We start from the raw sequence: 144179 nt of genomic DNA on the forward strand, positions 1-144179 counted from the left end.
TTTGCTTATTATTCTCCTCATGTGCAGGCTGCATGATCAGCTTCTCAAATGTGAGCTATGCTTTATGCCAAGGTGATCTCAGGCTATTGCACACATTACGCAGATTTTGCATATAGGGGGAATGAATCTCAATGACCCTAAAATTGTTCCCTTATAATCAGTTTTCTTTCCTATAACTGTATCTCTCTGAGGACTGTCTGGGGCTTTACTACAACAAATAAGTTAATGTAGAAGAGAAAACAGATGGATTTGATTGCATTCTGGGGTTTTTATAAAGCAACTCATTTTGCAAAGTATTAAGTGAGGTTTTGTCTACAAATTCCCCAACAGAACGAATAAAGAAGGGGACTTTGGGTCCCAAAATAGCATGGAAGGACAATAATTAAGGTTCCAGCCAAGTGGCCTAAGAATCTAATCAGTGGCAATAAGATTCCAAATGCTATGCTAATTCTATGATGGTCACTAACTCACTTTATGATCTTGTACATTTCAGTTAACAGCTCCACATTGGGTCGGAGTTTTCATATGCCTCACAGGTTTGATGTAAGAAATATCTATTCACAGTGAATATGTTACTTTTACTAGCCACTAAAGAGTTTTGTGCCTTGTCCTAAAGAAAAGTTCAAGGCTCAGTTCAATTTAAAAATAAGAAATTGTCATCAACCAACCCCTTTCATGATTCAAAACTATTTTAAATCTGATATACTAGTGGTGAGGTTGAGTTTAGACTGGAAGGGAGAAATCCAAAATACCCAGATCCCTTCTCTGAGAACTGTTACATAATGGGCCTTTGCATATATGAGTGTTTTCATGACCATTCTACTTCCATGTCCCACTGCCCACACCCATACTGAGCTGTGTTGAACAGAGTACACACCTCACCCAAAGAGAACCCCAAATGGATATTGATTGAGATGGGGAAACCAGACTCTGTCTCCTAGAAATTTGAAATTAAAAATCAATGGGCCTTCATCATACATCGCTGGTGCGAATGTAAAAACCTACAGCCACTATGAAAAACAATATGGCAGTTCCTAAAATAATTAAACATAGCATTACCATATGACTCACCAATTCCATTCCTAAATATAATTCCAAGAGACTTGGAAAGATAAGTTCCACCAAAACTTGTAAACAGAGTTCATATCATACCCTGATACCAAAGCCCAAAAAGGATACTATAAAAAAAGAAAATTACAGGCCAATATTCCTGATGAATACAGATGCAAAGATCCTCAATGAAATACCAGCAAACCTAATTCAACAGCACATTAAAAGGATCACTCATTCCTGATCAAGTGAGATTTATCCCTGGATGCAAGAATAGTTCAATACATGCAAATCAATAAATATGATACACCACATTAACAGAATGAAGGACAAAAGCCATGTGATCATCTCAATAGATGCAGAAAAGGCATTCGACAAAATTCACATCCTTTCATGATAAAAATTCTTGACAAATTAGGTATAGAAGGAATGTGCCTCAACATAATAAAGGCCATATATTACAAACTTACAGCTAACCTCATACTGAACAATGTAAAGTTGAAAGGCCTTCCCTCTAAGGTGAGGAACAAAACAAAGACGTCCACTGTCACCATGTCTATTCAACATAGTACTAGATGTCCTAGCCTGAGAAATTAGGCAAGAAAAAGAAATAAAAGGCATCCAAATTGGAAAAGAAGAAGTTAAATAGTCTCTGTTTACAGACAAGATGATCTTATGTATAGAAAACCCTAAACACTTCATCAAAAAAGTTAGAACTAATCAACAAATTCAGTAAAGTTGAAGGATACCAAATTGACATATAAAAATAGTAGAATTTCTATACATTAACAATGAACTATCCAGAAAAGAAACTAAGAAAATAATCTCATTTATGATAGCATAGAAAAACACTTACAAATAAGTTTAACCAAGGAAATGAAAGATGTGTACACTTATAAGTATGAAACATTGATGAAAGAAGTTTTCGAAGATACAAATAAATGGAAAGATATCCCATGTTCATAGGCTGGAAAAATTAATATCATAAAAATGTCTATACTATCCAAAGTGATCTACAGATACAATACAATCCCTATCAAAATTTCAGTGTCGCTTTTCATAGAAATAGAAAACACAATCCTAAAATTCATACAGAAAAACAAAAGACCCTGAATTGCCAGGCAATCTTAAGCAAAAAGAACAAAGCTGGAGGCATCACACTACCTGATCTCAAAATCTACTACAAAGCTATCATAATCCAAACAGCAAGGTACTGGCACAAAAACAGACATATAGACCAATGGAATAGAATAGAGAGGCCATAAATAAATACACACATTTATGGTCAACTGACCTTTGACAAAAGTGACAAAATCATACAATGGCAAAAAGACAATCTCTTCAATAAGTAGTGTCAGGAAAACTGGATATGCACAAGTAGAAAAATGAAATTGGACCCCATCTCACCTCACAGGCAAAAATCAACTCAAAATAAATTAGACTTAAAGGTAAGACCCGAAACTATAAAACCAGTGGAAAAAAAAATGGAAAAGTTTCTTGATGTTGGTCTTGGCAAAGATCTATTGGATAAGACCCCAAAAGCAAAGGCAACAACAGCAAAACTAGACAAATGGAACTGCATCAAACTAAAACTTTCTGCACAGCTGGGGGAATAATCAACAAAGTGAAGAGATAACCTATAGAAATGGGAGAAAATATTTCCAAACCACACATCTGATAAGGGGTTAATATCCAAAAATACACAAGGAACACAAACAACTCAATAGCAAGAAAACAGATAACTTGATCAAAAAATGGACCAAGGACCTGAGTAGACATTTATCAAAAGAAGACACAAGTAGCCAACAGGTGTATAAAAAGGTACTCAACATCACTAATCATCAGAGAAACGTAAACTAAAATCACAATGAGATATCATCTCACACCTGTTAGAATGACTATTATCAAAAGATGGAAGATAATAAATGTAAACAAGAATGTAGAGAAAAGGCAACTGTGTTACACTGTTGGTGGGAATGTAGATTGGCACAAACATTATGGAAAACAGTATAGAGATTCCTCAAAAAATCATAAATAGATCTAGCATGTGATCCAGCAATTTCACTTCTGGGTATAAATCCAAAGGAAACGAAATCAGTATGTCAAAGAGATATCTATACTCCCATGTTCATTGCAGCATTATTCACAATAGCCAATAGATACAATCAACCTAAGTGTCCATCAATGAATTAACAAATTGATAAAGAAAAAGAAAACATGTAATATATAATAAATATATTACACATACACACACACACAAATGGGATACTATTAGGCCTCAAGAAAGAAAATCCTGTCAGTTGAGATAACGTGAATGAATCTGGAGGAACATTAGGCTAAGTGAAATAAGAGAAATTTCCAATTTTCCAACTTCTCTCAGTACAGAAAGATCATTACCGCATGATCTTACTTATATGTAGAATCTTAAAATATCAAACTCATAGTAGCAGAGAGTAGAATGATGGTTACCAGGAGTTATGGGGAGAAGGGTAAGAAATAAGGAAATGTTGGTTAAGACATACAAAGTTTCTTTTAGACAGGAGGTGTACATTCCTGAGATCTATTGTATAGCATGGTGACTATAACTAATAATAATGTAAATTATTATCATTATTGATTATAGCAATATAAATTATTATTTTGTTGTTGTAATAATAAAAATTGCTAAGTCCATAGATTTTCAATGTTTTCAACACAAAGATAAGTATGTAAGGTAATGGACATGTTAATTAGCTTGATTTAATCATGCCACAATGTATAATATATATCAATATATCATATTGTACACATAAATTTGTCATTTTTTAATTATAAATAAATATTTTTTAAAAACAATGTTCATAGCATTTGGAACATTTGGAAACAGCCCAAATGTTCATCAGCTGATGAATGAATACGCAAAATGTGGCATATCCATAAATGGACTATTATAATATTTAGCTATAAAAAGTAATGAAGTACTGTCATATACTACAGCACAGATGATCCTTAAAACATTATTCTAAGTGAAATCAGTGAGACACACAAGGCCATATATTGTATTACACCATTTATATAAAACGTCCAGAGGAGGCAAATTCATAGAGACAGAAATTATATTAGAGGTTGCACAGGGTATGTGGTGGGGAGGTCATTGGGACTAGCTGCTAGGAAGTACGGGATTTCTTTCTAGAGTGATGGAAATATTCTGGAATTAGGTAGTGGTGATAACTGAACAACATAACAAACATGCTAAAAACCAATGAAGCATACACTTTCAAATGGTAACTTATTTTATATGAAGTATATTTCAATTGTTTAAAATGCTATACTTTTTAAAAAGCAAAAAGATTCAGTCAGGTAGCTATGGACTCTAGACAAGGAACACCTTATAACTTAGAGAACGAGGGTACAATTTGAGGGCATTCATGATGAGCCGTATATAAGCTAAGCAGACAAAGTTTTCCTCGGAAACACGGAAGGAGCAGATACTCGAGATAGCAGCAGGGACAAGACAATTAGCAGCCCCTAGGAGGATGAAGCTCTCCAAGTCCTAGTATGGATATTTGTGAAATCCAGCTGAACATCCTGCCCCTGAATACATGTACCCATACCTACTTAATAGATCCCTTATTTTTACTTAAGCTTATAAATTTCAGTTTGGAAATTTCTCAGAGAACTAAAAATGGAGCTACCATTTGACCCAGCAATCCCATTACTTTTCCTTTATATATCCTAAAGGATTTATTTCCTTTATATATCCAAAGGAAAATAAACAATTCTACCAAAAATACCTACACTTGTATGTTCATTGCAGCAGTATTCAAATAGCAAAGACATGGAATCAACTTAGGTGTCCATCAACAGTGGATTGAATAAAGAAAATGTGGTATGTATACACCAAGGAATACTATGCAGTCAAAAAAAGAATAAAATCGTGTCTTTTGCAGCAACATTGATGCAGCTCAGGCCATTATCCTAAGCAAATTAGTGAAGAAAGAGAAAAGCAAATATTACTTGTTCTCTTATAAGTGGGAGATAAACATTGGGTACAAATGCACATAAATTTGGGAATAATAGACCCTGGGGACTCCAAAACAAGGGAGGAAGGGAAAGTGGCAAGGGCTGAAATACTTCCTGTTGGTACTATGTTCACTATATGGGTGATGAGATCAGTGAAAGCCCAAACCTCAGCATCACAAAATATACCATCGTAACAAACCTGCACAAGTACCCCCGAATCTAAAATTTCTTAAAGTATAAATGAGTAAAAAATACAAAAGGCAAAAGATGAAAAACAGACAGCTTTTCTCTCAAAGTATAAAGTACTGTGATACATGAAAAGAGACAGGCTTGGTGAATATCCTCCCTAATAGCATCCATGAAAATTAACTTTAATTGATTTGCTATTAAAATTCTACATCCATAACTACTTTGTATAATGATTTACTCAGTAAGGCTGATTTTGCGTCATGAGCTGGCAGGTGCATAGGTACATTTATAGAAGAGAGCATAATTTTTTTAAGAATGCTAGGGGATGCCTAAACTCAGCATCACTGTTCACCCCTAGGTTCCTAAAGATGGTAATTTCTACATCTTCCAGAGACATGGTTTATGGAAACTAGTACTTGCAAAATCAAGATGTTGCCTGTGAGGTCATTGGACCTTGGCCTAAATCTAATTTGAATAATTACATTTCATTCCACCCTGAGTCAGTAGAGGCTCCTGATTAATAATCAGCATTTGCTACATGCCAGTGAAGTGTTTGCTGCTATAAATAGACAGAGTTAACAATCTAATTAACTAAAGGAACTGGCAAGATGAACACTCAATTCAGAGAGAAAGACAGATGAAAATATTTTTAAGGTCTGTGAGCACTGAGATGTCCCTGACCCTAATTCATTAGCAGTTATTGTCAAAGGTTACTCTGTTAACCCTCATTTTTAAAAAATCTCCTCCAAAAGCTGCTACCTTTTCTTCCTGGGGGCAGAAAATTCAGCAATAAATATTCTATAATGATACTACAGTACCTTGAGGCCCCTAAGGATAAAACATTACTGTCACTGTCATTCTAACACTTCCACCGACTGACAGTGTACAGCCCTCAGACATGCCCATCCTCTACGACCAAGTGCCCTAACACTAGTGGCCAGGCAGGAAAAATTCTGCCATTGCCTTTTCACAATAGTGCTTGTTTCTCATGGAATTTATTTGATGCTTTCCTCTATCCAGTAGTAAAGAAATAAAATCCAGCATTGGGCAGGCTTCTGTGGGCAGAAAATCTGTTCTATTAAACGATTTATAATCTAAAGTTCACATTCTTATTTCAATCTGAGAGTATCTGAATTTGGTCTAATATTGAATTGAAATAAACATTTTGACAACAATAGGATTTCCATCCTTTTTTTTCTTTCGTATTTCATTTGCAAAATGTGTCTCCTTCCCTTGTCTTGCTCCCCAACGGAGGATACCTGAGCCCTAGAGTACCAAGCCAGCTAAGTTGTGACTTCACTGTTTAGCCAGTCTCTGGCCTTTACAGAGCATCTTAAAGATAGGATCTTTGCTGTTCATACATTATCTAAATGCATACAGCATCCCAGTGGCTGTGAGCCCAGGTCCTGGGATTCACCTCTACATTTGGCCTTAGACTATATATTTTTCTCCTTTCTTACTGCCAAGGCTTTCTACTGAGTATTCCATATCTGTTGCTTGGCCCTCTGCCTTCAATGCCACGTCAAATGGCACCAGTGGTGTTCTAATGACAAAACTTTATTTCCGTGGCTTTATTGAAGTATTCTGCCACCATCGAACACCTTTTGTATTCTTGAAATTCTTCCTTCTCTTGGTTCAATAACATTTTTTTGTTTCCCTTAACCTTGATTCTAGGGCTGCCAGATTTAGCAAATAAAACTGCAGGCCACCCAAATTTGATTCTGTATAAATATGTATTTTATACTAAAAAATTATTTGTTGTTTATCTGAAATTCAAATTTAACTGGGTGTCCCGTATTTTATCTGATAACCCTACTTGGTGATGATGTATTTCTGCCTCTTTCCCTCCAGGTTTTGGTCTTTGTTCCTATTATTTACTTTATTCTCACTTGTCCCTCTCTGAATTTACCTTTTCTACCAGATTCATATCACTTTTAGATCACCTCTCTTTTTCCTCTGAACTCCTTAAACACATTCAGCAGTTTTAATGCTTCCTTGTCACATATATTTTCTTCTATTGTCTTAAATCATTATTTGAATCTTTCCTGTGTTTATTGGTTATCACCAACACTTGATTTTACATTCCTGGAGGTGAGGAATCTTCTTTGTATCTCAAAGCCTATAGCATGGCTTCCATGTGTGAGCTGTCAACAAATATATGAAATTCCCATCTTTGTTCTCTACTCATCAAAGTAATCTCTCACATGTTTATACAATGCTGCCTGGAAACCCTAATACTGCATTCCCTTAGTCTATTCACTCTCCCATTCTCCCGAATGTCACACCTCTTTCCCTCCTCACTCTTAGCTGATGACCTTGCTTCCTATATTGCTGGAAAAACTGAACCAATCAGAGAAAAATTCCATGAGCTCTCATTTGTATAACAAACAACCCACCAGTGTCTGCACCCACGTATTCTGCCTTCCTTTCTGTGACAATGGATCACAATGGAAAAGTGTGCCTTTCTAAGGCTGACCCCTCCCTTTGTTCACTGGATGTCTTCTCCCTCACTGGCTCAAGGATATTACCACAGCAGTTCTCACTCTGTTTCCTTATGTAATCATGTTTCTTCTTTCTATAATACAATTACCATTAGCATGCTTTAGCATTTCCCCTTTTAATGAGCAAACAAACCAACCTCCTTCTCCCTTAACATCAAATTACCCTCCAGCTACTGCACTATTTTTCTGCCCCTTTAATAACAAAACTCCTCCAAAGGGTGTGTACTTTGACCCCACTTTCTCTTTTGCTGTTTTCTCTTGAACCTACTGCCATCAGGATCTTTTCCCACCCACACCTGAACTATTTGTGTCAAGGTTACTTATTAATTACCTCCAAATTGCCATACTAAACAGAAACAACTTAGACTTCACCTAACTCAATCAGTCAGCAGTATGTGAACTGAGAGCATTGCTTTAGCAATCATCCCTCTCTCCTGTGTAATAAGTTTTGAAATATTCTTCAAATGGCATCTTTCCTCAGCTTCTACATCACCACTCCCTTTTGGTTTTCCTTCTTCCTCATTAGCTGTTCCTCCTCAGTCTCTTCTGCCCATTACTTTTCATTTTCCTGATCCCCAAAAGGAGGAATGCTCCAGGGCTCAAACCCTGAACCTGTTTTAAAAATCTATACTCACCGTCTGCTGATCTCATCCAATCTAATGGACTTAAATACTTTGTATATGCTAATGACTCCCAAGATTTTATCTCTATCCTGGGCCTTTTCCTTGAACTCCAGACTCATATTTCCATTTGTTTACACAACATCTCTACTTGGAAGTCTGTGATAAATCTCAAACTGAAATGTCCAAAACTAAACTGGTTTCCCCACCCTTATCCCAAACCTGCTTCTCCCACCTTAATAACTCTTAAATCTGTTGTATTAATAGCTGCACATATCAAAAATCTTGGAGCCATTTTGACATTTCATTTTCTCTCACACCCCACATCCCAATTAATCATAAAATCCTGTTAGTTCTACCCTCAAAATGTATTCAGAATCTGACCATCCTCACTAACACCATCTCTTGCCTACATTATTATAACAACCTTTGCCAACTTCCATCTTTTTCCCTCTCCCATCTATTCGCCACACTGCAACCATAATGATCCTTTTAAAACATATCAGGTCATTCCTCTGTGCAAAACCCTCCAATGGCTTTCTATCTTGTAGTAAAAACCAAAAACTCCTGTCGTTGGTCTACAAGGTCCATACAAGGGCCATGTGATAGGGCCTCCTATAACTTTCTGATCACCAATCCACCCCTCTTCCACACTGGCTTCCTTGCTGTTTTTTGAAGGTCTCAAGAAAACTTTCACACTTTTTATTTGCTTTTTCCTTAGCCTGAAATAATCTTTCCCTAGATACCCATGACCTCCTCCACAGCTCTACTCAAAAGTCACCTTATCACAGAGGCCTTTCCTGACTACCCTATAACATCCTTCTTCCCCTCCTCCCACTCCATAATTCCCATCCCTACTATTCTGCTGAATTTTCTCCTTGGCAATTTCATGTCAAGATAGAAGTTTGTTTTTTTACTATCTATTTCCCCGACTAGAATGTAAGCTTTGCCTGAACAGGGATTTGGTCTGTTTTGTCACTGCTATAAGTCTATACCTAGACTCATGCCTAGCCCCTGGCAAGCATTCAATAAATATTTTTGTGTACATAAATAATCGGAACTGTATACTGAATACATTAATCTTTCAGCTGGAGGGTTATAAAAGATTCACATGCTTAAGTATCAGAAAACCAAGGTTCATTCATCCCTCTATTCATTCAACAAATACATATTAAACATATACAATGGGCCAAGTGTTTTCCTAAGCACTATACAGTGGAGTATGTAGAGCGGAAAAGAGAGGAGTCCCGTCTCTAATATTTACCAGCTGTGTTGTCTCTGGCAAACAAACAGCTTCTCTAAATTTTGCATTGATCAGCAACATTAGATCAAGAAAACTATCCACCTTGTAGGGTTATTGAAAAGAACAAATAACATAGTGTTTTTACCTGAATGTGATTTGTAAACATTCAAGTGCTACACAAATGTAAATTATTACTGATTCTCATAACAACCTTATATGGCAAAAAAGGCAGTATTTTTGCAATAGTCTCATTTTTTATTTAAAAAAAAAAACAACTCAGAAAGGATGAATGATTTGTCCCCCAGTCATACAGTTAGTAAGTAGCAGAGCCAGAGCTGCATCTCAGGTCTTTGGGCCAACATCCTAGCCCTATTTCCATGGCACACATTCTTTAAATAGTTCAATTTATGTTGTATGAATTAACGAAATTATGCTTACGGAGCCCTTTTAACATCTTTGGCGAAAGATCCAGAGAAGTATTTGCATTTGTTTCACAGGGCTGCTGTAACTAAGTACCACAAACTGGGTGGCATAAAAACAGAAATTTATTCTCTCACAGTCTGATATCAAGGTGTCAGCAGGACCATGCTCCCTCTGAAAGTTTTAGGGAAGAATGGTTCTTTGCTTACTTCTAGCTTCTGGTGTTTGCCCACAGTCCTTGGCATTCCTTTATTTATACATGAACCACTCTAATATCCACCTCCATCATCACATGGTGTTCTCCCTGTGTCTGCGTGTTTGTGTGTAAATTACCTCTCTTTCAGGAAACCAGCTATCGTATTAGGGCCCACTCTACTCCCGTATGACCTCATCATAGCTTGATTACATCTGCAAAGTCCCTATTTCCAAATTCAGGTCACTTTCACAAGTACAGGGGTTTAAGACTTAAACATCTCTTTTGGGGGGATACAATTCAACTCACAACAGTATCTCAAAGGTCTAAAAACATATCCCAAAGAACAAGCCAGAAGAAGAAGTTAACATTGTTGGAAAGTATGCATGTCCAAAGACAGTCCAGCTGTGCATGGAACAGACATAAACCAGAGTTTCCCTTGCAACTGACAAACAAGTAAAAAGAGAATCAACCTAAAGCCATGGAATTGTCATTTTGGTGAAAAAGAGTTTGGCAAATGCCCTGATTTCCCTGAGAGGCAAATTGATTCATAAAGAATCTACCTTAATCGGCATTATATAATCCCGCTAAAGGATGTGCAATGAAAGCAGTGATGCAAGCAGGGCAGAGCTCAGGGAGAAATCTTGCCCTACATTGTTATGCAGCACTACTGCAAAGCTGGCACACCTTTCTGCTTGCACTGCCTCTAGCACCTCACCCAGCAACTAACCCAGTTTAGTCAGACCTTCCAACGTTAAGGGAGGTCTATATTTAGACAATGTTCCCTGCCTGAGGATGAACTGTACTGGCTGCAGTGTCACACCTTAACATAGCACTGTTCCTAACCTTTGTTTGTTGGGGGAAACCAGCAGCCTTCTCTGGCACATGAACTTAGAGAGACCCCAGAAGCTCATCTAATTCAACTCCTTTTTACAGCATCCAAATGCAGACTTTGGAGCCACTGCCTGAGTTTGAACCACAGTCCCAACACTTTCTAGCTCTGGGACTATGGTTCTTACCATAGGGTGTCTTTGGACTAATTCCTCAACCTCTCTTTGCCTCATTTTTCTCATCTCTAAAATGCAGACAATAGTAGTATTTACCTCAAAGGGCATTTGAAATGATGAGTAGGTCTATGTAAAGCACTAAATCAGTGCCTGGAACTTAGTGAATTCAAAAGAAACTTTAGTCATTACTATTTTTATTGTTTCAGATGTGCATACTAAGGCTCAGAGACATGATATGAGCTGCCCAGGTTAACCAGCAATTTAGTACACACTCAGACCTGGAATTGGTCTATTGGGGCACTACCCTCTTATTTGGTCTATAGCTGGCACACTTAGAGTAGCTCCTTTGAGATGGATAAGAAAGGTAGGAGTCATGCCTCACCAGTTCTATCACTCTGGCTTTAATTTGTTTCCCAGACTGTATAATTGTCACTGTGAAATTTTGGGGATGGTCCTGGGAGGATGAGATAATAACAATAACAACAAGTTAGATTGGAGGGGTGTGAGACGAAAGGCAAGAAAACCACTTAGTGGCCATTAAAATAGTCCAGCTGATAAATAATTAGATGAGAAGGGAAGAAAGATTGGGGAAATTAAGTTTATTTTAAAAATCATAATAAACCAAGGTGGCTTATTACTAGCAAAAAGTGCAAGGCCAGCCAAAATATAAGTGCCTTCCCTGATAAGAGCATGAAGGAAGACTGTAGGCATGCATGACTGGTTTGGTAAAAGCATGTGATTACTTCAACCGGTTAGAAGTTAGGAGTAATGTAGAACTGCTGAGATACCTAAGTGGAATCATGTGAGATTTCAGCAACTATTTAAATCACATGAGGAATGTGAGGCAGGGGAGGGGGTCTGTAGGAAGATTTACCCTTTCATTCTGCATCTATGCAAGAGGGTGGTAACAACTGAGGGTTGACAAGCCCAAGAAAGCACCCTGATCTACACAGCACAGGAGAGACTTGTATGGCACCAAATACTAGAAATATCTTGAGGAAAGGGACAGATAAATTTTCCTTAGGAAAAGGAAGGAAACTAATATTTTAAAAATATCTCTGTGCTCCAGGCATGTCAGCTCATCTAATCAAATTCTTGGGCCCCATGCCAGACCTCAAATTATAAAGGAGTTTAAATGGGGGTGCCCCCACTTTATAAGGAAGAGGAAGTATTGATATAAACTGGTAGGTGATTGGATGTGGGGATAAAAGGAAATGAGTCCTTGAGGATGATGCCCCAACTTCTGATGAGCAGTTTGGAGGATAGAGGCATTTCCCAGCATTTGGAATTAACAAAAAGCATTCCACATTCACTTCTGATTCTTTTAAAATACCTGAAGAGACTAGTAATCACAATAGCAGATATTTACTGTTCATACCCACTTTCTTATTTAGTCCTCAAAACATCTCTAGTAGGTAAATTTATTCTTGTCTTTATTTTACAGATAAAATAATCAAGATTCAGAGAGATCACAGAACTCTGGTTTCCTGACACCATATTATCAGCACTTCAAGTCTGTCAGGGTCATGGCAACACGTCTTGAGGGGAAAGAGAACCAAATATGGCAGTAATCAAGAAAGCCACACCCAGAGGAGCTCTAGTCTAGATTCCAGTTGGGATCCTTGGCTTCAAAATGCCACATCCAACTGGTAGGATAAGGAAAAAGTTCCAGCTTCGCTCTGTTCATAGTTTGTCTATCTTTGGCATCCCCAGAATGTGGGCCTTTGGCAAAATACGAAATCAATCTAATTGTCTATCAACAGATGAATAGATAAAGAAAATGTGATACATATACACAATGGAATAGTATTCATCTTTTAAAAAAGAAGGAAGTTCTGTAATTTGCCACAACATGAATGAATCTGGAGGCATGTTAAGTGAAATAGGCACAGAAATACTACTTGCTCTCACGTCTATGTGGAATCCAAAAAAGTCAAATCCATAGATGTAGAGAGTAGAATGGTGGTTACCAGGTGGTATGGAGTGGGGAATGAGGAGATATTGATCAAAGGGTACAAAGTTTCAGTTAGACAGTGGGGAAGGTTTTCAAAATCTATTGCTTAGCATGGTGACCATGATTAGTAATAATAATAATGTATATTTTTAAATTGCTAAAAGAGTAGACTTTAAATGTTCTCACTGCAAAAAAATGTTAAGAATGTAAGGTGACTGATATGTTCATTAGTTTGATATAATCATTCCACAATGTATACGTGTATCAAAATATCACATTGTACCCCATAAATATATATATTATTTGTCAATTAAAAATAAAACTTTGAAAAAAAATAATGTGGGCCTTCGGAATATCCTAAAGCAAATTCATTCATTCATTCACAAATATTTTTTAGTGCATACTATTGCCACGCTGGCCCTGTTCTAAAGGCTGGGGATACAGCCTAGGACAACACAGCCAAGGTCCCAATGCTCTGGAGTTTACAGAAGGAAACAGACAATAAGCAAGTAAACAAAGAAGATACTTTCAGACAGTGACGACATTCTGCAAAGAAAGTAAATCTGAGGCAGCTGGTGCAGGGAATGTAAGAGAGTATTCAGCGTCATGAGGAGGGTGCATAAGAGAACGCACTTTCATCTACATGGTTCAGGAGAGTCTTGTGTGGTGAAAGAAGAGAGCTTTGCTAAGATCTGAGCAGAGCATTTTCCAGGGAAAGAGAAGAGCAGATACAAGACCCCGAGGGTAGGCCAAGTCAGAGTCTATGGAAGGACAGCAGGATATAAAACTGGAGAGATAGACAGGGAACAGTCTATGTAGGTTTTAGCATGCTAAGAGGTTTAGACTTCATTCTAAATTCAAAGGAAAACCAGTGCAGCGGTTTAGGTGCAAGAGTTATTTATGTTTTTAAAAGATTCCTGTGGCTGCCACATAGACAATGGATTGCAGGTAGCCCAAATGATAGCCACAAGAATAGTTAGGAGACTATTCTATAGCCTAAGATGAGGCATGCTAGTGGCTTGGATAAGGTTGAAAGCAGTGGAAATGAAAAGAAGTAGATGGAAGTGAATGAATACAGCACATCCCATATGTTGGGCAGAAAGCTAATGGACTAGATGTGGAGAGAAGCAGAAAAAAGGGGCTCATGAATGGAGTCATGTTGCAATATATTTGCATTAATCATCTGCTAGAGCAGCATCTTCTAGAATACATATATTTTAACCATGACCTACAGTGAATAATGCATCATGACCCAGGAAACAGTATGTAACAGAAACAAACCATCATGAAACAGCGTTGATTTTTACCACACATGGTGCACTCTGAATAGATCCTGTTCCTGGCTGCACCACCACCATCACCTTTTTTTTTTTTTTCAAATTCTGATCACAACTGATTAAATTGATTTCATGACCTATCAATGGGTCATGACTCACAGTTTGAAAATCTATGCTGGACTGGATACAGTGCCTCTGCCTGTAATCCCACACTTTGGGAGGCCGAGGCGAGCAGATCAGTTGAGCCCAGGAGTTGGAAACCAGCCTGAGCAACAGGGTGAAATCTAGTTTCTACAAAAAACAAAACAAAACAAAACAAAAAACCAGCTGGGTGTGGTGGCATGTGCCTGTAATCCCACTCACTCAAGAAGCTGAGGTGGGAGGATCACTTGAGCCTAGGATGCCGAGGCTTCAGCAAGCTGAGATCACGCCACTGCATTCCAGCCTGGGTGACAGAGTGAGACCCTGTCTCAGAAAAGAAAAGAAAATCTATGCTGGAAGGTCACAGAAGATTGTTTTATAGGTCTGAGTGTACGTTTTCCTGAACCTCCTTTCTCAGAAAGTTTATGCTTCTCTAGCCTCACTCTGTGTGGTTTGCTATGATTTGCATGCATTTGAACTCTCTACATCTGTATAAAGCATTCATTGCTTGTAGTTTCTCAAAGGATGCTTTTAACTCAAGTGTTAGTCCATCTGTTAAGACCTATTTATTGCTTTTTAAGAGAAAAAATTAAAAGTATATCAGGAATTCTAGGCTCACACTAACCAGGATTTTTTTTTCCTTTTGTAAAACCCTTCCATCTGTCTGCCCTCTTTTGGACATAACTCAAGTAGGAGCACACATCTCATCAAATCAAACGTGAGTGCTGTTAAAAAGTCTGCCAAAATATCATGCCATTTGCTTTTTTTAAAAAGAAGAATTAAAATCAGATTTAACATAATTAGTTGTTTGTTTTTTTGCTTTTCTTTCCATCCATTACAGAAACATAGACCTCAATTTACTACATGTAGGTTCATACAGTGGCCTTCTAGGGGTATTCCCAAATTACCCTAAGATAAACTGGATAGCACAGTTTTACTGGGGCAAAAATTAGCAGTAGAGAAACAAACCGTTGCAGGAGGACAGAGAGAACCAGAGGCTCTAGCTCTGAACCCCATAAGACAGAAACCCCAGGGTGAGGGCAATTACCCCATCTGGCTTTTCTCTCTCCTGCAGAGCCTAGCCCAGAGGAGTTTGCTCGGTACCCTGGCAGGTCATTTAATCTTTGACTAGTTCTTCTTGACCTAATCTTGTGATTTAAAATAATAGCTATCTAACTACTCTTCCAAAGGTCTTCTGAGAATAATCAGGAATTAAAGAGTCACTTATAAGAAGATAAAGGAACTAACAGCTACTGCTCAGTTATCAGACAAAAAGCCCTGAAGTCTCTTGGACAGCCCTCCCTGGCAAAGATGGGTGATCCATGGTCTCAGGACTATGACTCCCCCGTAGCCAAGGGTGCTATAGCCTTAAAAACCTGCAGTGGTGGCAGGTGCTATGCAATGGTTAAGAGCAAAGATTCTGGTCAAGTAGACCCTGGTATTAAAATTTTGGCTCTACCATTTAGCTCTGTTTGACCTTGAACATATCACATAATCCTAATCCTCAGTTTTCTCAATAGGATGTTGGGAGATTAAATGAGAATAAATCATACAGAGCACTTGGCAAACCCTCTAGGAAAAATGAAACACACAAATGGCAGATACATTGTTATTGTTACTGCTGTTATTATTATTATGAAAGAAAATCGCTCAAGTATGTTATAGGGGTAGAGCAATAAAAATGTGAAGTCTGTAAAAAAGGAAAAAGGTGTGCTTAAGATAAATATAATGATAAAAACCGTATGCTTAGATTTGAAAAGCAATGACACAATACAAAATAAGAGACTGATGAAGCTGAAAAAGTGAAGCTGAAAATTACTTTAAATGGAATATTTAGTAAGAACTGCCATCCTGAATCAATTTAATGTCTTAATGGTTGGGTCCTGTGTAATCACATACATATCTTGTTATCTAATCATAGAGGCTTATTAAAGCAGAAATTTATTTTTCCATTTCTCTTCACATCATTTTTATCTTTCATGTTACTTTCTCATTCTGTGGAATCCTCTTCAAGAAAGCTAATTTTTGTTTACTCAAAATATGCTTGTTATGGACTCTATCACATCTTTACTTATAGTAAAGGGATTACCCTTACTATTGTTCTGTGATGCTAAATCCTTCTATGATTCTAATTAGTGTGCCCCTTCAGTAGTACTTGGGTATTCTATGTATAATATCTGAAATAGAAGTAATTAAAGGAGATAGGGTACAAGAAATCTTCAAGTGTGACGATCCTGATAGAATAAAAATAACTGTTACAACATTTTGAGTGGGGTTTCAGCAGCATCTCTTTATCCACGGAATTTAGCATAACCTATTTACCTGGTCTCCCCATTTCAAAAATAACAATCTTGTCTCCAGTTTTCAGTTCAGTTCAGTGATTCTTTTAATGACATTTGACAAGGTTCTTTCTAATGCAGAACTTCTAAAATACATCTCCTATCTACCAAGGAAGAATATCTTTCCAGCCCAAATCAATCCACTTGTAGGATACATGTAGTTATGGAAAAGGAAATATATTTAGTTGCACTTTCTCAGTGATTTATTTTATTATTTGATAATTTTTTAATCCTCATTTCTGATTGATTGGCATTTGGCAGTTATTCCCCAGACTCTCCATTGAGTGACTAATGACCAATAAACAAAATGTGCCAAGGAAATTGTAATTTAAAGAAATGCGGCCAGTTAAGAAAACTTGTTTGTAAAGTAAGTATGATTTTATAATGTGAATAACAAGTTCCTAACTTATCTGGGTTTATATTAGATTTCTGCAGAACACTTTTCTTAAAGCATAACCTTAAGGCTGTACCATAAAGGAAAAGCAAGTCCATATTAAAGCCCTACTTTCACTACTTAATTTTATTGCACTTTATTTGTGCTTCACAGATACAGTATTTTTCACAAATTGAAGGTCTGTGGCAACCTTGTGTCAAGTAAGTTCATATTTCCAATAACACATGCTCATTTTGTGTCTCTATGTACATATTGGTAATTCTTGCAATACTTCAAATTTTTTCATTATTATTTTATCTGTTATGGTGATCTGTGATCACTGATCTTTGATATTACTATTACAACTGTTTTGAGGCACCACAAATTGTGCCAAAATAAGATGTAAAACTTAATCAGTAAATGTTGTGTGTGTTCTGACTGCCTCACTGACTGGTCATTCCCTTGTCTCTGTCCCTCTCCTTGGGCCTCCCTATTCCCTGAGACACAACAATACTGAAATCAGGTTAATTAATAACCCTAGAGAAAGGAAGAGTCACACAACTCTTACATGAAATCAAAAGCAAGAAATGATTAAGCTTAGTGTGGAAGGCATGTCAAAAGCTGACCTAAGCCAAAAGCTAACCCTCCTGTACCAAAGTTAGCCAACTTGTAAATGCAGAGGAAAAGTTACTGAATAAAATTAAAAGTGCTACTCCAGTGAACACAAGAATAATACGAAAGTCAAACAACCTTATTGCTGATATGGAAAGAGAAAGTTTTAGTGGTTTGAGTAGATCAAACCAGCTACAACATTCCCTTAACCCAAAGCCTAATCCAGAGAAAGGCCCTAACTCTCTTCAATACCATGAAGGGTGAGTGAGGTGAGGAAGATGCAGAAGAAAAGTTGGAAGCTAGCAGAGGTTGTTTCATGAGGTTTAATAAAAGGAAGCTATCTTCATAACATAAAAATTCAAGGTAAAAAAGCAAGTGCTGATGTAGAAGCTGCCATAAGTTATCCAGAAGATATAGCTAAGATCATTGATGCCATCTAGGACTTTTGGAGTAGAAGAGAAGACAATGCTTGGCTCCAAGGCTTCAAAGAGCAAGCTGAAACTTGGATGGAGCTGGAGGCCATTACTCTAAGTGAAGTAACTCGGGAATGGAAAGCCAAATACCATATGTTCTCAGTTATAAGTGGGAGTTAAGCTATGAGGAAGCAAAGGCATGAGAATGATATAATAGACTTTGTGGGCTTGGCAGGGAAGGTTTGGAGAGGGGTGAGGGACAAAAGACTACATATTGGGTACAGTGTACACCGCTTAGGTGATGGGTGCACTAAAATCTCAGAAATCACCACTAAAGCACTAATCCATGTAATCAAAAAACACCTGTACCTCAAAAACTATTGAAATAAAAAAAATTTTTAAAAAAAGCAATCTGACTCAAGAGTTAGGGGCTAATGCAGCTGGTGACTTTAAGTTGAAGCCAATGCTTATTTCCCATTCCAAAAATATTAGGATCCTAAGGAATCATGGTAAATCTACTCTGCCTGTGCTCTATAAATTGAATAACAAAGCCTGAATGACAGCAAATCTATTTACAGCATGATATACTACATATTTTAAGCCCACTGTTGAGACCTACTGCTCAGAAAAAAAAAGCCTCCTTTCCTAATGCAACTGCTCATTGACAACACACTTGGTCATCTAAGAGTTCTGATGGAGATGTATAAGTAGATTAATAAGGTTTTCATGCCTGTTAACACAACAGCCGTTCTGCAGACTATGGATCAAGAAGTAATTTTGACTTTCCATTCTTATTATTTAAGAAATACATTTTGTAAGGCTATAGCTGCCATAGATAGGATTCCTCTGACGGATCTGGGCAAAGTAAATTGAAAACCTTCTGGAAAGAATTCACTATTCTTGATGCTGTTCATAACATTCATGATTCAAGGGAGGATGTCAAAATGTCATCATTAACAGTATTTTGAAAGAACTTGACTCCACCCCTCATGGTTGACTTTGAGGGGTTCAAGACTTCAGTGAAGGATGTATCTGCATAGCAAAGAAAGCAGAATAAGAAGTGGAGCCTGAAGACATGACTGAATTGCTGCAATCTCTTGATAAAATTTTCACAAGTTAGGAGTTGCTTCTTAGGGATTAGCAAAGAAAGTAGTTTCTTGAAGTGGAATCTACTCTTGGTGAAGATGCTATGAATATTGTTGATATGACAAGAAAGGATTTAGAATATTACATAAACTTAGTTGATAAAGCAGTAGCAGGGTTAGAGAAGATTAACTACAATTTGAAAGTTCTACTGTGGGTAAAATGCTATCAAACAGCATCAAATGCTATGGAGAACTCTTTTGTGAAAGGAAGAGTCAATCAATATGTCAAACTTCATTTCGGTCTTTCTTTGTTTAATTGCCACAGTCACCACCACCTTGATCAATCAGCAGCCATCAAATTCTGAGGCAAGACACTCCACCAACAAAAAGATAATGACTCGCTGAAAGCTCAGATGATCATTAGCATTTTTTAACAATAAAGTATTTTTAATTAAGATATGTACATTATTTTTAGACATAATGCTATTGCACATTTAACAGACTATAGTATAGTTTGAACATAATTTTTATATGCACCAGAAAGCCAACAAATTTGTATGAGTCACTTTATTGTGATATTCCTTTTAATGTGGTGGTCAAAACCACGCCTGCAATATCTCTGAGGTATGCCTGTATATGTTATTGGCAGACTCTGCAATATAGTCACTTACTGCGTCAGTTTGCTTGAGAATTAGGGGTTTTCGAGAATGTTGGACTTTCAATGCTAAAACCAGAAAGTCCCCAGCAAATTGGGAGAAGTTGTTCACCCTAGTCTGAAGCTACCTTAGTTATGATTTCCTTCTACTCTTTTCCTGCTTAGAAAGGCAATCTTCTCACTTTTGAGCATGTAGCTAGCAGTATAAACTATAAAGAGAAGATAATCACAAAAACTACTTTTAGGTACCATTTGTGCCCAACTTTACATTTAAACATTATGCTGTACAATGTAAGAAGCACAGAACAAGACAGGAAAAATGATTTATTGCTAACAGGCAGATTTTGTTTCTTTCTTTGAGCTTATCTTTACAGTTTAATTCTTCTGCAATTGTTACTCATTATTTATGCTTTTAAAAAATCACCCTGTTACCTTATGATCCAGCAATTCCACTCCTAGGTATACACCCAAAATAACTGAAAATAGGGACTCAAACAGATACTTGTGGTTTTTTTTCGTTTTTTTTTTTAACTTTTGTTTTAGGTTTGGGGGTACAATTGAAGGTGTGCTACATAGGTAAACACGTGTCACGGGGGGTTTGTTATACATACTATTTTATCACCCAGGTATAAAGCCCAGTACCAAATAGTTATCTTTTCTGTTCCTTTCCCCCCTTCCACCCTCCACCTGCAAGTAGAACCCAGTGTCCATTGTTTCCTTCTTTGTGTTCATAAGTTCTTACTATTTAGCTCCCACTCATAAGTGAGAATGTGTGGTGTTTGGTTTTCTGTGTTTTTTTTTCTTTTATTATTATTATTATTATTATTATTATTATTATTATACTTTAGGTTTTAGGGTACATGTGCGCAATGTGCAGGTAAGTTACATATGTATACATGTGCCATGCTGGTGCGCTGCACCCACCAACTCGTCATCTAGCATTAGGTATATCTCCCAGTGCTATCCCTCCCCCCTCCCCCCACCCCACAACAGTCCCCGAAGTGTGATGTTCCCCTTCCTGTGTCCATGTGTTCTCATTGTTCAATTCCCACGTATGAGTGAGAATATGCGGTGTTTGGTTTTTTGTTCTTGCGATAGTTTACTGAGAATGATGATTTCCAATTTCATCCATGTCCCTACAAAGGACGTGAACTCATCATTTTTTATGGCTGCATAGTATTCCATGGTGTATATGTGCCACATTTTCTTAATCCAGTCTATCATTGTTGGACATTTGGGTTGGTTCCAAGTCTTTGCTATTGTGAATAATGCCGCAATAAACATACGTGTGCATGTGTCTTTATAGCAGCATGATTTATAGTCCTTTGGGTATATACCCAGTAATGGGATGGCTGGGTCGAATGGAATTTCTAGTTCTAGATCCCTGAGGAATCACCACACTGACTTCCACAAGGGTTGAACTAGTTTACAGTCCCACCAACAGTGTAAAAGTGTTCCTATTTCTCCACATCCTCTCCAGCACCTGTTGTTTCCTGACTTTTTAATGATTGCCATTCTAACTGGTGTGAGATGGTATCTCATTGCGGTTTTGATTTGCATTTCTCTGATGGCCAGTGATGGTGAGCATTTTTTCATGTGTTTTTTGGCTGCATAAATGTCTTCTTTTGAGAAGTGTCTGTTCATGTCCTTCGCCCACTTTTTGATGGGGTTGTTTGTTTTTTTCTTGTAAATCTGTTGGAGTTCATTGTAGATTCTGGATATTAGCCCTTTGTCAGATGAGTAGGTTGCAAAAATTTTCTCCCATTTTGTAGGTTGCCTGTTCACTCTGATGGTAGTTTCTTTTGCTGTGCAGAAGCTCTTGAGTTTAATTAGATCCCATTTGTCAATTTTGGCTTTTGTTGCCATTGCTTTTGGTGTTTTAGACATGAAGTCCTTGCCCATGCCTATGTCCTGAATGGTAATGCCTAGGTTTTCTTCTAGGGTTTTTATGGTTTTAGGTCTAACATTTAAGTCTTTAATCCATCTTGAACTGATTTTTGTATAAGGTGTAAGGAAGGGATCCAGTTTCAGCTTTCTACATATGGCTAGCCAGTTTTCCCAGCACCATTTATTAAATAGGGAATCCTTTCCCCATTTCTTGTTTTTGTCAGGTTTGTCAAAGATCAGATAGTTGTAGGTATGTGGCATTATTTCTGACGGCTCTGTTCTGTTCCATTGATCTATATCTCTGTTTTGGTACCAGTACCATGCTGTTTTGGTTACTGTAGCCTTGTAGTATAGTTTGAAGTCAAGTAGTGTGATGCCTCCAGCTTTGTTCTTTTGGCTTAGGATTGACTTGGCGATGTGGGCTCTTTTTTGGTTCCATATGAAATTTAAAGTAGTTTTTTCCAATTCTGTGAAGAAAGTCATTGGTAGCTTGATGGGGATGGCATTGAATCTGTAAATTACCTTGGGAAGGATGGCCATTTTCATGATATTGATTCTTCCTACCCATGAGCATGGAATGTTCTTCCATTTGTTTGTATCCTCTTTTATTTCCTTGAGCAGTGGTTTGTAGTTCTCCTTGAAGAGGTCTTTCACATCCCTTGTAAGTTGGATTCCTAGGTATTTTATTCTCTTTGAAGCAATTGTGAATGGGAGTTCACTCATGATTTGGCTCTCTGTTTGTCTGTTATTGATGTATAAGAATGCTTGTGATTTTTGTACATTGATTTTGTATCCTGAGACTTTGCTGAAGTTGCTTATCAGCTTAAGGAGATTTTGGGCTGAGACGATGGGGTTTTCTAGATATACTATCATGTCATCTGCAAACAGGGACAATTTGACTTCCTCTTTTCCTAATTGAATACCCTTGATTTCCTTCTCCTGCCTAATTGCCCTGGCCAGAACTTCCAACACTATGTTGAATAGAAGTGGTGAGAGAGGGCATCCCTGTCTTGTGCCAGTTTTCAAAGGGAATGCGTCCAGTTTTTGCCCATTCAGTATGATATTGGCTGTGGGTTTGTCATAAATAGCTCTCATTATTTTGAGATACGTCCCATCAATTCCTAATTTATTGAGAGTTTTTAGCATGAAGGGTTGTTGAATTTTGTCAAAGGCCTTTTCTGCATCTATGGAGATAATCATGTGGTTTTTGTCTTTCGTTCTGTTTATATGCTGGATTACATTTATTGATTTGCGTATATTGAACCAGCCTTGCATCCCAGGGATGAAGCCCACTTGATCATGGTGGATAAGCTTTTTGATGTGCTGCTGGATTCTGTTTGCCAGTATTTTATTGAGGATTTTTGCATCAATGTTCATCAAGGATATTGGTCTAAAATTCTCTTTTTTTGTTGTGTCTCTGCCAGGCTTTGGTATCAGGATGATGCTGGCCTCATAAAATGAGTTAGGGAGGATTCCCTCTTTTTCTATTGATTGGAATAGTTTCAGAAGGAATGGTACCAGCTCCTCCTTGTACCTCTGGTAGAATTCGGCTGTGAACCCATCTGGTCCTGGACTTTTTTTGTTGGTAAGCTATTGATTATTGCCACAATTTCAGCTCCTATTATTGGTCTATTCAGAGATTCAACTTCTTCCTGGTTTAGTCTTGGGAGGGTGTATGTGTTCAGGAATTTATCCATTTCTTCTAGATTTTCTAGTTTATTTGCGTAGAGGTGTTTCTAGTATTCTCTGATGGTAGTTTGTATTTATGTGGGATCGGTGGTGATATCCCCTTTATCATTTTTTATTGCATGTATTTGATTCTTCTCTCTTTTTTTCTTTATTAATCTTGCTAGTGGTCTATCAATTTTGTTGATCCTTTCAAAAAACCAGCTCCTGGATTCATTAATTTTTTGAAGGGTTTTTTGTGTCTCTATTTCCTTCAGTTCTGCTCTGATTTTAGTTATTTCTTGCCTTCTGCTAGCTTTTGAATGTGTTTGCTCTTGCTTTTCTAGTTCTTTTAATTGTGATGTTAGGGTGTTAATTTTGGATCTTTCCTGCTTTCTCTTGTGGGCATTTAGTGCTATAAATTTCCCTCTACACACTGCTTTGAATGCATCCCAGAGATTCTGGTATGTTGTGTCTTGGTTCTCGTTGGTTTCAAAGAACATCTTTATTTCTGCCTTCATTTCGTTATGTACCCAGTAGTCATTCAGGAGCAGGTTGTTCAGTTTCCACGTAGTTGAGCGGTTTTGAGTGAGATTCTTAATCCTGAGTTCTAGCTTGATTGCACTGTGATCTGAGAGACAGTTTGTTACAATTTCTGTTCTTTTACATTTATTGAGGAGAGCTTTACTTCCAAGTATATGGTCAATTTTGGAATAGGTGTGGTGTGGTGCTGAAAAAAATGTATATTCTGTTGATTTGGGGTGGAGAGTTCTGTAGATGTCTATTAGGTCCGCTTGGTGCAGAGCTGAGTTCAATTCCTGGGTATCCTTGTTGACTTTCTGTCTCGTTGATCTGTCTAATGTTGACAGTGGGGTGTTAAAGTCTCCCATTATTAATGTGTGGGAGTCTAAGTCTCTTTGTAGGTCACTCAGGACTTGCTTTATGAATCTGGGTGCTCCTGTATTGGGTGCATATATATTTAGGATAGTTAGCTCTTCTTGTCAAACAGATACTTGTAAACCAATGTTCATTGCAGCATTATTCACAATAGTCAAAAAGTGGAAACAACTCACATGTCCCTCGACAGATGGATACATAAGCAAGACTTGTTATATACATACAATAGAATATTATTCAATCATAAAAAGGAATGAAATTCTGACATATGCTACAAAATGGATGGACCTTGATGATATTACGCTAAGTTAAATGAGCTAAATACAAAAGGATGAATATATGATTCCACTTATATGAAATATCTAGAATAGGCAAACTCATAGACAGAAAAAGTAAACTGGAGTTTACCAGGGGCTAGGGAGAGGGAGAATGGGGAGTTACTGCTTAATGGTTATGAAGTTTCTGTTTGGAGTAATGAAGAAGTTTTGGAAATAGTAGTAATGATTACACAACATTGTGAATGTAATTACAGTCATGTGCCACATAATCATGTTTTCGTCAATGAGAAACCACATATACAATGGTACTCTCATAAGATAATAATGGAGTGGAAAAATTCCTATCACCTAGTGATGTCATAGCTGTGGTAACTTTGCAGTGTGATACATAACCTTTTCTATGTTTAGAAAGGTTTAGCTATGCAAATACCATTGTGTTACAATGGCCTACAGTATCTATTCAGTACGGTAACATGCTGTACAGGTTTGTAGCCTGGAAGCAATAGGCTATACCACGTAGCCTAGGTATGTAGTAGGCTATACCATCTAGATTTTTGTAAGTGCACCCTATGATATTTGCACAATGATAAAATAGCCTAATAATGCATTTCTTAGAATGTATCCCTGTTATTAAGTGACATATGATGAATGTGACTGAATTGCATACTTTAAAATGATAAATTTTATGTTATATATATTTTACTACAATATAAACATACCGAAAAATTACATCTAAGGAATGGAAAGAGTCAACAAGGAAAATGTAGGCAAAGTATTCAAGTTTACGGCTAATCTAGTAATAAAACCATTAAACAAGTTGGGTTTGCTAAACTCAGAATTATATCCGGTGAAATATGAAGTGGATCTCTCTCTTATGCCTTCAACATATCTCCGTTTTCTATACTTAGATCTAGTCAAAGGTTAAGCATTTTCCAAATATATTCTCTGTTATGAGTACCTTAGACATGTGTGGGTGAGATTAGCTGCTTAAGTACCAGAGGAGAGGTAGCTCTTCAACTGAAACTAATGAGTAATACCCTATGTACTTAATAACACCAGTCTTCAGAAACATAAGTCATCTCAGACTTGAGGTACAAAAAAATGCACTTCAGAGTTGAAATATACCAGGAAAAGGCCTCTTCCAGGCTTCATCCTACAAGGCTCCATAAACTCAGAATCTTGTTTCCAGTTATCCATTCCTATAGTAACTCTCTCCCAAATTGTACCTGCAAAAGGTTCTTTTGCATATATTAATAGCTGTCCAATTTTTCTAGCACATCTGTTGAAAAGATTATATTTTCTAATTGAATCACCTTGGTACCTTTGTCAAGAATCAGCTGACTATATCTGGCGAGGTCTAATTTTAGACCCTCTATTCTTTTTTTTTTAATAATTTCAACTTTCATTTTAGATTCAGGGGCACATATGCAGGTTTGTTATCTGGGTATATTGTGTGGTGCTCAGGTTTGGGGTACAATTGATCCCATCACCCAACTACTGAGCATAGTAACCAACAGTTAGTTTTTCAACTTTTGTCCCCCTTCCTCCCTCCCTCCTCTAGTAGTCCCCACTGTCTAATGTTGCCATTTTTATGTCCGTGAGTACCCATTGTTTAGCTTCCACTTATAAGAACACGCAAAGACCCTCTGTCTTATTGTTTATCTATATTTCTATCGTTATGCCAAAATCAAAGCACCATGTATCTGATTTTAAGACACTATAATTCCTCCAACTTTGTTCTTTATTTTCAAAATTTGTCTATACTAGATTTTTTTTGTTTCTTTATAAATTTTAGAATGAATTTTTCAATTTCTACCAAGGAAAGCCTGCTAAGATTTTGACATCTTAACAGTATTGAGTCATCCAATTCATGAGCATGGTATATCTCTCCATCTGTTTAGACTTTCTTTAATTTCTCACAACAATGTTTTGTAGTTTTAAGAGTACAGGACTAGTACATATTTTACTAAATGTATTCCTAAATATTACACAGTTTTTAATACTATTACAAATGGCGTTGATTTCATTGAAATTTCTAATTGTTCATGTAAGTACCCTAAATTATTATTATGCACAGTAGTTATGTTCTATAAAGTCTCCGCAAACACTGAATTAGCAAATACTAAACCATTGTTCCTAGGGAAAATAAAGATAAGGTTCCTGCAAGTCTCTGGTAATCTTTTTATCAACAGATCAGTACATAATCTTGTTTTATGCATATTTATGCTTAAAGACATGTTATTTCTTATATATTGTTGACTCATTAACATTGAACTTATAGCCAACAACACTGTAACTTATGCCTGAACAAAGCTTATTTGACACACATATTTTCTTTGTAAGGCATATCACAGCCTTCCTGCACTTAAGAATACTAGACAGCACTTCAGCAATATGATTGGGGGACATTTTGAACAGCAAAACCACCCAAAAAAACCAAAATTATGCAAAAAGTGGCATTAAATAGAGCACAAAAAGGGCACTTGTTTATAGTGTGAGAGATGAAATAAGAAGACAGAGCATCATCTTGTTCAACATCAGCAGGGAATATGAGCATCAGGTGATTTAAATTTTTCACTGCTCTGTGCATGTCCACAAGTGAGTGTGAGAGTGCCAGGAGTATAACATTTGGGGGTTACAAATAAATTAAAATTGCTTAAAACTATAGGCAAATTCCAAAGTACGGAATCTGCTAAAATGAGGATGGTATATATAAATAGATTTCGTTTTCCAATTGTTTACACAATTCATATTGACCTTGTATGCTGCGACTTTGCTGAACTCACAAGTTTTAGTCATTTTTTGGAGAGGCCTTAGGATTTTCCACATAGATTATTTTGTAATCTGTAAACTCTTCTATACTGATTTTCTGCATACACCTCCCATCAATTATTAAGAGAGGAATGTTGAAGTCTCCAACTATAATTATGGATTTCTATTTCTCACTTCAGTTATATGAGTTTTTGTATCATGTATTTTAAATCTCTGCTATTATGCACATGCATATTTGTAATTGTTATGTCCTTTTCATATATTGATCAATTTATCATTATCCCTAGTAATATTCCTTGTTCTGAAATTTTTTATATAATATTAATATAATCACCCCAGCTTACTTTAAACTGGTGCATGCATATTATGTCTTTATCTATTTTTAATTTATCTGTCTTTAGCATTAAAGTTGCTTTCTTAGAAACAGCATATACCTGGGACTTGATTTTTAATCCAATAAGACAATCTCTTCCTTTTAGTTGGATTCTTTAGGTCATTTATATTTAGTATGAATATTGATATGGTTGGCTGTATATATCTAGCATCTTATTATTTGTTTTCTATTTGTCCCAATTATCCTTTGTTTCTTTTTTCCATTTTCCTGCTTTCTTCTGGAGTAATTAGTTATTTTTATAATTTCACTTTATTTTCATCATGGTCTTATTAGTTATATCTCTTTGTTTTATTTTACTATTGCTCTAGGATTTGTTAAGGTATAATGAGACCACCACTCAATACCTCAAATAAAAAAAATAAGAGAAAAGAAGGGCCATGCTGACTAGACAGACACAGTATCTCAAAGCAGAGCAGATGACTGATTATATATTTATTTAAGAGAAGTGTGGAGCTCAGGGATTGGCAGACCTTAAGAGGAAAAAGTAGATCGAGATTGACATCACCCGTAGAAGTATGGTTACTGATATCCATACAGATGATAACATATCATCTGTAGAGTTCATCCTAGATTGACTGACTTCAGCAGTGAGGCGCTGAAGCTGAGGTGACTTGCTGATTGATTAAACAGGTATAAAACCAGTTCTGGTAGCTACTGATTACCAGGGTTAAACTTTTTTCTAAATTTTAGAAATTGTTTAAAACTTCTCATGTTTTAAACATATCTCTGTAATTTATCACATCTACCTTCAAAAAGTATTATAATACTTCATGTATATCATAAGAATCTTAACACAGTATACTTCCATTTCTCCCCTTCTGTCCTTCATACTATTATGATGTTATTTTATTTCTGTATATATTGTTATTCACAAAACATATTGTTCTTATTTTTAAGTAATCATCTTTTAAAGAGTATTTAAATGAGAAAAATGTCCTTTATATTTACCTATATATTTCTCATTTTCAGTCCTTTTCATGTCTTCACATAGATTCATATTTCCATCTAGTCTAATTTTCATTCTGCTTAAAGAATTTTGTTTTACATTCTTGCATGTAGTCTGCTGCTGATGAATTGCTCTGCTTTTTTAAAAATGGGACTATCTTTTTTTTTGCCTTTGTTTTTTTTTTTTTTTTTTTTTTTTACTTTTTATACAATTTTTATAATTTTATTTTATTTTATTTTATTTTTTTTTTTTTATTTATTTTTTTTCTTTTATTATTATTATTATTATTATTATACTTTAGGTTTTATGGTACATGTGCACAATGTGCAGGTAAGTTACATATGTATACATGTGCCATGCTGGTGCGCTGCACCCACCAACTCGTCATCTAGCATTAGGTATATCTCCCAATGCTATCCCTCCCCCCTCCCCCCACCCCACAACAGTCCCCAGAGTGTGATGTTCCCCTTCCTGTGTCCATGTGTTCTCATTGTTCAATTCCCACCTATGAGTGAGAATATGCGGTGTTTGGTTTTTTGTTCTTGCGATAGTTTACTGAGAATGATGATTTCCAATTTCATCCATGTCCCTACAAAGGACGTGAACTCATCATTTTTTATGGCTGCATAGTATTCCATGGTGTATATGTGCCACATTTTCTTAATCCAGTCTATCATTGTTGGACATTTGGGTTGGTTCCAAGTCTTTGCTATTGTGAATAATGCCGCAATAAACATACGTGTGCATGTGTCTTTATAGCAGCATGATTTATAGTCCTTTGGGTATATACCCAGTAATGGGATGGCTGGGTCAAATGGAATTTCTAGTTCTAGATCCCTGAGGAATCGCCACACTGACTTCCACAAGGGTTGAACTAGTTTACAGTCCCACCAACAGTGTAAAAGTGTTCCTATTTCTCCACATCCTCTCCAGCACCTGTTGTTTCCTGACTTTTTAATGATTGCCATTCTAACTGGTGTGAGATGGTATCTCATTGTGGTTTTGATTTGCATTTCTCTGATAGCCAGTGATGGTGAGCATTTTTTCATGTATTTTTTGGCTGCATCAATGTCTTCTTTTGAGAAGTGTCTGTTCATGTCCTTTGCCCACTTTTTGATGGGGTTGTTTGTTTTTTTCTTGTAAATTTGTTGGAGTTCATTGTAGATTCTGGATATTAGCCCTTTGTCAGATGAGTAGGTTGCGAAAATTTTCTCCCATTTTGTAGGTTGCCTGTTCACTCTGATGGTAGTTTCTTTTGCTGTGCAGAAGCTCTTGAGTTTAATTAGATCCCATTTGTCAATTTTGGCTTTTGTTGCCATTGCTTTTGGTGTTTTAGACATGAAGTCCTTGCCCATGCCTATGTCCTGAATGGTAATGCCTAGGTTTTCTTCTAGGGTTTTTATGGTTTTAGGTCTAACATTTAAGTCTTTAATCCATCTTGAATTGATTTTTGTATAAGGTGTAAGGAAGGGATCCAGTTTCAGCTTTCTACATATGGCTAGCCAGTTTTCCCAGCACCATTTATTAAATAGGGAATCCTTTCCCCATTTCTTGTTTTTGTCAGGTTTGTCAAAGATCAGATACTTGTAGATATGTGGCATTATCTCTGACGGCTCTGTTCTGTTCCATTGATCTATATCTCTGTTTTGGTACCAGTACCATGCTGTTTTGGTTACTGTAGCCTTGTAGTATAGTTTGAAGTCAGGTAGTGTGATGCCTCCAGCTTTGTTCTTTTGGCTTAGGATTGACTTGGCGATGCGGGCTCTTTTTTGGTTCCATATGAACTTTAAAGTAGTTTTTTCCAATTCTGTGAAGAAAGTCATTGGTAGTTTGATGGGGATGGCATTGAATCTGTAAATTACCTTGGGAAGGATGGCCATTTTCATGATATTGATTCTTCCTACCCATGAGCATGGAATGTTCTTCCATTTGTTTGTATCCTCTTTTATTTCCTTGAGCAGTGGTTTGTAGTTCTCCTTGAAGAGGTCTTTCACATCCCTTGTAAGTTGGATTCCTAGGTATTTTATTCTCTTTGAAGCAATTGTGAATGGGAGTTCACTCATGATTTGGCTCTCTGTTTGTCTGTTATTGATGTATAAGAATGCTTGTGATTTTTGCACATTGATTTTGTATCCTGAGACTTTGCTGAAGTTGCTTATCAGCTTAAGGAGATTTTGGGCTGAGACAATGGGGTTTTCTAGATATACTATCATGTCATCTGCAAACAGGGACAATTTGACTTCCTCTTTTCCTAATTGAATACCCTTGATTTCCTTCTCCTGCCTAATTGCCCTGGCCAGAACTTCCAACACTATGTTGAATAGAAGTGGTGAGAGAGGGCATCCCTGTCTTGTGCCAGTTTTCAAAGGGAATGCTTCCAGTTTTTGCCCATTCAGTATGATATTGGCTGTGGGTTTGTCATAAATAGCTCTTATTATTTTGAGATACGTCCCATCAATTCCTAATTTATTGAGAGTTTTTAGCATGAAGGGTTGTTGAATTTTGTCAAAGGCCTTTTCTGCATCTATTGAGATAATCATGTGGTTTTTGTCTTTCGTTCTGTTTATATGCTGGATTACATTTATTGATTTGCGTATATTGAACCAGCCTTGCATCCCAGGGATGAAGCCCACTTGATCATGGTGGATAAGCTTTTTGATGTGCTGCTGGATTCGATTTGCCAGTATTTTATTGAGGATTTTTGCATCAATGTTCATCAAGGATATTGGTCTAAAATTCTCTTTTTTTGTTGTGTCTCTGCCAGGCTTTGGTATCAGGATGATGCTGGCCTCATAAAATGAGTTAGGGAGGATTCCCTCTTTTTCTATTGATTGGAATAGTTTCAGAAGGAATGGTACCAGCTCCTCCTTGTACCTCTGGTAGAATTCGGCTGTGAATCCATCTGGACCTGGACTTTTTTTGGTTGGTAAGCTATTGATTATTGCCACAATTTCAGATCCTGTTATTGGTCTATTCAGAGATTCAACTTCTTCCTGGTTTAGTCTTGGGAGGGTGTATGTGTTGAGGAATTTATCCATTTCTTCTAGATTTTCTAGTTTATTTGCATAGAGGTGTTTGTAATATTCTCTGATGGTAGTTTGTATTTATGTGGGATCGGTGGTGATATCCCCTTTATCATTTTTTATTGCATCTATTTGATTCTTCTCTCTTTTTTTCTTTATTAATCTTGCTAGTGGTCTATCAATTTTGTTGATCCTTTCAAAAAACCAGCTCCTGGATTCATTAATTTTTTGAAGGGTTTTTTGTGTCTCTATTTCCTTCAGTTCTGCTCTGATTTTAGTTATTTCTTGCCTTCTGCTAGCTTTTGAATGTGTTTGCTCTTGCTTTTCTAGTTCTTTTAATTGTGATGTTAGGGTGTCAATTTTGGATCTTTCCTGCTTTCTCTTGTGGGCATTTAGTGCTATAAATTTCCCTCTACACACTGCTTTGAATGCATCCCAGAGATTCTGGTATGTTGTGTCTTGGTTCTCGTTGGTTTCAAAGAACATCTTTATTTCTGCCTTCATTTCGTTATGTACCCAGTAGTCATTCAGGAGCAGGTTGTTCAGTTTCCACGTAGTTGAGCGGTTTTGAGTGAGATTCTTAATCCTGAGTTCTAGCTTGATTGCACTGTGATCTGAGAGACAGTTTGTTACAATTTCTGTTCTTTTACATTTATTGAGGAGAGCTTTACTTCCAAGTATATGGTCAATTTTGGAATAGGTGTGGTGTGGTGCTGAAAAAAATGTATATTCTGTTGATTTGGGGTGGAGAGTTCTGTAGATGTCTATTAGGTCTGCTTGGTGCAGAGCTGAGTTCAATTCCTGGGTATCCTTGTTGACTTTCTGTCTCGTTGATCTGTCTAATGTTGATAGTGGGGTGTTAAAGTCTCCCATTATTAATGTGTGGGAGTCTAAGTCTCTTTGTAGGTCACTCAGGACTTGCTTTATGAATCTGGGTGCTCCTGTATTGGGTGCATATATATTTAGGATAGTTAGCTCTTCTTGTTGAATTAATCCCTTTACCATTATGTAATGGCCTTCTTTGTCTCTTTTGATCTTTGTTGGTTTAAAGTCTGTTTTATCAGAGACTAGGATTGCAACCCCTGCCTTTTTTTGTTTTCCATTTGCTTGGTAGATCTTCCTCCATCCTTTTATTTTGAGCCTATGTGTGTCTCTGCACGTGAGATGGGTTTCCTGAATACAGCACACTGATGGGTCTTGAGTCTTTATCCAGTTTGCCAGTCTGTGTCTTTTAATTGGAGCATTTAGTCCATTTACATTTAAAGTTAATATTGTTATGTGTGAATTTGATCCTGTCATTATGATGTTAGCTGGATATTTTTCTCGTTAGTTGATGCAGTCTCTTCCTAGTCTCGATGTTCTTTACATTTCGGTATGATTTTGCAGTGGCTGGTACCGGTTGTGCCTTTCCATGTTTAGCGCTTCCTTCAGGAGCTCTTTTAGGGCAGGCCTGGTGGTGACAAAATCTCTCAGCATTTGCTTGTCTGTAAAGTATTTTATTTCTCCTTCACTTATGAAGCTTAGTTTGGCAGGATATGAAATTCTGGGTTGAAAATTCTTTTCTTTAAGAATGTTGAATATTGGCCCCCACTCTCTTCTGGCTTGTAGGGTTTCTGCCGAGAGATCCGCTGTTAGTCTGATGGGCTTCCCTTTGATGGTAACCCGACCTTTCTCTCTGGCTGCCCTTAACATTTTTTCCTTCATTTCAACTTTGGTGAATCTGACAATTATGTGTCTTGGAGTTGCTCTTCTCGAGGAGTATCTTTGTGGCGTTCTCTGTATTTCCTGAATCTGAATGTTGGCCTGCCTTGCTAGATTGGGGAAGTTCTCCTGGATAATATCCTGCAGAGTGTTTTCCAACTTGGTTCCATTCTCCCCGTCACTTTCAGGTACACCAATCAGACGTAGATTTGGTCTTTTCACATAGTCCCACATTTCTTGGAGGCTTTGCTCGTTTCTTTTTATTCTTTTTTCTCTAAACTTCCCTTCTCGCTTCATTTCATTCATTTCATCTTCCAGGGCTGATACCCTTTCTTCCATTTGATCGCATCGGCTCCTGAGGCTTCTGCATTCTTCACGTAGTTCTCGAGCCTTGGTTTTCAGCTCCATCAGCTCCTTTAAGCACTTCTCTGTATTGGTTATTCTAGTTATACATTCTTCTAAATTTTTTTCAAAGTTTTCAACTTCTTTGCCTTTGGTTTGAATATCCTCCCGTAGCTCGGAGTAATTTGATCGTCTGAAGCCTTCTTCTCTCAGCTCGTCAAAGTCATTCTCCGTCCAGCTTTGTTCCGTTGCTGGTGAGGAACTGCGTTCCTTTGGAGGAGGAGAGGTACTCTGGTTTTTAGAGTTTCCAGTTTTTCTGCTCTGTTTTTTCCCCATCTTTGTGGTTTTATCTACTTTTGGTCTTTGATGATGGTGATGTACAGATGGGTTTTTGGTGTGGATGTCCTTTCTGTTAGTTTTCCTTCTAACAGACAGAACCCTCAGCTGCAGGTCTGTTGGAGTACCTGTCCGGCCGTGTGAGGTGTCAGTCTGCCCCTGCTGGGGGGTGCCTCCCAGTTAGGCTGCTCGGGGGTCAGGGGTCAGGGACCCACTTGAGGAGGCAGTCAGCCCGTTCTCAGATCTCCAGCTGCGTGCTGGGAGAACCACTGCTCTCCTCACAGCTGTCAGACAGGGACATTTAAGTCTGCAGAGGTTACTGCTGTCTTTTTGTTTGTCTGTGTCCTGCCCCCAGAGGTGGAGCCTACAGAGGCAGGCAGGCCTCCTTGAGCTGTGGTGGGCTCCACCCAGTTCAAGCTTCCAGGCTGCTTTGTTTACCTAAGCGAGCCTGGGCAATGGCGGGCGCCCCTCCCCCAGCCTCGCTGCCGCCTTGCAGTTTGATCTCAGACTGCTGTGCTAGCAATCAGCGAGACTCCGTGGGCGTAGGACCCTCTGAGCCAGGTGCGGGCTATACTCTCCTGGGGCACCGTTTCCTAAGCCCGTCGGAAAAGCACAGTATTCAGGTGGGAGTGGCCCGATTTTCCAGGTGCCGTCTGTCACCCCTGGAAGGGGAACTCCCTGACCCCTTGCGCTTCCCGAGTGAGGCAATGCCTCGCCCCTGCTTCGGCTGGCGCACGGTGCGCTCACCCACTGACCTGCGCCCACTGTCTGGCACTCCCTAGTGAGATGAACACGGTACCTCAGATGGAAATGCAGAAATCACCCGTCTTCTGCGTCGCTCGCGCTGGGAGCTGTAGACCGGAGCTGTTCCTATTCGGCCATCTTGGCTCCTCCCCTGCCTTTGTTTTTTGAAAGATATTTTTGTTGGGTATAAAATCCTAGGTTGACAGATTTTTTTCCCCCTCCCATACTATAAAGATACTATTCCATTATGTTCTGATTGTGTGTTTTTTTAACAAGAAATATGCTATCATTTATATATTTATCCCTCTTCATGTAACATATCTGTAGCTGCTTTAAGATTTTTGTCTTCATCACTGGACTTCAGAAGTTCCTTGGGTGGTTTTCTTCTGCTTCTTCTACTTGGGATACATTAAACCTCTTGGATATATGGACTTACAGAGTTTATCATATTTGTACTTTTTTTACTGTTATTTCTGCAAATATGTATATATCCCTCCTTCTTGTTTTCTCCTTCTGGGCTCCAACTACATGTATAGCAAATTACCTAATAGTGTTCTGCAAATCACTGATTTTCTTGTTACTGACATTTTTTCTTTGTATATTTCATTGTGGTAAGTTTATACTGTGATGTCTTCATAAACACTAATCTTTTATTCTGCTAAATTCTAATTACCCATTAATCCCACTTATTTTTCATTTCTGACACCATATTTTTTATTTCTAGAAGTTCATTTGGAGTCTTTTTTATATCTTGCCTTTCTTTCATAATTTCTATGCTTTCCTCTCCCTTCTAAAACATATGGAGATAGGTGTTTTAATGTCCTTCTCAGATAATTCCATTATCTTTGTGGTTTCTTGATATGCTTCTATTGATTTTTCTCCTGGTTATGAGTAGCACTTTTCTTCTTCTTTAAATGTCTGGTAATTTTTGCTGAATGTAGGGCATTCTGAGGTTTTTGTTGTTGGGTATAAGTATGTCATATTTTTTTAACTATTGCTAAGTTTGTTCTGGGATGAACTTAAGTTACTTGGAATCATTTTGATCATTATTTTGCTCTTAAGTTTTGTTAGTGTGGATTCTAAGCAACTTTTAATCTAGAGTTAATTTGGCCTCATGATTAAGGCTATACCTCTCCAAGGATTCTACTTTAGACTCTATATTAGGAGGTCTTACCACTCTGGCTAGTGAGAACATCAACTATTTCCGGGCCTATACAATCTACCTACTCCTTTCCAGAGTTCTTTACATGACTTTACGTAATTTTCTTATATACATAAGCAGATAATTTATCATCCAAAGACTCATGGGTTCTCTTTGGAGATACCAGAAGATCTTTCTCTGTGCAGGTCTCACCTCTCTCGTATTTTGCCCTGCAAATTCTAGCCACCTTGGTTTGTCTAAACTCCAAACTCTGCTTTTTAAACTCAGCCTGTCGTCTCTGTGTGGGTTTCCTTTCCCTGTGCTGCATTCTAGAAACTCCTTCTAGGTAATGAACTGTTAGAATTGCAGGGTCCACTCATTTGTTTTCTTCATCTCAGGGATCACTGCCCTGTACCACTTGTCTAATGCTTGAAACCTACTGTTTCATCTACTTTGTCCAGTTTTATAGCTGCTTAAGGAAGGTGAGTGAATATGGTTCTTGTTATCCCATCATGACCAGAAGTTCCCTGAGGGGTTCTTTTTAATATAAGACATTTTTTACACAGGTGTAAAGTTTAATTGAAATATATGTATACATACACACACACACACACACAGGCGTGCGTGCATGCACACACACACACACAAAGAATATTATTCAACCTCAAAAAAGAAGGAAATCCTGCCATTTGCAACAACATGAACGAACCTGGAGGACATTATGCCAAGTGAAATAAACCAGACACAGAAGGACAAATACTACATGATGCCATTTGTTATGAGAAATTGAAAACAGTCAAACTCATAGAAAAAGAGTAGAATTATGGTTACCAGGGACTTGAGTGAGGAGGAAATGGTAAAGTATTAGTCAAAGGATACAAAGTTTCAGTTATATGAGATGATTAAGTCTTAGAGATGTACTATACAGTGTAGTGCCTACAGTTAAGAGTACTGTATTTAATATTTTAAAATTTGCTGAGAGGGTAGATCTTATGTTAAGTGTTCTTATCACAAAATAATAATAATAACAATACATAAAGAAGCCAGGAGGAAGCATTTGTAGGTGGTGGATATGTTTATGGCATAGATTGTGATAATGGTCTCATAGGTGTATACTTATCTTCAAACTCATTAAGTTTTATACATTAGGTATGTATACCTTTTCGTATGTCAATCATACCTATGTAATAATCCATCATACATAATACAGTGATTTTTTAAATAAAATAATTTAATCATTTTTAAAGGACAGGTGTTTTGCTTTGTTTTTTTAATTAATTAATACTTAAATTAATGTTTAATCACGCATAGTAGTTAAGTGCATGGACACTGGAATCAGGCTGTCTCAATCTTGGTCCCACCATTTACAAGCTGTAGGAGACTGATTCATGTACTCATTCCCTCTTTGCCCCTGCTTCCTCATCTGTAAAATGAAAGTGATAATAATATCAATTTTATAGGGCTGTTGTGAACATCAAATGAACTATATGTGTGTAAAGAACTATATCAATTATCTATTGCTGCATAACAAGCCTGTATTACAAAATATTCCAAAACTTATTTGCTTAAAATAAGAACCATTTATTTAGCTCACAATTGGGTAGGTCACAATTTGGGCTGTGCTTCTCTGGGAGTTTCTTCCCCTGGTCTCAGTGCAGCTTACTCCAGTGTATACAGTCCATCATTGACCAACTATTCATCCTGCTTCTGGATTTTAACTCATTGTTGGCTCTAATGATGGAGGTAAGTAGACCTTGTGCCCCAGTCCTCCCACAGAGTAGCCTGGGCTTATTCACAAGACTGTTCAGGCATCTAAGAGCAGCAACAGAGCAACTCCACTACTCAAGCACTTTTAAAATCCACCTGCGTTACATTTGCTATTTTCTCATTACCAATACAAGTCATACTTGCCTAGCCCAGAGTTAGTATAGGAAGTTACCATCAGTGGTATAGATATGGAGAGGGGACAAATTTGTAGACATTTTTGAAATATACCATAGACATAGCAAAATTGTAACTATTTAATACATGTTAGTTATTTTTTTCTTTACCTTATTGTAATATATCGTAAATACAATAAGCACATACTAGTTATTATTTACAAATAATAGTAATAAAAATCATGTAGCCAAGGCATTATTTATTAAGTCCATCACATCAGCACGCTGTTACGGCTAAAATAAATGTGTTTGTCTTGGTCCAGCTGATCTTTTCACTTTGCCTCTGTGCAATTATTACAACTTCAGGGGACATCTCTTGCCTCCAGTTCTACAATCACGTTCTGCTGCAAAATCCCTTCTCTCTGCACTATTCAGTGAGAACAGTTGTATAAATCACCCAGAATGTTGGCAAGAAAAGAGCTACTTCTGGGCTGAGTGCTTTTTGGAAAAAATCTTTCCTGCTACCCAGAAGTCATTTACATAGGTTAATTCCTGGGGGTTAAAATCCATGGCACCCCTTTTGCTGCTGCAGCTGTGAGAGAAACTGCCTTTTTGCAGCATCACAGAGGGATTACAGCTTAAGCATTTTATGCACACTTACATGCAGGCACTCCTGGCATCAGAAATACTGTTTATTGGCCCTGCACATTTAGGTCTGAATAGCCCTCCCTCCCTGGATTTGTTATTCCCCTGACACCAAATGTCACATTTATTGCCCCAGTGAAGTATTGCCTGAATCCTCCTGGATCAAGCACTCATCTGCAAATCATTGCTCAATCATTCTCCGGTCCTACATTCCCAAACTCGATTTAATCATAGATAAGTGTGTTCATAGCCCACAAGTCTTCACTGAATCTCAATAACCTACAAGTCAGCTACTTATCTGCAGCAGGATGATTCACTGAGATATTTATTTTACCTCGTTCTTGCTGCAGTAGGAGAATACAAAGGATAAAAGGGAAATTTTCCTCATCCTTCCTTCCTTCCAAGAATAATCATGTCCCTGTGATCAGTCTCCCTTGATCTGTGGGAATTATTGTAGTAGGTTCTTTGTTTTCCAGAAGGGACCCTGAAGGCAACACCCTTCCCACTACCCCAACCTCACTCTAGATCTTTGGGAAGAAGCTGGTACTTGGGAAACAGGGATTAACAGCCTGAACTCTGGAGAGAGAAGGCAAGAGAGAGAGAGATTCCTACAGAGTGAAAGCGTTTGGGGAAGGGAGGGGAATATTGTTTATTTCTGGTGTGGATAGACAACTTGAACCCCTTTTCCATGCAGTGGCCCAGAAGTAATAAGACTTCTGATGTGGTAACACATGGGTAGCATGTGCCAGGGCCTTTGGAGCCATGGCCAAAATTTTGTAAGGGAGTATTCATATTCAAACGGGACAAGTACAATTGGGCAATGAACATCTTAGCATTAACTGTGAGAGAATAAAGACCTGAATCCCTTTTTTCAAGTTTTCTACATTGTATGAGCCCTAGTAAGGAAGTAGTAAGGAAACAGCTCTGTCCAACCTCCTCTGTCCCATATGCCTACAATTAGATTTCCTCCTAGCCCTAGCATGATCAAGCCAGAAAACAAGGCTATGTATTACCTTTCTCACATCTTAGTCAAGGTGCAAAATTATAGTGATATACCAAAAAATAAAATCTTCATCAAGTTTCTAGGAACTGGTTTTCTAAGCTATTTTCCATCCTCGTAGTTTTTGGTTTCATGCTAGTCACCAGAAATCCAGGGATAAGAGAAGATACACAGTAGTAGCCAGGAGTTAGTGGGAGCCTAATATGTCAGTGCTAAAATCTCATCTAGATCTGGTACACAATAGCTAGCTGACTGGCACCAGTAGGCCTGTTAGCAGGTGTGAGATAAAGAGGATTCGGATCCTACCACGGCTCAAAAAGCAATTACACAGAAATGTTGCTGCAGGACTTAACATTAAAAACTCTCCATCAGTTCTAGTTGGCTCTACTCACCAGTCCAAAGGCAATTTTCTCCCAAACTTTAAGCATCATAGATTCCCTCTTTCCCCTTGAACCTGAAAATCCAGCTGTGTTCTCTCGCCTCTGACATCAGCATTACTGGCTTTGATACAGCCAACCATCTGGTTGATGAGGCATGAGGCAGAATGGAATCCAGCTAACTGTTCCCTGCTGTTTCTACATGAACATTACAAAATCCACTGGCATCAGCATGGATGGGGAGCTGTGACCCAGACTTACAAGGAACTAGCACATTAAATGACCCTGGGTCATGATTTCTGATGACCATGAAGGACCTTTTCATGTTGAGATGAAGGTGGCTCTTGTGATAACCTGGAACTTGGGAAACACTTTTTAGTCAGATGATCTTTACAGGAAGTTCACCAGATGATATGACATCTTCAGTACAGGTGGTAGATTAGGAATCTAGACTACCGAGAAAAGGAGTTTAAGGTTTTTAGCTATTTCATTGTTTCAAGTATGAAATGTATCTGTTCATTTATTGTTTGAATTCACATTTCTGCATAAACTGCTTTTATTTTTTTCCTACTCCTTTTCAACATCATATCTGTAAGTATAAAATTTCTACCCATCAGTGTAAAGCATTTTTTCACCTCCCACCCCCAGCCTGACTCCTCCAGCTTTTCTGTCATTTCTGACTTTGGAAATTATAAAGGGAGAGGAGAGACAATAACAACAACAGCAACAACAACAAAAACAGGAGTATGAGTAAAAGGGCAATATGATTTTGTAATTAGAGAACCTGGATTTAGTCTGTTCTGCTATTTACAAAATAAAGTGGTCGTTGTGTACCATCATTTGAACTCTGTGCCTCATATTCCGAATCTGTAAAATAGGGGGAAAAAAAAGTAAATGATGAAAGGAGTGGTCTGTGTAAACTAGAAAGCCCTTAGAGATATTATTTATTTATCAAAGGAAAATTGAGAAAAGAATTTTGAACTTCTTTTCACACCAGAAGTAGAAGCAATAAAATTAAAGTTGATAAAGAAAACTAGTTTTTCCTTTTCATTTTTCTCATGAGCCTTGAAGTTGGGTCTATACCTGTTTGGTTTACTGCTTTCATTACAGAGATGAAGTATCCGAGTAGGTTTTCCCCAACATAAGTAGAGTCCTCTCTTTCTCTCTCTCTCTCTCTCTCTCTCTCTCTATCTCTCTCTTTCCCTCCCTTCCTCCCCCACCCCCCATCCCCACCTTTCTCCTTTCTCTCTCCCTCTCTGCAGGGAATAAAAATTTGGGATTCAGGAAGCAGCACCCGTCCTCTACTCATTTACCTGCTCGTGTCCAGTCTGTGTTTCCTGGACTGTCCAGTTGCCCTTCTCTAGCTCTCCTTTGAAACTAAAATATATTTTTTTTAAAAAAGGCCATCCACAGCCACAGCCTTGCTCAATGTGACTATGCAAACCTATTTTATTCTTACTTTGTATTCAGGACACATGCACTCCTCCTCCTGTAGTATTTGCTGATATACTTTGCACTCCAGCTGCTGCAATATTTAAATCAGTGATTCAGTACACAGACCACACAATGTGCCACTACACTCCAACAGGCAAGGTCTGTCTCTCCATGGGGACAGAGGATCTAAACATCTGTCATTCTCCTCCCATCACTTATAATTAACCACACACCCCTTTACACATATAAATATTTATGTGCAAAAATAAAATTCCCTAGTGCTTTAAGCCAATCTCTCTTCTCCTCAGTGAGCTTCGAAAGTTGCCAAAATAAATTTTTTACTTAATTCGAGACTCTGTAAGAAACTCTTTAGTGTTAAGAACTTATATAATTATATTCTGAGAAAATAATTTCAAACCTCAGACTTCTAGAATGTAAGCTCCATGCAGAAGGGATCTTTGTCTCTGTCACAGATATATCCCATGTGTTTAGAAGAGTCTCTGGGATATGGTGTGAGCGCAATTAATATTTTTTAAATGTTGAAGGATGAAATGTACAGGAATCCCAATTACAATATATGATTCTGTTGTTTAGGATGAAGAATTTAAGACTAGTATTCTAGGCAAACATTGCAGAACCTGAAAGTACTTTGATATTAAATGAGAACAAGCCAGAGTGAGAAATAATCATGAGACGTAAAGTTTGCCTGTTATTCAATCAACAGATCATTGTTAACTATTGACAAACATCATCATATTAGATCGTGAAGCAATAATAAACAATAAATAATTGTCCTTACCCTCAAGGAACTCTTGGCTTGTATGTGATTTGCAAAGGATAGTCTATGGGTTGCCTATCAGTATTTGTTAAAAGTACAGATTCTCAGTTCCCATCCCAAACTTATTGAACCAGAATCACTGAGGATGATCATTGGAATCTGTGTTTTCAATTTGTTAGCCAAGGAAAACTTATGAACACTAATGTTTGAGAAGGTAGTCTAGTGGAACTCAAGTTATTTGACTGTTTCTCAGGAATTATGTGGGCTCTGCTACCATTCAAGTTAGGTTTACATTGTCAAGCCCAAACATCTCTTAATAAATGGGTAAAACATAATGATATTAAAATAACATAATCAGCCAGGCACAGTGGCTCATGCCTGTAATCCTAGCACTTTGGGAGGCCAAGGCGGGTGGATCACCTGAGGTCAGGAGTTCAGGACCAGCCTGGCCAATCTGGTGAAATCCTGTCTCTACTAAAAAATACAAACATTAGCTGGGCATGGCAGTGCACTCCTATAATCCCAGCTACTCAGGAGGCTGAGGCAGGAGAATTGCTTGAACCTAGGAGGCGGAGGTTGCGGTGAGCCAAGATCGTACCACTGCACTCCAACCTGGGCGACAGAGCAAGACTCCGTCTCAAAAAATAAATAAATAAATAAATAAATAAATAAATAAATAAATAAAAACATGATCATTTTAGAGTAATAGTTCAGTATTAGAGCATACATAACAGTCCTCTTTTAAACTAATCCTTACTGGGACTGGTGATTTGAGATGAAGAAACAAAAAGATAAACATACAGCACATACTTGTAGACTTTCAGAAACAGACCTAAATCAAATGTCTGACATGTTCTCTAAGCTCCTAAGCTTCTGCAAATAAGTGTTTGAAACTTACCTCAGGCCTCATCAATTTCAAATATTCCAGTGTATCCATTAATCTGTTCTGCTCAGCGCTAACTTCAGAATTGACTGACACCTGCACATCTTTTTGCAAAGACTAATTAGGTCCTCAGTGCCCAAAGTATAGTCAGAATCAACTACCATCTGGCTCAGAATGGTGCTGCCTAACATTCTGAATGTTTAGCTTTAATTACGTATTTGTGTAATTTTATGCAATTTTCTATGGACTACTGACATAGAACATGTTTAAACAACTTTACTGACTCCCTGTGGATTGGAAAATCCATCTCCCAGTCATTCTTCCCCTACCTGAATGTCTCCTTGTACCTGGATTCAGCAGGAAGAGTCTTTTCCATCCTTCATTTCTCTAATGTCTTGTTCACTTCTACTCTTTTATTTTTACACATTGTTCAATTCTGTAAGTTGTACTGGCTTGTGAATCTTGTCCTGTATGGCTCCTGATGCCTTTAATAGCCATTTTCTCCATTTTAACATTCTTGCTAATCCTCCTCTAACTCTTACCAATTCTTTTTGAAAAGATTTGTAAACATTTAATATTAATTATTTTCCTTGTTCTGTACCTCAGCACCATGCTATCTACTCTTTCACTAAATAAAGAATTAGTAAATTTGATTGTTTGATTACAATGTAACATTGGTTATTATTTATAGGTTATATTATGCTCTCATGCTCTGTGGAAAAAGCATATTAAATTTAATGCCAGCCAGAAAAAAACGAAAATTGCATTTTTTGGGGAATTGCAAATATTGGTCACTAAGCTAGATGCAAACACCTCCTTAACATTTTGAAAAATAACAAATTAATAATAATTTGAGATAACACCATTTAATATCTTAATGTTAAACTGTGCATATTTGCTGTTAATCAAAACAATTTTTTAAACTCAAAGTGATGGCACTTAATGTTCTTTTAATTATGCAAGGAGCTAATCAATTTGTCCCTTAAACGGATGTGCAACTGATTAAGAGAAGCTAATCATCAGTTACGAAATCCATAAGGCACAGATGAGTCAGGTTTAAAATGCTTTTTGCTAACTTGGGACCAATAATTCTGTCTCCTTAAATTACCTCTTATTTCAGTTGGGAGAAGTTACTTTCTTTCCTTAAATATGTAAATGTTATACACTTACCTGTGGAAATTAAAGCCTACTTCAGCCTATAGTTAGGAATCAAATCAAGAATGATGCTGTAAGGGTTCAGTTTCTTATTTTACCCCTAAAGGACAACAACTAAGCAAGGGAATTACGATTCAGCATTAAGAATAGGTTGCTATGAATTAAATAAGACACTTTAGATGTTTGACTCTGATACTTTAAAGAGGATTTACACATGTTAATTGTTCAGTACTCTAAAAAGATGATTTCAACCGATAACATTCATTTGCTCAACAGGTATTTATTAAACATCTATTATTTGCCAGGTACTGTGCCATACACCAAAAGTGTGAGGGCACTTAAGGCATAGTTCCTGACCTTAAAGGCCAACTAAGAAACAAAAAGCAACATCATGAAAGATAATTAGATACATTTTTTACTTATTAAGAGTCACTAAAAAAATAAAATGAAACAAACAAGAAAAAGAGGTAGATTCACATAGCAATGTGTTATATAATAACTTACACATTAAAGATTAACAGGTGGACAAAAGCTACCTACGTCAGAAAACAAAGCACGGTTCAGTGACTCTGAATTCAATGGACTGGCGTCAGGATGTGCTTGGCTTCTAATTCTAGGCTGTGGCTATCTCTAATCTTCTGCTTGAGTTTGAGAGTATTTTAATCCTCTTTTTATTTCACCTTTCTCATCTGCAAAAGATCAGTGAACTTTCCATTGTGTAGTAGAGGTCAATTTCAAATCATTTGGAAGAAAACCAGGCCATCTTAAAGGGCTTCTGCACTTGGAATCCAAAAGCAAAGTGCATTAGTCAATCAATCATTCAGTCAGTAAGTACTTATTGATTATCTACTGAGTGCTCTCCAGGGGGCCAGCCCCTGATGGGGACATATAGGAGAGGAAACAAAACGGTCACTTTCTTCAATTAGCTGCCACCCTTCTTGGGAAGAAAGCAAACCACATGCAATAACAATAAAGAACAAATGAATGAATAAAAATTTATTGGGTGACACTACATGCCAGAAACTGTTATGCTTTTTAGATTGTAAGGCTCTTTCACATGTTATTTAAGAATGGTCAAGTGTATATAATTAAAAGCTAGGCTATGTAGTCTTTTCAGAGCTACAGAAGGTTGGAGGAGAGAAATATCAATTAAGCTACATTCAGAGATGGCTGTGTTGAAGTTTAGAGGATTTGAGCCAAGATGTTGAGCTATTGTGGAGCAGGTCAAGTTGGAGAGAAAGAAGCACACTCCAGAAGAAAGAGATCTGATGCAAACAAGGCAAGAAGCATAAAAAGCTGATCACAGTGTCCTTACAGGCATATGCTTTTACGAGAACAGAGCTTATAGATGGAAGGTGGAAAACTAGAGGTGGACTTTACAAGACCAATTAAAAATTTGGAAGAATGTCAGTTTGGAAGAAAATGTGTAGGAAGACAAAAAAAGATTGCAAATAGGGAAAGGGTGAAATATCTAGAGTAGGGAGCTGATGTGATAAAAAGAAATTTAAGGGATATTGGTTTTGTAGTGGCATTATAACTACATTTTAAGGTACAGCAGCTAGATCATCAGGATGTTGGCTCTTCTGACCCCATATTTCTAATTTCCGCAACACTTAAGTTACAAATATTGCTCTTATCATTTGTGGAATAACATATCACTTAGAGATTTTAGATCTGCTATTTGATTTACTGAACCTACAATGACAGATGGCTTAATGCAATATAAAGTGCTATTCCTACTTACCCAATTTGAAGATTGTCATGCAAAATTTTCTCAAAGACAGAACAGTTGTTCATTTGCCCAAACTTCATTTATTCACTGTCTTCCTAACCTTCTGATTCAGGGTTAACTTAAAACAGAATCAGGAAAATAAATGCCATTAGTTCTTTTCCTTCCTTCAATTTCTAGGCACAGTGAGGGCCTAGCAGAGATAGAATAAGGTTAGGAGTCCTGTAGGATCCTCAGCCTTCTCTGGGATAAGAAGCTGGAGTCAAAGACAGAAAGAATCAAGATGAGAGCTGCCACAGCAAATTCCCTCTCTGCACACCTGCTGAATGGAGTTGGGAAGGAAGGAAAGAGCAGTAAGTAGGAGGAAGTAAAGTGGAGATAAAGTGGGCTCCACGGTCTGCAATCTCTGCTCAATAGAACTCAACCAATTTTCAAATTTAGGAGAGGAGCATGGGGCCAACTCAAGGCCCAAACTCAATTCTGCAACTGCCTCACACATCTAAGGAAACTCCTGGAAAACACCCCCAGCAGAAGCATTTATCTTCTCAATTTTCTCCCTTTCTATATACTTTTACCCCAATCTCATCCCTTGCCAAAAACCAGTCCTTTTTGATCCACACCCACTTCAATTTTTCAAAGAAGAAAGGAAGGGAGTTCTTTAAACTACACACAGGAGGGGCTGACATTTGATTTTTTATGGGGAGCACATTTTATAAGTTATGCTTCATTATGTAAACCAGATTTCCTTATATAAACAGGGTCATGGGGGATCTTGATTTCCAAGATCTATCTGGAATATTCACAAATGGGCTTTACTGCCATATTTTTTCCTTCCCTTCTTTTTCCCATCCCTTCCTCCCTGGCTCTGCTCTCCTCACTGTGTATCTTCTCTCATTCATGTCAGAAAAAAACACACAAAATGAGGGAAACTGTGGTCACTTCTCTGGAGAAATACTGATGAGACAGTTACTTTCTGGAAAAGGTGGACTGTGCAGGGAACCCCCAAATAAGAAACTCTTATTTCCTCATTGTTTTGTCCATGGCTAAAGGACTTGTCTCTTTTCTACATTGGTGGATCTGAAATTGGGCCACTTTAACCAAGGCACTGTTCATCTAAGAATCATTGCTCCTTTCTTGCCTTTTACCAGAACCTCAGTGGGAATGAGATAACTCATTTCTACCAGAGCATCTTTATCATCAGCCATGGGCCTCTGACCACTGAACACAGTACAGAAATGCTGAGATATCTCTCCGTGTTGAATAGTTAGAGAAAATCATCCAGAGTCTGAATCAAGCTTTCTGAACAATTTCAACATTCTATTTTTTTGATTTCTGAAATCAGGCATACTCCCCTCATTTCTAATTTTTTATTCCTCTCTCCTCTCCTTCTCTCTCTCTGCTTCTCTCTGTCTCTGTCTGCCTCTCTCTCTGTCTCTCTCATGTGCATTCTTTCACACACACACACACACACACATGCACACACACACAAACTCCCCCTCTTTATTCAGTTTTATAGCAAAGAGGTCTTATTCTACCTAGTTCCTTATATTTTCCTCCATTTTAATTGCATGTAAAAACATTAGCAATGCTTCTAAAGCCATAAAGTTTATTACGCGGAAATGTTATACTTTAATTATGTAATAGCACATGGAGAATCTATACAGGGTTTCAGACCAAGTTATGATTACTGCAGCTCAACAATGCCTTAATCCCCCTCTGTGGTCAGTCAATATTGTAATAGGATATGGGTAAGTTTTACTAAATATTATTCAAGTTTAACCACTTGGAATTGGTCTTCAGATGACTTGTGAGTCCCTAGCTTTTCAATCAAAGGTTCTCTTAAGACAATAATTCTCATTAATCAACAATAATTCTTCATTAATCAATCAATGAACTTCCTTGTAAGAATGTTGACATATATCAGAGTATTAAAATAGAGGAATGAGATAAAGAAGAGAAACCAGCATTGACTTTTTTTTCATATACTAGGCACAGTATCAGAAACTCACAAGTTTTAATCTTAACCTCATTGTGATGATTTGAAAGCAGAGCAGGGCACTTACGGCCAACATTTAATGGTTTTTAAACATATGGCTCTATTTGCTCTGCAAGTCTGACAAAGACATATTTCCATTATTTTTATTCTAATGCAGTAATGTAGCATTTTATCTGTTATATTAAATAATCTTATGCCTTTTAGCATATTTAAAGTTCATTTTTTAAATTAAAATACTTTTTACTCTTCTTGTCTCAGAATGTTTCAGACACATGCTTGCTACATCAGACACATTTTACACCCACATTAATCAAAGCACAGAGAAATGATTACTAAAGATGTGAGATTGATAACACTGTCTCTTTAGACATCTAGAGAAAATGCTATACTGCACAGAAGATAATATTCAACCCACACCCCTACCTGCCCTCTTCCCACTTCTCAGAAGATCCTTGCTAAAACTTTTTACTTATAAGTCAAAAAAGCTATCACTCAAGATGAGAGAATTTGTTGAAATCCTCTTTACAACCAGATCAATGTTTGAGTGTCTATTGAATAAACAAACAAAAAGAATAATCAATGACAAATGTGGTTCCAGAAATTCTGCCCAGATGAACAGAAGTCAGTTTCCCCAAAAGCCATATTTCTTTTCAGTAGCAGAAATGGTCATTGCTTTTACAAAGTTTATTCACATTAAGGCTCAATTTTTTTCTTGAAAGCTCATTCATTCTTGATTCAAAAAATATTTATTTGGCATCTATTATATATCAAACAAATTTAGACTGAGGATATAAAATTCCTCTTTCTCTGGAGCGTATATTCTAGAGCAGCAATGAATAGTAGGATTTAATGCAGTGCATGAAAATATTGTACATCTATGCTGTTCATTATGGTAGTCACTAGCCACAAGCAGCTATGAGCACTTGAAATTGTGGCTATTGCAGCTTGGAAACTGTAGTTTAAATGTTTATTTAATTTTAATTAATTTAAATTTCTATTTAAATCACCATATGTGACTAGTGGCTACCCTTTTGGACAGTGTAGGTGCAGTGAATGCACAAGTATGTGGTGTGTGTGCATGTGTATATTGAGGGAACAGCAACAGACTCCATAAATATGTAAATGAATAAGAAACGCCAGATTGTAGTAAGTGCAAAGCAGACAACTGAAATAGGGTGATGTGAAAGACAGTGTTTGGGAGGCTACTTCTGAATGGGTGTTTGAGAAAAGTCTCTCTGAACGAGTGACTTTAGGCTAGATGTGAATAACAGGAAGGATCCACGAAAAGATCCAGAAATGAGTTTGCCAAATAGAGGGAACAGCTAGTACAAAAGTCCTAAGATGAGAACAAGATTGGTGTTCCAACACCAGGGACAGAGAGAGACCAGGGTGACTGGAGGGTAGAGAGCAAGTGGAGGGCAGAGTTGAATAGAGTTGAAGCTGGAGTGTTATAAATGCACCTGTGTTTGTTTCTTAAAGCTGTTGTAACAACATACCACAGACTTGGTGTCTTAAAACAACGTAAGTATATTCTCTCACAGTTCTGGAGACTAGAAGTCTGAAATCAAGGTGTCAGCAGGTTCCACTGCCTCCAAGTGCTCTAAGCTCTAGGGGAGAATCTTTGTCTTTTCCTAGCTTCTGGTGACTCTTGGCAATCTTTGGTGTTCCTTACCTTATAGCTTCATCACTCAAATCATTGCCTTCCCCTTCACATGGCCTCTTCTGTATTTCCTCTGTCTCTGTGTGTTCTCTCCTCTCCTTATAAGGACACCACTCATTTGATTTAGGTGCATCTAATCCAATATGGCTTCATCTTAATTACATCTGTAAAATTGTATTCCCACCTTCTGAGGACATGAATTTGGGTAAGACACTATTCAACCCACTGCAGCACCCAACTTTGTAGGACTTTGAAGCCAGATTAAGGAGTTTTGCTTTTATTCTAAATGTGATGAGATGTCATTGGGGGATCTGGAATAAGAGAGTGACTAATAAAATTAATGCTTTACAAAAAATCGTTCTGGCTGCAGGGATACTGGATTTTAGACAAGGGTGAAAGAACAGAGTCCAGCAAAGCAACCATTGCAGGAGCCCAGACATTAGAGGATGTGGCTTAGATAGGGCAGTGCTGGTGGGAGTGGGCAGATTTGAGATTTGTTTTAGAGGTGAAAGTGATAAGATTCACTAATGGATTGAGTGAGGGAGTGAGAGAAAGAAGAATCAAAGACAACTCCTACATTTTTGATTTGAGCAAAAGGAGGGTGATGTTGCCATTTATGTGACAGGAATGAGACAGGCTCTATTGGGTGATGTTAAGTTTAAGAGACCTGTTAGGCCACCAAGTTGAGATACAAATTAGGTACAAATCTACAGGTCTGAGGAGTAGTCAAATGTGGAGATATAAGCTTGGCAATTGAGACAAAGAAACTAAGGAACAGAGAGAGGCTAAGAAACTCTCCCCTGGTCACACAGGTAGCAAATGGCAGAGCTGAGATTGGAACCTGGGTAGTCTAGCTCCAGAATCTATTAACTACTGTGCTATATTCACAGGAACTTAAAAAGAGTTGAGAATTTTGAAGAAGGAGGGCAGAAATAGCAATGGAGAAAAGAAAGACATCTGTTCTAGTTGATCAGTGTACAAATATAATCTTCATTTATTCAAGCGTGCTTTGAGTAACTCTTCAATTTGAATGTGTGCTTATCTTCAGCCATTTTAAAGGTAGAGACAGTGTTATGGGGGTGTTTTCTATAGAATATGATGACTTGGACATGGTTAGGTATTTATTAAGATTAAACATTTTTATGTACTATGCAGAAATAAAAAATCAAAACCTATGCAGTGGGATTTATCCCAGGGATGCAAGGATGGTTCAACATATGCAAATCAATCAATGTGATACATCATATCAACAGAGTGAAGCACAAAAACCATATGATCATTTCAATTGATGCTTAAAAGCATTTGAAAAAATTTAACATCTCTTCTTGATTTTTAAAACCCTAAAAAACTGGCTATTGAAGGAACACACCTCAACATAATAAAAGGCATCTATGATAGACCCACAGCTACTATAATACCGAATGAGGGAAAACTGAAAGCCTTTCCTCTAAGATGTGGAACAGACAAAGATGCCTACTTTCACCACTGTTATTCAACATAGTACTGGAAGTCCCAGCTACAGCAATCAGACAAGAGAAATAAACAAAAGGCATCCAAATTGGAAAAGAAGAAGTTGAATTATCCTTGTTTGCATATGATATGATCTTGTATTTGTAAAAAACCTATATTTGTAAAGTCTCCACCAATAAACTATTAGAATTCAGAAACAAATTCAGTAAAGTTGCAGGATACAAAATCAAAATACAAAAATCAGTAACATTTTTATATGCCAATAGTGGACAATCTGAAAAGGAATTCAAGAAAGTAATCCCATTAACAATACCTATAAATAAAATAAAATAAAATAAAATACCTAGGAATAAACTTAACCAAAGAAGTGAAAGATTTCTACAATAAAAACTACAAAAATATTGATGAAAGAAATTGAAGAGGACAACAAAACTCGGAAAGATATTCCATGTTCATAAATTGGAAGAATCAATATTGTTAAAATGTCCATACCACTCAAAGCAATCTACAGATTCAATACAATCCCTACCAAAATACCAATGACATTCTTTACAGAAATAGAAAAAATAATCCTAAAATTTTTATGGAACCACAAAAGACCCAGGATAACCAAAGCTATCCTGAGCAAAAAGAACAAAACTGGAGGAATCACATAATCTGACTTCAAATTATACTATGAATCTATAGTAACCAAAACAGCATGGTACTGGCATAAAAACAGACATAGAGACCAATGGAACAGAATGGAGAACTAAAAAACAAATCCACACATCAACAGTGAACCCATTTTCAACAAAGGTTGAAATACATCAGGGAAACGACAGTGTCTTCAATAAATGTGCTGGGAAAACTGGATATCCTCATGCAGACAATTAAAACTAGATACCTGTCTCTTGCCATATACAAAAATCAAATCAAAATGGATTAAAAACTTGAATCTAAGAATTGAAACTATAAACTACTAACAGAAAACATTGGGGAAACTCTTCAGGATGTTGGACTGGGCAAAATTTCTTGAGTGATACCACACAAGCACAGGCAACCAATGAAAAAAATGGACAAATGAGATCACATCAAGTTAAAAAGCTTCTTCATAGCAAAGGAAACAATCAAGAAAGTGAAGAGACAATCCAAGGAAAGGGAGAAAATATTTGCAAACTATGCATCTAAGAAGAGATTAATAACCAGACTACATAAACAACTCTATAGAAAAAAATATATAATAATCTGATTTAAAACGGGCAAAAGATCTGTGTGATGGCCAGTACTGAGCATCAACCTGATTGGATTGAAGCATGCAAAATATTAATCCTGGGTGTGTCTGCAAGGGTGTTGTCAAAGGAAATTAACATTTGAGTCAGTTGCCTGGTGAAGGCAGACCCACTCTTAACTGGTGGGCACGATCTAATCAGCTGCCAGCGAATATAAAGCAGGCAGAAAAACGTGAAAAGGTGAGACTGGCCTAGCCTCCCACCCTTCATCTTTCTGCCATGCTGGATGCTTCCTGCTCTCAAACATCGGACATTTAAATTCTTCAGTTTTGAAACTTAGACTGGCTCTCCTTGCTCCTCAAGCTTGCAGACAGCCCACAGTGGGACCTTGTGATCATGTAAGTTAATACTTAATAAACTACCATATAGATATCCTTTTAGTTCTGCCCCTCTAGGGAACCCCGAGTAATATAATCTGAATAGACATTTCTCAAAAGAAGATATACAAATGGCAAACCAGTATATGAAAATGCGCTTTATATCATTGATCATCAGAGAAATTAAAATCAAAACTATAATGTGATATCGTCTCACAGTTTAAATGGCTTTTATCCAAAAATAGGCCATAACACATGCTGGCAAGTGTGCGGAGAAAAAGAAACCCTAGTATACTGTTGGTGGGAATGTAAATTAGTACAATCACTATGGAGAATAGTTTGAAGGTTCTCCCAAAAAATAAAAATAGAACTATCATATAATCCAGCAATCATACTATAAGGTATGGGCCCAAAAGAAAGGAAATCATTATATTGAAGAGATATCTGTACTCCCATGTTTACTGCAGCACTATTTACAATAGTCAAGATTTGCAAGCAATCCGAGTGTCCATCAACAGACTAATAGATAAAGAAAATGTGGTACACATACACGATGGAGTACTATTTGGTCATAAAAAAGAATGAGATCCTGTCATTTGCAACACTACATGAATGGAACTGGAGGTCATTATGTTAAGTGAAATAAGCCAGGCACAGAAAGACTAACTTCACATGTTCTCACTTATTTGTGGAAGCTAAAAAAAATTAAAACAATTGAACTTATGGAAATAGTAAAATGATGTTTACAGAGGCTGGGAAGGGGAGCGGGGCAGGCAGTGCAGACAGGAATGGGGATACAATGTGTACAAACATATAGTCAGATAAAATAAGATCTAGTATTTTACAGCACAACAAGGCAACTACAGTTAACATTAATTTATTGTATGTTTCGAAATAACTAAAAGAATACAATTGGATTGTTTGTAAATGCTTGAGGTGATGCATAACCCATTTACCCTGATGTGATTATTAAGCATTATATGCCTGTATCAAAATCTCATATACCCCATAAATATAGATACCTACTATGTACCCCCCCAAATTTTTTTTTTAAAAAACCTATGCAGCATTACTTCCTAGAAAGGACAGTTCCACAATCTTCCCTACTGTGTCTGTTGTGTCTGATTGACTTTAAGACCAATCAAAATATAAAGAATTTATCCAGTGAGAATTCAGAAATGTCCTTACCAAGTACAATCACATAAAAATAATTATTTACTCATACCAACTATCAGAATTAATTTAACTGTAGCAACAGTTGATGTGGCACCTTCTAATTAATATAGATAAATTTTTAGTGACATTAATAATTGGCAAACTGTAAAATACTTAAGGTTATATAGTCATTGTATTTACTAGCAAGAGAGAATGTGGCATTGGTAGAAAAATAAAACTTTTAAAAAAGAGGAAAGTAGAAGATTTTAGAAAGATATCATGTGCACTATAGCCTCTTCTATTATGAGGCTTTCCTACTTTTTCTGCCTACACAGCCCAGTGTGTTGGATGGCAGGAAGCAATGTACAGGTGTTAAGAGTACAGACAGCTCTGGGCTCTACCATATACAGAACTAGATGTGGGACCTTGGGGAAAGTTGTTTAGTTTTTCTTGCCTCCCTCCATTCCTTACCTACTTCTTAGAGTTATGGTAGGACTAAAGTGAAATCAGAGACATGAAAAGTGCTCGAAGCACAGCCTGACACATAATACCCCAGCAAATGTTAACCATTTTTAGATTTCCTCACCCTACCAATCTTTCTGGCCTTAGTTTAAAATAATTAAGTATAAGGTGGAAAATACAAAATGTTTCCAATGTCTAATTCATATTTCAAAGCTGCATAGACTAGACTCTCTTCAGAAGCTCCCGGAGAAAGAAAAAGTCTACCCTACTGCCTCTGATCTCATCCATCTCTCTGCTTTTGTGAGCTAAATGTTTTCTGCATGAAATCATTCAAAAGCTCCATTGTCAACCAAAAAATTCCACTCCTAGGATTTTATCCTAAGAAAGAATTAAGGATTTATGCTCACATTTAGCTGCAATGTTGTTAATAGTGAGGAAGCAACTTAAAAAAACTTAGTGAACAACAATAGAGGATTCGTGGATAAATTGTGGAGCAACACATGTACAATACAATTTTAAGAAGCTCTAAAAAGAATGTTGTATAAAAATAATAGTGAAAAAGAAGTTCATTATATATATATTTAATTTTTAAATAGCAGGCTATGATGCAAGATGTCCCATATGGAACGATTTTTTAAAGTGTATAGGTAGATATAAGCATAGAAAATGTCTGGAAGGCTTTACAGTCACCAAAATGTAGTGCATCACCCACTCACTCCTCCCACTAATGCTGGAATGGTCTACTAGCAAGTCTAGGTAATGGGGCATTCTTGTATAATCTCAGTATAAATCCTCCCTTGCTAAACTGAGACTGGGAGAATAAAGAGGGCATATTGGTTACAAGCTAGAGGTGATAGTCTGTACCTCTCTAATTCTCCCCCTTATACTTCTCAGCTTTGAAGGTTGCATCCCTGAGGTCTCTCTTGTGGCAGTGTTCACAAGTAGCTAAAGGTGTCATGTATGATGTCAGAAGCAAAGAGTTCTATTTCCTGTGTCAGACTTTGCCCATGGTTACTACCTCCGGGGGCCTTCAATTGATTGTAATCATTTAGGGACTTAAAATTATTACACCTTATACAAAAATTAATTCAAGATGGATTAAAGACTTACATGTTAGACCTAAAACCATAAAAACCCTAGAAGAAAACCTAGGCAATACCATTCAGGACATAGGCATGGGCAAGGACTTCATGTCTAAAACACCAAAAGCAATGGCAACAAAAGCCAAAATTGACAAATGGGATCTAATTAAACTAAAGAGCTTCTGCACAGCAAAGGAAACTACCATCAGAGTGAACAGGCAACCTACAAAATGGGAGAAAATTTTCGCAACCTACTCATCTGACAAAGGGCTAATATCCAGAATCTACAATGAACTCCAATAAATTTACAAGAAAAAAACAAACAACCCCATCAAAAAGTGGGCGAAGGACATGAACAGACACTTCTCAAAAGAAGACATTTATGCAGCCAAAAAACACATGAAAAAATGCTCACCATCACTGGCCATCAGAGAAATGCAAATCAAAACCACAATGAGATACCATCTCACACCAGTTAGAATGGCAATCATTAAAAAGTCAGGAAACAACAGGTGCTGGAGAGGATGTGGAGAAATAGGAACACTTTTACACTGTTGGTGGGACTGTAAACTAGTTCAACCCTTGTGGAAGTCAGTGTGGCGATTCCTCAGGGATCTAGAACTAGAAATTCCATTTGACCCAGCCATCCCATTACTGGGTATATACCCAAAGGACTATAAATCATGCTGCTATAAAGACACATGCACACGTATGTTTATTGTGGCACTATTCACAATAGCAAAGACTTGGAACCAACCCAAATGTCCAACAATGATAGACTGGATTAAGAAAATGTGGCACATATACACCATGGAATACTATGCAGCCATAAAAAATGATGAGTTCATGTCCTTTGCAGGGACATGGATGAAATTGGAAATCATCATTCTCAGTAAACTATCACAAGAACAAAAAACCAAACACCGCATATTCTCACTCATAGGTGGGAATTGAACAATGAGAACACATGGACACAGGAAGGGGAACATCACACTTTGGGGACTGTTGGGGGGTGGGGGAACGGGGGAGGGATAGCATTGGGAGATATACCTAATGCTAGATGACGAGTTAGTGGGTGCAGTGCAATAGCATGGCACATGTATACATATGTAACTTACCTGCACATTGCGCACATGTACCATAAAACCTAAAGTATAATAATAAAAAAAACAAAAAAAAACAAACAAAAAAAGAAAAAAAAAATTATTAAAATAATAAATGATCAAAATTAATTTCTCTGCCTTTGATCATTACTTGCAATATTTTTAAGAACAAATTATAGATCTACTTTATTATTACACTTCTAATTATGAAATAAATGACATTACCATTTTTTTAACCATAATTGGGAAGGCTTATTTAAACGCTGGAAGTGAAAGGGACTGCTGTGTGTTAAGGCAATCAATATTTAAGACCATTAAGACTTCTTACAGGCCAGGCGTGGTGGCTCACGCCTGTAATCCCAGCACTTTGGGAGGCTAAGGCGGGCGGATCACGAGGTCAGGAGATCGAGATCACCCCAGCTAACACGGTGAAACCCTGTCTCTACTAAAAATATAAAAAAATTAGCTGGGCATGGTGGCGGGCACCTGTAATCCCAGCTACTCGGGAGGCTGAGGCAGGAGAATGGTGTGAACCAGGGAGGCAGAGCTTGTAGTGAGCTGAGATCGCACCACTGCACTCCAGCCTGGGTGACAGAGTGAGACTCTGTCTCAAAAAAAAAAAAAAAAAAAGACTTCTTACAATACATTCAGATAGTCATTCCACAGCCTCTGGTAGGAGATCTGTGATTAATCATAAAATTTACTAGTAAAGGTGTCAGGTTCACATATTTTAATGAAGGTGTTATAATATTTGTTCTGATTTCTGAGATCACTTTTCAGTCCCTGGAATTTGGGAGCAAAAAAGAATCATTTTAATGAACATTAAATTACATTTTCTCCAAGTTGTAATGTTTCCAACATGAAAAACTGGAGGCACCCACTAGCCAGTAATTGATAAACTAAGACCAAACCATACAAAATTGCTCATTTTTGACCTACAAAAAAATGGCAATTTCATATGGTTCAACCAAATATGGTACTAAAGATACATAAATGATTTTTTAAACAAAGCTTCCTAAAAGTATTTTTACCCAGATATATTTGTTACATATAACATTTTGTTTTTTAATGTGGCATTATCAAGAGTTTTATAATCACTCTGGTTTAGCCTCACTATGTTCTAAGGGAATAAGTTACATAACCTGCTCTAGGAAATAAACGGGTTAAATGGGCAACTAGGGAAAGAGCTCCAGTGTGGAAATAATCTTATTATTCATTCAAAAAATATTTCTTGAACACCTACTCTGTCAGACACTATACCAAGTACTGAGAACACATCAATGACCAATTTCCTTTTAAAAATTGTGGTCTAGGCCAGGCGTGGTGGCTCATGCCTGTAATCCCAGCACCTTGGGAGGCCAAGGTGGGTGAATCACTTGAGGTCAGGAGTTCAAGACAACATGGTGAAACCTCGTCTCTACTACAAATATGAAAATTAGCATGGTGGCACACGCCTGTAGTCCCAGCTACTCAGGAGGCTAAGGCACAAGAATCACTTGAACCTAGGAGGTGGGGGCTGCAGTGAGCCAAGATCGTGCCATTGCACTCCAGCCTGGGAGACAGAGTGAGACTCTATCTCAAAAAAAAAAAAAAGAAAAAAGAAAAAGAGAATTGGGGTCTACCTTTTTACTTAATTCTATGTAAATATTCTCACGAGTTTATTTCTTATTTATATCCTCTGGGACATGTAGCTCCAGCTCCTGGTTATGTTTTTTCTCATACTAATAAGATATGATTATTATTTATTGTCTTACATCTGATTATGACATCAAAAATATAATGTTTTGCAATTCATAAGTTTATGTTCTTCCTTATGTACCAGTATCACCCTGTTGCATTTTTTATTGTAATGAAATACATATAACATAAAATTTACTTCTTTAAACACTCTTGTTAAATATTTCTTGTTATCAAGTACATAAGAAAAGTGCATCTATGTGCATTAAATCTATGTGCTGTTAACATTGTAGATATACGTACATTGGACACCACATATCCATCTAACATGTAACAAAAGTTCAAAAAGTAGGAAGCCAAATCAAGAAGATTAGTATCTCTTTTGAGAAACTGGCAATCAACACCTGGTACCAACTTGGCAGCAATAATTTCTAGATCAGTATTTCCCAAAACTGTTTGCCCTCAAAATGCATTATAAAGTAGTGATGAAAGGTCAATATGAACCCATGAACTATAATAGTCATTTAAAGTAAACAGTAGAAACAGTTTCAAGGAAACTGCCTTAAAACAATCAAAATTTTATCTATATCACAAATATGCATAAGAAAGGCTGAAGATCACTGAATAGTTGACATACATTAAAGTTTAGAATAAGTTGGTAAAACGGTAAAACCTGACTCTGCATTGACTAACAAACTGAGCACCAGTCATTTGTCCTTCAGGTAACATATACAACTTCTTTTGCTCTTAAGATTGCCCACCATTCCTTAAAGACAGACTTACATAGTAAGAACAAGAGAAATGTGCTTAGTATTTTTCTTACACTTATATTTTTAATGCACTTTTGAAGAAAATATTGCTAATACCAGGTTTTTGGTTTTGGTTTTGGTTTTGCTGAACCTATTAATAACTTAGGACACTTTGGGCACATTGTTCCATATACCATGCAAAGCTATAAAATATTAATAAAAAGGGGTTTGGCCATGTGTGGTGCATCCTCTGATTTTTAAAAAAGATTTAATGAACACTGAAAATATCTTCTAATTTTTGTGGTTGTGAGTGATCTGATTCACTTCTTTATCAAATTGGGGCATTAGATAGACAGCTAAGATGACCAGCTGGGTGCGGTGGCTCATGCCTGTAATTCCAGCACTTTGGGAGGCTGAGGTGGGCGGATCACGAGGTCAGGAGATGGAGACCGTCCTGGCTAACACGGTGAAACCCCATCTCTACTAAAAATACAAAAAAAAAAAAAAAAAAAAATTAGCCGGGCGTGGTGGCGGGCGCCTGTAGTCCCAGCTACCCGGGAGGCTGAGGCAGGGGAATGGCATGAACCCAGGAGGCGGAGCTTGCAGTGAGATTGCACCACTTGCAGTGAGATTGCGCCACTGCACTCCAGCCTGGGCAACAAAGCAGGACTCCGTCTCAAAAAAATAAATAAATAAAAATAAAAATAAAAATGACCAGCTAATTAATTACAGAGTTCCTTCTTTAGGCTATAGACTCCAGGAACAAGACAGTCAGAGCTCCTTGTTTATATCCCTAATCAGCTCTTTATTTATACACTTAAAGCACCTAGCATAGTACTTTGCATATAGTATACGTTTAATAAATGTCTGTGCAAAAGAGGCAGTGTGGCTTAGTCAGACATTTCTGGATTCAAATCCTAACTCTACCTCTTACCAGTTGAGCAGCGATAGGCAGATTTGTTAATCTCAGAATTTGTTCATCCTGTACTGTATCATGGTGATAACTTATTCCACAGTTGCTATGAAAATTAAGAGAGATAATAATGTGTCCAGTACAAAGTGTGGGCACATAGAAATGAATGTTAGATCCCTTCCCTTACTTTATATAATCTTCACACCAGAGTTAATCCTAAAGAAAAATTATAAAGTGAAGACCCCTTCCACTTTCCCATTTTTACCCTTCTCCCCAGACACAGTCCTCACCATCTTGCACTGTTGTTCATCTCCATTGGTACATAACTAAGATATGGCATTGTGGTCAGGAGACCTGAATTCTTTTTTTTTTTTTTTTTTTTTTTTGAGACAGTCTTGCTCTGTTGCCCGGGTTGGAGTGCAATGGTGCGATCTGGGCTTACTGCAATCTCTGCCTCCTGGGTTCAAGTGATTCTCCTGTCTCAGCCTCTGGAGTAGTTGGGATTACAGGTGTCTGCCGCCACGACTGGCTAATTTTTGTATTTTTAGTAGAGATGGGGTTTTGCCATGTTGGCCAGGCTGGTCTTGAACTCCTGATCGCAGGTGATCCACCCGCCTCGGCCTCCCAAAGTGCAGGGATTACAGGCGTGAGCCACCGTACCGGGCCCTGAATTCTTATTCTATATTGGCCCTTAGTAGTTAAATGTCTTGGCCATTTGACATATCACGGGTAGGGCCTTAGACAGTTTTATTTACAGATTGGTGAGTTGGGTGTAGTAATTTAAAGTCTTATTATATTAAAACAAACATGGTTATGTTGAATCAATACAAACTTTATGCAAAGTTTTAAGATAAACCAAGAGATTTCAAAGATATTCCCACTTGTAGTGGGTTACTTTGGGCTAAGTCCCCAGATTCCTGGAGGTTCAAGTTCCCTCTCTTATCATTGGAGATACTTTGTTGAAAAAAGTTGGTGATCTTTAAGGTTTCTTTCAGCTCAGGAATTCTTTCAGCTCACCATTCTTCCCCTTCTCCCCACCAAATTTCAACTTAACCTGATAAACTAGGCATCAGGGAATAGCTACCGCATATTGCCCAAGGCTTCCAGAGGCAATTTTCTGGGCACAAGCAATTAGCTGCCCTAGGCAAAACTGCACAGTAGGCAAAGCCTGCCTCCTCCCTCTCCTGCAGTATCCACCCCCACTACCTGCAGGCTTCCTCAACTGCCTTCAGCTTGCCAGAGCACTCACATCCACCTACGATTCTGACTTCTACCCAAGACCTAAGCTCTAAATTTCCCCCCTTCCCTCCCCCATGTAATTTTCTATTCCCTCTTTGGGGTTAGTCTCAGCTAGGTTATACAAGGTGATATGATTTGAATTTTTCTGATTGACATCTGCATTTTAAAGAAGAATATGTTAGCATTAATGGCGAAATATTTATGGGGAATGTTTCTGAACCTTGAGCCATAAAGAAGCCCTTTGCTCACTTCAGGTTATGAGATCTTACCCTACTAGTCTCTATCTCTTCAAAAGAAGAATGGTCATTTCTTGTACCCATGCTTCTGAAATATTGCCAATCCCTGTTATAAATTAATCAAAGCCAATAGAGTTCTCATAGGTAACATGCAAGTCATGGTTACTTTTTTTTATTTCCGTATTACTCCTTCAGTTGGAAATACCTTACTGTCCTTCCTCCATCTATTTAAATTAGGGATCTCAAGCTGGTATCCAAGGATTTCTATATGACCCTAGATACATTTTGTTTGGCCATTACATTGGGCCTGTAGCAAGTAATGAGGTAGATATTACTCTTACCCAGTTAACAAAAGCAGCTAGGCTGCTATTGTGTTGTATCTAGTCTACTTCATATGTTTATGTTAATTGCACAGGGTACTTGACTTTTTGACCTCTACTCATCCTTCAAGATCTCATCTAAAAGTCATCTTTCCTACAAGGTTTGAGAATCAATCAATACTTACAGCAAGTTAGTTGCTGGTTGCGTTAATCATAAGCACCTAGCTCTTATGCAGGAGCTCCTAGTCTTATGCAGGGGCTCTGAATAGAATAATTAACTGCAAATGCAATTTAATGGAGTGGGTCTGATGGTGGAGACAGCAGATTATGGCACTGAGGAAGCAGGAGGTATGTTGGGGCTGACTGGGCTTTCATGTACCCTTAAATTGCTCAGTGAAGGATGCTGACTCTTTTACATCTGGGAGTGTTTAGTACTGCCTTGTACCTTCTAGTGACTCTGGAGGCAGTATATATCCTTATATTCTACATAGTGTGAAAGGAAAATATCTTGGGCTCCCAAAATCACTAAGCTAAAGGGAAAAGTCAAGCTGGGAACTGCTTAGGGCAAACCTGCCTCCCATTCTATTCAAAGTCACCCCTCTGCTCACTGAGATAAATGCGTATCTGATTGCCTCCTTTGGAGAGGCTAATCAGAACCTAAAGGAATGCAACTATTTGTCCCTTATCCACCTATGACCTGGAAGTCCCCTCCCCACTTGGAGTTGTCCTGCTTTTCCAGATTGAACCAGTGTTTATCTTACATATGTTGATTGATGTCTCATATATCCCTAAAATGTATAAAACCAAACTGTGCTCTGACCATCTTGGGGACATGTCATCAGGCCCTCCTGAGGCTGCGTCATGGGCATGCATCCTCAACCTAGGCAAAATAAACTTTCCAAATTAACTGAGACCTGTCTCAGATTTTGGGGGTTTACATTTTGGTAACCACGTAGGGATTCTGAGTGGAAGTGCCCCTGACCTTTGACAAATCTCCTATTGGTGCTTGGTACCAGCATGAGCTAACTTTATGGCTCAAACCAACAGGACAATTTGCTGAGGTATGGGAGCACCCCCTCCAGAGAATCCTTGCTTTCCCAAAATTTGGTTGAGATCTAAAGTTTATTTTGCTGTGCAACTCCCCGTTTTTGTTTGTTTGTTTGTTTGTTTTTTGAAGTTCTACTTGCTTCCAACAAAGAATTCAAGTTTTCCTGCTTCCGTGATGATAGAAGGCAGGTAACTCCTTTATGGAGTTTGAGCTCACTTCCAACAGGGAAGATGAGGGGTTTTTTTCCTGCTTCTAGGATGGCAGACAGCCATCTTCAGCCTGAGACCCATCTCTAGGTAAGTAGCTGAATTGGGGTTTTGTCTTGGCTAAAGTTAACAACCAGCTGGTCTTAATTTCTCCTTACCATTAGAGCACTCAGTAATCATATAATTTGTGCGATCTTTTGTTTTGCTTAACTGTTTTATGTTGTTTGTTTCTGTTTTTGTTGTTGTTTCGGTCTTTTTCTCATTGGGTTTGATCAACTCTATCTGACTTGATTAAATCCAAAGGAAGTTCCAAATTATGGGAACAAGGCCTCTGAAGTGGCTAACTTTCCACACACACACACAAAAAAGGTGGTGTGGTAGGGGGAGAAAAACAGCCAGCAAAAGGAAAAAGAAAAAGAGAAAATATTTTTTATTTTGACTACTAAGGGTCTTTATTTAAACAACAAAGCCACCTTTTTGCTAGCCAGACCAAACTGAAAGAGCAATGGCTATACTTCTGAAATAGCAGAATTTGTCCTAGCTGAAATATGGTAATGAGATTTAAAAAGATTTTTTTAAAGGAGCTCAGTGGTTAAAAGTCAGCTTAATTAAAAGCTAACATCCAAGATGTGTGTGTGTGTGTGCATATGTGTGTGTTTGTGTGCATATGTGTGTGCTTGTGTTTAACAGGCTTTCGTGATTTTGTTTTTGCTTTTATCCTAGGACCTTGTCTTTTTTTTTGAGCGAAAGTATTTTTCTTCTCAGTTGACTGAATTCTGTTTTCTTCATTTACTTCTGCTGTCTCTTCTCTTGCACCTTCTGCTGCATGGAGAACCTAAAATAGATTATAATAACCTAGGGTTCCTTAAAGAAAATGAAGAAGACACCAGACTCTCTTTGGGGGAGAAACATTTTTTTCCTTATGGAACCCCAAGAATGTAAACAGACAATTCTCACTTTTTGGAAACCCAGGATTCAGTGTGGGCTCTTCCCAGAGCTCAGAGATCCAGTTAAAAGATAGGTAGTCCCTATCTAAATAAAATTGATCTCCTTATACAATCCTATGATTGATTTCCACAATTTTATGTTTGATTTGGCATCCATCTTTAATCTCCCTCTAGCACCACTAGACTTTTTCTCTATGTACTTTATGATGTAAATTTTGCTATTTGATTTTCATCTGAGTTGTCTCCTTTAATATGCAAATTTAAAGCTGTTTAGCTGACAACTGCCTAGAGTCGTAAAACAGGTTATCAAGAATCTGAAAGTCTAAGATAAGAAAAAAGGAGTTTTATAAATCTCTGAGATGTATTTCTATTGGCATGCCTAATATGTCTATATATTTATGTATTATGTACACAATATTTCACTACAAAAAACATATAAAAGAGCTTTAATTAATTGGCTTAAGAAAATAAAAGTGCTTGAATCAAACACTTTATCAGGAAAAAAAAGACTAGCCAAATGGGTTTTCAACTTTACATAACTTAACTAAAATCTTTAATAAATAAGTTAGCTTTAAAATTGTTGGTAAAGTAATATTAGAAATGTCTTAAGAATTACCAGCATACATTTTTGTTTGCAATTATTAATCAAACAATTTCATACATATCCCTGCCAAATACTATAAGGTGTAAAAATTTGGCATAAGGGTTACAAAACTATAAACCCAGCCCAAGACAGAATGATCTTGCTTGTGTAATCTTTAATAAATAAGACATTGATATTAGTTTAGTAAAAATAGCTACATCTTGAATTTAGTGAGATTACCATAACTTCTCATCTTGTGGCTTTAGGTGGTCTAGTCCATAGGCAGTAAGGTCTGTTTTGGGAAAGGACTGTTATTGTCTTTGTTTCAAAGCTAAACTATAAACTAAGTTCCTCCCAAAGTTAGTTTGGCCTATGCCCAGGAATGAACAAGGACAGCTTGGAGGTTAGAAGTAAGATGGAGTCAGTTCAGTCAAATCTTTTTCACTGTCTCAGTTATAATTTTGCAATGGCAGCTCCATAACTTTAAATAATGACAATTGCAGTTTTTATAAATAATCTAGGTAAACTGTTAAAATAAATAAAATAATTCGGTAAATATAATAGGATAAATACTTGTAGACAAACTCATTATAATTTAGAATCTAAGTTTATATTAAATTAAATAATAGATATTTCATTATTTGGGTATTTTCCAATAAAAATAAATTTGTAGGAAAACATTATAAAAGTGTATCCTTTTAAAAAATGGTGAATAATTTTTGTCTAATTTAAAGCTTGAAGGTATGTATAAAACAAGGTAAAAGGAACCAAGAAGTAAAAGAGATTACTAAAGAAAGTTATAAAAATAAAGATTTTTTTTTGTAAGAAAGCTTAAAGGGAAATAATTTCATATGAGAAAGGATCTTATATGGTAAATTTAGTCCTAGAGTAAAATGACTAGTTGTTTAAGAAAGAGGGATGTTCAGGACAAACCAGAATGTCCAAGCATATCATGAACGGTCTGTGTAAGCCACAATAAGAGGATTTATTTAAAAAAATCTTTTATATGATCAAGTTGTCATATTATTATTTAAGTTTTGTTTGCTTAGGAAAAAACTCAGATTACTTTTTTTAAAATTAAGGTTATTACATCTGTCTAACTCTCTGCATGTACCTTTAAAGTACTTGTGACACTAAGTTACAGGGCTTTGACTCCTGGATCTAAAAAGAACACCAAGTCCTGCTAAATGTTAAACACCGAAAGCAATTAAAGCCCCATCTTCAGGCCCTGTAGAAGATGTCAATCAAAATAAACATTCCTGAGACACAGGGCCAGAAAGTAAAGCTATTTCAACTCAAGGCCCAGGGACTATCACGGAAAAGGTGGGCACATGAGATTGAAAGGGCTGATTTTGAAACATAAGTTCAGTTTCTCTATAAATTAGTCATTGATATTAAAGGCACACTGATGCAAGACCAGCATATGGGCCCCCGTGTCAAATTAACAAGGTTTTCTTGAAGCATTAACTGACTCCCTAATAAAGGTTATAAAAGGCTTATGGAAGTTGTATCTTACGGTCAAGATTAAAACTTTATAGATTGTTTATAAAATTTTGAAAAACACATTTAATTGGCTTAATGCTGTTTTTATCAGGGCTTGTGGTTTGGAACATTAAGTCTCCTCTCTCAAAGAACGAAGGTTTTTGCCTTTTTGAAATCCTTGAGTTATCACTTCGGTCAAATGAATGATCCTATCTTGTGATATCAAGAGTTTTAAACCTTTGATATTTGACAAACTTTCCAAAATCAAATTATATATTATGTCTTTTTCTAACCAAATTTATCCTTTAAGGTATTAGGTTCCCTAAAGTCCAGAAATGACATAGTCTGGTTTATTTGGTATAAAAATTATATAGGAAACATTGTCAAATATAAAATGGTGTTTGGTTTTCTTTAGGCTGTATTTGTATAAATATGTTATTGGTATGTGTTCCAAAATCACAGGAAATTCCTATAATTCTGATATGACTTAGTGTACATTATCAGGAATAATTATAATTGTCATGTTAAATTATTGTGTGCCACAGAGGTAACAAATTTCCTTGTCACTTGTGTCTTTGACTATGGCTGCTCTAAAACCTTTTGTCATCCATGGACAACTGTTGCCTTGTTTTGGTCCTCCTTAGAAGGTAGCTTTATAATCAGCTATGGAACTCTAACAGGTGTTCTTAAATGCAGGTTTCTGATAACTTTGGAAATTGTGACATTAGACTAGCGGAAAAAAAACTTTCAGGACTCTCATGGAGAGCTGAAATGTTCATGAATATCAAGAAGAACAGAAGTTAACTATGTAAACTGAACTGATAGAAGACTAAAGTAATATTTTTGACTATTTGCTTTAAACATTGCTGATCTCTGTTTTTTTTTTTTTCAGAGTCAAGGAAACTTCTTTTGAGCTACTGACAGCTTTTAACAATTTTGTATACTCCTATGAACAAAATTTGGAGCATATTTGTTTCTCTCTACCTGATTTCTCCAGAATTTGGAAACTATTTGTGAGTATTCTTAACTTACACAATACAGGTATTTGCACAAGTGCAATAAGAATCTGTTTTCATTTTGCAACAGGACACAATTGGAGAAACTTGTTATTTTAATGAGGCTTTGACTGGAATAGTGTGCTTTCCTTTAAGGAATCAAACTTGACTGATGGAGCCAATAAAGCCCCTTGGGGAAACTGGCCTCATAACTTCCCTGTACAGGGTTCCTGATCTGTGGTAAGTAAATAATGTCACTTTCTGGCAGGCCCAGGAGCCCCAAGTTTATCTTGGGACCTCAAGAGGAAAGGATCACCTGACTCATAGGTATTTGATGGCACAAATCCATGGCTGGGCTCAACTATAAAAAAGTCTTATCTGAGATTCCTTCTATGGAACAGAGTTCCATCAAAGCCAATTTAAAAGCCTATGTGAAAAATATTTATTCTTGCTGCACTGTATGCAAATAATTGGGCCAAGTAAAATAAAACATATCAGTCCTATCATGACTTGTCATTAATAAAAATGGGAAACTGGAGAGAGAAAATTTATGTTTCGAAACTAAAATACATTTGCTGTTAGATTCTAGTCTTGCCTAATGTTTTTCAATTTTATTATTTTTTACAGTTTGGACCAAATTCTAATTTTTCTTGGCTACAAGTTTTCAAAATAATGTTTTCCATTTTTTTCCCTGTTTTTCCCCCATTTTTTCTGATTTGGAGTCATTGAAAACTAAGCTGTGCTTTCATAAAGCCCTGAGAACTGAAGCTAGACAATAAACTTCAGAAGAAAATAACAGCAACCTATTTACATACACAAACCACTTTCATGCCAATGTTTGGACTTCAGAGTAATGTGGCCTATATAGATTTTCCAGGATTGTTGTTTTTGTGGTTGCTGTTTTTCTCCCTTCCTCCCCCTATTTTCTCTTCATAGGACATGAGACTTCATAACCTTCTAACAAAACTTTCCTAATAACTTGGTGCTTACCTGTCTAGAAACAAATCATCCTAGCCATGAGAGATCAGACAAAACGTGGGACCAGAGGTTCATTTTCTTCTAAAATCCTTTCTCCAAAAGATTTTACAAAAAAAGAGGAGAGAAATTTGAAAGGAAAATATCTTGGTCCCCCAAAATCACTAAGCTAAAGGGAAAAGTCAAGCTGGCACTGCTTAGAGCAAGCCTGCCTCCCATTCTATTCAAAGTCACCCCTCTGCTCACTGAGATAAATGCATATCTGATTGCCTCCTTTGGAGAGGCTAATCAGAAACTTGAAAGAGTACAACAATTTATCTCTTATCTACTTATGACCCAGAAGCCACCTCCCTGCTTCAAGTTATCCTGCCTTTCCAGATTGAACCAATGTTGATCTTATATATGTTGATTGACATCTCATGTCTCCCTAAAACGTATAAACCAAACTGTGTACTGATCACCTTGGGCACATGTCGTCAGGACCTCCTGAGGCTGTGTCATGAGCATGTGTCCTCAACTTTGACAAAATAAACTTTCTAAATTAACTGAGACCTGTCTCAAATTTTGGAGGTTCACAATAGTGTCAGTATTTATACAAATTTCATTTGTATTATGCAACATCTTTGCGATCTTTTTCCCCCTTTCACATATAAACTGAGCTATTTGGACCATTTAGACCTCAGTCAGGACCCTCTCTTGCACTGCCTTTTCCCTCATCAAAGCAAAATAAGCAAAAACAGAACATCCTGCCCTCAATTCCCTCCACTGCCATCCCTCTCCCAAGAGGGTAAACATAATAATGACACTAATCATCATTAAAAAATAATAGCATAAATCTAGTGTGTCTTGAAGCTTTGCTGTGGCCTACCAAATAAGAATCAAAATACCATTCTCCTAGTATTTGGTAAGTGAACATCCTTGGACTGGAGGTTGAAAGGAGCTAATATTATTCTAAATCTTATCCTTTTGCATGCAGAGTAATGGCAAAATTCCAGCATAATAATACTGCATATTTACATAATGCCCTTTTTCACAGGCATTCATAGTGCTTTGCAAAATTTCCTATGCATTCTCTCAGTATTAGATAAGAAGAGAAGGGAGATGATTGATTCTAGATTGGGAAAGAGGGATAGGCAAAGCCTGAATCCAAAAAAATAAAATAAACTGTGAGACAGAAAGCTTAAGAGTGGACTCCTGACTCTGAACCTAATGTTCTTTCTACTATTCTTCTGAAGGCAATTTTTTTTCTTTTCTTGGGTCTGCTATTCAATAGCACCTAATGAATATTGAAAAGCAAAAGCAGAATGGCTCTTGACATTGAACACTAGCAAGAGACATGTTTAGAAGGCAAGATTTATTAAAACTGACATTGAACACTAGCAACAGACATGTTTAGAAGGCAAGATTTATTAAAACTGGGTTCCAGATAAGCCTATTTTTAAAAATTAAGAAACCAAAAGCAAGTCAAAATTAGGGAAAACTGTGAAATATCTACAAAACAAGCTGCATCTTTGTGTACCCTAATGATAGAAGGTATGGAAAACTGTTAGATTAAAAAAGACCAGACTACCCTCAAATAACCTAGAGGTAAATAGTAATACATTATAATTCATCTGATAAATTTCTCAAAACCGTGTGTTTTATTCAGACTAGACTCACTAGGGATTTTTCAAAGTTCTAGATTTATAAGAAAAAAAAATACTTGAAATTGAAAAGTAGGAGTAATATATAGTGATTAAAGTTTGAGTCCGATTTTTTTCAGTAAAATGAACTAGTGATGCAATAGTTCCAGGGATTTAAAAGAGTTTCCTCAAATGTATCTGGGGGATAAGAAACACTGAAGAGAAAATAGGCCTAGTGATAAATGACAAATGAGATGAAATGAGATTTTGAAATAGTTGGGCTACTGAACTGACTTTTTAAATAGATCTTTTAACAAGAAAAACAAAAAAGGGGCTAAGGACAGAGAAGGAACAACAGCTGTCAGCAGAATGCTGATAAATAGCAAGCAAGGGAATTCAGTCCTTGCAAAAATAAAGATTTTCCAAATCAGCAAACTTGGGGGATATGCCTTGCCACGGGGGATAAGAAAGAACTGAGTAATTTATATTCTGAATCACATTTTCTCTTATGTTTTCATTCAGCCAGGATAATCAAACCATATTATAAACCCCAGAAACTGCTTTAACATGCAAAACATGCAAAACACCTGGCTTGCATTCTCACTCCTAATATCCTCAGATAATCACACATGCTTTTAACAAACAAATGTAATTATCTACAAATGCCAAGCACTCTAGTAGGTATTATAAATACAAAGAAGCATTAGCACCTTTCCCAAATCATTCTACCCACCTTGGAATTACACTCAGCTTGGAAATCATTCCATTCACCTTGGAACACTCACTCAGTTTTGATCCAGGACCCCATCTGCCCTTCAAAGCAAGCAGGTTTGTTGAAGATCCAATGGCTGCAGGTATATGGTCTACGTTTGTAGTATAGTTTGAAGTCGGGTAGTGCGATGCCTCCAGCTTTGATCTTTTTGTTTATCATTGTCTTAGCTATATGTGCTCTTTTTTGGTTTCACATAAATTTTAAAATAGTTTTTTCTAAGTCTGTGAAGAATGTCAATGGCAGTTTAATGGGAATAGCATTGTATCTATAAATTACATTGGGCAGTATGGCCATTTTCACTATATTGATTCTTCCTATTCATGAGCATGGAATGTTTTTCATTTGTTTGTGTCCTCTCTGATTTCTTTCAGCAGTGGTTTGTCATTCTCCTTGAAGAGGTCTTTCACTTCCCTTGTTAGCTGTATTCCTAGGTATTTAATTCTTTGTGTAGCAATTGTGAATGGGAGTTCACTCATGATTTGTCTCTCTGCTTGCCTGTTGGGGTATAGAAATAAGAGCTGATTTTAAACTCTATCTTGCATTTTGCATTTTTTAAAAAGTTAGCACTACCTTGGGAAGCTTTCCATATCTGCACATGGAGGTCTTTGTAATAGCTACATAATATTTTATTGTATGAATTACCATAGTTTATTTAAAAAGTCTCCTACATTGGACATATTGATTGCTTTATATCTTCTAATATTAAATAAACTATGTTATTTATGAACCTAAAAGGAGGCAGGGTTGTTGCAAAAATTAAATGAGATAATTTATGTGAAAGCACCAAGAATGCCTAACATTAGATATTTTTAGTACATGTTAGCTAAATGAGTGAACTGAATGAGGGAGCAAATGAACCAGTAATGCTTTCAATTTTGTTTTCTGGTTAATAACTCTCTCTATTCACTAGAATGAGCCTCATGAAAATAGAGATCAGTCTTTTCTGTCTTCATTCACTGCTGAATCCCTAGAGCTTTGAGTAGTGCCTGCATATAGTAAATGTTTAAATAAATTGGCTAATGAATGAATAAATATCATTAGCCATCATTCTTTCTTTTGACCCATAGTTTTAATTTCAAGGTAAAAGGGCCTATTTAAGATGAAAGATAGTGCAGCTTTCTTTCAAGTGAGATTATTTGTAATTTGATCCTGAAAAAAGTTAAAGAGTAAGGCCGTCCCCAGATGGGTATTGGAACCTGGCAACTCAAATCTATCTTGCCTGCCCCAGATAATCTCACTTGGAAGAAGGCTGCACTGTCAGCAACTTTCATAAGCCTCTTTGGATATCATTATAGATAGAAATTTTCAAAGGGATTTTAATTACATTCAGAAAAGAGAAATAAGGTACAACACCTACACAGCCCTGCCTTAAGTTTGAGTCCCAGGGCAGCTGCTCAATTTGCCCTACCCAAGAAATGTGCCTGCTTAGGACAGCCAAAGTTTGTGAAATAATCAGTTTTCAAATATAGATCAAAGTACAGTCAAGGGTTTCTTTATGATAACACTACACTCATTAGACTCGCTTTCTTAATTTGGAAAGAAGGAACTGGAGTTAGGGATAAGTCTCAACCCTCAGTGTACCATGGGTATGTGTTCAGTGTGACAGTGTCATCTGTCTTACATGTTGCTAAAGGGAAAAAAAAGTTGACAACCACTGCTCTAATTAGGGCTTTTCAGGGCATATGAGAAAGTTGGTCAGATTTCTAGAGCCATGTAACTACATATACGGGACAACCAAGGTCTTAAGTTTGGGGATCATGGTATAACTCAAGTAAACTGGGTTGAGATTCACTTAACTCACTCTCAGTACACTCTCATACTCAAAGACACAAATCTGAGGAGTCACAGAGTATTTATTAGTACAACCCTGTCTTCGCTTTTTTATATATACATATTTATTTTTTATTTTTTATTTTTATTATTATACTTTAAGTTTTAGGGTACATGTGCACAACATGCAGGTTTGTTACATATGTATACAAGTGCCATGATGGTGTGCTGCACCCATTAACTCGTCATTTAGCATTAGGTATATCTCCTAATGCTATCCCTCCCTCTCCCCCCACCCCACAACAGTCCCCAGTGTGTGATGTTCCCCTTCCTGTGTCCATGTGTTCTCATTGTTCAATTCCCACCTATGAGTGAGAACATGCGATGTTTGGTTTTTTTGTCCTTGCAATAGTTTGCTGAGAATGATGCTTTCCAGCTTCATCCATGTCCCTACAAAGGACAAGAACTCATCATTTTTTATGGCTGCATAGTATTCCATGGTGTATATGTGCCACATTTTCTTAATCCAGTCTATCGTTGTTGGACATTTGGGTTGGTTCCAAGTCTTTGCTATTGTGAATAGTGCCGCAGTAAACATACATGTGCATGTGTCTTTATAGGAGCATGATTTATAATCCTTTGGGTATATACCCAGTAATGGGATGGCTGGGTCAAATGGTATTTCTAGTTCTAGATCCCTGAGGAATCACCATACCGACTTCCACAATGGTTGAACTAGTTTACAGTCCCACCAACAGTGCAAAAGTGTTCCTATTTCTTCACATCCTCTCCAGCACCTGTTGTTTCCTGACTTTTTAATGAATGCCATTCTAACTGGTGTGAGATGGTATCTCATTGTGGTTTTGATTTGCATTTCTCTGATGGCCAGTGACGATGAGCATTTTTTCATGTGTCTTTTGGCTGCATAACTGTCTTCTTTTGAGAAGTGTCTGTTCATATCCTTCACCCACTTATTGATGGGATTTTTTTTCTTGTAAATTTGTTTGAGTTCATTGTAGATTCTGGATATTAGCCCTTTGTCAGATGAGTAGATTGCAAAAACTTTCTCCCATTCTGCAGGTTGCCTGTTCACTCTGATGGTAGTTTCTTTTGCTGTGCAGAAGCTCTTTAATTTAATTAGATCTCATTTGTCAATTTTGGCTTTTGTTGCCATTGCTTTTGGTGTTTTAGACATGAAGTCCTTGCCCATGCCTATGTCCTGAATGGTATTGCCTAGGTTTTCTTGTAGGGTTTTTATGGTTTTAGGTCTGACATGTAAGTCTTTAATCCATCTTGAATTAATTTTTGTATAAGGTGTAAGGAAGGGATCCAGTTTCAGCTTTCTCCATATGGCTAGCCAGTTTTCCCAGCACCATTTATTAAATAGGGAATCCTTTCCCCATTTCTTGTTTTTGTCAGATTTGTCAAAGATCAGATAGTTTTAGATGTGTGCTATTATTTCTGTGGGCTCTGTTCTGTACCATTGGTCTACATCTCTGTTTTGGTACCAGTACCATGCTGTTTTGGTTACTGTAGCCTTGTAGTATAGTTTGAAGTCAGGTAGCGTGATGCCTCCAGCTTTGTTCTTTGGCTTAGGATTGACTTGGCAATGCGGGCTCTTTTTTGGTTCCATATGAACTTTAAAGTAGTTTTTTCCATTTCTGTGAAGAAAGTCATTGGTAGCTTGATGGGGATGGCACTGAATCTATAAATTACCTTGGGCAGTATGGCCATTTTCATGATATTGATTCTTCCTACCCATGAGCATGAGAACTCCAAAAAGAAGAGTACATTCTGTACACAGGAAGAATTGTTTAAGTCCTTTTCCCACTACTATCCCTCTCAGTAGGCTTCACACAGATGGCAGCTGCTCTTGAAAACATTCACTCTCATTTCTCAACTCCTTCAATACTCTATCCAATATCCAGTCAATGAATCTGTCTTCTCACCCACCTCCTTGACATCATTGTTATTCAATCCACTTTGTTCTTTATTCAGAGAGTGTGTGCTTTAGGAGCATTGTTTTCCTTTCTAGACTTCAGTGCTGATGGAGACAGACACTCTTTATTGTCAGAATTACCTCCAACTGACTTGAAGGAGTTTTGTTCCTGTGTTTTACTTTTGTACATTTTTTGAAATACAGGGTTTAAATGTGTTCTTCCTTTTTTCCTGTACTTTCTTCTTTTAAAATTAGCATGTATTGACTTTATAATAAGAAAATAGGGAGGGCGGTTCCAGGATGGCCGAATAGGAACAGCTCCAGTCTACAGCTCCCAGTGTGAGCGACGCAGAAGATGGATAATTTCTGCATTTCCAACTGAGGTAGTGGGTTCATCACACTAGGGACTGTCGGACAGTAGGTGTAGGACAGTGGGTGCAGCACATCAAGCGTGAGCCGAAGCAGGGCGAGGAATCGCCTCACCCAGGAAGCACAAGGGGTCAGGGAATTCCCTTTCCTAGCCAAGGAAAGGGGTGACACACGGCAACCAGAAAATCGGGTCACTCCCACCCTAACACTGCGCTTTTCCAACAGTCTTAGCAAACAGCACACCAGGAGATTATATCCCATGCCTGGCTCAGAGGGTCCTACGCCCATGGAGCCTTGCTCATTGCTAGCACAGCAGTCTGAGATCAAACTGCAAGGTGGCAGTGAGGCTGGGGGAGGGGTGCCTGCCATTGCTGAGGCTGGAGCAGGTAAACAAAGCCGCTGGGAAGCTCGAACTGGGTGCAGCCCACCACAGCTCAAGGTGGCCTGCCTGCCTCTGTACACTCCACCTCTGGGGGCAGGGCATAGCCAAACAAAAGGCAGCAGAAACCTATGCAGACTTAAATGTCCCTGGCTGACAGCTTGGAAGACAGTAGTGGTTCTCCCAGCATGCCGCTTGAAATCTGAGAATGGACAGACTGCCTCCTCACGTGGGTCCCTGACCCCCAAGTAGCCTAACTGGGAGGCACCCCCTAGTAGGGGCAGACTGACACCTCACATGGCCAGGTACCCCTCTGAGACAAAACTTCCAGACGAACGATCAGGCAGCAACATTTGCTGTTCACCAATATTCGCTGTTCTTCAGCCTCCACTGTTGATACCCAGGCAAACAGGGTCTGAAGTAGACCTCCGGCAAACTCCAACAGACCTGCAGCTGAGGGTCCTGACTGGTAGAAGGAAAACTAACAAACAGAAAGGACATCCACACCAAAACCCCATCTGTATGTCACCATCATCCAAGACCAAAGGTAGATAAAACCACAAAGTTGGGGAAAAAACAGAGCAGAAAAACTGAAAATTCTAAAAATCAGAGCACCTCTCCCCCTCCAAAGGAACGCAGCTCCTCACCAGCAACGGAACAAAGCTGGACAGAGAACGACTTTGACGAGTTGAGAGAAGAAGGCTTCAGACGATCAAACTTCTCCAAGCTAAAGGAGGAAGTTCGAACCCATGGCAAAGAAGTTAAAAACCTTGAAAAAAGATTAGACGAATAAGCTAACTAGAATAAGCAATGCAGAGAAGTCCTTAAAGGACCTGATGGAGCTGAAAACCATGGCACGAGAACTATGTGACGAATGCACAAGCTTCAGTAGCCGATTTGATCAACTGGAAAAAAGGGCATCAGTGATGGAAGACCAAATGAATGAAATGAAGTGAGAAGAGAAGTTTAGACAAAAAAGAATATAGAGAAACGAACAAAGCCTCCAAGAAATATGGGACTCTGTGAAAAGACCAAATCTACGTCTGATTGGTGAACCTGAAAGTGACGGGGAGAATGGAACCAAATTGGAAAACACTCTCCAGGATATTATCCAGTAGAATTTCCCCAATCTAGCAAGGCAGGCCAACATTCAAATTCAGGAAATACAGAGAATGCCACAAAGATACTCCTCGAGAAGAGCAGCTCCAAGACACATAATTGTCAGATTCACCAAACTTGAAATGAAGGAAAAAATGTTAAGGTCAGCCAGAGAGAAAGGTCAGGCTACCCACAAAGGGAAGCCCATCAGACTAACAGCTGATCTTTCGGTAGAAAGTCTACAAGCCAGAAGAGAGTGGGGGCCAATATTCAACATTCTTAAAGAAAAGAATTTTTAACCCAGAATTTCATATCCAGCCAAACTAAGCTTCGTAAGTGAAGGAGAAATAAAATACTTTACAGACAAGCAAATGCTGAGAGATTTTGTCACCACCAGGCCTGCCCTACAAGAGCTCCTGAAAGAAGCACTAAACATGGAAAGGAACAACCGGTACCAGCCACTGCAAAAACATGCCAAATTGTAAAGACTACTGATGCTAGGAAGAAACTGCATCAACTAACGAGCAAAATAACCAGCTAACATCATAATGAAAGGATCAAATTCACACATAACAATATTAACCTTAAACGTCAGTGGGCTAAATGCTCCAATTAAAAGACACAGACTGGTAAATTGGACACAGAGTCAAGACCCATCAGTGTGCTGTATTCAGGAAACCCATCTCATGTGCAGAGACACACATAGGCTCAAAATAAAGGGATGGAGGAAGATCTACAAAACAAATGGAAAACAAAAAAAGGCAGGAGTTGCAATCCTAGTCTCTGATAAAACAGACTTTAAACCAACAAAGATCAATAGAGACAAAGAAGTCCATTACATAAGGGTAAAGGGATCCATTCAACAAGAAGAGCTAACTATCCTAAATACATATGCACCCAACACAGGAGCACCCAGATTCATAAAGCAAGTCCTTAGAGACCTACAAAGAGACTTAGACTCCCACACAATAATAATGGAAGACTTTAACCCCCCCACTGTCAACATTAGACAGATCAATGAGACAGAAAGTTAACAAGAATATCCAGGAATTGAACTCAGCTCTGCACCAAGCGGACCTAATAGACATCTACAGAACTCTCCACCCCAAATCAACAGAATATACTTTCTTCTCGGCACCATACCGCACTTATTCCAAAATTGACCACATAGTTGGAAGTAAAGCACTCCTCAGCAAATGTAAAAAAACAGAAATTATAACAAACTGTCTCTCAGATCACAGTGCAATCAAACTAGAACTCAGGATTAAGAAACTCACTCAAAACCTCTCAACTACATGGAAACTGAACAACCTGCTCCTGAATGACTACTGGGTACATAACGAAATGAAGGCAGAAATAAAGATGTTCTTTGAAACCAATGAAAACAAACACACAACATACCAGAATCTCTGGGACACATTTAAAGCAGTGTCTAGAGGGAAATTTATAGCACTAAATGCCCACAACAGAAAGCAGGAAAGATATAAAATTGACACCCTAACATCACAATAAAAAGAACTAGAGAATCAAGAGCAAACACATTCAAAACCTAGCAGAAGGCAAGAAATAACTAAGATCAGAGGAGAACTGAAGGAGATAGAGACACAAAAACCCTTCAAAAAATTAATGAATCCAGGAGCTGTTTTCTTGAAACGATCAACAAAATTGACAGACTGCTAGCAAGACTAATAAAGAAGAAAAGACAGAAGAATCAAATAGACGCAATAAAAAATGATAAAGGAGATATCACCACCGATCCCACAGAAATACAAACTACCATCAGAGAATACTATAAACACCTCTACGCAAATAAACTAGAAAATCTAGAAGAAATGGATAAATTCCTCAACACATACACCCTCCCAAGACTAAACCAGGAAGAAGATGAATCTCTGAATAGACCAATAACAGGTTCTGAAATTGAGGCAATAATTAATAGCTTACCAACCAAAAAAAGTCCAGGACCAGACGGATTCACAACCAAATTCTACCAGAGGTACAAGGAGGAGCTGGTACCATTCCTTCTGAAACTATTCCAATCAATAGAAAAAGAGGGAATCCTCCCTAACTCATTTTATGAGGTCAGCATCATCCTGATACCAAAGCCAGGCAGAGACACAACAAAAAAAGAGAATTTTAGACCAATATCCCTGATGAACATCAATGCAAAAATCCTCAATAAAATACTGGCAAACTGAATCCATCAACACATCAAAAAGCTTATCCACCATGATCAAGTGGGCTTCATCCCTGGGATGCAAGGCTGGTTCAACATATGCAAATCAATAAATGTAATCCAGCATATAAACAGAACGAAAGACAAAAACCACATGATTATCTCAATAGATGCAGAAAAGGCCTTTGACAAAATTCAACAACCCTTCATGCTAAAAACTCTCAATAAATTAGGTATTGATGGGACATATCTCAAAATAATAAGAGCTATCTATGAAAAACCCACAGCCAATATCAAATGGAATGGGCAAAAACTGGAAGCATTCCCTTTGAAAACTGGCACAAGACAGGGATGCCCTCTCTCACCACTCCTATTCAACATAGTGTTGGAAGTTCTGGCCAGGGAATCAGGCAGGAGAAGAAAATAAAGGGTATTCAATTAGGAAAAGAGGAAGTCAAATTGTCCCTGTTTGCAGATGACATGATTGTATAACTAGAAAACCCCATCATCTCAGCCGAAAATCTCCTTAAGGTGATAAGCAACTTCAGCAAAGTCTCAGGATACAAAATCAATGTGCAAAAATCACAAGCATTCTTATACACCAATAACAGACAGACAGCCAAATCATGAGTGAACTCTCATTCACAATCGCTACAAAGAGAATAAAATACCTAGGATTCCAACTTACAAGGGATGTGAAGGACCTCTTCAAGGAGAACTACAAACCACTGCTCAATGAAATAAAAGAGGATACAAACAAATGGAGGAACATTTCATGCTCATGGGTAAGAAGAATCAATATCGTGAAAATGGCCATATTGCCCAAGGTAATTTACAGATTCAATGCCATCCTCATCAAGCTACCAATGTCTTTCTTCACAGAATTGGAAAAAACTACTTTAAAGTTCATATGGAACCAAAAAAGAGCCCGCATTGCCAAGTCAATCCTAAGCCAAAAGAACAAAGCTGGAGGCATCATGCTACCTGACTTCAAACTATACTACGAGGCTACAGTAACCAAAACAGCATGGTACTGGTACCAAAACAGAGATATAGACCAATGGTACAGAACAGAGCCCACAGAAATAATAGCACACATCTAAAACTATCTGATCTTTGACAAACCTGACAAAAACAAGAAATGGGAAAGGATTCCCTATTTAATAAACGGTGCTGGGAAAACTGGCTAGTCATATGGAGAAAGCTGAAACTGGATCCCTTCCTTACACCTTATACAAAAATTAATTCAAGATGGATTAAAGACTTACATGTCAGACCTAAAACCATAAAAACCCTACAAGAAAACCTAGGCAATACCATTCAGGACATAGGCATGGGCAAGGACTTCATGTCTAAAACACCAAAAGCAATGGCAACAAAAGCCAAAATTGACAAATGGGATCTAATTAAACTAAAGAGCTTCTGCACAGCAAAAGAAACTACCATCAGAGTGAACAGGCAACCTACAAAATGGGAGACAGTTTTTGCAATCTACTCATCTGACAAAGGGCTAATATGAAGAATCTACAATGAACTCAAACAAATTTACAAGAAAAATAACAAACAACCCCATCAACAAGTGGGTGAAGGATATGAACAGACACTTCTCAAAGGAAGACATTTATGCAGCCAAAAAACACATGAAAAAATGCTCATCATCACTGGCCATCAGAGAAATGCAAATCAAAACCACAATGAGATACCATCTCACACCAGTTAGAATGGCGATCATTAAAAAGTCAGGAAACAACAGGTGCTGGAGAGGATGTGGAGAAATAGGAACACTTTTACACCGTTGGTGGGATTGTAAACTAGTTCAACCATTGTGGAAGTCGGTGTGGTGATTCCTCAGGGATCTAGAACTAGAGATACCATTTGACCCAGCCATCCCGTTAGTGGGTATATATCCAAAGGATTATAAATCATGCTGCCATAAAGACACATGCACACGTATGTTTATTGCGGCACTATTCACAATAGCAAAGACTTGGAACCAACCCAAATGTCCAACAACGATAGACTGGATTAAGAAAATGTGGCACATATACACCATGGAATACTATGCAGCCATAAAAAATGATGAGTTCTTGTCCTTTGTAGGGACATGGATGAAGCTGGAAACCATCATTCTCAGCAAACTATCACAAGGACAAAAAAACCAAATACCGCATGTTCTCACTCATAGGTGGGAATTGAACAATGAGAACACATGGACACAGGAAGGGGAACATCACACACTGGGGACTGTTGTGGGGTGAGGGGAAGGGGAGGGATAGCATTAGGAGATACACCTAATGTAAATGACGAGTTAATGGGTGCAGCACACCAACATGGCACATGTATACATATGTAACAAACTGGCATCTTGTGCACATGTACCCTAGAACTTAAAGTATAATAAAAAAAAGAAAATAGTTATTTTTAACTTAAAAAGCTTATATATGCTCATTATAAAAACTTGGAAAACTCAGAAAAATAGAAGAATAATATACTCATGAGGAACATTTCCATTTTAATGCATTTTCTTCATCTTCTAAACACGCACATATATACACACATACAGACTATACTGTTCTGTATTGTTTATTTGATGTACTTTGATGTACTCTTTTTATTAAGTATCCTTCCAAATATTATTTTAATGACTCTATTGCCTTCCCTTGTATGGATATATCATAATTTATTCATCCATCTCCCTGTTGTTAGAAATTTTGATTGTTTCCATTCTTCACTATAATGTTCACTAATCTTTTCATCTATACTATTTTATTAAAATGAATCACAAAATGAATCACAAAAAAACTTAGAATTCCTGAGCCAAATATTATCAATATTTCTTTAAATTTTGTGAAAAATTTAACTGTTTTCCAAAATAGAGGCTAATATAATGAACTCCCTTATACAAATTATCCCACAATCAACATAAAAAATTTTGCAAAATCTTTATTTTTAAGGTTCCTGATATGCATAAGGTTTTAAGGTTCCTGATATGCATAAGGTTCCTGATATGCAGTACAATTTTTATTCTCACTATCATTGTGAAGCTCCCAGAAGATCTCTAACTAGAATTGTGTGTCTCTAATATCTGATCATTGTTGGCAAATATGGTTAGCTATTTCAAACCTAAGTTGTCAGAATCTTGCCTCTCATTGTCCTAAGAGTCTAGTCTAGATCCTTTAAAAACTCATTTCGTCTCACAATGCAGTTTCTATCTTTCAAGATTGTCTACCTTCAATTCAGCAGAGGAGCTCAGACTTCAACTGACAGTCTTTCAGCCTTTGGAAAATGGATGTGGGCAGCAGTTTCCCCTCTGTACGAGTATCTCTGGTGTACTTGGGGAATCCAAGCTCAATTCTGATCATCCAGTTCCTTATTGGATGTAGTGTGAGTCATGATAATTGAAGGTTGTTGGCTAAGCATGGTTGTCATGCTAAGTTTCCATATGTCAGCCTTTCTTCAAGGTCTGTATCTTTGCGAAATAGACCAAAACTTACCATATATAATTAAATGTTACATTATATGCATCATCAAAACTAGGCCAGTCTATTTATATGGAAATTGAGTATCTTGCTAACTTACTATTTTGATTTGAAGATAGATGTTGGCACTCAAAGAATTATTATTTTTATTGTATAAATAATATATTGGCTATATGGTATACTGGAAAAATCACCAAAATGGGAATAAAGAGTCAAATTTGAGACTCAACTCTGCTATTAACTAGTTACATAATGTTAGATTAGTTTTAAAATCATCCAGTATTTAATTTTGGTTTTTAAATTTACTAAAGTGTCATCTGGTTCTAAAATTCCACAAATTAAAAATGTCTTGATATAACTTATTACCCATTTGCTATTAAAAATGCACTTTAAAAGATGATAGCTAGCATAGTAGTTGCTATGACATTATCTGTAGGAGTTAATGTAAGTCACCCAGTGGTGTGATGCTGATAAATGTTTTCAACAACCAGCTCTCTGGTGAAAAGAGCTTGGATATGTATCTTTGGCCTAGTTCCAGAGTGTGACTATTCACCCCAGATGATTTAAAGTCACTGAATGTGGAACTGGAAACAGATAGGCACAATCATCTCACAAGCCAGTGTAAGCTGGCTCTGGCACAACACTGGCCCTGCATTTATACGGTATTCGAGGAAAAATATATTCAGCTGCAAGTAGCAAACAATCTAGCTATCAGTGGCTTAAACAATAAAGGAATATATATTTTTTTCCATGTAAAAGAAGTCTGGACGTAGCAGTTCAAAGTTTCTTTCAGCAGTTCCACCATCTCAGGGTATTGGGTCAGTTTCTCCATAATTCTCTTGGCCTTCTACCTTATTGTTACAAAACAGCCAGAGTAGCTCCAAGCTTCCTGTCCTTTCAGGACCATATCCAAAGTAGAAAAGACATTGTAAAGAAAATATACTTTTTACTTGTCATTGTTTTCCTCCTTTTATTAAAGAGAAAGAAAAAATTTGCCCAGAAACCCCAGAAGCCTTCACCTCATGTTTCACTAGCCAGGACTGAATCCCATGTCCATTCTCAGACCTGTCACTGGCAAAGAGGATGTGAATTGCCACAATTGGTTCAGATCAATTGTGATTTTAACCCTGGGACTGAACATATGGACAAAAGAGGAAGTAACATTGATGTAGGCAAATAATAGTGTTGGCTACATATAAAAAAATTTTCGAGCTGAAAAATGCTGATACTTGCAACTACCAACTCCAATTTGTTAATTATTGAGTCTATTCAATGGGCAAGACAAAAGAATGTATCTGTCTCTCTCTTGGGCATGTCATAATCACATGCCCAAGAGTGGATTTATAAAGGAAGTCCAAGCATAGTCATTAAGACATTTAACCTTTTTAAACTTCTTTATGAAATTGGGACAGTTATATTTTAAAATGTCAATCTATATCATAATTTAACTTACAAAAATTTTTAATTAATGTGAACACCTTAGATCGAGCTTTTTGACCATTTGGACAAAGGAGTAACTAGTCCTGATTTAATTTAAAAATTTAGAGTTAATATCCTAATTCAGGACTTTATTGTCATGATATATTATTATATGTAATGGCCTTCATTTAATTTTTAGTAAACGCTGCTTGGGTTATAGACCAGTTTCTAATACATGTACTCAAGTAATAAAATTTTATTTATTTAAAATGATTTTGTGGTTCATAAATAGTATTTCATTTGATATCTCATTTTATAACATTCAGAACATTTGCCACAGTGCATCCAAACTGAAATTGGAAAGGGAGTCAGATCTGGTATATTAAACAAGTCTCAGAATAAAATTTTTTTTTACATGGAAAATGACCAGCTTATAAAGCCAGAAGATTCTCAGAGTTGTCATCTAGGGCTTACACAGCCTTTAAAAAATATACAGAACCTGTTCAGACTCTGCTTCTTTATATTTTCCTAATTATCATTTATTTATATATCATTTTTTATTTGCAAATACAAATGCAAATAAAAGATGGAAAAATGCTGCTATACAGAAAAAAGGCCTAATATGACAAATGTCATTGTTGAAGCAGCATATGGGGCAAGGGTACATAATTTGGTTATTTTTATTTTGTAGTGCCTAATATTGTAGATGGTTATTGTTAAATTGAGAAAATTATACCAGTGGCATACTTTAGGTTGTTCAATCATTTCAGCAGAGGTGGCAGATGAGCCTATATGAATAGCTAATGCAGAACTAGATAATTTTTGCTCAGTTTAGACTATGGAGACTACTTTTTATTTTGGCTGTGGAATATGACTAGATTATCCAATTTGAGATGTATTATATAACCCAGCCCTTTACAAATTTTATATTTTATCTATTTAGTACTTTTCTATGTCCCCTATAATGTCTAATCATAGGTGTCAAGAACATTTGTTCTCTTGGGTTTTCTCATTTTATTTTAAAAGTGTTACTTCTGTCATTCACTCTCTGACACACTGAATCTAAATCTATCAAATTAGGTAATAAGATCAAACTGGCATTTCATATAATTTAAGCAAAACACTCCTTGAATTACCTGGATTAAATGCCTTCTTTAAAAATCGTTATTTCATTGCAAAAAAAGAAAAACCTAGCACAGAAAAAGACTGATTGAGTATCCAAAATGACAGCCTGAAGGCCAGGTGCAGCCTCCAAGCATGTATTTACTCTACACAATATTTAAAAGTCAAAAGTCACAACAAATTCACATTTCCAGCTTCTCTTGAAAATCATCAGGAATTGTCAGGATTACAGCTCCACATTTTCAGCTGGAGCTGATTCCCCATCCCCACACCCTACTGTAGACAAGGCCTCTGCTCTCCTGTAACCCTGCACAGCCCCTGTTGCAATGGGCTCAGTGCTTGCACTTAGCACTCCCACTTTGCCAGTTTCTCTCATTTAAGGCATCTAGCAGGCATGTGGTTGTGCTAGTGGTTACCTGATAAGGACACTGTCACTAAGAAGGAAGTGGGGGCTTCCTTCATCAAGGAAGGAAGATATCCCCTCTAAGCCCCTTCAGGAGGAGCCTTAGAGGGGAAATCATTTCCTAATTTTGCCTAGAGGGGATTTGCCTAGAGGGGATATCTTTTTCTAATTACAAAAGGAGACTAGCAGCCCTCACAGAATTCTGATCTAAGCCTAAAAAGTCCAAAGAGCAAGAATTTTGTCTTATTTGTCTCATTTGACTTTGTAATCTTGGGGCTAGGCAGGTCTAGAACACATAATAGGATTCAACAAATGTAGGACAAGTAAATGATTCAGCTTCTACTCTCTACCAAAAATTATTTTGAAAGGCTCTTAAAAGATTTAAGGTATATTTGGAGGAATATTGGCACCTTCATGGTCAACAGCCTATGGGATCTGAATCTCTTTTAAAAGGAATTCTGTGGACTAGGAAGCCCTATTGACTTGGACTACTCCACATTAATAGATTCTACTTCCTTTTCTTATTTGCTATGTGCTACTGTTCCCTGATGGAACTGAAGCCTGGGCATCCAGCTATTCCCCAAGCTTGTCTAGTCTGTCCCACATCCCTTTACCCAGATGTATACCTAAAACCCCAATATACCTTATTAGCCGAGTGCACCCAAAATATAATAGTAAATTTCAAAAATCTACTCTGCTTCCAGAAGCAAAGTAAACTTTCTTTACAGACACACACACACACACACACACACACACTCACTCAGTAAAGTAGAATATAGTTTTTCGTTCCAATCTATTGTATTCCATACATCTTAAAAATATACACAGAGAATTATTTTTTCTCATTTGTTCACTTATTTATACTTCTCTACAAAGGATTGAGGAGGTTTATGAAAATAAAAAACTGATTAAAAAATCAGGCACAAAAAAGTATTAATTAGATTAGAAAGTCATAAACAGGGGTAGAGTCTCACATGTCTGGTCACAAAATTGCTTTGAGATCCCCTGCATACCAAAAGAAAATAAAAACAAAACCAGTTTACTGATTTGTCCCTAAGGAAAAATACATGCCAATATTTCCCCAAAGAAGCAACATTTTCTTTAGTATCTAATTCTGAAAGAAATTTATGATATGTGGACAGTAGTAGTGGCAGCTGGGGAGAGCTGGTCATGCAAAGACAACTTAGATAATTTTCTTTACAAATGCAGGAATGGCTTCATAAAACTTACTCAGCGTATCCCAAATGCAAGGTGAATGTGTGACACAAAATGTCACACAGGAGGTAAGTTCTACAGATGCCCCCACTCCCACTCAAAAAAACGAAAACAATTCAAGTAAACAGTTTTTTGCTGATACGCTGTGATTGGAGAAGAAACCTGGAAGCAGTAATTCTCAGTCATAGCTCCACAGATCCCGCATCAGAACCACCAGGGATTAGGGAGTGCTTTTTAAAACCTCACGTTCTTCCTATCTACAGAGTAGGAATCTCTGGGGGATAACCCTGAGGAGATGCAGCTTTTCCAGGCTCCCGAAGTGATTCTTAAATCCTATCAGAAAGAGAACCTCTGTCCCAGAGCAGTGGTCTTCAGGCTTTTTTTGCTTGGGTGTTATAAAAGAATTTTGAAAAACTAAGTACGGTGTCACATTTAAGTTGCCATCTCAATTTTTTATTCTAATTTTATACAGTTGCAAAACATATAATTTCTGGTTTATTGTAATATTGATATTTTCAAATAAGTCTTATCTATCACCTTAAAATGTATCCAATGAGTCTTAAATACTCATACTTAATGAAATGTAAATAAATGAAAAACTCTTCTACAACAGTCAAAAATTTTGCATTTTCTCCTTGAACTCATGTTTCCATTAGATTTTCCCCATAGAAATTTATTCTAATGCGATGTATTTTACGCTTTAAAGTCTTTTTTAACATCCCATCATGCTTCTCTGCAAAATACGTACATTGAAATTTTGTTGTTTTAGTTTTTGTGACGTTAAGACTGTGTTAACATTTCTTCAGAATTAAGTTAGCATTATAATTGTTATTAGTATACAATTAACAAAAACATACATATTATATATATTTCATAACTAATTTTTAATTATGACAATTTTTGGAAAGTGCTTCTATTAATTTGATGGATAGGCTGTTTTGTCCCCTGGTTAGTTCATGTATTCATTGGTGAATATTACTTATTACTAGAATAAGACAAGCTTAAGCATCAATTTTGTTCATATGCTCTGCTTTACATACAATACTCACTGAGTGTTTACACAAATAAGGAGATGGGAATGGAAAGTATTTTGTTATAGCAATGTCACTCAAATCTTTGAACTTCTTCTGAATTATAAACCCAAAATCATAGATAATTTATCATCAAAATTTAATTTTATTAAGTTTAGGCTGACAATTTTATTAGGTGTTCCTTCAATTTTGTTAATAGCACAGAACTGGAAATCACCTAACCTGCAAAAGAATTTGTAATCCAGTCATTAATAGCCATTTACTCTCTTTAACCCCAGCATCAACATTTTGAAATATGATTAGTTTAATGCTCTAGATGTGTAAAAGGGATGTGTAAAAGCCTCTAGGGCATTAAACTACCCCAAGTAAGATTCCAGATGGTTGAAAAGTATTCCATTCTTTTAACAAGTGGATGAAGCATGATTGGAAAAGGGGAGGTGGGAAAAGAGGCCAAGGGACATTTTCAGGCAGATTCATTTTAGTAAAGAATATTTATGGAAATTGAGGATTTCAGAAAAGCTTTTCTAAAAACTACTCTTGCTTCCACATTTCTCAAAAAGTCTTGAGGAAAGTTCACAAACCTCAGTTTGAAGACCACTGTGCAATGTATCTGAACACATTGAGAGAATGAATTACTTCCAAAAAGACTTCAATAATATTACAGAAAATTAATGTGTCCCAACATTTATCTCAATCTTCTCAACTCCCTGGATTTAATCTAAATGTAGGTATAGCCTGACTTGAGATAGCTATAGCAAGGGTTAAGGAGAAGGAGCCAACAAAATGTTCATAACAAACAGCACAGGAAGATGTGGGAGATCTTTAAGAGCCAACAAGTCTTGCTGTTAGGAGACCAGTCCTTCTCTCCTTATTTTAATGAAATTCTTATAATTCCCCCAAGGGTTGAATTGGCTCTGGGTTGACAGGACCAGAAGGTCCTCATGTTTTCTCCCTGAGGAATTCTGTAATTTTGTTGCCACAAACAAAGCTGAGGATAGGAAAGCATCTTCTTTTTTGTTTTGTTTTGTTTAACATGAAAATAATTGCCTCTACTCTTGGAGACCTGGCTTAATTAGACTAATCTGATTTTCCACTGGCAAAACCAACACTAAAATGGTATTGCTCCAAGTTCTCTAACTATAGAGCAACCACACGTTTTCTCAACAGATACTAAAGTCAAATGCTATAATGTTGGATGAGGTCATTGTGACTAGCTTGTTATAAGGCCTATTTTAAGAGACCACATGAATTTCAGTGAATATTATGCTATGACAGGAAGCAATAGATAGAAAGTATACTGCAGAAAAAAATTATAGAATTGTTCCTATAATTTATCTAAACAGGATGAGTTTCCACAAGTTATTTCATAAGAACTATGTTACTTGACCATAACTTTTGTTCTTCTACCCCCACACTCCACAATATCAGACCCTGGTCTGTTTTCCCCTCTCTTAGCCACCCCCTTTCCTTTTCTTCCCTGCTTAGCTTGAACACTATGATCAACCTTTTGATGGATACTCTCACCAGCACTCTTAGTGCTCCCTTGAACTTCTGCTTATCTATTCTGCCAAGTCCCAGCTCAGAGTCAAACAACCATCTAGTTCTCTCTACTATTGCTTCTAGTTTGCCAAGTACTGCTGGAGAAAATTGTGTAACTGCTGATTCATGCCATGCCAAATCTGCAATTTCCAAATTCACCTTTACCCTTTGCACTACTTGGCAATCCTTTTACTTTTGCCTGGTTGGCTTCCTTTTCCAGTGCTCAGGTGCTCTTCCAAATCTCATGTAATTACTCTTCTGAGGTTTCCTGCCACACCTCCTCAATCAAGGGATGACCTAATTTTCTACATCAGAAAAAATTTGTGTTCAATTTCCCTTCCTCCCACCTCTAATGGTCATCTACATCTTAATGTGCCCCTCCCCCTGTTCCAGGGGATCATTATCATGCTCTTAATACTGTTCATTGGTTTCTAAGCTATTTACTACAAACTCTATATACATTATTACAAGGCAAATATTCTCCTTGGAATTAATATTGCAAGTTAACAAATGGGCATTGGAATGTCAGGAAATAAAAGGTGATGATTGGCTATAGAAACAGCACATCGAAATAGCAAGTGTTGGCCTGGCGCAGGGGCTCATGCCTGAAATCCCAGCTACTTGGGGGGCTAAGGCACGAGAATCACTTGAAATCGGGAGTCGGAGGCTGCAGTGAGCCGAGATTGCACCATTGCACTCCAGCCTGGGCAACAAGAACAAAACTCCATCTCAAAAAAAAAAATGTATATATATAGCAAGTGCTCTTCCTCTTTGAATCATTCGTAATCAAGAACAGAAATGAAGGTAAGTTGAGCTGCTACTGCCCATTAAATGTTTCAAAATTCTATCATAGTTCTGCCAACCAAGTGTCACAACATGAAATTTAGAGAGGCAATACTTTAGCGATCAATGCCATTTTTGTCCTCTACTATTTGCTACCACCTGTCACATATGCAGTCAAAGATGCTACTAATGATAATTCATCCAACCAGTTTCTTTTTTTTAACTGCGAGTTTTCTCACCCTCATTCAATCCAAACTTTTCATGGAAATTCCTAGGGCAACCAATGTGAATTATGTATGATTTGATATGGCTGTCCTAATTTAACATCATATTACACCAGGTATCATACAAAACTTAGAAGTGACATATATATGTTGTAAAGGTATTTGTAGGCCAGGCATGGTGGCTTACACCTGTAATCCAAGCATTTTGGGAGGCTAAGGCAGGTGGATCATTTGAGGTCAGGAGTTTGAGACCAGCCTGGCTAAGCAGGTGAAACCCCATTTCTATTAAAAATACAAAAATTAGCTGGGTGTGATGGTACACACCTGTAATCCCAGCTACTCAGGAGGCTGAGGCACAAGAATCACTTAAACTCGGGAGGTGGAGGTTGCAGTGAGCTGAGACTGTGCCACTGCACTCCAGCCTGGGCAACACAGCAACACTCTGCCTCAAAAAAAAGAGAAGTATGTGTAGAGACTACCAAAGAAGTTTTGATGTAGACGATACTTAGAAGAGCTATGTATCCTATCTAACCAGAAGCAGATCTTTGTTTTGTGGGCCCCTAAAACACATAATTTGGAGAGGTCTGTCTTTCCAAAAAATAATACAAAATTATGAATACAAAATGAGGTTCAGGGCCTTTGGAAGAGGTCTGTGAAAATAAAGGGCTCTAAAGTTTGTTTCATTAGCCTCATATAAATCACCCTTTCTGTATCTGACCACTTAATTGAGGCATTAAGCAATCCTAAAACCCAAACCAAATAAACACAAACTCACTAAAATGGGAACATCTAACATGAACCAAGCTCTGTACATAATACATTTCATACTTACAACGAACCTATCAGGTCAATATTACCATTCTCACTTTTATGAAAGCAGAAACTGAGACTCAGAAAATTTAGTAACTTGCTCACAAGCAGCTCACTATGCACAGTGAAGCTGAGATCCAAACCAAAGTCTGACAAACTAAATCTTGTGTTATTTCCATTATAATACTCTCCCTTTAATGTTTCCCACAAGATAAAGGGTTTAAGTTACTTTGGAGAACACCCCTAGAAAATGGCTGGAAGTGTTCAGTTAATACTTGACATTGACATGACTTAACTCACTTTGAGACCTTCACTAAAAATACTTCTCTAAAACTTTGTTTAAAGGGCATGAAAAAAAAACAAATGTATAACTGGGTTACCTTCCAATAAGAGACACAGACGAAGACAAGAGATCTTAAGGTCCAAAAGAAATGTGATTATAATAAAAAAGAAAATAGAAGCAGAACCAGAAAATCCTGAAGGGAGGCTAGAATTATTATACAATCTTTCAGGAAAGAGTGTGGTTATGGAAGGACATACTGACGATATGGATCTTTCACAAATTAAATCCTCTTGCTACATGTCCAATATTCTTTTACCTGCCATTATGATAATATCAGATTTTAAAGATTGAAAAATAATGACAGTGGCTTATATATTACATTATTCTATTATATCCATACCCTGTACTTGCCAGTTTGATCTCTTTTAAAAAAAAAGTCTCTTAGAAGTATTCCTTCTTCCTCTTGAGGCCCCCAAAAGGTATATGCTGTGTCTTTATCTTTTCTTCATTTGCAGACTCTGTCACTGTGCTCTACAGATAGTGGCATTTCACAGAGGTTTGTTGCCATGAAAGAAGGTGTTGATGAGTTGTTTCTGACAGTCCAACATTTTCTAACACAACAGGAATTCCATAATGTAGATATCATGTGATTCCATCCTATTCATTCAAAGACTTCAGAATAAAACTTTGTCATTTGGCTAGATCTAAGGCAAGAACTGATCAGATGTAGTTAGTATTTCCAGTCAACAAACTGCCATTGATATTGAAACTACTTTAAAGACCTGTTGATTATGTGGTATTAGGGCCATTGTGACCTCGCTGTAGCTAAGATCAGTCCACTGCAGCAGGAGTTTCAAGAACAGCAGCAGAAAAATAATGACTTAACTGGATAGAAAAAAAGGCACATATTTTCAGGAAGGTCTCTTTGTTCTTAGAAGTTACCCTTCAAGATGACAAGTGGTGCAAACTCTTCAGGATCTTACCTGCCCTCAAAAATAAGGTGAGTCTTTGATGGAAAACGCTAAATAGAAAAGAGGGTCTCTCTCTCTCTCTCTCTCTCTCTCTCTCTCTCAACCCAGGCTAAAGGCAGATATTATTGTGCCTCTTCCCACAGAAGTTCTAAAATAGATGACAACTACTTGAAGGAATTGAATGAGGACTTAAAGCTAAGGAAGCAGGAACTGCTAGAGATGCTCAAACCTCTAGAAGACAAAAACAACCTCTTATTTCAAAAGTTAATGTCTAACTTGGAGGAAAAACAAAGGAGGTATGGGCTCTTACTCTGGAATCCTAGAGGTAAAAAGGCTGGAGAACTTGATCTCCATGGGACTGGCAATAATTACTTACAATATTTTTTTTGTTAATTACTAAAGGTTTGGACATTCAGCTGTAGTAGGCAAACAATTTGTAACTACCAAGTCAGGGTGACAACAAATCCTTTATTTTCTTTTAGTAAATTAAATATGACTCAGCCCTCATTTCGTGGGGCTAGTTATAACTCTTCCTCCCCAGGCTGCCCACCCAAGAAATAGTGAAACGCTTTTCATAGCGTTAGTTTACCACGGTCACACAGATGCTTTCTTATGCATGATCACTTTAGAATAAATAACTCTGCTCTTTCTATGCCAAGCAGTGGAATGGCAGTATTTTCTAAGCCTAGGAGCCCTCTGAATTAGGGTACAGCCTCTCTAAATATACTAGGCAGCTGAAGTCTTAACTCTTTACCAGAGCACTCACTGTACTTGGGACCCACAAACTCTGTTTCCTTTCTAGTCTCAGAACATCTCTCCTCAGTGAGTCTACCTTTATTCTATACCCTTATCATAAGCATCTCAAAGGACTCATATTTTTGCAGAACAAAATGCAGGCAGAAAGTTGTGGTCAAGCACCAGCTGCTTACAGCTCAGCAAAATAGACTTCTCTCAGAGCAAGAAAACACAAAGTCTTAGAATTGTGTTCTTCACTTAGAACTGGGGAGAAAAAAGTACAAGAACACAAACATAAAATAATTTATGCCTTTAAGGAATATCCTCTCTCACAAAGACTTGATTTTGATTCAGATTTTGTTAGAACTTCTTAATGGCTTGCATTCTCTGGGGCTACGAAAGGATATCAGTGACTTCCCCAATAGACTCAAATGTCCTTATATGAAGAAGCAAGGAAGTGGGAGAAAGTGGACAGAGTACAGAGATGGGTTAAGAAATAACTCTGAGATTTATCCTAGAAGATAGCAGGTTCTTCAACCTCTTCTTATAAAAGGGGCAGAATTACCCCTTCTTCTCCCAAAAGTCACACACTGCAACATTCTTCTGAGGGGGTGGAAAGGACTCTCCCTGGCTGTTGGAGACCTAAGTTTTAAGCATTAAAGAGCACAGAATTCATTCTAGAGCACATAGATAGGCAAATGTCAATTAGAAATGGAAACATCTTAGTTATAGAGATCTTCTATGACCAGAAAGGCTTCCATAACTCCTGAGATTTCAGTCCCCATCTAACTTTCATGGTAGAGTACTTTCTGACTAGTTGCAGAACATCAGTATTACCCTTAAGGAGGTATGTATGTTTTATGATGCCTCTCTTTCTTCTAGTCTTCAGATCATGAGGCAGATCATGGCAGGGAAGGGGTGTGAGGAATCTTCGGTCATGGAGCTCCTTAAGGAAGCAGAGGAGATGAAACAGAACTTGGTAAGAAGTTGGAGGTACCCCAGGAACAGCCTCCTGAATAGGGCTCAATTCCACTGCAGTGTCAGATGTGGAGAGAAAGAAAGAGTACTCATCTCTAGCATCTGATGCTCCCACACTCATATCTCCTTGATCTAGAAAGTCCAGGGTGACCCAAAAGGAGTCAGATGGAATGTTGGGAAGAACACGACTAGCAAGCAAAAATTCTATTCTTTGACTTTTAAAAAACTTTTTATCTAGGGAGTTAATGAATATAACCATATTAACTCTTCACATTTCAGAAAGAATAGTAAAATATTTGCTATAAAAAATAGAAAATACCTATCAAAGTAAAAGAAAAGAAATAGTTTGCTCTGTGGGATTCTTATAAGATTTTCTTTTAATCAGCAATGTAAAGGATCTTAAAAATTAAAAATTAGTGGTCTAAGCCCCCAAGAAATGGCCACATAAGAGCATCTTAAGTGTTAGGAACTCATTTCTATAGATACTGTCTCACGATTATTATAATTAAAGTTATTACTTAAAACAATAACTTGGTTTTTTTTTTACCATCATCATCATCAAACATCTCTTACGCTCCTGGATTTGGGATTAGACCCATTCATTGCCTTCCTCTGTGGTTTACTATGTCCCTGGACCCTTTTTCCACTATTACTTAGTAACTTCTTCCAAACCCACTTCAATGGCTGGACAAATACATGCTTCTGTTTGTTTGGTTCTTCCTCCTCCAACAGGAAAGGAAAAACAAGATGCTTCGGAAGGAAATGGAGATGCTATGGAACAAGGTGTGCCTCTAAGGATCTATTGAAAGTATTGCCCTACAGATCACAATGCAAAGAACCTCCCTTTCCTCTGGCCCCCATCCTCATTGTTTCATGTCCTTGCTTCCACCCATGCCTCATTGCAATCCATTCTCTACACAGCAGCCAAGGTGATCTTTTTAAAACAATCAAAGCATGTTACTCTTATGAAAAACCTTTACAGCCACTAATTGTGGCATAATCTGGCTCTTGCCTATTCTCCAGTTTCCTCTCATGGATGTCCTTCCCTTGCTTTCTATGCAACCATGCCACTGGCCTCTTGTGGTTTCTCAAACATGCCAAGCCTTTTCCTATCTCAAGGACTTTGCTCTTGCCTTCCCCACTGCCTGTAATGCTATTTTCTCATGGTTGGCTCATTCTCATCCTTCAGGTCTCAGCTTAAATGTCATCTCCTTAGAGAGGCCATCCTTGTTTGCTCCATCTAAAGTAGGGCATCCTCCTCCTCTTTTCTATTATATAACTCTGCTTATGTGCTCAATAGCACTGTTTATAATATAAAATTATTATTATTGTATTATTATTACTTTTTAAATTGTTTCTTGTTTCCCTGCCTCCTTCTGTATCTTCTCAAGCTCCTTCAATATCTTGATTGCCTTGTCTGAATCTATAGCTCCTAGTACAATGCTTGGAACATAGTAGAGAATCGACAAATGTAAGTTGAATGAATAAACAAATGAATACCTAATTCTAATGCCCTTATAATTTTACAGCAATCACCACATTGTTTAAGATAACAATATTAGGGCCTTTTGCTGGGAAACCAGAGCCAGGGAGTAGGGGGAAGGGGACAGGGAATTCCTTTGTCCCTTGTCCAAGACTTTGTCCAAGACTAATCCCTTGGGACCCAAGTGCTTCTTTACAGACTATGCAACTAGAAGAGTAGATTGTGTCTTGTGATATAAACAGGTATATAGTGTGATCTCTGTCTTTTTTTTTCATCTCACTTTTCCACAAATAATCAGAATACCTTCAAGCCCTGCATCTTGTATTGAGATCTGCTCCAGGTTCTTGTGGGCAGTTACAAATTAGTTCTATGAATTGTCAGAAGTTTTAGTTCCTGGGTTCTTGAGTCCTTGTAATAGGAAATGTGCCAGCACAATTCCTCTATCTAAATCCAGCTTCTACAGAGCTCTCAAAAGGGACATCTATACACTTAACCTGTGATCAACTTTCCCTACTCATATTTTAGAAGAGCAGCATGCCTAGTGGTCAAGAACACAGCCTTCAGAATCAGAAAGATCTGGTTCAAATTCCGACTCTGTACTTTCCTAGTTGTGTAACCCTAAACAAATAACCTCTCCAAGTCTCAGTTTTCTCATCTATAATATGGAAATAAAAATGGTCCTCAAAGAACTGTGAGGATTAAATGAGAATGTCTGCAATACACTACAGTAAGGAAAATAAGCAGAGTAATGCAGTAAGTAGCTTAGAGTAGTGACTGGCTAAGGGTCCAGCGAATAGTTTTCATTCCTATAAGGTACACTCAAGGGACCGAATGAAAGGAAGGGCTCACTACATTCTCAACTCCCTTTGGTAGTACACTTTTCATGCCAGGCCCTGAGAAGCTGCTGACTGGCAGGAACCAAAGCCTTGACCCATATTGGTTTTCCTTTCCTCTTTAATTTCCACTACTTAAAAGCTTTGCCAAAATGTCTTTCCACAGACATTCGAGGCAGAAGAACTCAGTGATCAACAAAAAGCACCACAGATAAAAAACAAGGCAGACTTGCAGGATGGAAAGGCAAGTGGACTGCAGGTACTTAAAATTTCAAGATTGTCGATGTCACACAGCTGGAAATAGCCTGCTGACAATCAGGGCTAATTTGGATAGGCAGATAGGTAGGATCTGGGTTTTTAGGGTTTATTAGATTTATGGTCTGCTGAGACATTGCACTTCTTTCCTAGGACCTCTTATTCCTTTAGCTCTCTTCTTTCATCCCAGGCTCCCAAATCCCCCTCATCACCTAGGAAGACTGAGAGTGAACTGGAGAAATCATTTGCAGAGAAAGTGAAGGAGATAAGGAAGGTAGTACAGCCATTCTGAATGGCAGTGGCTTTTAGAGCTAGTAAACTAGAAATCTTTAATGTTGCAGTAATTTGCCTAAGGTATGGTGTGCTCTTGAACCAATGCCAATTTTTATAGATTTGGTTCCCTTGTGTTACTATATTTGAGTTAGAGTGATATCACAAGTTTCTGGGAAATCATATTAGGAAAAAGTGAGAGAAGCTATACCAACAATGATAACTCTGCAACAGCTAAATGATGTCAGAACTTCCATTCATTTATCTTTGAAAATGTATTCAGTGGTATTATGCTTGTATCTCATCTTCCCATAACCAACTCACCAACATAAAATAACCCTATTCATTAGCTTTTAGAGGATGGCTTGTACAGTTGAGGCCAATTAAGAGAATTGTGCAGTTAAAGTCAATTTAATAGTAAATCTGTGACACTATAATTTTGCTATAAGGCTTTTGCAGCATATTGAGAAAACTGATTGCTGATCTCAATTTACTTTGTCACCCAGAGGCTCTTTCTCCCACCAGGAAAAGCAACAGAGGAAAATGGAATGGGTCAAGTATCAGGAACAAAACAACATCCTTCAGGTACTAAGGTCTTCCAAGGCTGGATATAGGATGCAATTTCATTCATATAATACAAAGGCTTTTAGCTGCATATTGTGAAGCCCAGTCCCCACATCCTAGATTACCGATTGCCCTGCTAAAACAAGTGTATCATAGAAAGATAGCTGAAGGGACCTATCTCTGAACTTGGAATAAATGGTATTTCTTCCTATATTCTTGATTTTGTTCTATTCTAAATGGGGAAAAATCACAAATACTTTCTACATAACTTTTAAAGACTGAGCATGATGGAATTACTTTTTAACTTCTGGGTAAAGAGGATTCAGGTAACAATGGATTCAGAGAAGCCAATCCTATATGTGTAGTTTTGGAAAATGTTCTCTTTCAGAATGATTTTCATGGCAAAGTGATTGAGCTGAGAATTGAAGCCTTGAAGAACTACCAGAAGGCCAATGACCTGAAATTATCACTGTATTTGCAGCAGAATTTTGAGCCAATGCAAGCATTTTTAAATATTCCTGGGTCCCAAGGTAGGTAGACTATCCCAGGTACACAGTTTGAGGTTTTGTTTTGTTTATTTTATATTGGAGAACTTTACTTGTAAAGTGAGCAACACAATGCCTGGCACACAGTAAGTTAAATGTTAGTAGTACAGTAATAACTTTTTTCATTGTCTTTTTTTTTTTTTTTTTGAGACAGAGTCTGGCTCTGTTGCCCAGGCTGGAGTGCAGTGGTGTAATCTCAGCTCACTGCTACCTCCGCCTCCCGGGTCCCAGTTCAAGAAATTCTCCTGCATCAGCCTCCCGAGTAGCTGGGATTACAGGCACGCACCACCATGCCCAGCTAATTTTTGTATTTTTAGTAGAGACGGGGTTTCACCATGTTGGCCAGGCTGGTCTTGAACTCCTGACCTCGTGATCCACCCACCTTGGCCTCCCAAAGTGCTGGGATTACAGGTGTGAGCCACCACGCCTGGCCTATCATCATTTTTATGACTCAGAAGCTTCTGTACTAAGGCAAAGATTCTCTCTGGGAGAATCGTTTTCCTTTGTAAAGCTAAAGTAATACATTACATACTTAGCATATGTAGCTGATATATAGCTAGCACTCAATAAAATATGTTTCCTTTCCACCTCATCCCCTTTTCTAGGAATTATAATTGTTCAATCTTATTAATCTTGCTGGAATAGACTCTGCGACTTCAAAGCAGAAGGCCAAGGAGACAGACATCTGACAATGGTTGTGAATTTCATCAATCCAGTTGTCCCTCTGAGAGTTTCAGTGATTTCTCCACAGAATTTATGGCAATATTAGAGAAAATAATATAGTTCATTTAAAAAATAGAATATAGAGATGGCTCTGAGGACAGGGAAAAAGTTCTTGAATTTTCAAGTATCTATGAATATGAACTCCATTTTTCAAAAGGGACACGCAATGGGAAATCATGGCCAAGGGATGACAATGTTCTATCAGTATCAGTATGTATGTTTCTAATTTCTTAGTCTTATTCTGTAAAGGGCTTAAACAGCTTATAAAAATCACAGTCAACACATAGGGTTAAATAAATATATGAGTAAATCAAAGAAAAGGGAAAATAAGTTGAAGCTGGGCAAATACACAAGAATGCATAATGGGAGTACTGTACAGCTGGCAGAGGTAGGCTACAAATTTGGTTCTGAATTTTCCAGTAAAAAGAAACATGGATTTATGAAACTCATGAAGTAACAACAAACCAATTTCTCAGGAGAAACATAGTTTTTCCTGGTGTTGAAATCTGAGAGAAATTTCTCCTCCAGGTCCATATAACGGGAGGCAGGACATTGTTTGTGTGATGATAGTCGCCAATGTCTTCAACAATATTTCAAAATAAATTCAGAATCTAAATTTCCTAGGTTGTTTCTCCTATGTTCTTTGGCATAATCTGATAAAAAGATATTAATCTGAAATTTATTTTAAGTGACAAATCAATTCAAGATGATTTGATTCAGGTACATAAGACTCTGGTTTGGCTTGATCCATAGGTAAATTTAGAAAACTAGTAAGACTGAACTGACTATCCTTCAGGCAGTATTCTATGCATATTTTTCTTTCAATTTATGTTCTAACAAGAATTGGACAGCATAAAATTGGAAAGAATCCTGGAATGCAACCAGAAGCAGTATTAAATCATTAAGATACAAACTTAAAAGATAGAAGAGAAGAGGGTTATGAGGAAGACAGACAAGTCCCTGTTTTACTTCATTCAAAATTAGCTAAAGGTCATCTCAAGGGATCTATAGGGTAAAGAGCCAAAAGCTTTTTAGCTCCAGAATCAAATTAAGTCTAAATTAGTAAATAAGGGTTCCATTCAACTTGATTGTCTCAGGAGATATTTTTTCTCCTTGCATGTAAAACATTGAATCAACTTTGAATTGGAACAGCCACAGATCCACACCTTCTTTTCTCTCCTTTCCTTTTATGTTCCTGGATAATTAAATGATAGGGTACTATACTGCTTAGTTACCACAAATTAATGTAGCCACAGGCAATGGATCAATGTGTTATATTGATTCTGCATTCATTTAGCACTAATTATGGGCCAGTTTCATTTTCTAACACACGTATTCAAACTCTGTCGGTTTGTTTGAGCCGAAGTGGATTTGAAATCTAATGGAGTCCTATATTTTGGTTATGTGGCCTATTTTTTCACCTCTAGTATTTGATTATTGAAAAGAAAACAAATATTCTCTTCATAAAGGATTTTAAAACTAATTATGTAAAGAGGTTATTACCAACCTATTTGGTAATAATTTCAGCAAGAAATTATTACCAAGTAATAATTTCTTAATGGTAGGTGTTGTAGTATTTTCCAACTTTGTGTATCACCTGGACTATTATTTATTCAATATTTGTTGTTTACATTGACTTCTTTAGTTTCCTAAATGCATTCCTTGAAAATAAAATTTATATTACTATTTTAAATGAAGAATCAATATAGTTTTCCACAATAGAAGGTAAACTTAATAATAAATACACAAAAAACAAGATTTTAATGTTCTAGAAAAATACATAAGCCTGAGATCTACTTTATCTCTATTAGGAAGTGAGATTAGAAAGACATAGAGAATTTTGGCCAGGCATGGTGGCTCACGCCTGTAATCCCAGCACTTTCGGAGGCTGAGGCAGGTGGATCACGCGGTCAGGAGATTGAGACCATCCTGGTTAACATGGTGAAACCCCATCTCTACAACAAAATACAGAAAATTAGCCAGGTGTGGTGGCACACACCTATAGTCCCAGATACTCAGGAGGCTGAGGCAAGAGAATCACTTGAACCTGGGAGGCAGAGGTTACAGTGAGCTGCGATGATGCCACTGCACTCCAGCCTAGGTGACAGAGCAAGACTTCATATCAAAAAAAAAAAAAAAAAAAAAAGACATAGAGAACTTTAAAGAAAGCCAGCACCAAACTGCAACTTTCTCCTTGATGCCATCAAGTTTGAAATGATTGAAAAGGCAATAATTTTCTCACTGTGATTTATAGTATTTAATGCCTTGTCCCAACACCAAAATTTATCCCAATTGCCACCTAAAATCATCTCATCATCAAAATTTGGCAAACTGTAATTTAAAGAAAAAAGCACTGAATTTAGACTCAGATACATGAGTTGCAGGCCTTCCTCTGAGGCTCACCAGTTATATGACTTGGAAAAGTCATTTAATTTCAGTTTTTAAAAATACAAACAACATTAACATGGAGCATGCTGAGAACTTAATACCTTATGTAACCCTCACAGTGACTCTATGAAAGGTATTATAGAACAAGAAACAAGCTCAGAGAAGCCAGGCTTCTGGCTCCATATTCAATCCTTATTCCCTAGACTATGCTACAAAATGGATGTGTAAAAGTATGTGACTTTTCATGCCTCTTCTAGATCTAAACGCTATAATTTGAATCCAAATTTATTATGTGTTTAACGTATAATCTTCTCAGTGAAGAAGCATACTCCTAAGGTTAATTTGTTCAGCAAGAAATTGGTAACTCTGCATTTAGCCCAGTAGGTGGCACCAACCACATCCAGGCTTCAAGTCCACAGAGTGGTAATTCAGGAACCATGAAATGCTGTGGGAGAGATCGGTCTTCTATTACTCTCAGGACAAAAGGTGCCACATTCATGTATCAAATGAAAAAAGAAAAAAATTTCTTGATGTTTTATCACACGCTCTTTTGGCACCAAGGTGTATTACTGGCAGCCTTGATTAGACCATGTTAAACTCAGTGTTCTGTTGCATAATTTTTACCTAGTATTTTACTCCTTGTACTACAGTTCTCTCCATTTCAAAAAACAGTCACTGCCCACTTCCACCACAATCCTTGTAGAATAGTGTTCCCTTCTACCACAGATAAATCCGGCGATTGGGGCACTAAAATAAAAAATGAGCACTAAACAAAAAATAAAAGATGGTGCTTATTTGAAGTTTGTATACTTAATAGTGTTACAGGACAGTGTTTCTTTTCTCTAGTTTCAAAAGAATTGAATAGCACAAACCTGTCTTAGAGAAAGGGTGGAATATAATTTTGGACACACCTCTCAGTAAATCAGGGTACAGGATCTTCTGTTCTAAGCATTTCCGAGTAGAGGAAGGGTTTACCTCAGTACTCTTAGCCAAGAATTCCTCCTCCCACTGTCCGATGTGCTGGTTGGCTGAGTTGCAGTGGTATGATCTGTGTAGCTGGCAAAATACAATCCTGTGTTAATATTACTGATTTTGTTACACTTCAACAAATCCCTACTTGTGAATTCCCTTGATGCCCAGGATGTGGCATTACCGTCATCCATGTTATCTCTTTGGCATGCTGCCTCACTTAGTCTGTTTACACCTACGATGAAGTCTTTACTTTTGATCTTTCTGGAGACAGGTGACATTTGAAAGGATTTACTTTTCCACCAGTGTAAAATTATATTTGATTCAGGGTGTATTGTAGCCCCTCCCTAACTTCTATAGAGTCCAGAAAGCAAGTTTGTGGACTTTGGCAGTCACCTATCTTAGAGAGCACAGGTGCTAAGCAATCTCTAAATTCAACTGAATTTCCCATCATATCCGCTGGTGTTTAAAGAAGAGGTTTATCTTCAGCAATAATATAACTTGTGTTAAGACATTTGATTCTGATAGCTTTGCTTTTCTCTCCTCCCCTCAATCCCCACCAACTCTTAGCATTTCCTTGAGCTCTTCTGAGAAAAACCTGAACGTTGGATGTATTATGCTACTCTTATAAATTCAGATGAAAGCCCAGCGAAATGGGAAATGAATACTCTTTGAGACCTTATTTACTCTCTAACTCCTTCTGTTCTGAAAGCAAGTCATTCTTCCCGGCTTTAACCTTTACTTCACTTTAGTATTATTCTTCCTGATGGCTGAACTACACTTCAGCAGGTGCTGCTGAAGGGAAAATAGTAGTGTTAAGCTAAAATGCTGAAAGGCAGGGGCGGAAAACCACAGCTAGCTCAAATCCAGGTCCTTGATAAGCAGTACTGTTGCTTTCAAGTACAGGCTTTTTAAAGCTTTGAGGCAACCTGAATCTTTTGAATGTCAAAGTTAGGTTTATGGTATTAATAGGTTATAAAGTTAATTTCTAAACTAAGTCATTCTTTCACTTCTTATAAGACTTCACAGAAATTCAGGGGGAGAATAAAATTCTTTTTTTCCTAAATATAAATTTTGAAGCTTGACAAAATAAACTGTACCCTTATTAGTATTACTATAATGGGTGACAACAGATTCCATAATTTGTGGGCATCACACACTCAGGAGTGCAGCAGTATGTCTAGGAAAATGTTATCATATTTAGCAAATAAAAAAAGAATACCCTATTAAATTTGAATTTCACCAAATAATTTTTAGTATAAGTGTGTCCCAAATATTTCATGAGATATATGAAACATTATTTGGTGTTTATATTAAAATTCAAATTTAACTGGGAGTCCCATATTTTAGTCTGGCAACTCTAATTTAGAACAGACTCACTATTGGTCCTATTTAGCACCCTATAATTCTCCCTTTTTCTCCTTTTCATTGCCTCCCTTCCCCTTCTCACCCTATGCCTACCATTCTATCTGCTTCCTCTTTCTCTTCCCCATCTTCACCTTTATCTTTTGCTTATTCTCCACTATCTATAATTGACCATTTTTGTGAAATACATCTATCTGGTTTATCTGAGGGTATGTATATATACACATAACTTATTATTCCACTTCTTTATTTATTTGCATATAATTCTTAAATGATTTTTCCCCCGTGGGACATGAGCTGTAAACAGAAAAACAGTCTGCCACTCCAACTTCTGAAATATTGTTTGACAAAGTTATTTTCTAAAAAAAAAAATCAGAAAATTCACATCAATGCTAATACCCACAGTGATACAAAACAAAACAAAACTAGTTTTTTTTTTTTTTTTTCCCTCAAAAGCTCTTATTTTCCTAATGTTTCCCCTTAGGTACTATGGGCATTACAACTATGGACAGAGTGACTACTGGCAGAAATGAACACCATGTGGTGGGAACTACTTTCTTTAAACAAACAAAAAATCGTTTTAAGGGCTTGAATAGATAGTGGGTATAGATTTTTGGAATGCATTGCTTAACATATATTCTAATTTAATATTTTAGGAGATTTGCAAAGTGGGTGCTAGGGTACTCAATATTTTAGCTATCCTTTTTCCTCTGTTTTTTCCTGTCTTAGAGAATTCTGAGAGCAAAGATCTACAAAGAACAACAAGGAACTAAAGGAAGTCAGCTTGATGATACAGGAGGGAGGCTCTTTTTTCTGAGGTCACTGCCAGATGAAGCACTGAAGAATTAGCAGGCTTTCGCTCCATTTGCTTTGGACAGATTTAGAGACTAGGCACAGCCATTTGTGTTAATTAAAATCTCTCAAACCTTTGTTTTAGTGCTGTTTTCCCTCTCTCCCCCCACCAAACTGGGTGGAAATGTTGGATGTTTGGCCTTAAACATGTATGGAATGTAGTCATTTAGGAATTGTAAACAACCTCTGATTATTTTGATAGCTTTTGGGTTTGAAATGACCACATTTCAACCACATTATACAATATGTTTTTACTAAGTCCATAAAAGGGAGCTCCTCTCCACTTCTGAAGTATGTAATTGTGGACAGATCCAACACTGGGAAATGAGCAAAAGTAGGTATAAAATAAGTAAAATTATATACCACAGACTTCTTTTACTCTCTCACCAAAAACATCAAAATGCCCTGTTGATTCTGCCTCCTTGTTATCTATTCCTTGAATATCATCCACTTTCCTAGTACCACTGTGGTTTTTTTTTGTTTGTTTGTTTTTGTTTTTTTCCCCAGGCCCTCCTTCCTGCCTGGATTACCATAGCCTCTTAATTGGTTTCCCCTGCTTCCAGTCCCTCTAATTCATCTTCCACAGTACCACTGAAGCTATCTTTTATAAAAGATAAATGAGATCATGTCATTCCCCTACTGGTTTCTTGCTGAAGTCCAAGGTCCTTCATAGACCATAAATGATCTGCCTCCTGCCTACCTTCTCTGTCTCATCTTTCACTATGTCCCCCTTTTCTCATACATCCCACATTGAGCTCCACATTACTATTAATATTTACAGTTCTCCCCATGTATCATTAGTTCTATCAGCTCTATGCACAAAGTGGAAAGACACTTCTCTCCTTTAGCTACGACCATTGCCTGTTTGTCTTAAGGACTGAATGTGCTGCCCTTCTATCCCACTGATTCTCAATCCTAGCTGTGTATTGGAACCCCCTTAAGAGCTTTGAAAAATAGCATTCTACTGGGTCCCGCCCCAGATAATTTAAATTACGGTAACTGAGCGATAGGGCAAAAGCATCCGTATTTTTTAAAAGCTTCTCAAGAAATTCTAATGTGCAATCAGGTTTGAGACTTGTTGCTAGGCTCTCTTACTTCTGTCACAGCACTAAATGAACTGTATCGCAATTATTGGTTTATCCAGCTACCTTCCTCACCAGGTGGTGAGCTCTTTGAGGGCCAGGATTCTATCTTGTTATCTTTTCATTTTGACTGCCTAACACAGTGCCTAGCATTTTAAAGAGGCTCAGTAAATGATATGTAGAAGGCCACAGAAAGTTAATTTCCAAGTCCCAGGTTTCTTGATGTCTTGCCTTGTGTAAATTACCACTGGATTATATCATATTTCCTGAGATCTTCAGATATTTACTTTCACTCTAAGTTGTCATTAATTTCCTATCTCATGTCAGTATAGAAGAGCTGATTTGTCACAAAACACTTCATAATCTGTAGGAATCCCTCATACTTTCTGGTAATAAGCAAAGTGAGCCAGCCAATTCAAAATCTTCTTTTTCTCAAGGTCAATTTAAATCTTTAAAGATGTATTTTAAATATGAATTTTTAAATGTACTTTTGCACTGGAAACGGGTTACAAGAAATCACAGAATTTTGGCATTAGAAGGAACTTTAAATAACTATAAAGTTTCCTTCAATTTCCAAAAAAGAAAACTGGAGTTCAGATACATTGAAAAGGTGTCTAAATTCCTACAGTTAATTGGGGCCAGAGCTGGTTACCAGAGCCTAGGTATTAATACTGCCAGTTCATATTCCAATCTAAATTGTATCTTTCCTCTCCTAACCACAAAAATAATGGGCTCTAAAACCCTGAGGTGATTAGTTTCATATTCTACCAAGTTAGTGGAGTATGTAATTTACATTGTTTCAAGAAAGCAATCACTGTACTTATTTAGTCCCTGGGAGATTCTGGCAGTCCTGAGAGATTTTCCAAGTCAACTGGATTAGACAGAGCAATGAGAAAAAAAGATGAAAATATAAAATCTGAATGTACTACTGATTACCTTGAACTAGTCATTTAACCTCAGGGCTTTAGATTCCCAATTTTAAAATTAAATTAAAAGAGCATCATTTGAATGTTTTAAAATTATGGGTTTTTTTTTTTTAACCACTACAATGAGTTTGGATTAGTATATAACCTCCCTCCTTTTTTTTTTTTTTTTTTGTTTGTTGTTAACTAAGGCATGGAATAAAGTAGTTTACTTGGTAGCTGAGGTTGTAACTTCTTAAAAGGTGAATTATTTGCCATTGCCAAAGTATTTACATTTTATGTTCATTACCAGTCAGGCTTAACATCTTTCCTTCAAATGTTCCAAACCTTTCAATTTTTTCAAAACACAAAACTGGGATAGCCTGTTATCCTACTTTGTCTTTAGGACTTTATATTGGACTCTGACTTTCATAAGGGCAGTACAAAGTTATCAGTTAGATTGGGTGACTCCTCATGAGTGTCTGCATTTCAGTGAATCCAGGAAATGGATCTCAGTCTTGTGAGTACAGACGAATTTATATGGTCAACTTATTCAAAAGGTCAGAGACTTATTCAAGCTACTCAAACTCCCAAGAGATTAATTGATTCAGAGACTTATTCAAGCTACTCAAACTCCCAAGAGATTAATTGATACACCCAATATTAAATGACAGACAGGGCTATACCTTACCATTTAGTGGGAATATGTCTATATTTAGGGTATTCCTATCTCCAAATCAAGTTATAGTAAATTGAACTAGTAATCAAAAAGTATTTGGGATTGAAACATCATTATTATAGTTTTATTTGTACTCATAATATTCTGATTATATTCCTCTGAGAATAAAATCTCTGATAACCTTAACGACATATGGGCAATACTTTTCAATTTCAAGGTCAATTGAGGAAACACCTGTCCCACCAGCAATACACTTACAAATCGTAACTTTGGGTAGACTATTTTTGTAACTTATCTCATTTATTTTATCTTGACTTTCTAGCTATGCAAAGGATATCAGCTAACATTCTACCCCAAAAAGTTGCCTTTTTGCATTGCCAGAAAGTGATTAGTAATGTCTGTCACACTTCCTAAATGAAATAAGGCCAACAACAGCCTGATACTTTCATCTTTAGTCTAGAATTGCAATAATCAAAGAGGGGAAGCGACAACGCATAACATTTTGCCTTACACTCGTAGATCCAGGCGGAAAATCTAGTTTTAGTGTTGTTTATGTGAACAATGGCCACCTTAGGTGGTGTCTCTCCTTTTATTGGTAGAGGCTTCTGTAACCTGATGCACGCCAAGTAAAATCCCTTTTGGTCCCTCTGGCACCTTGGAAGGAGCCTGCATTGCTACCAATTCAAAGTCTCTATTGATTCATATGTTCTCTATTTAGTCAACAAATATTAGGAAATGGGAAGAGAACAAGGTCCTGTGCTGGAAAGGGAGGCTTGGTCTGCAGCCAATCAATTTCACGGCAGGAGATGCACAGGCAGATACATATGAAATATAATTATTACATGGTAAAATTGAGAATTTTTCAGGACAACTAAAAATCCATCTTCTCTACTTCTTTCACTTCACTTATGATTCCTAACATGAAAACTTACTTAAGGTTCATTTTAAGTATAAAACATGATATAAACATTCCTAGAAACTATATTTCCCCCAATTATTAGTCAACCTGGGGAAAATGAGATTACTTAGGTTAACAAAATAATTTTTGTTTTGTACATTGCTTTTTAAGGAAAAATATTTTTCTGGGGACGCTGGGCTTTAAGATAAATTTTAGTTACATAGAAACCAATGAATAAAGGTAGAAAAGCATGATGCTTTTGATTTTTTAAAAGGTCCACTTAAAGTCAATCCATGTCAGTTTTTAAGCTTGGACTATCTTTTCTTGACATATATACTGAATCCAAAAAACTGAAGGCATTGCAGACAAAGCCCTTTTAAGAAATCAAATAGCTTCTGGGGCAATTAATATTACTTTCCAATTCAGCAAATCTCGTTTTCCTTTCCCATATCTAATGATCTTTCCCTCTTCTAGAAAATACTGCCCTTCTCTTCTATGGTCTACCTTTTTTTTTTTCCTTTCAGGAGGGAGAAAAATTAGTGCTTTCTTTAGAAATCAAACTTTTTTTGTTCCTGGTTTTCTTATCGGATACACAGCCACATAAATAAATGGAAACTTCATACATTTGTAAATTGTCAGTACATACCTAGGAAGAACTTCTCTACCTTCTGAATATTAATATGTGACTATGTAGGCAGAATTAAAGGTATATAAACTGGAGCCCTCAGGAAAGAATAACCTCTATAGTATAATGGAGAAAGAGGAGTTTGTAATTTGTCTTGTAAGTGCTTTGCAGATTGGCACACGATGTAAATCTATGATTCTCAGTTTTGGTTCTTGGGATCCTTTACATTCTTAAAAATTGAGGATTTTATGGAGGTTTTGCTTATGTAGGTGACATGGTTTGGCTCTGTGTCCCCACCCAAATCTCATCTTGAATTATATTCCCATAATTCCCAGGTGTTGTGGCAGGGACACGGGGGGAGATAGCTGAATCATGAGGGTGGTTTCCCTCATACTGTTCTCATGGTAGTGAGTAAGTCTCATGAGATCTGATGGTTTTATCAGGAGCTTCTGCTTTTGTGTCTTCCTCATTCTGTTTGTCTGCTGCCATCCACGTAAGATGTGACTTGCTCCTCCTTGCCTTCCGCCATGATTGTGAGGCTTCCCCAGCCACGTGGAACTGTGAGTTCTCTACTAAACCTCCTTCCTTTGTAAATTGCCCAGTCTCAGGTATCTCTTTATCAGCAGTGTGAAAACAGACTAATATAGTAGGTTACATATATTCAAATTTCCAGATTAAAAAATTTTAAATATACTAAATATTTACTATAATGGGGTACTAATCTAAATTATACCCTAGAGCCAGATGCTGTGGCTCGTATCTGTAATCACAGCTACTTGTGAGGCTGAAGCAGGAGGATATCTTGAGGTGAGGAGTTTGAGACCAGCTTGGCCAACACAGAGAGACCCTGTCTCTCTTAAAAAAATATGAATATATATTTGTGTGTGTGTACACACACACACGCACAGCCTAGAGAAGCCAATGCCATCTTTTTGCAATGTAGGAAGAGCCAAGGTGAGAATGAAGTTAACAAAAGAAGAAAGCATAACTCAAAGTGACATCCTGATGACATAGTTTCAGACTCTGAATCTAGCCAACCCTGAAGCTACACAAGTCCAGACTTGTTAGCTGCATGAGCCAATGAATTTCTTTTGGCTTCAACTAGGATCAGTTGCTTGCAACCAAGTATGTCATCAGACATCCGGGTTTCCAATTGTGGGCTTCAGGGAAATAGAGTAACTGAAACCAAGAAAAGCAAAACTGCAGATAAGGGAGGGCTACGGTATACTTCATGCTACTGAATTGTACACTTTTAAATGGTTAAAATGGTAAATTTTATGAATGTGTATTTTACCATTTAAAAAATGGTGAGGATGAAGCTTTGGTTGCTTTAAATGTATTTTTTCCCCAAAGAAAGATAGATTATGGTCAAGAAGAACTTTAAACTGGCTGAATTAGGCTTTGTATTTTTTCCCCCAGAATTGCTGTAACTAATTCTGGTCTGAAAATAGGTGAGTACAACACAATAAGATATTTTGAGAGACAGAGAGAGAGAGCCCACATTAACATAACTTTTATTACAGTAAATTGTTATAATTGTACTATTTTATTATCAGTTATTGCTGTCAATCTCTTACTGTGACTACTATATAATTAAACTTTATCATAGGTATGCACATGTAGGAAAAAACATAGAGGAGAGTCTGGACCCAGAAAAGCCCAATGAGATTTGGCCTTGCTTATATTGAAATTGTAGGCCAGGCGCGGTGGCTCATGCCTGTAATCCCCGCACTTTGGGAGGTCCAGGCGGGTGGATCACAAGGTCAGGAGATCGAGACCATCTTGGCTAACACAGTGAAACCCCGTCTCTACTAAAAATAAAAAAAATTAGCTGGGCATGGTGGCGGGCGCCTGTAGTCCCAGCTACTCTGGAGGCTGAGGCAGGAGAATGGTGTGAATCTGGAAGGCGGAGCTTGCAGTGAGCCAAGATACTGCCACAGCAGTCCGGCCTGGGCAACAGAGAGAGACTCCATCTCAAAAAAAAAAAAAAAAAAAAAAAAGACAAAAAATAAATTGTGATTAACCACAGAAAAACTAAGAGTTAACTGGTGGGCTAAGTGTAAATATACCAGTACTAGGAAAAAACTAACTTCAGGCCGGTCACGGTGGCTCATGCCTGTAATCCCAGCACTTTGGGAGGCCGAGGCAGGTGGATTACCTGAGGTCAGGAGTTCAAGACCAGGCTGGCCATCATGGTGAAATCCCTCCTGTACTAAAAATACAAAAATTAGCAAGGCATAGTGGCACACGCCTGTAATCCCAGCTACTCGGGAGGCTGAGGCAGGAGAATTGCTTGAGCCCAGGAGACAGAAGTTGCAGTGAACTGAGATGGTGCCACTGCATTCCAGCCTGGCTGACACAGCAAGACTGTCTCAAAAAAAAAAAAAATAATAATAACTTCATTTCTACTGAAATATAGTTTCATTCCATGATAATTGTAATGAAAGCCACATGTTAACCTATTTTTTTATGTTGTCTTACATGGTTAATGGAAACTCTTGTAGTTTTCATGATGAAAACCCTAAGAATGGAAAGAATAACTTCCTGGGCACTTCTAATTATTTACATACAAATTCCCACCCCAACCCACACCACACCCCATGCCCCATGTTTCCTGAGACATTTATCAATATTTGGAAAATGGCACTCTCTCCTACCTTTCAGAAAATTTTCTTTGGCATAATATTTGATTCCAGGATGAATTCTGAAGAATGCCACACTGTAACAAGAGTAATAGTGTGTACATATTATAATATTCATTCAATAACCATCAGTAAAAGTTCACTCTAGACAGTAAAGTCACTGCGTTTTTCCTTTGTAAGGTTTGTAAAAGGTTGCTGAATTTGAGAAAGATGAATACACTTAGGAAAAACGGTTGAAAGACAAGCATTATAATTTAGTTCTACTATTATTTTTTAGGAATTTTAACACTTACAGTCAGTAAAATATAATGAATGTTAATAAACCTCCATATACTTTAGAACAGGGGTCCCCATACCCTGGGCCATGGACAGGTACCCATCCGTGGCCTTTTAGGAACCAGGCCACTCAGCAGGCAGTAACCATTACTGCCTGAGCTCCGCCTCCCGTCAGATCAGTGGCTGCATTAGTTTGTCATAGGAGCATGAACCCTATTGTGAACTGCAGATGCGTGGGATTTAGGTTGTGGCTTATCAGAATCTAATACCTTATGATCTGCGGTGTTCTATAACAGTTTCATCCCGAAACCATCACCCCTCCCCACCCCCATCCATGGAAAAATTGTCTTCCACAAAACAGGTCCCTGGTGCCAAAAATGTTGGGGACTGCTGCTTTAGAAAGTTTAATTCATATCCACCCTTCCCACTTAAATTTTAATGAATTTAACCATCACCCCTTTCATGAACGCAGAAAGTTAGTCTCTTGTCCTCTTATTATTGATTTGTGAAATAAAGTGCCAGTTTTCTTCCATGAATAATTACAGAATATTCTAATTAAAGGAGTGCTTATTTAGTCTACCACTATACTTAAAAGGTACTTATTTAGTCTACCACCTTATTTAAAGGATGAAGGAAAAGGCCCAAATTTGTTTAGGGTCACAACCTGTTAGTGGGCAGGTTTAGACCTTACGTCTAAGATAGACGTAAGATAGACGATAAGCTCAAGATATTTTCTAATCATTTACAGTGTGTTGCAGAGAATAGAGATAGGTTAGGAAGATAACAATATAACCAATTATTTGCTCTTCATGTTTAGTTTGAGATAAAGGAAATCATTCTCTTGGACATACTTTCTTATCTTTATCTCTCATTTGAAATTAGTTAACAACCCGTTGGCCACCAGGATCTAAGGTGACAATGATAGGAAATGAGTTCATGACCTGGCTTAAATTTTTAATTACTGTCAAAAATACCAGCAATACACATACTAAAAGCAAAAACAAAAGCAAAAAAGCCATTAATTTATTTTACCCACTTCAATTCCATCCATCATCTACTTTGTAGGCCCCATTATTTAAAATGAAATACATAAGCACGTGAATCTTCAGAGGATGGGTAATTTCATGTTCCAACGGAACAATAAAAAACTCATAATCGGCCAGGCACGGTGGCTCACGCCTGTAATCCCAGCACTTCGGGAGGCCAAGGCGGGCGGATCACGAGGTCAAGATCTTGATCGAGACCATCCTGGCCAACATGGTGAAACCCCGTCTCTATTAACAATACAAAAATTAGCTGGGTGTCGTGGCGCGCGCCTGTAGTTCCAGCTACTCTGGAGGCTGAAGCAGGAGAATCGCTTGACCCCGGGAGGCAGATGTTGCAGTGAGCCGAGATCGTGCCACTGCACTGGAGCCTGGCGACAGAGCGAGACTCCGGATCAAAAAAAAAAAACAAAAAACAAAACCAAAAAAAACCTATCAAAGTGACTTTGAAATTTGTGTATAAACACTGATATACATTTTTTAATACTTCACTTTGCTTTTCACTTTTATGCCTCCAGGTTACTACAGCTAAGAAGAGAAAATATATACATATGAGTGTGTGTACACACACACACGCATGTAACTTTTTAAAATTCAGAAGTTGAAAGGTCCAGAAAGATGGTAAGAAACTAACGTAGAATAGCCACAGGTGATTAATAACTGGCGTTTCATGAAAGGCATATGGAAATAAATGGCAATCATGGTAATCTCACATCCCACGAATACTGAAATGAAAATCGCCGCGGCAATGGACTGTGGTTCAGGTGGAACACGTTCTCGTTCGCTAAGGAGATTGATGCTTTTCATCTAAAAGCAGCGCTCATGGCGAAGAGGCTTAAGGCCACAAAACCGTGGGACAGCAGGAGGAAGAGAAGCCAGGTATCTCCACTCCAGCTGCCCTGCTTCAGACTCCTAAGCTTCACATGTGAGGATCGTCTTGTAGGCACTGACTGGAGATGGAATCCTAAAGCACAGGTGAAGCGGAAATCCTCCTTCAGGGAGAGCCGACTGAGGAACTCAGCGGCTAGCACGAGGCAGGACAGGATACCTCCCGCTTCGCCCACGGCGGCCTCTCTGTCATAGTAGCCGCCGTTCTGCCACTCAAGCAGCTTTCTAAGACACCTCTAGGTTCCCCAGCGCTTTCAGTGGGGCGGCCGGCCGCTCCCGAGGGCTGCAAGACGAGGCCCGGCGTGCTGAGCCAGCCTCGCTCCCCCCGCGGTCCCCTCTTAGAAAGCCGGCCCGCCGGCGAGAGCCAGCCTAAGGCGCGGACAACCAACGAGGTGTCAGGCTCGGCAGGGGATTGCTTCTGTCTGGGGCCCGGCCGAGATTGCGTTCGTGCCTCGCGCGCACACGCTCCGCGTTCACTCAGCCAATCCGGTGCTACTCGCGCGCCCAGGAGCGATCCGCGGTCCTACTCAGGGTGGGCGGGCTCCTTCCCGCTCCCAGTACTCAGCACCCGAGCTCTCACTCCTCCCCTCACTCTCCACGAGTTCCACGCCTCGGGGTGTAGCTCCGCCCCTGTCCCCGAGTCCGCCCCCGCAACCTCCAGAGCGTGTGCTCTCCTTTCCTCTCAGTCCTGCCATCTAGCTGCCTTGGGTCTCGCGCTCCGCACAACGGTCCGACTCTCTCCGGCCTCGTTCCGCCGCCTCCGCGCGCTCTCCCCGTGCTGCCACCGCGCCCCCCAAGCTTGCCTCCTTCTTGCCGGACTTGGGGTCGCGCGCCCTGACTCCGCCCCCTCCCGCGGACCCGCGCACTCCCTGCGCGGCCTCTCCCCCACGCAGGCCACTGAGCACTCTGCGGCCTCCCCCTCCTTCCCCGCTCTCCTCGCGCTTCCCTGGCTCCCTAGCTGTCGCGCTCTCCTCGGCGAGCGCGCTCCCGGCCCGCGCGCTCCGGGCTCCGGTTTCTCCCGGCTCCTGTCAGTGCGGTGACTGCGCTGGGAAACATGGCGACCGAGGGAATGATCCTTACTAACCACGACCATCAAATCCGTGTCGGAGTCCTTACAGGTAACCGGGGGAGGAGGTCCAGGACCTATGAGGCTGCTGTCCCTGACTTGCCTTAGGCTTTTCGCCTGTGGTGGCCCTTTTCTGAGGCCTCGGGAGGAGGGAAGGCTGAAGAAGGGAACCGCGGGGGTGCATTTTACAACCGCTGAGAACCGCCGGAGATTGGGGGTGTTCCCGCAGGTGCCCTCCCCCAGCCCCCCAGGAGCCGGGGTCGACCCCGTGGGATGTCAGGCCCCAGCGCCTTCGGAGACAAAGTCCTGGGCCCCCGGGGACCGCGGGGCCGGTGCGGAGGGCGCTGCGGGGCTCCGCGCTGTCGGTGCAGGCGGTGGGATCCCGGCTCCGCAGTCTGAAGCATGCCGCTCTCGGATGGCCTGGGCGCATCCTCCGCTAGTGCTCTTTAGAGAGAGGGGGGAATCCCATCTCCACCCCCTTCCTCTCCTTCCCTTCCCCCCACCCGTGCGGCCCCACGCCAGTAGCTGTGCTTGCCCGGACGAGACTCAGGTGTTAATCAGATGAAACTGCTCCTCCTCGGGTTGTCCCTCGCGGGCCGGGCGTCCCCTCAGCCACCCATGGGGCACCCTTCGCCTCCCTCGGGGGATGGGGGATCGGCTTGTGTCCGGACCTCGGAAAGTGTCTGCCTTCTGCCTTTCCGAGCAAAAGGCCCTCTGTCTGCCTCGTCGTTTCCTTAGCGAGGACGGGCTGCAGCCTGCTGCCGGGGGATCCAGCTTTTTACTTGAGAGGGCAGGATTCCCCTACTCAGGCTCCTCTCCCACTCCTTTCTGGGAACCCCCACCCCGGTAGAGCGTCCCGAGGCTGGTGAGGAGCGCACTTTTCCCGGGTCGCGTTTCCCTCCCTCGCGAAAGCCGTGTGTGTTCTGCATGTCTGATTCCGTTGCGCTGAATTTGGTTAATATCCGTCACTTCGGCGATCGGCAGTTGCTGCAGGGCATGACTTCCAAGATGAACAGCAAGCCGATTTGTAGGGGTTTCTGCTGTGGTTCTGTAGTTGGCAAGGTTTATGTGTAATTGAGTGGCGAGACGGGGGTTAAAGAACTATATTTGGAATCTGAGGGCTTAGTTTGGAGTGAAGGAAATCCAAGACTCAGTGATGTGATTTCGGAAAAAGAAGCAATGTGGACGGGAATCCTAGTGTTTCCCTTACTTCTTTTTTTAATTTTTTCTTTAACTGTCAAATTCTGACAGGTCGAGACGGTGCTCCAGAAGGGACTAAATTGAATAAGACTTGTTTTTTTATTATTAGGTAGAAAAAAAAAATGTCTGAGACTGCCGGCAGATATTGAGTGCAAAGCTTAATTTAGCTGCTGAATTTTATGAAAAGGTGATATCCAAAGCCCCCTTTTTTTCTCTTTTAAGTAAAGGATTGCCTTTCCCTGGTATTCTTTCCGTATATCGATGGTGATTAATTGAATTTTCCTAATCAAAAGACCCTTGGATAGAGAAACTAGTCTAAACTAGTTGCAGAAAAGGGAACCCCCAAATCAGAAGGTACGCTGTTCTCTTCTTTTGGTCCTGAAACTGTTTGGGTATGTGAAGATTCAGTTGTATTTCAGAATTCCTGGAGCTGACATTGCCAATTTTCGAATAATCTGATGCTGGGATGTGGAAGTGTATATCTTTTATCCACTCTCAACTTGCACTTTAAATTCTAGTCGTTCTTTGACAATTAAAAGAGTAGTGAGAAACCAAAATATGTCAGTTGTCTGTGGAAATAAAAAAGGCCATAGATGTTTAAAAGTTAAACCATAGAAATATTTTTAAAGTGAACATTTTCTACTTAAGCTTTCCATTAAATAATAGTTTCATTTAACGAATCAACTTACCTTTGTGAAGTGACATAGCAGATAGGTGTTGTTGTACAGACTGCTTTGAAAGATGCAGCCCTTATCTGGTGTCCCTACAGTCTAATATGGATGACATTGATACGCAAACAAATGAAGAAACATTGTATGTAATTATTGTGCAAAACTTTTCTAAATACATTACCTATGAGTTTGGGGTTAACTGCAAAAGAAATTCCGTATTCAGATGGATTAGGAGCGAATGTGACTACCTGAAGGGAGAATTTAATACATGTACTAGGTCAAGAAGAAACCGGCAATTTTAAGGGGAGTTGAAAGTCAGCAGCCACTTTATAAATAAATATGTAGTTGATGATGAGGCTCCTGAGTGAAATAAAAATGCAATGTAAAGGCCTTGAAAAGCTCAAGTGGAATAGGTAGGTGGCATAGGTAAAATGTTAGAGAGAAGGTAACATTAACATTGACAGTGGAATTAAAGACAGTCAGGGGAAGCTATCTCCTGAGAATGAGGTACAGTAGTCTAGCGGGAAAAGTCTAGGGCCAGGAACAAGGATGTAGCTGAAGGAATGAAAAGGCAGCTACAGATTTGGAAAAAGTGATAATAGAGGAAAATAGATTTTGATGATAACATGTATATTTGAAGTCAGAAATAACTCAGGCTTTTTCTTGAAAACTTGTTGATACAGATATTGTCTACTATGATGGAGAGGAAAGAAAACTGATTTTTCTCAAGTCTGTAACTAGTGGGTTTCATTATCAACAGCTTAATTTCTGTGGTCTTGCGTGATACACCATATGATTTGGGGGAAAGAACTTACAAAAATGAAGCTGTGATGTACAATTTTGTGTATTCTAGAACTTCAGGTTTTGCAGTTTTACTATGTAGAGTTATTCTTTACTGAACTCAACTATTGTGATTTCATACTTAAGAAAGTTGAGTTGAACTGTGGTTTTTGTAAATTATAATTTGTGGCTCTCTTAAAGGGTGGAGGGCCTCTTTTAGAAAATCTCCTTGGCGTGCTTCGTAATACCAATTTTAAGTATTTTATCTACATCTATTTTACAAAGATAGTAGAAAGTGTGATCTACCCACACACACATTTTACAATATGTTACTTAGTATTTTGTGAAGTCATATTGTCATTTCTAAAGTTTTTAATTGACTTCTTTGTGACATTTTTTATTACCTGTTGAAAGATACTTGTTCTTTGAAACTTTTCATCCATTAGATGTTTTCGTTATCTTCATTTCAGTTGTGAATTTGGCAAATTTAATACATAGTCTGTTGAGACTTCTCATTAAATAAATTAATTGTATTAGGTTTATGAAAGAATAATGGTAGAAAGGGAAATATTTAGCAGAAGCATTTTTTGCTTCATTATTTTGAATTGTTAAGCACTTGAAAATGAGATTATGATAATTAATGTAACATGGATATTCTAATTATACTTTTTTTAAATCAGGAAAATGAGAACATATATGTATATAAAATAGGCTGTATGTGGAAACATTTTATGTTGAATATTATTGTCCATCTCTAAGAACAATAACTTTGTTCGAAACTCTCTTATGTTGACTTGACAGAAATGAAAGTCACATGGTGTTTGGTGACCTAAGGTCTAGTTTGAAATATTTCTGTGTCTAATGTTGTCTACTTGTATTACTATTTATAGAAGAGACTAGAGGTAATATGATAATGAGTAACATGAAGCAAGTAAACAAGTATCTGCTACTTCAAAACTAGAAACAAGATGTGGTGCAGATGTAGAATTTTTTTCTAACAGCTTTAGTAGTAATTATACTTGAAGTCAATCTTACCAGTTACATAGCAGGCTCACTATATCTGGAATATGTCACTCTTCACATACTTTTTTCTATTTTGAAAGAAGCTGTTTATCAAAGCAGCATACTAGTTTTACCACTGTAAAAGCTCTACAGAAACATTACTAGGAAAATAATGACTACATGTATGTATAGAATGTAGAATCATATAGATTATTCCATTGGCTACTTAATATCGTATTAGTTCGCTACAGCTAATGTTTGATACCAGGGTACTTAGCTAAAGATGATAATCCATTACCTAAATTGTCACTAATAGTGGCGTGAATGAGAAAAAGGTACAAATTTTTGGGAAAGGGCATTTTTAAAAATCGTATTTTTGCTGTAGTAATATACATTTTAATTGCACTAACCTGTTGATTTCAAATCAGTAAGAAATATTGGAACAAATATAAGACTAGGTACTAGAGATTAGTTAAAAGACTAATTGTAAATGAGAACATCAAAATATTACAGTAACATGTAGGGAGTATTTCAGTTATTCATAAATGAAGTCATTCAAAGTATTAAAAAAACAAGTTTGAGCCAAGCAGATGCTACCCTTATAACTCTGCAATTGTTTAAGCATTTACTTTTTTACATTCTTGAAACCTGTTCTGGTATATTATGTGTCAATATTATTTTCTGAAAAGCCCATTTATTGATAAGGATATAAACGTATTATATCTGTTTTGAGAATAGATGTCATTAAGTAGGCAAATTACTGTTAAATCCTACTAAGTGGAACTGTATGTTCTGCCTAACTTAGCTGTTTTTTTAATATGTGTTTTTAATATTGACCTATATGACTTGAAAGGAATCCTATTTCTTGAAATAGATTGTTATTTTGTGAATTTTTTGTTGGAAGCAATGTATTAGAGAATTAAATGTTTAGTCAAAGTAGGAAAATGTTAAATTAATTTCTAATGAATATACTTAGTACTATTATCATTGGTCAAAGACTTGAAAAATATTAGTTGCTATACAATAAGAATTTTAACTATATTAACAACACATGTGACAATTTGACTTCAAAGTGAATATACTTAATACTATCATCACTGGCCAAAGACTTGAAAAAGTATTAGTTGCTATACAATAAGAGTTTTAAATACATTAAAAACACATACGACTATTTGACTTCAAACAGGCATATAGTGGAAGGTCAATAGTATGTTTTTAGGGAGGAAGTGATGAATAAGAGTCTATTTTTAATCTTGCTAGTGATAGATTCCTGGCTAAGTTGAACAGGGTGTTTTTAAAAACAATCAGTAAAATAGATAAAATCTATTACTCTGTTTCTGTAAATAGGATTGAAGAATAATGAAGCATATTTGGAATTTGAAAGGTATAAAAAAAAGATCTTGAAAAAGAAAGTAGTGAAACCACAAAGGATTTCTTCCTTCACATCTGGGCAGAGAAGATAAATACCAAGGAAGAAGAAAAGATTGTTTAACCTACTTAAAAGTAATTGGGACTGTAGTCAATATGAATGGCATGTAATCTCACTTTCATTAAAAAGTTTTTTTGAGTGACCTCTCAAAAAGGAAATGTTTAATGAAGTATTGCTAGGTAGAAGTTCTATCCAGGTTCTTTAATGAATTTATAAACTAAATTGTATTTAATAAATTAATTTTAACTAAGTAGAGCTTCTTGAAAATTTTGTGTTTGAACAACCCCAACAATTTTAACAGTAGCTTTGTCAGTATTTATACATTTTGAAAAAGTGTAATTAAATTTACCATGCTTTAAAAAGAATTCTTAATTTGAAAAATAAAGCAGCAAGGAAATGAAATATGATGAAGGAATTGTCACCATAATTTGGGGCATTCTTCTCAAACTGGAGTACATGACGTTGTGTCAAGGGATACTTATAAGGCTTAGAATCTAAGCCATGGGAACAAACATAATAATTTTTTAAGTACCAATTTTACTTGATGGTATTAATTTAAATAACTTTAATATTAAGATAAGCATGAGTAAATTAGGCACAAAGTATAGAATTCACGTGAGGCTTTAAGATGAAATTAGAAACTTCAAAGAAATTTCAAGTGAACCCATTATATTTCAAGTGAGCTCCAGATCTCCTCATTCTTCTGTGTTATTGGCACTTCATGGCAAAAAATTTAAGGAGCACTGGATCATAGGAAGAACACTGTAAGAACTATGTTCTCATACTATTCTGGCTAGTAAAGTTTTGTAACCTTCAGTATATTATATAACCCTCTCTCAGCTTTTCTTACCACTAAAATGAAGAAATCACTCTCAAAGATCACTTCAAGGCTCTCATGGCAATATATGTTTCTATCATTTAGCATTCTGACCAGCAGGAAAGAGAAATATAGCATATTAGACCTAGTTAATTTTTTTCTGTCTTTATAATGGGAATGATTATAGGGGAGGGTAGGTTATACATAAAAATGCAAGAGAATAAGAAATAGAATAATGATCAAAGAAGGAAAATATTTAGATTTTTTATTTAGAAATTTTTGTGACATTAATCTTTCTGTTATTAGCAGTCTTGCACTTAGGTTTCAGACACAGCTCAGGACTGACTTTGTCAATAAAATATTTCCTAGGAATTATTCTCTTCAATGATGTCTTCCTTTATTTTCCTTACAATGTTTATAAATGTTGTCTATACTCTGTAATCTATATGTGGGAGGCTGCATGGTGTAGCTTAAAAAGGATAGAACTTTGGAGTCAAATAGACTTGGACTTCAGACCCTCATTTGCCCTTTATTTTGGGAAGTCATTTAACCTCTCTGAATTTCCGTTTTCTTCTCCAAAATGAAGATGGCAATACCTACTTTACAAAGTTTTCAGAACTAATAGAGGTAACGCATATGAAAATGCCTAGCATTTTCAGCTGAGATACTCAGTTATTTTTGGTTCCTTCCTCTTTGTATGTTGCTTTGGGAGCAACTTGCCACAGTTTTGTGCATACATGTCTTATTCAAAGTAGATTTTAAAGTTCTTGAGACATATGGTTGTGTTCTTTACTTCTTCTGTGCCCTTTTGTCATAGCATCTGTTAATGAAGTAATTGGATAGAAGGTGTTTAATAAAAATTTGGGTGGTGTGAAATTTATATAGTACCTTGAGAAACATTTAGGTAAACCAGAACTTGACTATTATTACTAAAAGGATAGTTTAGGGTAGATGGAGTGAGGTTGATTAGTTTTTAAAAGGTATGTTTTCTGGTAATAGGATGATATTTATAATGATGTGTGATTGAGATGTTTTATAGCATTAAATTTTGTATATTGTTTTAGTTGGGTATTGTTTGTGTGAGGATTATTTTAGAGTAATGAAATTTGATATCCTTAAAAATTTGAAATTATAGGTAAAAAAATTCTGAAAATGCTGTTAATATTGATTCTGGTGATCAAAATAACACTGATAGGAGTCAAAAGTTATGCCTCTTCTCCCACTTTCAAGATAAGCACATTTTACCACAGCCTCCTTACCTTTAAATGGGGGTAAGTGTATTTACCTTGATGGGTTAATGTGAGAAATGAAATAATGTATTCAGTATTCAACACCTACTATGTATCAAGGCCCTGTGCTAAGTGAGGTATACAATAGTGATTAAGACAGTTCAATCTTTCTTGTCTTGAAGCATATATTCTAGCACTACTGTGAAAACATTATTCAGTCAAGTTGAATATTGACACATTCATGCTTCACTTAGGTTTCATTTCAAGGAATAAAGTGCTTTTATATTTTATTTTTTAAGTAGATAACAAGTACAAGCACCAAAACTGTTTTTATGTCAAGCCATTTTTTTGACACACTTTTTTTTTTTTTTGAGACGGACTCATTCTGTCACCCAGGCTGGAATGCAGTGGTGCGATCTCAGCTTGCTGCAACCTCTGCCTCCCGGGTTCAAGCAATTCTCCTGCCTCTGCCTCCCGGGTTCAAGTGATTCTCCTGCCTCAGCCTCCCGAGTAGCTGGGATTACAGGCGCCTGCCACCATGCCTGGCTAATTTTTTTTTTTTTTTTTGTATTTTTAGTAGAGACAGAGTTTTACCATGTTGGCCAGGCTGGTTTTGAACTCCTGACCTCAAGTGATCTACCTGCCTCAGCCTCCCAAAGTGCTGGGATTACAGGTGTGAGCCACCGTGCCTGGCTAGCAATTATATTTCTACAATCTATTCGGAATATCTGTTACTGTGACATGATAGTATGTTTCCATAACGTATATGCTTTTCAGGTTTTACCCACTTGCCCTTCCTCTTCCGGTTTCTAATCTACTATATCCTTGGGAACCACATAAACTTGCTAAGAATTATTTGTGATATTACATCCAGTTAGATTTGAAGTGAGGGTCTAAAAGCACATATTTTCACTTTGGGTTCAGGGCATCAGAAAATGAGTGGGTATTACTATTATAAATAGCTTTATTTATTTCTTTGTATAGTACTTCACTATTTCAGGATCATGGCTAAATGTGTCTGCCTGATGCTGCAAATGTTAATAAAAATCCACTCTATGAGTGAAAGAGATTAAGTGCAGTTTGAATGCTAAGTAAAAATGAAATGTTTCTTTTAATTATTTCTTGTTCTTTTAAAAAACACATTAATGTGCACTTGAAATTAACAATCTTTAAAGTCTAATTAATGGTTAAGAACTGTTGAATATCTTATAAATAAGAAACTGAGCCAGGCACAGGGGCTCACGCCTGTAATCCCAGCACTTTGGGAGGCTGAGGTGGGCGGATCACGAAGTCAGGAGATCGAGACAATCCTGGCCAACATGGTGAAACTCCACCTCTACTAAAAATACAAAAATTAGGCAGGCATGGTGGTGCGTGCCTGTAATCCCAGCTACTCGGGAGGCTGAGGCAGGAGAATCACTTGAACCCATGAGGCAGAGATTGTAGTGAGCCAAGACTGTGCCACTGCACTCCAGCCTGGCCACACCAGTGAGACTCCATCTCAAAAAAAAAAAAAAAAAGAAGAAGAAGAAGAAACTGAAAAGAGTAAAAATACTATTTTCAGACGTAAAAAGATGAAGGAACATTTACACGGTGGTGCCCCCCTTTTCACTTTCACCTAAGAGTCTATACAGAACATTTTGATTATAGTCTAAACTTTAAAAATTATGCTTTCATAAAATTAATATCCACATTGTAGAAGTTACGTTTGAATTAAACTGCAAGTGGGCACTACCCAAAGCAATCTACAGATTCAATGCAGTCCTATCAATGACATTCTATACCAATGACATTCTTCACAGAAATATGAAAAAAAAAGTTAAAATTTGTATGGAACCATAAAGGACCTGGTAGCCAAAGCAATCCTGAACAAAAATAACAAAGCTGGAGACATCATACTATCAGACTTTAAAATATACTACAAAGCGAGAGTAACCAAAACAGCATGGTACTTGTGTAAAAACAGACACATAGACCAAAGGAACAGAATCGAGAACCCAGAAATTAATCCTCATATCTACAGCCAACTGAGTTTTGAGAAAGGTCCCAGGAACACTTGCTGATGAGAGGACAGTATCTTCGAGAAATGTTTCTGGGAAAAAGGATATCCATATGCAGAAGAATGAAACTAGAGCCCCACCTCTTATTCTGTACAAAAATTAACTCAAAATGAATCAAAGACCTACATGTAAGACAGGAAACTATGGAACTGCTAGAAGAAAACATAGGGGAAATGTTTCAGGACATTGGTCTTGGAAAAAGTTTTATAAATAAGACCTCAAAAGCACAGGCAAATAAAGCAAAAATAAACAAGTGGATTATAGCAAACTAAAAAGCTTTTATACAGCAAAGGAAATAACCAACAGAATGAAAGGCAGCCTATAGAATGGGAGAAAATATTTGCGAACTATTCATCTGACAGGGGATTAATATCTAGGATATACAAGAAACTCAAACATCTTAACAGCCAAAAAAATAAATAAATAACCCAGAAAAAAACAAAAAAAAACCCTTCAAAAAACGCAATCTGATTAAAAAAAGATGGGATATTTCTCAAAAGAAGACATACAAATGGCCAAAAAATACATTAAACAATGTTCAGCATCATTAATCATCAGGAAAATGCAAATCAAAACCACAGTGAGGTATTCTTTTACCCCAGTTAGGATCACTGTTATCAAAAAGACAAAGAATGACAAATGCTGCCAAGGATGTAGAGGAAAGGGACCTCTTATATACTGTTGATAGGAATGTAAACAAGTACAGCCACTGTGGAGAACGGTATAGAGGTTCTTTAAAGGACTACAGATAGAACTACCATATGATCCATCAATTTCACCACTCGGCATTTACCCAGAGAAAAGGAAATCAGTATATGGAAGAGGCATGTGTACCATATTTATTGCAGCACTATTCACAATAGCTAAGATATAGACTCAATCTAGGTGTCCAACAGCAGATGAATGGACAAAGAAATTATGGTATATATGCATAATGTAACACTGTTCAGCCATTAAGAATGAAATCGTATTATTCATGGCAACATGGATGGAACTGGAGGACGTTATATTAAGTGAAATAAGCCAGGAATGGAAAGTTAAACACTGCATGTCCTCACTATTATGTGGAAACTAAAAAAAGTTGGTTTCATAGAAGTAAAGTAGAACAGAGGATACTAGAGACTGGGAAGAGTCGGGGGAAGGGGATACAGGGAGACATGTGTTATAGGATACAAAATTAAAGCTAGATTGGAGAAATAAACTCTAGTCTTCTATAGCATTGTAGGGTGACTATAGTTAACAGTAATATATAGTTTCAAATAGCTAGAAGAAGGATATTGAATGTTCTCAACACAAAGAAATGATAAATGTTCAAGATGATGGATATATTATCTAATCTGATCACCATACATTATATGTATTGAGACATCACTATGTACCTCATAAGTATGTATAATTATTGTATGTCAATGTAAAATATAAAAGAAAATTTAAAAAATTGCAAATAAGAAAGCTCCTGAATTCTTATGTCATTCTTTTAATTAGTTAAAAAATTTATTAAAGTATATTTATGTGTTATAAAGAATGTAATAATACAGAAAGGTAAAATGCGAAATTAAGCCTCATCACATTACTTCTCTAGTTTCTCTCTAGTGTTAACCACTTAAAAAATCTTTTTGTTTATTCTTTTGTATACAGTCATATATTTGATATATTTGAATATGTGTATGTATATCATACAATACATCAGAGCTTGCAAATTGATGGACCACTGGCCCTAATTGACCAGTGTTTCATTAGTCCCCTACTGTATTTTAGAAAAAGTATTTGTTTCTAACACTTAAAGATATTTCATATAAAATCCCTATTTTTTTTGCTTCTTAAGATTCAGCAACACACAACATGTTTCTCACATAATAGTTGTTTAGAGTTACTTTCAGCAAAAGATAGGACATGCATTCTTCAGTTTCCCACAGTTTCTGTTTAATATGTGTTGGCTGCCTGACCTTGATAGACATTTGAGATTGTGATTCTTGCTCATACATAGTATTTTGCACTTTCTTCCTTCACTCCCTAACTCTGTAGCATATTTTGGACATTTTTCATATTAGTGAAAATAATAGTAGTTAACTTTATTGAGAGCCTATGAAGTATAAAATACCTTCTAGAGCCTGTTACAGGGCCTATTAATTCATTTAATCCTCGTAATAATAAGTTAGTATTATCACGATTTTACAGTTGAGGAAATTGTCGCAGAGAGAGATTAAGTAACTTGCTCGAGTTAGTACAGTAAACGAACAGGCTGCAAATTGAATCTATGTAATATGTCCGTAGAGTGTAAGCTCTTAACTACTACATTATACTCCTCTTCGGCATGTCAGAATTATTTCATAGAGATCTTCAAAGATGTTTATATACGTATTTCACTTTAATGGGTCTTATTGCATTGTAGGTTATGCTATATTTAATTAGTCCCTAATTGATGGACATCGAGGTTTCTGATTTTTCACTGAGACAGATGTTGTAGATAATAATATCATACATTTATCATTACAAGTTTGTAAGTTTTTTATAATGTAAGATTACTATGTAGAATTCTGGGGTCAAGGGTATATGAACTCAAAAATTTTAATAGATAATTTACTTTCCAATAAGGATGTATTAATTAATATTCCCACCTTCATTGGGTATTAGCTTTTTAGCTTTACAAGTTCTTTTGAATATACCTCTTGAGTTACACAGGAGCCTTTTATTAGGATTCTTTATTGCAAATGAGAGTTACTGAGATCAAAATTAGCTTAAGTGAAGAGGGAAACTTACATAGCCATAGATTACAGAGGAGGAGCTGACTTAAGGGACTCAAATAATGTGATCGGGAAGCAATGTAATCATGGATTCTTACTCTCCATTTCAGTGCTCTGTTTTCTGAGTATGTTGCAGGCTGACTTTCTTCTTATAGTCAGAATTGTGAGGTTATAGAGGGGGGTAGATTGAGAAGTTATAGTAATAGACAGTTTCATGTTTTCCCCTTCCCAATTAGTGGGTCCAGAGGAAATATTTTCTTTTTTTTTTTTTAACTTTTATTTTAGGTTCAGGGGTACATGTGCAGGTTTGTTATATAGGTAAACTCATGTCAGAGGGGTTGTTTTACAGATTATTTCATCACCTAGGTACTAAGCCTGGTACCCAATAGTTATTTTTCCTGCTTATCCCTCTTCCCACCCCCTACCCTCAAGTAGGCCCCAGTGTCTGTCGTTCCCTTCTTTGTGTCCATGAGTTCTTTTAGCTCCCACTTATAAGTGAGAACATCTGGTATTTGGTTTTCTGTTCCTACATTAGTTTGCTGAGGATAATGACCTCCAGCTCCATCCATGTTCCCACAAAAGACATGATCTCATTTTTTTATGGCTGCATAGTATTCCATGATGTATGTATACAAACCACATTTTCTTTATCCAGTTTGCCATTGATGGGCATTTAGGTTGATTCCATGTCTTTGCTATTGTGAATAGTGCTACAGTGAACATTCATGTGTATGTGTCTTTATGGTAGAATGATTTCTATTTCTCTGGGTATATACCCAGTAATGGAATTGCTGAGTTAAATGGTGGTCAGAGGAAATTTTGTTTTTCTCGTGACATTTGTATATAAACTTCCAGGATGCTCACCTGGCATGACTCACATGTCAATTTTGGAGCCCATCATTGTAACCAGGAGGTTGGGGCTTGATTGGCCAGGTCTGTATCACATGTCCATCCTTGGGAGTGGGGATACTAAATAGGTAACCTCACCAGAATCACATAGAGAGGGTGTCTTAGTGTGGGCTGCTATAACAAAATACTTAGACTGGGTAATTTATAAATAACAGAAATTTATTTCTTACAGTTCTGGAGGCTGGGAAGTCAAAGATCAAGGCACTAGCAGATCTGGTCTGGTGAGGGCCTGTTCCTCAGGGACAATGCCTTCTTAACTGTGGCTTTCTAGCTATGTCCACATATGTTGAAAGGGCAAGAGGGCTCCCTTAAGCCTCTTTTATGAGGGCACTAATCCCATTTATGAGGGTGGACCCCTTGTGACCTAATCTCCTCCAAAGGTCCTACTTCTTTAAGACCATCACAGGGTGGGGTGGGATAGGGGGTCAGGTTTCAACATTTTGGAGCGGGACACACACATTCAGACCACAGCAGAGGGAACAAGGGAAGTCTTTAAAAGGAGAGGAGTTTCTGTCACTAAAAGGGGAAAAGTGTGCTGAGCAAGCAGACAACTTTTTTTTTAGAGGTTCCTTGAAGTCTTGATGCCTTTTTGCTTCATTCTTTTTTCCCTGAGAATGTAGTTCGTTTTATCAGTCACTGTTTCTTCTTTCTCCTGCTTCTGCCATGAAAATGCTCCTCTGGCAGATAGTTTCAAATTAGAATTGGAATAAGTTAGGGTGTGGCAATCAATGGCTTAAACCCAGGCCCCTGTGATGTGAAGGGTGGTTAATTTATATATCAGGAGAACTCACAATGATTGACCTCCACTTTTTCATACTCTATATAATAAAAGAGTGGTTCTCTAAAGACATTTTAGAATAGCAATACACACATAATTGAAATATTTTACCCATTTTTTAAAGAGCCCTTTATGTTGCTTTATTTTGAATTTATGATCACCTATGGGTCTTAGTCTTTTTTTCTACAAATGGTGCTTCCCAGTGTTTCCTAAATTTTGTTCTAGCAACACTTGTCCGGGAGATGTTATAGTATGTATTATATGAAAATGCTTTTACATGATCAAATAAATGTGGAAAGTGCTACATAATGTATCCCTCCATTTGGAGATTCACAGTATATGAAGGCATATTAAAGATGTGAGTAATAATTGTGGAACCTCTTAACTTTTATTTAGTCTATTGCTTCCAAATTTATTTGAAAATTAAACACTTTTTCAAGATACACCTGAGTTCTGTTCAACACCCTTTTAGGAGATGGTGGTCTTTCCCCTGCAGATGATCTCTTGAAAATCTGTGTATGATTTTTATATGTATTCTTTTACTTTTTTTTGCTGTAGAAATAATGGTTTTTCTACAATAATCTCTATTGTGAAAATTAATTATTTTACCCTGGATCTACCTTTAAAATGTAAACATATATATGTGTATATATATGTACACACACACGTATATTTTTTTTCTAATCACCACCTCTTTTTTTGTTTGTCCTTTTTTTTTCCTGTTAAAATGTTGACTGAATATATTCTTATTTGATTCTGAAAATCTATGATAGCAAAGACTAGAAACTGACCAGGCTTGGTTCTGTTACCACTATGTGGGGAAATAACACTGGATGAAATTATATTTTCGATTTTTTCAGTGGGAGTTTAGTATCATTATTTGTAAAATGGAAAGTTGAGTAGATGATCTCTAAAATCCCCTTCAGCTCTAAAATTTTATTAATCCTCAATCTGAGGAACATGCCTCATGTTTACCATTCCATCATTGCTGAAATCTATTAGTGACGGCAAAATTATTGATCTAAAGTGTTTTACTTCAAACAGGAAAAATTACTAGAAAAAGACACAGACGTTCATAACAAGTGTAAATGAAAATAAATGTCTGTTACTTCCATTGCACAATATGTGCAATTTTATTTCATTCAATATCACATGCTACAGAGGTTCAAATTGCTAAATATATAGACCTTAGAAAAAATTATATGAACTTAAGTGTAGTGACAGATTCCCACAATCAAGCTTAGAAGAATAATAGTGATTTAGGGGTATTTGAGGTATTACTTTTTCTTTTTAAATTTAAAATGTATTGCTACACTAGAGATCTGGAAAACAAAAAATTAGCACTCCCTCCAAAATAGTTATTATTTTGCTATTGTATATTTAAAATAAAGCTGTTGTAAAATAAGATATAATACCTTTGATGAACAATATTATGTTTTAGGTTCACACAGATACTCAGAATAGTAGGTGGGCTCTGGATTAGACCACTTGGGTTTATACCTAAGTGAAGTTTTTAGAGTTACTTCTCTAAGCTTTAGTTTTTTTCGTCTGTAAAATGGAAAATAATACTAATATGCCTGCCTTAGAGGGTTGTTGTGGTAAGTGAGGTAATGAAGTAAATCTTTAATGCGTGTGCCCACATACTAAGTATTCATGAAATGTTTGTTGTGTATTATAATACATTTGAATATAATTACCTTCATAAACAGGGCAACAGAAGCAACCTGTACAACTTTTGGGTATCTGACCTCAATCTTGGTGTATCCCCATGCCCTTTTCCCACTATTTTATCTTATTTTAGCAACATCATTAAGGTTCAGTACTGAACTGGGGTTCTGCTTGATCTAAATTCTTGTTTTCCAGCTTAAGTTTTGGGCAGTTAGAGTTAGAAGATGCTATTTGTAGTGTAGTAACTAACAGCAAGTATGAGATTTTTGAGATACAGGTTTAAAGTAAAGTATGTATGGAAAACTGCCTCTGATAGGCTCTAAGGCTTGTTAAGACCTGTGGAGAAAATTCACATACATAATATGTGGGTACTACGGTTATGGAATACTAAGTACTCTAGTTAAAAAGGTGTTTTGAAAGTTTGAAATGTTATGCAAATGGGGCAGTAATGCAGGGTGGTAAAGTGATAGTAAAATAAAATATTTATATAGATGATGGTTGATTTGTAGTAGAGGAACTTTAAATTGGTAGATGAGGACCTTATATGTTTGAGGTTAAATAAACAATGATTTGGGGCATAAGGGAAATAAATATTATGTATAAAAGGGAAAAGATACTTTTAGAACTATCAGATGCCGAAAGAGAATCTTATCAAATTTAGAGCATTGCCAAAGATAAGTTTTGGTAGAAAAGTTTGGGAATCATTAATTTAGTTTTTTTTTAAATTATTATTATACCTTAAGTTCTGGGGTACCTGTGCAGAACATGCAGGTTTGTTACATAGGTATACACGTGCCATGGTGGTTTGCTGTACCCATCAACCTGTCATCTACATTAGGTATTTCTCCTAATGCTGTCCCTCCCCTAGCCCCCCAGCCCCCGACAGTTCCCAGTGTATGATGTTCCCCTCCTTGTGTCCATGTGTTCTCATTCTTCAGCTCCCACTTATGAGTGAGAACATGTGGTGTTTGGTTTTCTGTTCTTGTGTTAGTTAGCTGAGAATGATGGTTTCCAGCTTCATCCATGTCCCTGCAAAGGACATGAACTCATCCTTTTTTTATGGCTGCATCGTATTCTACCGTGTATATGTGCCAACTACTCTTTATCCAGTCTATCATTGATGGGCATTTGGGTTGGTTCCAAGTCTTTGCTATTGTGAACAGTGCCACAGTAAACATACCTGTGCATGTGTCTTTACAGTAGAATGATTTATAATCCCTTGGGTATATACTCAGTAATAGGATTGCTGGGTCACGTGGTAGTTCTGGTTCTAGATCCTTGAGGAATCACCACAGTGTCTTCCCCAATGATTGAACTAATTTACACTCCCAAGAGTGTAAAAGCGTTCCTATTTCTCTACATCCTCTCCAGCATCTGTTGTTTCCTGATTTTTTAATGATCACCATTCTAACTGGCGTGAGATGGTATCACATTGTGGTTTTGATTTGCATTTCTGTAATGACCAGTGATGATGAGCTTTTTTTCATGTGTGTTGGCTGCATAAATGTCTTCTTTTGAGAAGTGTCTGTTCATATCCTTCACCCACTTGTTGATGGGGTTGTTTTTTTCTTGTAAATTTGTTTAAGTTCTTTGTAGATTCTGGATATTAGCTCTTTGTCAGATGGATGGATTGCAAAAATTTTCTCCCATTCTGTAGGTTGCCTGTTCACTCTGATGGTAGTTTCTTTTGCTGTGCAGATGCTCTTTAGTTTAATTAGATCCCATTTGTCAATTTTGGCTTTTGTTGCCATTGCTTTTGGTGTTTTAGACATGAAGTCTTTGCCCATGCCTATGTCCTGAATGGTATTGCCTAGGTTTTCTTGTAGGGTTTTTATGGTTTTAGGTCTTACATTTAAGTATTTAATCCATCTTGAGTTAATTTTTGTATAAGGTGTAACGAAGGGGTCCAGTTTCACTTTTATGCATATGGCTAGCCAGTTTTACCAACACCATTTATTAAATCCTTTCCCCATTTCTTGTTTTTGTCAGGTTTGTCAAAAATAAGATGGTTGTAGATGTGTGATGTTATTTCTGAGGCCTCTGTTCTGTTCCATTGGTTTATATATCTGTTTTGGTACCAGTACCATGCGGTTTTGGTTACTGTAGCCTTGTAGTATAGTTTGAAGTCAGGTAGCATGATGCCTCCAGCTTTGTTCTTTTTGCTTAGGATTGTCTTGGCTATGTGGGCTCTTTTTGGTTCCATATGAAATTTAAAGTAGTTTTTTTTTTTTTTTTAATTCTGTGAAGAAAGTCAATGGGGATAGCATTGAATCTATAAATTACTTTGGGCAGCATGGCTCACAATACTAATTCTCCCTATCCATTAGCATGGAATGTTTTTCCATTTCATTGTGTCCTCTCTTATTTCCTTGAGCAGTGGTTTGTAGTTCTCCTTAAAGAGGTCCTTTACATCCCTTGTAAGTTGTATTCCTAGGTATTTTATTCTCTTTGTATCAGTTGTGAATGGGAGTTCACTCATGATTTGGTTGTTTGTCTGTTACTGGTGTATAGGAATGTTTGTGATTTTTGCACATTGATTTTGTATCCTGAGAGTTTGCTGAAGTTGCTTATCAGCTTAAGGAGATTTTGGGCTGAGACGATGGGGTTTTCTAAATATACAATCATGTTATCTGCGAACAGAGACAATTTGACTTCCTCTTCCTATTTGAATACACTTTATTGCTTTCTCTTGTCCGATTGCCCTGGCCAGAACTTCCAATACTATGTTGAGTAGGAGTGTGAGAGAGGGCATCCTTGTCTTGTGCTGGTTTTCAAAGGGAATGCTTCTGGTTTTTGCCCATTCAGTATGATGTTGGCTGTGGGTTTGTCATAAATAGCTCTTATTATTTTGAGATACATTCCATCAATACCTAGTTTATTGAGAGTTTTTAGCATGAAGGGGTGTTGAATTTTGTCAAAGGCCTTTTCTGCATCTACTGAGATAATCATGTGGTTTTTGTCATTGCTTTGGTTTTGTGATAGACTACATTTATTGATTTGCATATGTTGAACCAGCATTGCATCCCAGGGATGAAGCTGACTTGATTGTTGTGGAAAAGCTTTCTGATGTGCTACTGGATTCAGTTTGCCAATATTTTATCGAGGATTTTTGTGCTGATGTTCATCAGGGATATTGGCCTGAAATCTTCTTTTTTTGTTGTCTCTCTGCCAGGTTTTGGTATCAGGATGATACTGTCCTCATAAAATGAGTTAGAGAGGATTCCCTCTTTTTCTATTGTTTGCAATAGTTCCAAAAGGAATGGTACCAGCTCCTCTTTGTACCTCTGGTAGAATTTAGCTGTGAATCCTTCCGGTCCTGGACTTTTTTTGGTTAGTAGGCTATTACTGCCTCAATTTCAGAACTTGTTACTGGTCTATTCAGGGATTCCACTTCTTCCTGGTTTAGACTTGGGAGAGTGTATGTGTCCAGGAATTTATTAGTTTCTTCTAGATTTTCTAGTTTATTTGCATAGAGATGTTTATAGTATTCTCTGATGGTAGTTTGTATTTCTGTGGGATCAGTGGTGATATCCCCTTTGTCCCCTATTTGATTCTTCTCTCTTTTCTTCTTTATTAGTCTGGCTAGTGTTTTCTCTATTTTGTTGATCTTTTAAAAAAAAAAAAAACAGCTCCTGGATTCATTGATTTTTTTGAGGAGATTTTCATGTCTGTATCTCCTTCAGTTCTGCTCTGACCTTAGTTATTTCGTGTCTTCTGCTAGCTTTTAAAATTGCTCTTTCTTCTCTAGTTCTTTTAATTGTGATGTTAGGGTATCGATTTTATATCTTCCCTGCTTTCTCTTGTGGGCCTTTAGTGCTATAAATTTCGCTCTAAACAATGTTTTAGCTGCGTCCCAGAGATTCTGGTACGTTGTGTCTTTGTTCTCATTGGTTTCAAGGAACTTATTTATTTCTACCTTAATTTCATTATTTACCCAGTAGTCATTCAGGAGCAGGTTGTTCAGTTTCCATGTTAGTTATGTGGTTTTGAGTGAGTTTCTTAATCCTGAGTTCTAATTTGATTGTACTGTGGTCTGAAGACTGTTTGTTACGATTTCCATTCTTTTGCATTTACTGAGGAGTGCTTTACTTCCAATTATATGGTCAATTTTAGAGTAAGTGTGATGTGGTCCTGAGAAGAATGTATATTCTGTTGGTTTGGGGTGGAGAGTTCTGAAGATGTCTATTAGGTCTGCTTGGTCCAGAGCTGACTTCAAGTCCTGAATAACCTTGTAAATTTTCTGTCTCGTTAATCTGTCTAATATTGACAGTGGGGTGTTAAAGTCTCCCACTATTATTGTGTGGGAGTCTAAGTCTCTGTAGGTCTCTATGAACTTGCATTATGAATCTGGGTGCTCCTGTATTGGGTGCATATTTATTTAGGATAGTTAGCTCTTGTTGTTGCATTGATCCCTTTACCATTATGTAATGTCCTTCTTTGTCTCTTTTGCTCTTTGTTGGCTTAAAGTCTGTTTTATCAGAAACTAGGATTGCTACTTCTGCTTTTTTTGCTTTCCATTTGCTGTGTAAATATTCCTTCATCCCTTTATTTTTAGCCTATGTGTGTCTTTGCATGTGAGATGGGTCTCCTGAATACAGCACACCAGTGGGTCTTGACTCTTTATCCAATTTGGCAGTCTGTGTCTTTTAATTGGGGCATTTAGCCACAATTGTTATGTGTGAATCTGATCCTGTCATTATGATACTAGCTGGTTATTTTGACCGTTAGTTGATGCAGCTTCTTCATAGTGACGATGGTTTTTACAATTTGGTGTGTTTTTTGCAGTGGCTGGTACTGGTTGTTCCTTTCCATGTTTAGTACTTCCTTCAGGAGCTCTTGTAAAGCAGGCCTCGTGGTGACAAAATCTCTCAGCATTTGCGTGTCTGTAAAGGATTTTATTTCTCCTTCACTTATGAAGCTTAGTTTGGCTGGATATGTGGTAATTCTGGGTTTAAAATTCTTTTCTGTAAGAATGTTGACTATTGGCCCCCGCTGTCTTCTGGCTTGTATGATTTCTGCTGAGATCTGCTGTTAGTCTGATGGCCTTCCTTTGTGGATAACCCGACCTTTCTCTCTGGCTGCCATTAACATTTTTTCCTTCATTTCAGCCTCGGTGAATCTGTCGATTATGTGTCTTGGGGTTGCTCTTCTCAAGTAGTATCTTTGTGGTGTTCTCTGTATTTCCTGAATTTGAATGTTGGCCTGTCTTGCTAGGTTGAGGAAGTTCTCCTGGATAATATCCTGAAGAATGTTTTCCAACTTTGTTCCATTCCCCCCATCACTTTCATGTACACCAATCAAACGTAGGTTTGGTCTTTGTTCACATAGTCCCATATTTCTTGGAGGCTTTGTTCCTTTTCATTTTTTTTTTCTAATCTTGTCTTCACATTTTATTTCATTAAGTTGATGTTCAATCTCTGATATCATTTCTTCTGCTTGATCAATTTGGCTGTTGATACTTGTGTATGCTTCACAAAGTTCTTGTGCTGTGTTTTTCTGCTCCATCAGGTCATTTATGTTCTTCTCTAAACTGGTTATTCTAGTTAGCAATTTGTCTAACCTTATTTCAAGGTTCTTAGCTTCTTGCATTTGGTTAGAACATGCTCCTTCAGCTCGGAGGAGTTCGTTATTACCCACCTTCTGAAGCCTACTTTTGTCAATTCATCAGACTCATTATCTGTCCAGTTTTGTTCCCTTGCTGGTGAGGAGTTGTGATCCTTTGGAGGAGAAGAGACGTTCTGGTTTTTGGAATTTTCAGCATTTTTGTGCTGATTTCTCCCTATCTTTGTGGATTTATCTACCTTTGTTCTTTGATTTTGGTGACATTCGGAAGGGGTCTGTGAGTGGACGTCCTTTTTGTTAATGTTGTTGCTATCCCTTTCTGTTTGTTAGTTTTCCTTCTAACACTCAGGCCTCTCTGCTGAAGATCTGCTCTGCTCTAGTTTGCTGGAGGTCCATTCCAGACCCTCTTTGCATAGGTATCACCAGTGGAGGCTGCAGAACGGTAAAGATTGCTACCTGTTCCTACCTCTGGAAGCTTCATCTCAGAGGGGCACCTGCCAGATGCCAGCCAGAGCTCTCCTGTATGAGGTGTCTGTCAACCCCTGCTGGGAGGCATGGGGGTCAGGGACCTACTTGAGGCAGTCTGTCCCTTAGCAGAGCTCAAGCACTGTGCTGGGGGATCTGCTGCTCTCTTCAGAGCTGGCAGGCAGGGACGTTTAAGTCTGCTGAAGCTGTGCCCACAGCCACCCCTTCCCCTAGGTACTCTGTCCCAGGGCAATGGAGGTTTTATCTATAAGCCCCTGACTGGGGCTCCTGCCTTTTTTTCAGAAATGCCCTGCCCAGAGAGGAGGATTCTAGAGAGGCAGTCTGGCTACAGCGGCTTGGCTGAGATGCAGAGGGTTCCGATGGGTTGGAACTTCCCTGGGCTTTGTTTACACGGTGAGGGGAAAACTGCCTACTCAAGCCTCAGTAATGGCGGACGCCCCTCCTTGCACCAAGCTGGAGCGTCCCAGGTCAACTTCAGACTGCTGTGCTGGCAGGGAGAATTTCAAGCCAGTCGATCTTAGCTTGCTGGGCTCCGTGGGGGTGGGTTCCCCTGAGCTAGACCACTTGGCTCCCTGGCTTAAGCCCCCTTTCTGGGGGAGTGAATGGCTCTGTCTTGCTGGTGTTCCAGGTACCACTGGGATATGAAAAAAAAAAAAAAAAAAACCTCCTGCAGCTAGCTCGCTGTCTGTCCAAACGACCACCCAGTTTTGTGTTGAAACCCAGGGTCCTGGTGGCACAGGCACCAGAGGGAATCCACTGGTCTATGGGTTGTGAAGACCAAGGGAGTGTACGGTCTTCTGAGCCAGAGTGCACGGTTCCTTACAGCACAGTCCCTCAGGGCTTCCCTTGGCTAAGGGAGAGAGTTCCTGGGTGAGGCAATGCCCCACCCTGCTTCTGCTCGCCCTCTGTGGGCTGCAACCACTGTCTAACCAGTCTCAATGAGCTGAGCCAGGTACCTCAGTTAGAAACACAGAAATCACCTGCCTTCTGCATTGATCTTGCTGGGAGCTGCAGATCGAAGCTGTTCCTATTCGGCCATCTTGCCAGCAACTCAGCCCACTGTTTTCTTGTTTGTTTGTTTGTTTGTTTTTTGATACAGAGTCTCTCTCTGTTCCCCAGACTGGAGTGCAGTGGTGCTATCTCAGCTCACTGCAGCCTCCGCCTCCCAGGTTCAAGTAATTCTCCTCCCAAATAGCTGGGATTACAGGCCGCCTGCCACCACACCTGGCCAAGTTTTGTACTTTTAGTAGAGAAAGGGCTTCGTCATGTTGGCTAGGCTGGTCTTTAATTCCTGACCTCAGGTGATCCACCCGCCTTGGCCTCCCAAAGTGCTGGGATTACAGGCATGAGACACCATGCTTGGCCAAATTTAGGTTTATACTGGACTTGGATTTTCCAATTTTCTTTTGCAGGTGGGTTTGTGAAGTGTTAATTTAAAAAAATTGTCAGGAGTCTGAGGCAGGAGAATCACTTGAACCTGGGAGGCGGAGGTTGCAGTGAGCCAAGATCACACCATTGTGCTCCAGCCTGAGCTACAAGAGCTAAACTCCCTCTCAAAACAAACAAACAAACAAAAAAATTGTCAATTATGCATCACAATGAAACATTCATTTCTGATTTTTAGCACAATTCAGCAGTAGGTCATATAATACATGACAAACTCAAAGATGAATAATGCAGACTCCCCAAATAGTAGAAACTTTTAAGCAGCTGAATGGTAATGGATCTAATTTTGTTATTTTATTGTTTTTCTGTCTATGAGTAATATACTGGTCTGACCATAGCCTGACTTGTTAACAAACAATACAGCTCAACTCAATATGTAGTGTATCATGTACTTTGCATGGTGTTAGGCTGAAACTACTAAGTATTTATAATGTTATGCTTTAAGTATGATTAGTTGATTGTAAAATGGTTTACATTTTAAGGTATTTTTATGTTAAAACCCTTGCCAAGTACTGTATGACAGGGTTTGCAAAACTTTTTTAGTAAAAGACTAGATAGTGAATTTTTAGGCTTTGTGAGCTGTATATGATTTCTCTCACAACTATTCAGCTCTGCCCTTGTAGCATGAAAGCAGCTGTAGACAGTGTATAAATGAATGAGCATTATAGTGTCCCACCGAAATTTTAGTTATAAAAAGAAATGGCAGGCCAGAATTGGTCTAAGGGCTGTAGTTTGCCAACTCCTGCTCAAGACGTAGTCTGTTGTAAGGGAAATATAATTCCAAGTTACCTGCATGTGAATCGAACTTTTATATTAGTTAAAATTTGCATTACAAAACATCACAAAATTTAGTTACTTGAAACTACGATTTAGTATTTTTCACATTTCTGTGAACTAATTTGGTTCTGCTTCCAGTGGCATTTGTTGGAGTTCTGATAGAGCTGTGATATCTGGAGGCTCAACTGGGATTGTTGGCCAGGGCTTTGGTTCTCCTACATGTGGGTCTTTCTATATGGCTGATTCCTTAGCCTCATGGTGTGATAGTTGGGTTATAAGAAGTATTCTAAGAGCAAGCATTGTGAGACAGAGGAAGCAGAAGATGCCAGGCCAAGGGATAGGCCTGAAACTTTCACAGCATCACTTCTGCCATTATTCTGTTGGTCAAATAGTCACAGGCTCAGCCCAGAGTCTTTGTGGGAAGAGACTACCCAAGGGTGTAAATGCTAGGAAGCATGGTTAATTGAGGATATTCAAACTATCCTCAGAATATCATGAGATTGTTTTGGTTGCAAGTGACAACTCAAATTGAACTAGCTTTAGTAAAAGGGAACAATTATTATAAGAATATTGGGGTGTCTGCCTCACAAAACCCAAACACAGGATTGGGTCCTAGGAACATTGGACCCAGGGTTGAAGATTCCCAAGGACTGTTTCTCATCTTTGCTCTACCCTATAAGTAGTCTTCATTTTCTCTTATCACAGATTTCCCTTCTCCACTTTGGGAAAAACAGTGTCAACACTTCCCTAATTATTTACATATGACCATTTTAGCCATTCAGAGGACTGACTTTATTTTTGCAGTGTTTCTAAAATGTTTGAGGAAGAATGCTGATTGTCCTAGATCAGTCATCTGTGATCAGAGGATAGAGCTTAGGTTCTACAAACCATGTTGGCAGGAACAGGATCAGTTAACATCAAAGGGATGCTGAGTGTGTAGTCCCCGAATAGTCAGTCCACTTGCCTTCTTCCTAGCCATCTATTTGTTAACAAGTTAATAATTTGTTAATTAATTTAATAAATGGTTTTTTCCCCATTACAGGCCTAATTTACTTCTTTATTCAGCTCTCTGCCTATGGCTATTTCATTGTTCTACTGGTGTGTAAGCAAAAGTAAGGACTGAAATTAATTCAGTATCTTGAATATTTATTGTAATCTCTTCCTGCTTTGAGTAGAGGACAGCAGCTTTTAGTATCTGCTATCTTACTTTGGCACCATCAACATAGAATAGTATGTAAAGATGATCTTACTGTGTTGCCACCATTGATTTCCAGGGTTGACTTAGCTGATCTGGTTGGCTGAATGGGTATATCCTTCCTTTGGAAAGGGCCCACGTGCGTACATGAAAGCAAGTAGCTAAAATACAGAATGAAGTAAAAGCTGTAATAGAAGTACAGGCAACATACCGTGGGTGCACAGAGGAAGGAACAATTAATTTTGACTGAATGGCTGTAGGAGGGATGGCATTTTAAAGAAGGTAGTGTTTCAGTAAGGCCTGGAAGAATGAATAACTCATCCTTAGAAAAGAAAGGAAAGGTAATCTGGCTGTCAAGTTTCTCGTCTGCTGAAATGGTGGTACCAGAGTGTCTAGGCTAAAGTAGATGAACTTAAATATAGGTATAGGACATTCAGGATAAATGGCAGCATGCAGTTATCTGATTTTAGCCATCTTAAATTAGAATTACAGGAGTGAACACAGTTTTGTTACAGTTACGCCTTAGGTGACTATCTGGTAATTTGAAATTTGAGACTTCAGTTTTTAAAATTAAGCAGTTTATTTCAAATACTCAGATTTTTGGATATAGAAAGAACTTTAAGGATTATCTATACTAACACACTCTAGTAGGTAAAGAAACTAAGACCTAGTTAGGTGATTTATTTGAGCTTACGTATCTAAATGACTGAGTTGGGGCTAAAATACCTTTCTCCTGGTCTTGGGTATTTTTGAAGAATTATCCAGTGTATCCTTTATTGTAAGAAGATTTTCTCCAAGTATACATCCATATGAATTGCTTGCTGTAGTAGCAATTTTTAAATTTGAGATATAACATGCATACAGTAAAATGTACAAATGTTAATTGTATAGCATGATGAGTTTTTTATGTGTACAAACTCTTACAGTTAACACTCAGATCAAGATGTGGAACATCTCCAGCACTCCAGAAGCCTCTCCTTCATGTTTTTCACAGGTTAACTAATATCCACTTCTCCTGTCACTCCCAAGTAATTATTATTCTGATTTTTATCATCATAGATTAGTCTTGCCTGTTCTTGCACTTCATGTAACGGGAATGACTTCTTTCGTTTATTATGGTTATGATATTCATCCATGATGTTGGTATACCCTGGTTCTTTTTATTGCTATGTAGTGTTTCATTGAATGAATGGATCATTATTTATTCTTCTGTTAATGGACATTTGAATTGTTTCTAATTTTTGACTTACAAAGAAAACCTGCTATGAATATTCTTGTGTATTTCTTTTTATGAATATATTGTTTCATTTTTAAGAGTATAATTGCTGGATGGTTGTCTTCCAAAGTGGCTGTACCATTTTACATCCCTACCAGCAATGTAGGAGGGTTTGACTAGTTCTACGTTTTTGTCAATATTGTGTATTGTCAGTCTTTTTAATTTCAGTCATTCTGGTCAGTGTGCACTGGCTCCTCCTTTTCATTTCCCAGGCAAATAATGATGGTGATCACCTGTTAATATTAATTTTTGACATATTTTAAAGTTATGCTGTCTTTGTCTTATGGATTTATAGGAATTCCTTATGTATTCTGAATATGAGACCTTTGCACAGCAAATTTCTTCTCCCAGTCTGAGGCTAGTCTTTTCACTCTCTTAATAGTGTATTATAATAAATAAAAGTTTTCCATTCTAATGAACCTCAACTTATCAAGTTTGCTTTTTATGGTTTAGTTGGTTTGTTAATGTTTTGTTTAAGAAATCTTTGCCTATTACAGGATCATGAAAATATTCTCCAAAGTTTTCTTTTCGAAATTGTATTACTTTCTCTTTTACTCGAAGCTCTATGATGCATTTCAAATTATCTTATGATGAATGATGTGAGGTAAAAACCAGGAATTTTTTAAATAAAACATAGGATATTCAATCGATTCGGCCCCATTTTTTGAAAAAAAATAATTGCCCTTACACCATTGGATTATAGAACACTTTTGATATAAATCAGGTGAGTCTTACTAGAGTGTATATGCTCTTCCACTGGTCTATTTATGTACAAATACTACCCTGTCTTAATGAATGTAGCTCTATACTAAATCTGATATCTGGTGGTATAAATTCCTTCCATTTTTTTTCTTCTTCAACATTTTTTTTTTTTTGTGGTGGGTATACTCTATCCTTTGTGTTTCCATATACATTTAGAATCATATTTCAGTGAAAACAAAACTGTTAATATTATGATTGGGATTGCATTGAGGCTATAGATCAATGTGGGGAGAATTGGCATCTTAACAATATAGAGTCTTCCAGTCCATGAACGTGGATTATCTATCCATTTACTTGGGTCTTTAAGTTCTTTCAGCAGTATTTTATGGTTTACAATGTAGAGGTTTTGCATATCATTTGTTAGAGTTATGGTTAGGTATTTTAATGTTTTGAAAGTGCTATTGGAAATGGTATTCGTTATTTAAATTTCATTTTTGAATTGTTTTATACTAATACATAGAAATACAGTTCTTGTATTTTTATCTTATAAGCAGCAACCCGCTAAATTTGCTTATTTTTAATATTTAATATTTTGTAGATTTTTTGTATTTCCTATGCAAACAACCAGATCATCTGAGAATAATAACTATTTTACTTATTTCTTTCCAGTCTTTATAATTGTTTCTTTGTTTTCCCTTATTGCAATGGCCAAGGCTTCTAGAACAATGTTTAATTGAAGTAGTCTCACTCCTAAACTTAGGGGAAAATGTTCAATGTTTACCAATTATGATGTTAGTTGTAAGTTTTATAGGTAAACTTTATCAGATTAAAGAAGTTCTTATCTATTCCTAGTTTTCTTTTCTTTTTTAAAAAAATTTTTATAGAGAGAGGGCCTTGCTCTGTTGCCCAGACTGGCCTTGAACTCCTGGCTCAAATGATATTCCCAGCTCGGCCTCCCAAAGTGCTGGGATTACAGGTGTGAGCCACTGCGCCCAGTCTGAGAGTTTTCTAAATCATGACTAGGTGGTAAACTTTGTCAAATTTTTTGCTTTTGTTGAGATAAATCATATGGTTGTATCCTTAATTCTATGCTGTGGTGAATTACATTGATTGATTTTTAAATGTTAAACCAACTTTATACTCCTAGGATAAACGTTACTTTGTCATAATGTATTGTCCCTTTTATGTACCATTAGATTCAATTTGTTAATATTCTCTTTAGAATTTTTACATCTATTCATGAAAGATATTGGCCTGTAATAGTCCTTTATTATAATATTTTTGTCAGATTTTGTTATCAATGTTTGTTAACCTCGTAAAAAGAATTGGGAAGTCTCTCTCTGTTGTATTCTTTCGAAGTGTTTGTGATAGATTGATATATTTCACATGTACTTGAATTGGGAAGTCTCTTTTTTATTCTCTGAAAGCATTTGTGATTGATAGATTCATACACTTCGTGTGTACTTGAATGTTGATTCTGCAGTCGTTGGTGTTAATTTTCTTTGTCAATAAGGTCAGATTGGTTAATCAAGTTGTTCAAATCTTCAAATGACTGGTTTCTTTCTTCCTGTTCTCTCAGTTTTGAGAGTAGTGTCTTAAAATTATCAACTATGACTGTAGTTTTGTTGACTATTAGTTCTTTCAGTTTTCCCCTCATGTAGTTGGAAGCTCTTACTAGGTTAATTAAAACTTGGCATTGTTATTTTATGATTGAAATGACCTTTTTGTCATTATGAAATGACCTTCTTTATCTCTGGTAATATTTCTTGCCTTCAAGTCTACTTTTACCTTCTATTAATATAGTCACTCTTTCTTTTCATCAATACTTCCATGGTATGATTTTTTCTTCTTTTTAGTTCAGCCAATCTGTATTCTTGTATTTACGGTATATCACTTGGAAATGTCATATAGTCAGGTCATGTTTGTTTTATCTAGTTTGACAGTCTTTGTGCTTTAATTGTAATATGTATTCTATTTACATTTAATGTGGTTACTAGTATAGTTGGGTATAAATCTTCTATCTTACTATTTCTTTTCTATTTGTCCCATCCATTCTTTGGGTGTTTAAATTTCTTTCCTGCCTGTATTATTTGTCAGGTTTTCTGAACTCCATTTTGGCTCATTAGCTTTTCAGTTGTACATTCTTCTGTGGTTATTTTTTAGTTATCTTAGAGATTTTAATAAACCTTCTTGATTTTTTTTTAGTGTATCTTAATGTTTTACCACTTCCCAAACAATGCAAAACTTAGGACAGTTTAACTTTGTTTATTCCCTCCTGCCCTTTGTGCTATTTTTTCATATTTTATTTCAATATATGATACAAACCACGTAATTTTTTTGTAAAGTTAATATTCTTTTATATTTATCCACATGTGTACCCTTTCTAATGCTCATAATTCATTTTTACAGTTCTTTGCTACCATCTGGGATAATTTTCCTTTAGCCTGAAAAAATTCCTTTAATATTTCTTGTAGTGCCGGTCTCTGAGGCAGATTTTCTCAGCTTTTGCCTGAAATCCCTTTATTTTGACTTCTTTTTTGAAGGAAAAACTTATTGGTACAGAAATCTGGGCTGGCATGTGTTGCTGTTTTGAGATGGTCTTGCTCTGTTACTGAGGCTGGAGTGCAGTGGTGTAATCATAGCTCACTGCAGCCTCTAACTCCTAGGCTCAAGCGATCCTCCTACCCTATCCTCTCAAGTAGCTGGGAGTACAGGTGGCACCACTGTGCTCAACTAATTTTTTTGTTTTAGGTTTTGTAGAGATGGGGTCTCACTATGTTGACCAGGCTGGTCTCAAACTCCTGGCCTCAAGCTATCCTCCTGCCTCGGCCTCCCAAAGTGTTGGGATTACAGGTGTGAGCCACCATGTCCAGCCTGAATCTTTTATTCTTATAGCACTTCAGATATGTAATTCGTTTGTTTTTCCTTATTGTTGCTCCTTTAAGGAGTGTGCGTTTTTTTGGCTGCGTTTAAGATTTTTATTTTTGTCTTTAGTTCATTAATAGTTTGTATGGTGTCTAGGCATGGGTTTCTTTGCATTTATCATGTTTGGGGTTTGCTGGGTTAATTTTTTTTTATCAACCTTGGAAAAAATTGTATTTTGTATCTTTATATTTTGCTTCTACCCCAATCTCTCTCTCCTCTAAACTGTGTTAGATGTTTTGACTGTCCCACGTGTCTCATGTGGTTGTTCTGTCTTTTCTCTCTGTGGTTCAATTGTGTATTTTTTGTTGAGCTATTTTTTAAACTTACAATTTCTCTCCTCTTCTGTGCAAGGTTGAATAACCTATCCAATAAGTTTTAATAGCTTATTTTCTCAGCTCTAGGAAGTTTTATTATTTTTAAATAGGTTTCCTTTTTTGTTGATTATCTCCATCCTTTTATACATTTTGTTCATTTTTTTCCTTCCCTTTCATTAGCCTATGGATAATGGCTATTTTAAAGCCATTGTCTCCTAACTCCACTATCAGTGTCATCTCTAGCTTTGCTTTTAGTCTTGATTACAGGTCATTTTTTCTTGTTTTTTTTTTTTTCCACATATATTGTAATTTTTTATTATATGCTGAAACTTGTAGTAATTTATGTAGAGGCTGAAGATGATATCTTCCACCAGAGATGATTCCCCTTTTTAGTTGTTAGGCCAATTTAATTAGGGTTTTATTAGGGTCAGTCTGGATTGCAGTTTTAGTAAGATTTAGTCTATCTCTGGTTTGTCTCCATTGACATACTCAGATTTTTGATTGACAGACTGTCAGATATCTTCTCCACAGCCCTGAAAGACTGCAGGAGATCTAATTCTGTTCTTTAGAGGTTTTGAGATTAGCCTGGTAATCTCTTGCTTTATTTACAGTGCTTTAAATTCATGCAAATGTGGGAGGTCTGTCATGTGTTTTTTGCGGTTAGTCCCCCGTTTCTAGGAAAGCTTTTTTTCTGGTAAGCACTGTAATACTGAGGGAAATTTCACTGTGCCCTTCTAGCACGTCTCCCAGCCTCCTTCATTACTTAGAATTCAGCAA

The 144179-nt window shown here is 37.5% G+C and overlaps 2 protein-coding genes and 1 long non-coding RNA gene across 24 annotated transcripts in view; 2 read left to right on the forward strand and 1 right to left on the reverse strand.

Annotated features, from left to right (window-relative positions):
- Positions 1 to 37455: 37455 nt before the first annotated feature.
- On the reverse strand, positions 37456 to 90930 carry LOC129012688 (uncharacterized). 4 transcript variants are annotated; one of them, XR_010123740.1, is made up of 8 exons: positions 90801 to 90930; positions 46097 to 46202; positions 44893 to 45041; positions 41562 to 41627; positions 41416 to 41479; positions 40118 to 40969; positions 39060 to 39164; positions 38325 to 38507 (listed from the first exon to the last, which is right to left on the reverse strand). It is a non-coding gene; the product is annotated as an uncharacterized LOC129012688 (long non-coding RNA). The 4 variants fall into 4 exon arrangements; XR_010123741.1 differs by lacking the exons at positions 38325 to 38507; positions 39060 to 39164; positions 41416 to 41479 and adding an exon at positions 37456 to 37623 and having other exon boundaries at positions 40364 to 40554; positions 40937 to 40969; XR_008493684.2 differs by lacking the exons at positions 38325 to 38507; positions 39060 to 39164; positions 41416 to 41479 and adding an exon at positions 37456 to 37623 and having other exon boundaries at positions 40364 to 40554.
- On the forward strand, positions 90818 to 103408 carry CCDC196 (coiled-coil domain containing 196). 7 transcript variants are annotated; one of them, XM_054448616.2, is made up of 11 exons: positions 91202 to 91400; positions 91515 to 91667; positions 92989 to 93085; positions 93817 to 93867; positions 94514 to 94555; positions 95567 to 95659; positions 95846 to 95929; positions 96451 to 96510; positions 96878 to 97019; positions 102964 to 103022; positions 103209 to 103408. In XM_054448616.2, the coding sequence occupies exons 1-11, from the start codon at positions 91351 to 91353 to the stop codon at positions 103326 to 103328; spliced, it is 951 nt and encodes a 316-aa protein (XP_054304591.1). In that variant the 5' UTR covers positions 91202 to 91350; the 3' UTR covers positions 103329 to 103408. The 7 variants fall into 7 exon arrangements, 6 of the variants coding, with proteins under 6 accessions (XP_054304596.1, XP_054304591.1, XP_054304594.1 ...); XR_008493677.2 differs by lacking the exon at positions 102964 to 103022 and adding an exon at positions 97640 to 97728 and having other exon boundaries at positions 91203 to 91400; positions 103209 to 103308; XM_054448619.2 differs by lacking the exon at positions 102964 to 103022 and having other exon boundaries at positions 91203 to 91400.
- A 9436-nt stretch (positions 103409 to 112844) lies between these two features.
- Positions 112845 to 144179, forward strand: part of GPHN (gephyrin) — a 682735-nt gene continuing 651400 nt past the window's right edge. For 12 of the 13 annotated variants that reach the window (XM_063651689.1, XM_063651690.1, XM_063651691.1 and 9 more), the window contains exon 1: positions 112901 to 113484. In XM_063651689.1, coding sequence (XP_063507759.1) covers positions 113421 to 113484 — 64 coding nt within the window. In that variant the 5' untranslated portion in view covers positions 112901 to 113420. Of the gene's footprint in view, positions 113485 to 144179 lie in introns of all 13 variants that reach the window. The other variant, XM_054448596.2, reaches the window with a different exon arrangement.

This window comes from Pongo pygmaeus, chromosome 15 (assembly GCF_028885625.2).
Source record: "Pongo pygmaeus isolate AG05252 chromosome 15, NHGRI_mPonPyg2-v2.0_pri, whole genome shotgun sequence".
Classification (NCBI taxonomy): Eukaryota; Metazoa; Chordata; class Mammalia; order Primates; family Hominidae; genus Pongo; species Pongo pygmaeus.

What these genes read in the sequence shown, in the direction of transcription:
- CCDC196 (XM_054448616.2), top strand. Translation starts at nt 91,351, where the DNA reads ATGACAAGTGGTGCAAACTCTTCAGGATCTTACCTGCCCTCAAAAATA. An exon ending in TTGGAGGAAAAACAAAGGAG is followed by an intron (nt 91,668 to 92,988) that starts GTATGGGCTCTT and finishes TCTTTCTTCTAG; the next exon opens with TCTTCAGATCATGAGGCAGA. An exon ending in AGGAGATGAAACAGAACTTG is followed by an intron (nt 93,086 to 93,816) that starts GTAAGAAGTTGG and finishes CTCCTCCAACAG; the next exon opens with GAAAGGAAAAACAAGATGCT.